This window comes from Rhodamnia argentea, chromosome 3 (genome assembly GCF_020921035.1).
Source record: "Rhodamnia argentea isolate NSW1041297 chromosome 3, ASM2092103v1, whole genome shotgun sequence".
NCBI lineage: Eukaryota > Viridiplantae > Streptophyta > Magnoliopsida > Myrtales > Myrtaceae > Rhodamnia > Rhodamnia argentea.
Genome location: NC_063152.1, coordinates 6,779,125 through 6,915,364, shown reverse-complemented (window position 1 = coordinate 6,915,364; position 136,240 = coordinate 6,779,125). Strand labels below are relative to the sequence as shown.

General features: G+C 41.0%; 7 protein-coding genes and 2 pseudogenes across 8 annotated transcripts; 7 read left to right on the top strand and 2 right to left on the bottom strand.

Moving 5' to 3' along the window:
• Positions 1-30,995: 30,995 nt before the first annotated feature.
• On the bottom strand, positions 30,996-33,154 carry LOC125314356 (annotated as a pseudogene).
• Positions 33,155-38,015: 4,861 nt separating this feature from the next.
• On the top strand, positions 38,016-41,026 carry LOC125313996 (F-box protein At5g03100-like). Its single transcript, XM_048275452.1, has 3 exons — positions 38,016-38,996; positions 39,966-40,136; positions 40,627-41,026. Exons 1-3 carry the CDS (start codon positions 38,016-38,018, stop codon positions 40,978-40,980), a joined length of 1,506 nt encoding a protein of 501 aa, XP_048131409.1. The 3' UTR covers positions 40,981-41,026.
• A 2,175-nt stretch (positions 41,027-43,201) lies between these two features.
• Positions 43,202-45,683, top strand: LOC125314366 (F-box protein At5g03100-like). Its single transcript, XM_048276488.1, has 3 exons — positions 43,202-44,158; positions 44,576-44,749; positions 45,310-45,683. Exons 1-3 carry the CDS (start codon positions 43,202-43,204, stop codon positions 45,658-45,660), a joined length of 1,482 nt encoding a protein of 493 aa, XP_048132445.1. The 3' UTR covers positions 45,661-45,683.
• Positions 45,684-67,677: 21,994 nt separating this feature from the next.
• On the top strand, positions 67,678-69,869 carry LOC125313995 (F-box protein At5g03100-like). Its single transcript, XM_048275451.1, has 3 exons — positions 67,678-68,637; positions 68,829-69,002; positions 69,504-69,869. The coding sequence occupies exons 1-3, from the start codon at positions 67,678-67,680 to the stop codon at positions 69,867-69,869; spliced, it is 1,500 nt and encodes a 499-aa protein (XP_048131408.1).
• A 1,810-nt stretch (positions 69,870-71,679) lies between these two features.
• Positions 71,680-101,075, top strand: LOC125313994 (annotated as a pseudogene).
• A 1,426-nt stretch (positions 101,076-102,501) lies between these two features.
• LOC125314383 (telomerase Cajal body protein 1-like) lies at positions 102,502-107,208 on the top strand. Its single transcript, XM_048276534.1, has 14 exons — positions 102,502-102,782; positions 102,891-102,953; positions 103,072-103,127; positions 103,311-103,391; positions 103,512-103,585; positions 103,838-103,920; positions 104,207-104,313; positions 104,626-104,768; positions 104,848-104,895; positions 105,695-105,747; positions 105,973-106,057; positions 106,131-106,197; positions 106,307-106,417; positions 106,946-107,208. Exons 1-14 carry the CDS (start codon positions 102,604-102,606, stop codon positions 107,068-107,070), a joined length of 1,275 nt encoding a protein of 424 aa, XP_048132491.1. The 5' UTR covers positions 102,502-102,603; the 3' UTR covers positions 107,071-107,208.
• Positions 107,209-108,085: 877 nt separating this feature from the next.
• LOC115731551 (heterogeneous nuclear ribonucleoprotein U-like protein 1) lies at positions 108,086-112,443 on the top strand. 2 transcript variants are annotated; one of them, XM_030662213.2, is made up of 9 exons: positions 108,086-108,291; positions 109,059-109,819; positions 109,906-110,094; positions 110,184-110,292; positions 110,397-110,455; positions 110,532-110,700; positions 110,806-110,873; positions 111,178-111,850; positions 112,056-112,443. In XM_030662213.2, exons 1-9 carry the CDS (start codon positions 108,159-108,161, stop codon positions 112,157-112,159), a joined length of 2,265 nt encoding a protein of 754 aa, XP_030518073.1. In that variant the 5' UTR covers positions 108,086-108,158; the 3' UTR covers positions 112,160-112,443. The 2 variants fall into 2 exon arrangements, with proteins under 2 accessions (XP_030518073.1, XP_048132251.1); XM_048276294.1 differs by having other exon boundaries at positions 111,166-111,850.
• Positions 112,444-115,202: 2,759 nt separating this feature from the next.
• Positions 115,203-116,078, top strand: LOC115731550. Its single transcript, XM_030662212.2, has one exon. The coding sequence runs from the start codon at positions 115,304-115,306 to the stop codon at positions 116,054-116,056; it is 753 nt and encodes a 250-aa protein (XP_030518072.1). The 5' UTR covers positions 115,203-115,303; the 3' UTR covers positions 116,057-116,078.
• Positions 116,079-123,307: 7,229 nt separating this feature from the next.
• Positions 123,308-125,893, bottom strand: LOC115731652 (putative disease resistance protein RGA3). The gene has a single exon (XM_030662326.2). It carries the CDS (start codon positions 125,891-125,893, stop codon positions 123,308-123,310), a length of 2,586 nt encoding a protein of 861 aa, XP_030518186.2.
• Positions 125,894-136,240: the final 10,347 nt, after the last annotated feature.

Below are 136,240 nucleotides of genomic sequence, written 5' to 3'. Positions count from 1 at the left end.
AAAATACTTACACCTCATAATATCCTCATTGCTCGTCACACAAAACTCGTTTCGTATTAATCCTTATCTCCAGTTAGCACAAGAACGCCACAATGCGACCATTAAAACACAAGTCAGATTCAAGCTTACGATCCTCAAATGCTAACCTATCACAATTCCATATCAACCATCCCTCTAGACAAGTTAATCGTCTAACTCCAAAAAAAAAATTCAACCCTAAATTGTCACCATTTGAACTTGCCATCCAAAACAACTGTCGATTGCCATACTATAACCACAATTAACCACCAGCCAACCACACTTATCGATTGGTAATATCTTAATTAACAAACTAACAAAAGTTGTTACTATTCCCCCACCCGGCACAAACACATTCTACAACATATCATCTAGCATCTAATTTATCCTTTCAAACTGTCCATCCGTCTGTGGATGGTAGGCCATCGTTCTCAAAGCGATCCGTAGACTCTTTCTAAAACGTGACGGTGAACTTGGGATCGTGATTCGATGTGATTGTCACCGACATTCCCTAAAGACGTATTATCTATAGCTTTACAACTCAACATACCTATCCAAAGCAAAATCCTTTCGTATTGCTATAAAATGAGCAGACCGTCACTTCGCCTACTACAATCCAAATAAAATCATTTCTCTTTTGACTTCTTGGCAATCCCATCACAATTCCATTGTGATATGCTCCCACCTTCACTTTAGAATCTCCAATAGTTGTAGCAGTCCACTAGACTTACAATGTTGCACCTTGACTTGCCGGTACATCTAACACTTCACTACGTGCTTAGCTACATCCGCCTTCAAACTAATCCACCAAAAGTGCTGCATTAGATTCCGATACCTCTTCGTGCAAACCGGACTAGTATTATAACTATTGTGATGGGTTTCCGACAAGATTTTTGGTTTATCAAAAGCAAGACCCTTATGGTTATTCTCTCAAGAAACTAGGTAGCCTTTCTATGCTTCCAAGCGGGAAAAGTACACTAGAAGTGCCATAACTTTTGTACGGCGTTCACTTGAGTGCCATAACTTTCAAAACGTTCACTTAAGTGCCATAACTTTTAAAAATCTTTCACTTGAGTGCCATGTTGACGTGGCAGCCGGAAAAACCGATGTGGCGATCGGAAAAGTTATCGTAGACGCCGGAAAGCCGACATGGCACGCCGGAAGGCGACGTGTCACGCCGGAAAAATTACTGTAGCACTCAAGTGAACGATTTTGCTCGGACGTAGCACTCAAGTGAACGATTTTTGAAAGTTATGGCACTTAAGTGAACATTTAAAAGTTATGGCACTCAAGTGAACGCCGTACACAAGTTATGGCACTTCTAGTGTACTTTTCCCGCTTCCAAGCACACCGTGATCACTAGTTTTTCCTTAATTGTCACATTTCGCAATCTTAACCTTATTTTGGGTCATTACCAATCTTAGTGACTTAAAAACTCAATTGGCAAACCCCACCATATTATCCACTTACAACTTGCCATTACGAATCTTTCAAATTCGTTTCCATAATTCTTCGTCCCACTTGTTTGCCTAAGATTTTATTGATTACAATCCTCAAATAGTAAAAACTCCACCATCACATCGTTGGGTCGCTGGTCAATTGACTCGTATGGGTCTCAAATAATTCTAAGACTATCCTAGTTATATAGTAGAGGACTCTCTCTACAACTACATTGGGGCGCAAACTGACCTTCATTAATACCACAGGGCGCAGAAGTATCATGTAACCGTGGCATCTCAATCCACTCACAATCCTTCGCCCGACGCTCAAGATGCAAGGCTATGCATTTCGAAATATATTTCTCACCTATGGGAATCTACTTTAATGTAGGAAACACTTGCATGGCATGATCGCCCTCACCACTTTTCACACACCACTAGCTTTCACCTCCATTTTTATCAGTTCGAACTTTTCTAACTCCACAAGCAACCATCACATCTCAGAGATTCATTCCTAAGATCGATCTATAACATCATGTTTGATTGTGGTCCAGACACAACTCTTATGTATTCAAGCCCACTAGCCTTTCATTCTAACGTTCATCGTTCACTTTCCCACAAACCACCCCCCTTTTTTTTTCATCAATCATTTCTCCCCAGGCTATGAAATTGTACTCGACCGATCTTTCCGTCGGTCTACCGCCCCGATAATTATAATCGTTATTTACTTCAACGAGAGAGAGAGAGAGAGAGAGAGGGGGGTGTGGGGGGACCATAAACTAAGCTTCTTACCATCAAGATCAAGCACCAATGTCACGGACTTCCTTTTCTGAATTTGCTTGTGGGATGCTGTAGGTTGAAAACTCGATATTTCATCGGAAAAGTCAGGTAATGTTCCGATGAACAAATGCGGATCGAAGCACTCTGCTTCGTCCAAATCAGAATGGCATACTGATTTAGAGTTGTAGCATCTCATCCGATCAATTGACATATAAAAGCTGGATCCATCTAGATCAACAGTTCCTTCTTCATGTGACTTGGTATCTTCAATTGCACTAGTAATAAGTGTACTCCCTAGACGTTGTACCATCATGTATTTGTCAGAAACATCAAATAGCGTACTTGACTCATCACCATAGAACCCGAGCGTTAAGGGCGCGCATGGTAACACTTCAGAAATTTCATTTCTCCGCCAGAAGCCCATCCGGCAAAGAAATGTGTTTGATAGAAATCCGATCGAAGTAGAAAACTATTTGGTAAAAAAATTGACTTCTAGTATGATTTTTCACTTATGTCAAGATTTTTCACTTCTGATAGAATTTTTTGCCAATTTTGAGAAGTAAAAAATTTTAACTTCTCAACTCTAGAATGACTTCTTGCACTACACTTGCCTCCGTCGATCACCGTTCTTTGTGACCGCCGCCGCCGACCGCCGCCATCGACCGCAGCTGCCGACCGCCGCCGTCGATCGCAGCCGTCGATGGCTGCCACCGACTGCCACCGCCGACCATGGCCGATTGCCGCCTCTGTCGACCACCGCCGTTGCCTTCGCCAACCACCATTGCTTTAGTCGTTGTCGTCGCCGATAGCCGCTAACCCCCACCGGCAGCCGCCGCCGACCGCCGCGGCCTCCGCCGCCAACCGCCCCGACCACTACCGACAGTCACCGACCTCCGCCGCCGCCGCCGACCGCCGCCGCCCGCCGCCGCCGACCACCGCCACCATCAACCATTGCTGCCGAAGATTTTGTTAATAATGTTTCAAAAGTAGAAATTTTCAACCGTTATCAAACGAATTTTTCTGTTCGAAAGTCAATCTGGAGCAGAAATAGAAAAATCAACTTCTACTTTTAAGAAGAAGTAGAGAAATCAACTTCTGATCAGAAGTTGATTTTTCATGGAGAAGTGTTTTCATGCGCACCCTAAATCATTGGCATCCTCATTATCCATTGTAACACCATCGGGATGTAAACAAGCAATAAACATGTCGGACATAGAAATCTGATATATCGCAACTTTGGTAGTCACATGACTCCTTGTTTTCAAAGTTTTCATCCGCCTCCGACAATGCCTCAACAAAATCACAACCGCTCCCTACCAAATCTACCAAGGCATTAAAATTAAACCCTCAAAAACAAACTAATAACTCTATGAAGGCATGCGCACCAGGAAAAAAAAAAGTAGGCTCAACTCAACAAGCGGAATAAGCGGTTCCTCGTTAAACAAGTAATGGTGATACACGAAAAGTATTGAATTGACGTATGGTCCGACAAGTAAAGGATAACAAAGCCTGCTTCCATTTAAGGAGTAAAAATTCTAAGGATTGAGACATGGGGTAAACTTCGTGGAGTACGGATGCATTAATGAAAAGAAACACCCTATGGGGATCAAATACACTATCGGGTAAATCATGGCATCCTTGGCAGCAAAGGATGCTTACCCCAATGCCCGATCCAACAAGAAAAATTAGTGCTTAAAAGAAAGGTAAGGGAAAAACAGGATATTAGTCGCATAATTTAGATAAACAACAGTTACATGATCTCTCCAACAAGAATTCGTTCCCTCCCTTATTGCAATTGCAGCAAAGTAACAAAAGGATGTAAACAGATGACAAGACGAGAGAGCGCAAAAGGGACTATCTAGCAGCATGAACATCTTTAATGGATAAGAGTCAAAACAGTACCAATGGAGACACTTTCTATGCTTGGTAGTTCTTTTTTTTTTTTTTTTGGTCCAAACTATGCTGGGTAGTTCACCGGGCTCCAAAATGGGAGAAAAAATAGTCTCCAAATTTGTTGGACTCGAATGGGCATGCTCCCGCACTTAGCAAACTCCAACAGTTAAAGTAGCACATGATACATGTCATTAATGACTATTTCGGAGCATAGTGAAGAAGCAAACCGGATTATGCAGATTGGATATACATTTAGAAAGTACTGACAAGATTGCCCCCACTAAAACAAAATTTATGGAATTCAATATAAAAAAAAACAAAAGACTGCTTTTAAAAAATTAACTTCCTTTATTGTTAAGCCAATTTCTTTGGTTAAATATCTGAATGTTTCAACTTTTGATGATACCGTCCAATTCTGATCCTTTTCAATTTCACTTAACACTCGATAATATGTCATGTTGTTTGTGCCCTCCTAGCTACTGATTCTACTTATTTTCCTATTAAAGGTTTTCTTTATATCTCCATTTCCATTTCCATTACTTTTTCCTTTTTCCTTTTTCTTTGTTAAGGGCCAATAGAGGGCCGTCGGGCCTAACCACTGGGCGATCACGATCCCTCGCCCTCCCCGGTGGGAGGGCTCGAGATCCTCGCTCAATGCTGGGCGAGGGCCGCAATCGGCGAAAGCACGCAGGTTGCATGTGAGTGCAACGACCCCTCGCCGGCCCATTTGCGAGAGGGCTCACAGCCCTCGCCAGCTGCCGACGAGGCCTCGCAAGTTTTAATCTAGTGGCCGCCCGCAAGCTCTTACCAATAAATAAGAGAAAGAAAAAGAATTCATAAAAATTATACATAAAAAAAAATCCCATAAGCATCGTGCCACGTAGTCTAAAAAATTAAGGGAGCCGAGAGAAGGCTAACATGAAGAACATGACAAGTTTTAAAATTTAACCGTGCAAATCGAAAATTTCCAGCTCGCCGATCGTGTCTACCCAAATTCTAAGACTTCCTCCATGATGCAGAATTAAAGCAAAAATGGAAAGAACTCGCCAAAGAAAGCAAAAATTGAAGAAAGATTTTTGTTTTGGGGGTATGGGTCCGAGTCATGAATGGAAGGCTCAAGAATTGTACGTCTTTATTGGGGAAATTACATCTTTGCCATCGGAGACGTATCATTCACATTTTCTACACGTGGATAGATAGAAAGGCAAGGCATAAAAGAGCCAATTAGACAGACAATGTATTACTGAGACGTGTCAATTTTAGTATACAAGTTTGACTCGAGTGTACATCTTTGGACTTCCAACATTTATTGGACTAGACCCCATCTTTATACTGGAGCACAAAACCCCATTTTTATTTCCACTGCAAAGGAAATTAAAACATTGGCTTTAAAAAACTGAGAGCTCTACAGATGAATCTTTTGACCGTCGTCAGTTCAACCAGCATCTCCGGGTACTAGTCCAGGCATGCGAGGAACTCTTGGAGCTTGAGGAAAGAGGCGAGTAGTGCAATCTTCAATTGCCAAAGAGTTACCAGAAGCGTTCTATAAAACAAATGAATAATTACTTTCCAGTTGGAAAATAAAAAGACGAAAAACTACGGGATTAAAGCTGAGCAGCCAAACGAACCAACAGGTTAAAAAGATCTTCCATAAACCCATACTGAAGCTGTTGGACTTTGAAATAACTACTTAACTGCAAACGAAGCATTATGAAAGGTGTGAGCCATAGAATATCCGCTGTTTTGGTCGTAAATATCACGAAGTCGTATCATCTTTTAAGTTGAAAGATGTATGCTGTATCCTCCTCCCAGTTGAGACGCATCGCAGCTGCCATATGGGACTCCAAGCTTCTTAACATTTTTTGTAACGCCCCGCCTTCCTTACGAGCACATACATCCATAACACGCCGTAAGTGCTATCCCAGGATGCTCATCAATGTTCCTAGTCATTTCTTGGGGTTCACCCAATCGAACAGGCAACATCTTCAACTTCTAGAATCTGAAAAAAAATGGTTCCACGACGGGGTGAGATTTACATCTCGTTAAGGCAAGTCCTATCCCTAGGTTAGACCGACAGTTCATTCTGGTAAAAACAACATAAGCTCAATATGCATCGTAACGTGATGCTCACAACAACCATACAAAGCACATGTATAACAATAAGTACCACTTACTCACTCGTAGCAATTTATCTCGTTATTTACTTAAGACGATGCACATAACCAAACCAAGCCACGCCTTCCTTTCTTTCCACCTTTATTCGATTCAAGCCCGCGTGTGAAACGCCTCAGGCTAGGTCCGCGTACTTACGCATCAGACCGTCTCATCGATAAAACCCACGTACAACGCCTCATGATTTCAAATCATCTCAGGCCTGTATCGATACATCATAATTCCCGTCCCGCGTCACTTACGCATCAGGACGTTGGCCATTTCCACCCCGCGTCTTTACGCATCGTGGTAACACCCACCCCGCGTCTTTACGCATCAGGGTACCACCCACCCCGCGTCTTTACGCATCAGGGTATCACAATTTCTCAAGCATGCCAGCAATTCATCATAATCATGACTTCGAGTTCAAATACAGCTCACACATAGAGCTGACGATAAAAGGCATGCGAGAACATAAATATTCAACAAGCAAGAGGCAATCACTACATATCAAGGCTATTCAATGAGTCTTTAAGCAATTGGCACAACACAAAATCATATATCGAACAACATTGCCATAACTCACCAAAATTTGCACAATCCTCATCGTATTCACCCAATTGAACCCAATCGTTCTAGCAAAGGTATAAGAACTTTCTTACCTTAAGCTTAATCAGCAAAACACTTCTTTCCTAGCCCTTAAACACCTCGGCTCCCACAATTTTAGAACAGGGCAGCAAGCAACCTAGAGGAAATCAATCAATTCATCAATATTCCTTCGCCTAAACGCCAAGTCATCGATCATACACTTCCTCAACATATCACTCCACATCCCAACATGCCTCAAGGATCAAATTACACCTCAATTCCATCACCAACAGCCCCCCTCTAATTCAGTAAGAACAGAACCGAAACAGGGTACCCCCCTGTTCTGTTTCAATCCAGCCCAAACAATCCACAACTCAACCTAATCCTTCAATTTATCCATCAATATCCTTGCTAACACTAAGTTCTATGTATTAAGGGGCCTCACCGAAAATTTTGGCTCAAGGCGACACCAGTTGGTCCTCGTTTGGCGCTAATTCCTTCTGATCCGCCATTGGACAGTTTCTGCTCCTTTGAACACAACAGTGGTTCAAGGTCAAGATATCATTATTTTTCGCCCAAAAATGTACAGCAATATCATATACATGTCTACTAAACGTCACCAAAATTTGAGCTCAAAATTCGTCCGTTTGGTGGTCCAATAAAATACCAACAGCAGCCTACCTCCAGTTAAATCAGTTTCCGTCGACTCGCGGGAGATTGGCCGTCCTGAATTCCACAGTGGTTCAAACGGTGTAATTCCACTTGGAAAAGTTCGATAACAGGCTAATCTTCGCAGTGGTAGGTGGCTCACTGGCTGGTTGTCGATGGTTGAAAGATTGGACAGCCGGGAAGTTGGCGATCAGAACTGGTCGGGTAAACTGTTCCTGTGGGTGAGGGAGTGAAGGAAGGAGAACATGGAGGTGATGGTGGTGCTGATCTGCTCTTGCACGTGAATAACCAGAAAGTGGAAGAAGAAGATGACTCATTCTCATCCAAATCCCCTTAGGTGTCAAGCTCATTGATTGAGCTCCATGGATTAATGACACTTGTCATTATACACATAATATCACAATCTTCTTCCAATTTTGCCCCTCTAATTTTCAGCTGATATAAAAGGAATAAATAAATGACAAGAATTCCATTTTTCCGATTAATAAAAATAGGGTCGAAGCTCCAGGGGCAAAATCGTCTTTTCACACCCGTCGTCCGTAATTTCAATTTATCTCAAACTAACGGGCGGCTTTTGCGAACATTACGCGTATTGACTCTGTGATTCTCATCACACTTAGGAAAATTCAAATCACGGCTATCTTGGTTGTCATAAAATCGTAAGGGTCTATTACTAGCCCCGATGGCGGCAAATTCGCAAATCATACGTTGGTTATGCGGCATCACCCTCGTCCCAATCGCATAACACCAGCAATGAATCCCTTAATCGTTCTCAGATCAGCCTCAGCTCTAAATATTCCCTCAACGACCCTTATGGTCAAAATACCGTTTTCGAAAAGAATTTCTTAGGTCCACGTATCTCGTCACACGTTAGCCTTTCCCCTTCGGTTAGTTAACTCGCGATTGATCAGATCCGAGCGAGATATAACTTAAATACTTCAACGGATATCTTACAGTCAAAGATCTCGAAATGACAGGAAAATCAGACTGTCACATTTTTCCATCCTGCTTAATATTTATAACATGTTAGTACGATGACATTCATCATGTACAGACAAAATCTCTTCTCAGCAAAACGTAATCCGTGAAGTGGACCATCAGTAATAAACTGGCAGAAATTTCAAAGATAAAAGAATCGCAGCAGCCTCAACCAAGTTCTCAGCCTTCTTCTCATGACCATGCAGCTATAGCTTAGTGAAAACATAACCAGTTATTTACAAACTTTTCCACCCACAAGCATAATTTAAAAGTCACCTGAATAATTACCTTCCTAATTCGACTGAACTGAACTTATTTTACTAATAATTGAAAGAAGTTATTCATTTTGATGAAAATGAGCATGTCGCAGATGAATGCTTCTATATGACACCATCCGCTACAATGAGTTGGACCCCAGTAAACGCTATGCTGTAATTTGTCGTTGACAATTGAAATAGTCACAATCATTGATAACAACATTGGCAGCGAGGTGAGATTTTTTTTTTTTTGTCCTACACGAGAACGCAATTGAGCACATCAATTGAAATAGTCTCAATCATTAATAATACTCAAATCCTAGTTGACAATTTTAGTGATTAAACTTCATGTAGAGTCCTGATCCTTGTTCGAGTTTCAAAGTCAATCGCCACCAAAAACTCGGTAGTCATCTTGCATGATTTTGTTGGCTGCACCAGGCTTAGTGGATGGTTTAATTGTCTTATACTAAATTCTATGAATGGGAATCCAATTACATCACTATGTACCCGGTCCTTGTGTCCTTGCAGTCAAATGGGTACGTATTTGACAAAAGAAAAGATAACTTGTAGGAATATCTCGTATCTGGAAATAATAACATTAGTCGAAGCAGAAGTATCTTTATCATTAGCTATTGCCTAACAATAAATAACACCATATTGTACAATTAATTTACATCTGTTATGCAATACCAATCTATTATACCACATAGTATGATTCCAATGGACGAAATTCACAATCACAGTCCACAGACTTAATTTTTTGATTCATGACTCATTTTCCAAGCGACAACTAAGGGTGACCCTAAGTGGTAATCATGTCATATCAAAATTTTGGCTACCTACTTAACAGTTGCCACAATTAATAGACAAATATTGTTCTGGGTTCAAAGTTCAAACAGCAAAACACAAAATCATGCATGTAGTCTATGTAACTACACAATAGTGCCAACTTGATTAAAAGCCTGAACTATCATGACCTGCTTATATTTAGTTCAGTAAGTTCTCCAATAACAAATCATACATGAATTTTGTTTCCATGGTGTTTACAAATTACAATATGATCACACCATATAAATATAACATCTCATGTAAACCTGGGATTTTGTAAGCTTATGGCTGGTTTCTCTTCAAACTTATTTGACACTGATGAAGTGATGCATATTGTCCATAAGCCGTGTCGGTCATAAGCTATGATGTTTCACTGAACTCACACGGCACGATAAGGCAACTGAGAGTTTTGCCTCGTTTGTCTCAACAGATTATCCACTTCCGCGAATTCCGAATTCAAACAAGACAAAGGAAAGCCCACGTAATTTTTAACTCTAGAATATACAGGTAGCTTTGGATTTTTTATGTTCCAATGGATTTTCAGGTTAACAAAAAGTACTAGAATGAATGAATCATGGGATGAGTTTTGGCAGATGCATACCATGGCCCAAGTGTAGTCAAAGGAACCAAAATTTATTGACAGCTCCTCCAAATTAGGAGAACTTGCTAGCAGCTTTGCTATACCAGGAAAATCCCATTTCTCCACTCGTGCATGCAGAATCAGACACTTGCATATTGGGCAAAGAAAATGGCACCACCTTCAACCTCTGCCGCAAGTGAGAGAACTAAGCACATTGAAGAGGCAACATATAATAAGATTATTTGTCCTTCTTTTCAAGTACAGTTACAAAAACCCAGCAAGTTTATGCTTGAGAATTATTTTGTTTCCTACCTGAATGGTAAATTGAGTGATGCCAAAGCTTTCGAGTGTTGAAGTAACAGAGTTTACATATTCATTCTATTTTAATAAGAATTTACAATTACCTTTTGGAATCACGATTATGCGCTACTGAGCGGGGTACGGACTGACCCAACACCAGCTACTTTTCCTTTGGTCTTTTGGTAGTTATTCTGAAGGCACGATGTACATTTGCACCACTAGACATTTGGCAGAGTAGCAAACGATGGGAACCAGAATCCAGTGTGATAAAATTTCGTATGAGCTTCCTCAACTCCAGGAAGAGGGACCATGAACTATCCGTAAGTATGCACCCAAGTTGGTTGAATGAAACAATTTGCTAACCTGAAGGCACCAATTACCAATCAAAAGCTGAGTCGCGCTCTCCAGCTTCTGAAGCAGTCCCTCAACCAGGCTGCAGTACCCTCTGTAAGACTCAAACGAATATGGAACAGAACAATCAATTCGGCTTCGGAAATCCTCACGTCTCGTAAAACAGTTCAACTCAGCCTCAATCAAGGAAGAGGCTTTAATTACCAGCTGCCTCATCATACCAAAAGACCCTCTCAAACGCAGCGACAGCAAAAGAGGACTCAAAATCTCCCATGGGAAACCCTCATCAAGTCCATATCAAAAGCAGCGATCGACCACAATTTCCCCCAAACTCGGACAAGGCTTAACGTTTTGCTTCAAACCGCGGCATTCCTCCAACCTAAGCTACTCAAGAGGCTGTCCACGGACGGGGCGCCCTTCCAGGGAAAGGAGACGACGAAGGTCCGGGGTGGCGATCCACCACCGCTTCGACAAGACGCAGGATCGGACGACGAGGGAGGAGAAGATGCGGTGGACCATCGCGTCGGGCAAGGTGTTGATGCGATCGGCACCGTCGCCCAGGTTTCGCACCGGATGGAGGAGGAGGACGATGATGAGTCTGTGATCGTTTCTGTGACAGTCTGATTTTCCTGTCATTTCGAGATCTTTGACTGTAAGATATCCGTTGAAGTATTTAAGTTATATCTCGCTCGGATCTGATCAATCGCGAGTTAACTAACCGAAGGGGAAAGGCTAACATGTGACGAGATACGTGGACCTAGGAAATTCATTTCGAAAACGGCATTTTGACCATAAGGGTCGTCGAGGGAATATTTAGAGCTGAGGCTGATCCGAGAATGATTAAGGGATTCATTGCTAGTGTTATGCGATTGGAACGCGGGTGATGCCGCATAACCAACGTATGATTTGCGAATTTCCCTAAATCGATTTATGACGATCGCGGCCATCGGGACTACTAATAGATCCTTACGATTTCATGACAACCAAGATAGCCGTGATTTGAATTCTCCTAAGTGTGACGAGAATCACAGAGTCAATACGCTTAATGTCCACAAAAGCCGCCCGTTGGTTCGAGATAAATTGAAATTACGGACGACGAGAAATCGAGCACGAAATGGGATCTTAGAAATGGAAAAAAAAAAAGGGATATTTTGGATTGGATGACGCCTAGTCGGGAATGAAAATCAGCGAAAAATGGATTTTCGGACGAAGGGTGTGAAAAGACGATTTTGCCCCTGGAGCTTCGACCCTATTTTTATTAATCGGATAATGGAATTCTTGTCATTTATTTATTTCTTTTATATCAGCTGAAATTAGAGGGGCAAAATTGGAAGAAAATTGTGTTATTATGAGTATAATGCCAAATGGCATTAATCCATGGAGCTCAATCAATGAGCTTGACACTTAAGGGGATTTGGAGGAGAATGAGTCATCTTCTTCTTCTACTTTCTGGTTATTCACGTGCAAGAGCAGATCAGCACCATCAGCACCTCCATTTTCTCCTTCCTTCACTCCCTCACGCACAGGAACAGTTACCCGACCAGTTCTGATCGCCAACTTCTCGGCTGTCCAATCTTTCAACCGTTGACAACCAGCCAGTGAGCCACCTACCACTGCGAAGATCAGCCTGTTGTCGAACTTTTCCAAGTGGAATTGCACCATTTGAGCCACTGTGGAATTCAGGACGGCCAATCTCCCGCGAGTCGACGGAAACTGATTTAACTGGAGGTAGGCTGCTGTTGGTATTTTATTGAACCACTAAACGGACGAATTTTGAGCTCAAATTTTGGTGACGTTTAGTAGACATGTATATGATGTTGCTGTAAATTTTTGGGCGAAAAATAATGATATCTTGATCTTGAACCACTGTTGTGTTCAAAGGAGCAGAAACTGTCCAATGGCGAATCAGAAGGAATTAGCACCAAACGAGGACCAAATGGTGTCACCTTGAGCCAAAATTTTGGGTGAGGCCCCTTAATACATAGAACTTGGTTTTACCAAGGATATTGACGGATAAATTGAAGGATAAGGTTGAGTTATGGATTATTTGAGCTGGATTGAAACAGAACAGGGGGTACCCTGTTTCGGTTCTGTTCTTGCTGAGTTAGAGGGGGCTGTTTGTGATGGAATTGAGATGTAATTTGATCCTTGAGCCATGTTAGGGTGTGGAGTGATATGTTGAGGAAGTGTATCATCGATGATTTGACGTTTAGGCGAAGGAATATTGATGAATTGATTGATTTCCTCTAGGTTGCCTGCTGCCCTGTTCTGAAATTGTGGGAGCCGAGGTGTTTAAGGGCTAGGAAAGAAGTGTTTTGCTGATTAAGCTTAAGGTAAGAAAGTTCTTATACCTTTGCTAGAACGATTGGGTTCAATTGGGTGAATACGATGAGGATTGTGCAAATTTTGGTGAGTTATGGTAATGTTGTTCGATATATGATTTTGTGTTGTGCTAATTGCTTAAAGACTCATTGAATAACCTTGATATGTAGTGATTGCCTCTTGTTTGTTGAACATTTATGTTCTCGCATGCCTTTTATCGTCAGCTCTATGTGTGAGCTGTATTTGAACTCGAAGTCATGATTATGATGAATTGCTGGCATGTTTGAGAAATTGTGGTACCCCGATGCGTAAAGACGCGGGGTGGAAATGGCCAACGTCCCGATGCGTAAGTGACGCGGGACGAGAATTATGATGTATCGATACAGGCCTGAGATGATTTGAAATCATGAGGCGTCCCGATGCGTAAGTGACGCGGGACGGGAATTATGATGTATCGATACGAGCCCGAGATGATTTGAAATCATGAGGCGTTTTACGTGGGTTTTATCGATGAGACGGTCTGATGCGTAAGTACGCGGACCTAGCCCGAGGCGTTTCACACGCGGGCTTGAATCGAATGAAGGTGGAAAGAAAGGAAGGCGTGGCTTGGTTTGGTTATGTGCATCGTCTCAAGTAAATGACGAGATAAATTGCTACGATTGAGTAATTGATACTTATTGTTATACATGTGCTTTGTATGGTTGTTGTGAGCATCACGTTACCATGCATATTGAGCTTATGTTGTTTTTACCTGAATGAACTGTCGGTCTAACCTAGGGATAGGACTTGCCTTACCGAGATGTAAATCTCACCCCGTCGTGGGACCATTTTTTTCAGATTCTAGAAGTTGAAGATGTTGCCTGTCCGATTGGGTGAACCCCAAGAAATAACTAGGAAAATTGATGAGTTTCCTGAAGGAGGGGATGTAGTATATATTTTTATTTTTATGGTATCATTTGTACGAACTTGCATGTATTTATTTATTTGCATTTTCCTTTATGGATAAAGTCTTTTAGTTTCCCTCGTATCTCATTAAGTGGATGTAGTGAGACAATGGACTGGAGTGGGGTTTATTTTCTTTCGCTTCTCGCTTGCGAGTGTCACTTCTTTCGCCGCACATGAAGAGCATCCTGGGATAATACTTACGGCGTGTTATGGATGTACGTGCTCGTAAGGGAAGCGGGGCGTTACAGTTTCTTCGCCCTGCGGAGGTTGACAATCGTGCCTCCGATTTAGGGTTTCTTATTGCTCGACCGAGCTCGGGCTTCCGGTCGCCGGAGAATTTCCGTTCCTTTCAAATGCGAGCGGCTACTATCCGATTCGAGCCAGATGTCAAGCTTGAAAATTCTTTATCCCAGCTCCTCCGAAACTTTAGAAATCTTCGTTGTAGATCATCATTTTTAGCGAAAGCCACGTTCATGATGAAATATGGCAGAGAAAATTACCAAAACAATCTTAAATTTATTGTAATTGTGCCAATTCAGTCCTAACTCATTTTTTTATATCAATTCAGTTTTAAAGTTTTTGTATTTATGTCAATTCAATATATTTGGCCGGTCGGAGCCGACGTGGCACCGCCGGTGCTAACGTAGCAAAATTTTATTTCTTATTTTAATATATTTCAAATTTTTAGTTATTTTTTAATAATTTTTTTATCTCTTGCCGGCCGATGCAAACCTAAAAAAAGAAATACGAAAAAAAAAGATAGGAAAATATTATTCAAAAATAAGTCAAAATTCATTTTATTTCTCTATCGATTTTTGTAACTTCCGATTTAATTCCAAAGCTATGATTTGCTTCCACTTTATCGCCGATACCACAATACGTGCGACGTTCGGATCGATTCAAAATGTCTAAGAGAGTATGTGATTGAAGCCTTTTATAGTATGTCGCTCGATTTTTTGGCTCCGAATATGCTTTTATTGCATTTGACCAGCGGATTTGCCCTCACAGGCTTTAGACTAAATGGAACATCCTCGGCGAGATGGCGTGATATCATAGTGTATGCTACGGTTTGTAAAAGCGATCTTCAAAGTATGGCATACTTGGCTAAGTAGCATCGACACCAACATGACACGACACGCTAACAGTCATTTCTCAAAAAATAGAAAATTTCGATACTTTGGGATACGTTGTATATTAAATATATATATATATATATATATAAGTTTCTTTTTTTTCTGTTAGGGATTTACAATTTTTTTTTTTTGTGCTGGCTTTGTATATTAAATTTTATGGTGAATGGGTATATGACTTACTTATATATATTTTTGATAAATTTACATTTTGACCCATAATTTATTGAAAATGCTTAAAATTGACATCTTACGTGTCAAAATGGTACGTCGAAATATTGGACTCGCCTCTTCTTGGCGTGTGTGGAGCACCGACCACTTATCGGTCGCATATCCGAGAGTGCCCAGAGTATCTGAAAAGTGTCGGGAGAGTGTCAAAGCGTGTTGGACATAGCATGGAGGCTATGGAGAGTGTCGGTATCTCGTAGGTACTTGGTACAGAATTCTCCACTCCTGAAAAGGCTAGCCATATGCAATGTAAAATCCAAGAATACTGTGATATTTGATCTGTTTCCGGATCTGCGTACTGTTCCATATATGCTTTGGCAGTCAGCCTCCCGTCATCTACATTTCTACCATGAAGCTGCCGAAGTATAATCAGGTCTCCCGATCCCATTTATGTTTCACACGCGTTTGCGTTTAACAACATGAATGGGTTGGCATGTAAAAGAGTTAGAGATGCTCAGAAGCTGCATGAAAATAAGGATCTGATCCTCGATTCATTCGACAAGCTTGTTTGTTTTATGTTTTTTTTTTTTTCCTACTGAATGTCGCAACTAATGTTACTGCAACTGTTAATCAGCTCGGACAAAGCTCCTGTCAACGTGTGATTTTGGTGCAAATCTTACCAGGATTTTCAAGACCTATGCTACCTTAATGAAAAGCATTTTTGATGCAGAGGAAAAGAGCTTTATTGTGGGGGCAAATCATCACAGAAGGGTTGAAATTGTTGGTTTCCAATTTGACTTGGTGAAATCAAAACCGTTGCTTGCATTGGCTAAATTTCTTTTTCGAGAAGGTAGTTGGAACTTGGATAGGAGAAGATGATAATTGATGCCGAATTAAGGACGTTGCGTCTAGGAGTACCTATTGACCCTCATGATCATTGGGATTATATCGAGGTGATTCACTCGCGAAACGCTGAAGCTATAGATTACAGTTTCAATGGACTCCCTTATAACACACCCCTAAATTGCATGGCACAGGTAATCTCGAGTCGGGAATAAAATTGCTTCTCTTTCTGTGCCACTTTTGATGGTGTTGGATAACCAGGTATATTGACACCATAAGTTGGGAGTCAAGAAATACTTCGACGTGGCTTCATTTCGAGTTTTCGCACTTGGGATTTCGTTTGGATCAAGCTTATCTGAGTTTCATGGGCAATTGTTCCTTTTGAACAGGTTTACAAGCACTTGGTAAAATCCTTAGTTTCCATTCCCTTTTGAGTTTTGTCTAGTTTAATGATGCAGACTGCTGAACGGAACTGCACAACGAGACCAATGTGTTTGTTCAATGGTTTGATTGTCCTAAGAAAGTCCTGGGATGGCTATGACTTGCGACAGATCACATGCTTCTTATTGCTCCAACGTCCATGGCTTCTGAAAAAGCTGAGGCTATCTATAGCTATTGTTGAAAGAGAGGTATTGTGAGAAGCGGCAAAAAGAGAAACAACGTAAGGTCACCAATGAACTTCACTGCGTTTTATTTCCAAGCTGTTTTGATAATGAGGATGACATGGTTTGGCCTAATGCAGCGTATTCCAACACATTTTTAGACACACAAGACATCAATCAAGTATCTAGCAGTCTGTTTCCATCATTTGGATCTTCAGCAATTGAAAATCCTTCACTGCAGCCAAGTAAGACATTTTGCAGCAGCATAACGAATCGCACTTCTAAAGCACTTTTTTCTTTGTCGAACATGTAAATCACCATGTCACCAGAACAGCGCAAGCAACTTGTAGACTCATAGTCAAATAGTACGTTTCAAAAAGAATCCTATCAGTATCATTTACGTGCGGCTTCTATGGTCTTATTCACTGAGCATCTTTGAAAGACAAAGAATACCTTTCAAAACGAGGACTGCAGAACCATCATCAAACGCTTCAGATTCTGCCTCGCTGCTGCTTCCAATAACTTCTCCTTTTTTCTGCTTGCCTTTCTGCTCGCCATGCTGAACGCCTTGTAAAATCAGTTCAGCATTCGTTGAAGCTCTTGGGAGGCATAGGAGTTGCTGGTAGAACTCAAGCAATTTGCCAGGATTAACAAGCTTTTCTCTCAATTCATGCCGTCGTTTAGCTTTCAGGACCCACTTCTCCAATGCGAGTGCATCACCCAGCAAATACTTCACCAAGTAAAGCACCCATTTCAGCTCTAGACAGTCAGTGTCTAACCCAACAATCTCAACCCTCTTTAGCTGTTGAGCCAAACCGACACACAACTTCTGACAGCAATATTCCTCTTCATCACACTTGACCTGCAAATGGATAGCAAAACTAAGTTCTTAGTATGAAACTTGATGAGCTTAGACATTTTAAACATGCAACAACAGGACATCAACCACTCTGTGGTGATAAATTGCATGTACCTAATTCACCAGCTAAGATATCAGCTGAAAATAAATACAACAGAGATCAACTTTCCCTCTTAACTCTCCCCTCAATTAAAGTCTTTAAATTGTTGCCAAAGCTAGCCGTAAAAGCCCATTTATGTATAGAGGTAACATTTGTTAATCAACCATTCATTATGGACATGGAAAGCATAATGTGTGATGTTTCACTGGATGCGTATGGCATAATAAAGCTACTCATAGTTAAAAAGCGCCTTATTTGTCTCAAGAAATTATCCACTTTCGCAATATTTTAAGATAAAGAAGACAAGGAAAGGGCCGCGTATGTTTTTTTAATCTAGAACAGACAAGTTTCTAATTGATAGTAGTCCCACATCGGAAAACAAATAGAGAAAGAGAGGGGCACATCCTTATAAAATGGGCCTCAAATCAAAGTAGTGCGCCGGACGGGCTGGTGTGCTTTATGGCCTGTGGTGTTGGGCCAAATTTTGATTTTAAAGTACGGGTCCCTCGAGTGTTCGCGGGTTGGGGTGTATTCTACCGTGTGTCCGAGTAATTTTGGTAGACATCTGATTTTCTTCTTTATCAGTGACCTCTCACAAAGGCATGACGTGCTTGCAATTCCAACGACCTCTCACACGACGTGCTAGCAATTCCAACGACCTCTCACACAAACAAAATGAGCAAACAACCAGCAAATGCTTCCTGTGATTTTTTTTTTTATGGGAGATCAGATTTTACAAAATGAGCAAACAACCAGCAAATGCTTCCTGTGATTTTGTTTTTTATGGGAGATCAGATTTTAGTCTTACCAAAATTTCAATGTGATTTTTTTTTTCATGGGAGATCAGTCTTACCAAAATTTCAATGGATTGCTGAACCTCTAACGGCCAAAAATTCTACTAAAGCTCTATAAGATGACAACGTATCTTTGAAACCAACAAATGTATCTTTGAAACTAACAACCAACAAACAACAGGACGTATATGTCGCATGCAAATCGCACCTGGAGACACCAGCTCCCGATCACCAATTTCATGACGTGACACAGGCTATGTAGAAGCACCTTCACTAAATTGCCATAAGTCTCATCGATTGTAGTACTAGTCATGTAGAAAATCTAGCTTGTCCTGAACTAAAAGACTTTTTCATCCACGGCAAACTTATCCGTAGAGGAATTGCCTAATAGGCGCAAGTTTAGAATGTGGGGAGCCGAAATACTCAGGATTGGACGTTTATCGCATTCAAACATGTGAGAATCTATAAGCATCTCTCTGAAACCTCTGGTTGGAACCACGACGCACAATAAGTCTCGACAGCTTTTTAATTCCAGAAATTGAAGAATAGAGCGGCCCCTTAGAAGAGTCGCCAACGCATCGTTCTTGAGCTCCCCAAATTGAATAGACAATCTTTTCAAAGAAGGCAAATCAACAGAATCCAATGTAGAAAAATCTGCTTGCGCGATAGACACTCGCAAATCCACCATCGTGCTGGAGCATAACAAAGAACCGGGTAAACGATACATGCTACAACGCCTGAACAAAAGGGATACATACACCTCTTCCACGCCGTGGCTCACTAAATATTCGAGCCATCTATTGAGAACTGAGTCAATCAATGGGGACCCAAGGTGCGTGGAGGATGAATTTCCTCACCTAAGGTGCGGTGCAGAGCACCCTATCGACGAAATCCACGAAATTGGAGTACCACTGGCTGCTGCCCTGACATAGAAAGAAATCCATGCACGGGTTGAAGGTCCAAGCGGAATGCCACTGCTTGGACAAAACGCTGTTCTTGACAGCATCAACTGTGCTCATGAAAAACAGGATATGACCGATTAAGTGGTCGGGTAATCCACTGATGTAGTCAAGGTTCAAGATTTCATTTTGATGGAGATGAAGTTCCCTGGCCATGTTCTTGTTGGGAGACGAAGGGAGAGGAGAGAATTTGCAGAGCAAGACAGAGTGGGGAGACGATGGAATGGCAGAGTGAGAATCAGAGACAACAGAATCGTCTCGTTGAAGTAAAGATTAATTGCTGATTTGAATTTTCAAATTCTAATTTCTTCAAACAATTTCAATTTTTTACATATAATCAATGAAGTATAAGCGTTAGCTGCATAGAGCTTCAACGGTCAAACTCTTCAAGACCCACGTGCACGGGCACGGGTCCGCGAGTGTATCCGAACAACGAGTTTTGTAAGTAATGCTATTTTTAGGATAACTAAATGAGTTTATTGGGAAATTAATTTAAATAAAATCTGCTGCATGCATAGTTTTGATGAGATAAAAGGATTACTTATTAGGGGTTTTCTAGTTGGGGCATGTTTTTCCTTGGTTGTCAAAGCAAAATAGCTTTTCCACGAACAATTGTAATTGAAGTTCCGTTTTTGGAGACAAATAAATTAGCATAAAAATGAGCGCTTATAGAATGTGACATTTTGTGGGATCAAGACGTGGTTTATTATGTTAATAGTAGGGGATTTATTATGTTAATAGTAGGGGATTGAAAAGATTTAAATTCAGGACTTCCTAATCGGATACCATGTAAGATTTTATGGGATCATTGCTAATTTTTTTCATTTGGTAATTTTCTTGTTTTAGTTCGAGCTATTGATAGCACCACGTAGCGGGAAGTTAATGCATTTTCGAAATTTATTATTCTTAAATTCGAATTACTCTAAAAGGAATTATCATAACAATTTCTCAACTATAAAGGGTTCGCTCTTTCCCTTCGTCGAAATCAAACAAGGGCAGATTTAAAGGCGTCAAATGGTGCGTAATCTTTTGTTTTCCCGTGAGAATATTAGGTTATTTTCTTTTTCTTCCTTAGCAGTGATTTGGCTTTTGGAGCGATGATAGCATTGTTCTTGGACTTTCGTTAGGTCGCTTGATGGAACTTGGTTTCTCAATAGTCACGGGACAATGCACCAATGTTCTATTTAGTAACGTTTCTATTTCTCCGATTCTGCTTTTCGGAACAAAAAAGAATCAAAAACATGTTTGGTAATACAAATAATTTTGAATTTGAATCTTTTGGACAAAAAATAAAAACAAAAAGAAAGTTGATTTTGAAAAAAAAAATAACACTTTTCAAAATCACGAAAAAGAACAAAATCTCAGTTCTTTTTTTTTTAAATTAAGTCCACGTGGACTTTTGAACTTTTAAAAAATTAAAATTATATTTGAAAATTTACTAACAGCTAATTTTTTATATTTAAAAATGAAAATTAAAATTTAACATAAAATTAAAAACTTAAAAGGGGAAATTAAAAATTTTAAAAAATCAAAAGAATGAAAAAAAAATCAAAAGATAAAAAATGGGGGAATTTTTTTTAAAAAAATTAAAAAAAGTTTAAAAAAGTTTGAAAAAACATTTTAATTTTTTTTAAAAAAGAAGAAATGTATTTCTATTCGGAAACAGAAATTTTATGTAGTTATCAAATGCGTACTAATTCTCTAAAAGTCATATGTAGAATGGAATAAAAAAATATGATTCTAATTAGAATCACTTATTTGGAATGCCAAATAGGCCCTTAAGTGCATTCATATTGTAAGTTTGTTTTGGGACAATGGCGGTGCATGCAGATTTTTACTGCCATAAAAATGACAAGTCAAACATAATGCCTGTTTCTGGATTGGAGGGTTAACAGGGGTGGATTTGACACTAGCTAGTGTTTTTTTTAGATAAAAAAAAATGCTTGTAGCAGATTTGAGATTGACTATAAATGTTGGAATTAACTCAAGTTGCGGATACTGAACATCATGGCAAAAGATGAGCGATAGAATTGGAATTGGATGAGACAAATATCAAGGTTTGACATAGATAAAATGGCAGTTGCACATTAAGAGAAATGTAAATAGATAGAGAATCCGAAATTAGTTAAAATGTCAGAGTGCAAAGACGATTTTCAATCACGAGACCAAAAGAAATGACAAGTTTATATCTAGCCTAAGGCTGAAATTCACAAACTATGTATATTCATGCAATCTGCTGTTAAAAGTGAATTGGGAGAGTTCTAGTAGTTGTTTACCGCAAATTCAGAACCGGGTGTGCAAGTTGTACGAATAACTTCTCCAAGCGCGGGGAACTTTAGAGTATCTTCACTATACTACAAACTCCCTCATGGCGCGCCGCAACGTGGAACATCGGATGCCGACATTCTAAGGATGGAAGAACCACTTCTCTCGCCTCCCTTAACGACAGCACCTAAGCATGTCAATTGTGGAAACTAATCACGTTTAACTCCTTCAAGCACTAAAGAAGTTCATTCATAAGACATGCGTATAGTTCCAACCATCTCTCACTATAGGCGACAGACCAAAGAAATGAGCAAACAACCAGCAGATGCTTCTCAAGAAAATCTTTTTATGGCACAACAGATTTTAGTCTTATCGGAGTTTGAATGTATTGTTAGATCCATAATGGCGATAAGATGTGTATGAGTCCAATTACAAAAAGGAAAAAACAATCTCAATCCGCAAAAGTTCCACTGAATCTCTATAAGATGACTATGTTTCATTGAATAAACGATTATGAACATGGCACATCAAGCCAACACAAAATAATACAATCAGTCCTCAGCAGGGCTCAAAATTAATTAAATTGGCTTGCATGCACCAGCTCTCTATCACCAATGTCGTTACATGCTGCAATCTCTCGAGAAGCCCCCGACAACATCCACACAAACCTTAACCTTATCATCTCCGTAAGCATTTCGAAATTTACCTCGGCCTCAACCAAAAAGATACTTCATCTAGTCTGAATTCTACTCTCTCTCTCTCTCAAAAGCAGAATACTTGCCCCGATAAACGTAATTTGAGAAGATCAGGAGCCGAAATTTTCAAGATCGGAACTTCACCAATTCACGGCATCAATCATCGAAAAACTGCAACGTGACACGTGAAGACTCACCAGCGTAGTGCATCGGAAGAAGAACTGTGGCAACCCATAAATGTTGTCCCCGCGCAGGGTCAAATCTTCGAGGCCATGCCCGAAAGCAAAGAGTAGACACCTATCAATGGTTGGCCCAACAGCAGAGTCGCTTCACGAGTGGAAGGTGAGACAAAAGGAACTTCAAAGAGGAAGCTTTTCACCTTGATTGCGGTGCACCGCAACAGCATGGCGTCCATGAAAGCAATGAAACTCTCCAACGTCATGCCATCAACATAGTCATCATCGGAGGGGCATAGAGAAAGACATATGGGGATTAGCGGTCCAAGTGGATCTCCATCGCTCGGGCAAGACACTAGTTCTGATGGCGTCTTTTGTCGTCAAAAAGGAGAAGATATGGAGGATGATGGCGTTGGGCAATTGGCTGATGTAATCCACTGAGTTTCGGGTTTCATCTCGACCCAAAGAAGGAGATGATCGTGGACGTTTCGGTAGGCAAGATGGATTGGCGGAGAATTCAATTATGGCCATGTATGGAGGATTCTTCAAGCTTTTGCCTTAAGCTGCCAACTACGATGAAGCGCTCAGGTTGGCAAACCAATAGGAGAGAAGAGAACCATATATATAGGGCAACACCCCGTATCATTTAATTTTCCCTTTTCTGTACTATATTGATTTTTTTTTAAATGTCCAGCCATTGTCGAGCAATATGAGCTCCACGTGGTGGCCACATTAAACTTTTTCCCATATGAATATTTCAAAAGGGATTAGTAGAATGATTTTTCGCGCAACATGAGCTCCATAGCCATCGCTAGAGGTGTCAAAAATATCCAAACTAGATCGAACCGAGCCTATTAACACCAAAAGTCGACCTGGGCTTCGGGCAGTCGGAGAGCCCATAAGAGCGATGCGTTGTCTAAAGGCCCGCAGGGAAACACGTATTGGTAGCCAAAAGCATGGCAAATCGATGCTCGGTTAAGCAGAAAGTTAGGATCGGTACGTCACACCGACACACAAGTGGAGCGGATGATTCAGTACTTCAAAGTATCTAAAAGATAACAAGATCGATTATCGACACTAATCCGAGAATTTAGGGATAGGACGTAGAGATCGTTTCGCTATGCAATTTATCTTACTTGCAATTTATTTTATATGCATTTACCTTTATGGCACAATTTATCTTTTAGACATTTACTTTACTTTTTGTCCGGAATCACCACAAGACCTTATTTACTCATCAAATTCGAAGGCTCTATGCATTCGGTGAAAGATATCCAATTTAAGCATTTTCAATAAATTAGGGGTCAAAATATAAATTTATCGAAAATATAAATATGTAAGTCATATATTCAGCTACCTTAAAATTAATACACCCAGCCAGCTAAAAAAAAACCTAATTGTGAATCTCTAATAGAATAAAAAGAAGAAACTTATCGCTGATATTTTTATTTATACATTATAATTTATTACGTATATGTAAAAAATATACATTTAATATACAACATATTTCAATGTGTCGAAATTATCTTTTTTTTTTTTTAGAAATGATGTGTCGGCATGTCATGTGTCGGTGCTACTTACTTTATAAGATCACGATTATTTATTAAAGAAAGATTCTTTAACACCGCTCTAGTTTATGAAAAATCACTACAGTAATTAGTTTGGTAGGTTTTCAATTTGGAAAAATATTGACACGACGAAAAAGTGAATGCCGCCTCCACGGGTGTTCAAGTTGCGGCGTAATGGCTTGAAAATAAAATGAATTTATTGACAAGTACTGAAATGGGAAAACTGAAAAAAAAATAATAATAATAGGCTAATTGCGTTTGATAGGAAACAGTTGCAAAAGTTGAAGCCTACTGCGAAGAGGGTTGAATGAAATTCTCTCGGTAAAATTTTGCAAAAGTCAAAATTTCAAGTGATTTAATTTTTTTTCATTATTGTTTAAATTGTATTATACTCTACTTTATACCTATATATGTTTGTAAAATGGTCATACTAAAATACTCTACATTTCATCCAAAATGTAATACGAATTGTTCGACTCTAGGGACTACATAAACCGATTCTATAGACTATATAAACTTGTCAATAATGTTAAAATCCTTTAACTTCTTTTATATATATATAGAGGACGACCAATTCTCTATAAAATTACGTCAATCATGCAATCAGACATTAAAAAAATTGGTGTGGCCGCCACATGACACTCATGCCGCACGATAATGTCAACATTGAAAAAAAAAAAAAAAGGGTTAGTACCATGGAAAATTTTAAATTGATACATCTGTGACAAAATAAGTTTGAGGTAAATTTATTACATATGTGACAGTTTAGGGTTTTCTGTGGTATTAAGAAAAAAAATCAGTGGATAGTATTAAACAGGGAAGATTAAATGTGTAATGGACTCTTGCCATGTACAAGCAATAACTGCAGGCAGGGAAATCTTCTATAATCACAGAGAGTTCAGAACAATAATATTTCATAATATGCCCGAAGTTATTTTTTACAATGAAAAGTAGAATGAGATATTTTTTTCCTTAATTCTAAGGAAAAGACAGAAGTGGGTTTAGCTTCTTTCCTTTTGTGCTGATCATAAAATTCTAAATGCATGCAATCAGAACGCCTGTAAATGCAGGCTTTCAGAAGGACATCCTCGGGAGGGATAGCTAAGAATGACCTTCAAATTGGGTGAGCGATTTGGGTCCGACGGAATCATCCGAGCCACTTCGAGCAGCCCCCAGGGTTCAAGTCTCTCGGACAGTCTGGAATTGTTACTGTTGATCTTTATTTTGTCCAGCCAGCGTGCATTCTGGAGAAGAAACTTGAGCAGGGAAAGAACAGGTTCCCAAGCCAGCCAGTTGGCACCGGGATCAACAATCTCGACATCCTTGAGATGCATTAGACACCGATAGATCCTTCTCTGTTTGGCAGAATTCTGCAATTCTTTTGCATCAAAGTTGCGACGGCGGACATTCTCCGCAAAGAACTTAATTTGCAGAAATGGAACATCATGACAAACGATCAGTAACAATTGGAACTGGATGAGACAAATATCAAGGTTTGACAATATAAAACAGCAGTTGCTACATTCGGGAGAAATATAAATTGATGGAGAATCTGAAATGTCAGTTAAAATGATAGAGGTACTAAGACGATTGTCAATCATGAAAAGAAAAGAAAATGACAGGTTTATATCTGGCCTAAGGCTGAAATTCACAAACTACGTATGTTCATGCAATCTGCTGTTAAAAGTGAATTGGGAGAGTTCTAATAGTTGTTTACCGGATATTCAGAGCCGGGTGTACAAGTCATTTGTAAGAATAACTTCTCCAAGCATGGGGAACTTTCGAGTATCGTCACTATACTATGAACTCCAAAATGGTCAGCTGCGACGTGGAACATCGGATGCCGACATTCTAAGGATGGAAGAAACACTTCTCTCGCCTCCATTATCGACAGCACCTAAGCATGTCAATTATGGTGGAAGAAGCAGAAACTAATCACTTTTACTTCTTCAAGCACTAAAGAAGTTCATTCATAAGACATGCGCATCGGTGATCTCTCACAATAGCTGACAGACCAAAGAAATGAGCAAACAACCAGCAGATCTTCTCAAGAAAAATCTTTTTATGGCACATCAAATTTATTTTATATGCATTTATCTTTATTGCACAATTTATCTTTCATTTATTTACTTTACTTTTTGTTCGAAATCACCACAAGAACCACAAGAACCCATTTAATCTTCAAATTTGAAGGCTCTACACATTCGGTGAAAGATCTTTCGTCACGGATATTTCTGGCGAAACAGGACTCTTCTTCAGTGTCGCAATGCTTTATATAACAAATTATCGTGGGCTATTTAGCGACTGGCTATGGATGATTTTTAAATCAATGGCTAATATTGCCTATGTATTGAACAATTGATATTTAATCATATTGTCCATTGATGCATGATTCGCACGATAACTTTTTCTCGAAAGTGGACACGCATTGTATGTTGGGAGCACGCAGCAGAAGCTTGACACCTTTGCTTTGGGAGATCACCAAAAGGAAGCCCAAGTCAATGCCGGTCAACATATCCAGTTGAATCTTAAGGTCTTCTCGATCGAATATACAGAGTTGAGTGATGATTTCCTTGGGCGAATCTTCAGGGGAAGTCTTGTTTTAGAGCCCCTTGAGTTGCGCAGGTGTTGGGGCCTGAAGAACATTATAATAGATTCATTAAGTACGAAGAAGTGACTACTCATCGGCCTCAGCATAAATTTCTCTTAAGTGCAGAAAATTGTCCGAAACTCCGTCAGTCTACTGAACATTTGTGCAAGGACAACACTAAGCTGCTTGAGTTCGTGTCTTAAAGTGAGTGCAATATTGTACTGGAGATTCTTTTGCTGCCATGTAGCGTTCGGATCTTGAACTAAGAGTTTGGCAATGAGCACCAAGAAAGAGAACATGTTTTATATGTGTAGAAGAGTTTGAGAGCTTAAATTAAAACAAAACTAGGGTTTGCTCCTGCCAGTGAAAGTGTTTTCCGAGAATTTATTTACCGAACTTCGCTCCTTTGGTTCTCTAAAAGTGACTTAGTCAATGAAAAACGCTTTTCGAAATTATTCATCTCGAATTTTTTTAATATTATATATTCTATTTTATTTATATATTTTCCTACTTTTTATTTTTTAAATATTTTTATTTTTTTTTGTCTTTGTCTTTTTCTTTTTCTTCTTCCTCTGCCGGTTGACTTGCCTCGGCAACAACCGACGACCGATTCTAGACATGGGCTGGCAAGCTTGAGGCTCGCCGGATCCCACAAGTTTGTGCTCGCCTGTGGTTGCTATTGGCCGGTCGTGATGGAGGGAGAAAGAAAAGGAAAGGAAAATATAAAAGTACTTTCAAATTTTGATTTTTTTTAACATGAAATTGAAATAATTTTTCAAATGAGATTCAAATACGAGAAACCATTTTTGGTCACGTATCACCAAATATATGAAAAATAACCAATTTCTAGGAAAATGATTTCACTAAAACTTATTTTGTTTTTCATGGAGTTTTTCCCCAATCAAACACATCCTAACTAGCATCCGCAATGGACAAATGGAAGTTGCTCATTTGAAATTTTAGTGAGCCGATACTGTATTTTTTCTATGGATCCGCATCTAATGTGAAGTAAGGTTCTTAAGTAAGCTATCTATGTGCAGATTGAGCTTGATGAAATCTAAAGAACGTTTTAACTTTGACGAAGAAGATTTTTTATGATCATGAAACGGGAACTTTGAATGTTTGGCAAAACATCTCAAGAGAGATGACATCATCGGATTTGTAGCTAATAGCTGTAGGCAAAACATCTGTTCGCCCTGATTAAGAGGATGCACTTGTGCTGGAGAAGTTGATTATGCAGGCCGAATTGCCCACACGACATGAATTGCAAATAAATCGAGTTTTGCTAGTTCTTTTCAAGCCTATTATAACTCTGTTGTTAGACTTAAATGATCAAGATGTTAATTATCCCAATTCATTAATGCGATTCTTATTATACTTGGCAAACGACAATTTACTGCAAAAACTGTTAATAGTTCCTCATTTGTGTGGTTGTGCTCGTTAAAAAGAAGTGTTGGCATATTTGGAGTACGATGATTTCATTTTCTTTTTTTTTTTAGTTACCTCTACTGGTTACTACATTCGAGATATTTCGGTTACTTGAATTTAGTCGAAATCCTTATAGAAGTGTTGTTGGATTTGATTTTGCCGACCCAACTTTGTAAGTTGTCAATGTTACGTTCGCATTTAGTTGAAATAAATCATAGAAATGACATCGTGTATAAAATAAATTGTTAATTCCAAGCATGGCATTCTTCAATCTTGACCTTGCCTATGGGAGATGAAACATTTGACTTTCCTATCTATCAGCTTGTTTGATCTGTTATACACTACTATGATATTAGGATTTAATCATCATGAAATCAAAACTGATTAAAAAGAGTTTCGAGCTTGCCGATGTTATTCTTAGATCATCTTGTGAAACGACTAGAAGTAATCTTTCCCGTATTTGTTCCGAGCTTAGTTTATCTTCATAAGATTATTATTTACGCCCCTGCTCATTCATTTCGCGAATCAAAGGCTCAGGGGCTCTCGCTCTCTCCCTAACTCAAAGAGAGGGTTGAGCTGACTGAGCTAAAATTATAATTTTTCTACTCTAAATTTTTTATAAACATGCATTTTAGGAAAAAAATAAGAAAAAATATCAAACAGGTTAGTGCACAGCGTAAGTCGATCGCTTAATACTTGTTTCTCTAAGCAGAAATTTTAGTTGTGGTGCTCCAACTCTTTTTCGATGTCGAGATCCTCGAATTTATTTTCGCAATGAGATTCTTTATTTAGTTACGCTTGCATGAATTACTAGAAAGAGAAAAATTCTGATAAAAAAATTTTCAGCCACAAAATTAGGAAAAGTATAAACGAAAAAAATTGAAGGACAAGGCAGGGTGTCTAAAAAAGGATAGTAAATAGGATCGAATAGAAAAAAAAAAAAAAGATAGATACCAAATTGAGAATCGATAACTAATTGATGAAATCAACTTGAATTTTGAAGAAACTAGAATAAATGGTGATTAGGTAGAAAGAAAGAGAAAAAGAAAGGTCTATATTTGGGGGAAAAAAGTGTAGATGACGTCATTTATGGGCATGTATGTTGACTAGGCATTGCCGGCAAGCCACGTGTTAATAAAATATGGCCATGTCACATTTTCATCAACCCAAATTGGAGTTGGCATTTAACTAATCATTTTTTCAAGTGGCACTCAAGTGATCCGAAAAATACTTTTGATATCAACATGAGCGTCTTACGAAACTTTTGACACTTCTATGTTCTTATGCCGAAAATAACCCAAAAAATGTTCTTTCACGAAGAAAATTCGGTTAGCAGAGTAACACAAAAATAGCATAACATAAAAGGCGAATGGACTTTGGATTGTGAAACTTGAGAATCTTGCGTGTTGGCTCGCGAATTGTTGCATGAAGATAAAAACTTGTTGGGCTTTTTTGTTTTTGAAGTAAAAACTCATCTCCGCAGCGACCGTGCTTTGTTCTTGTGAGATTATTTAACATCACAATTTTCCTGTAAAAGATAACTCGAATTCTTCAACATCACTAGTGTTTATCAATTTTTGCATGTCATTAGAGGGTAACGTGTCTTAGGATTAACATGCAATAAGCATTCCGTATAGATAGCGTTTTCAAATTGCGTCTCATGTGTCATGAAAGAACGGACGAAAAAAATTAATTGGTGTTGCATCATTAAATTATTACTCACTTAATGGCAAGTTCATTAGGTGACATGTGGATTCCAATGGAATAATTTGCTGTTTTCATAGAGAAGAAAAATACAAAAAAACAAATCTCATATTACTTGAATTATAAGATTAATCCCTTATTAATTCTATCTCATGTCATAGCATTCATGATATATAATTTCATTAGCTTTAGGGGTTAATTTCATGCCATTGCACATACTTAATTCATTATAGCATAGCACACATGGCATTTAGGGCTTTATGGCAGTTCATTAGTGAATGTTAAGATTAGGTGCATCTAATACAAAGATAGCATATATTTGATTTACATGTTCATCAATCGTTTGGTTACTGTCTTGAGATAATTTTATCACGACTTCTCAATGGTGATTAGTGCACAAATGGAATACCAAAACTATGCGAGCTTCCCTTCGCTTTCTATCTTTTCCCATATTTCCTGTTCTTCACGTAAATGTTAACTTGTTTAATTAAAGGTATCTAAGAATATGATAACAACATAGAGAGGCTCAGTCCTTGAACAACATGTTCATTATTAGTAACTAAACCGGTTGTCCCATTCATGACATGAAATTTATTAAACTTCAACAGAACATGCTTACTTTTTTGTCGTGTAGACATATCAAGTCGAAAATTGCCAGCCTTAATTTGAAGGTGACGCGACTCGGGGTATGGTCGGATGCGGAGGTGGGCGAGTGGCAAGTGTAGCAACGGCTATGGTGGAGGGGATGGACGAAAGAGAGTGAAGAACATAGAACCTCTAGTTAGTCATCTACGTACGCATCATGAAGTAGACCGATTGCATGCTTGCATAAAGAACTCGAAGCATAAAATCTTTGGGCTGTTGGTGCAAGACAAGAGAGTGTGCTTGTAAACCTGTGTTATTCACTGAGATAAACAGCCAAACTAGCCGTTTTTTGAGACGGACACACACTCGATGAAACGATAGTAAGCTGAGCCACAAGTCCAGTTGGACAAGCACAAAGGGATGATACTTCAAATGCATGTAACCGGAACTCCAGTAAATGTTAGGCTAAAATTCCGGAGTAACTAAACGGGGAAAAGCCGTCATAGGTGGTGATGAACAAATCAGGATTTACGCGCGCGTTTAGAAGGACATCCTTGGGAAAGATACTTAAGAGTGACCTTTGCGCTCGGAGAACACCTTGCGTGCGACAGAATTATCCGGGCAACTTCGAGCAGCACCCATGGATCAATCGCCTTGAACGGGTTGGAATTGGCATTGTTGATCGCTATTTCGTCCAAACTGGGTGTATTCTGGAGGAGAAACTTGAGCATGGAAAGAGCAGGTTCCCACGCCAACAAATTAGCACCGGGATCAACAATCTTGACATGCGTCAGACGCCGGTAGATCCTTCACTTTGGAGAATTCCAGAACTCTTCTGCATCAAAGTTGGGACGGCCAAGATTCTGCAAGGACTTAGTATGCAAATATAAGACATTAGGACAAACGATGGGTGCTACAATTGGAACTGAGACAAAAAAGTATCGAGGTTTAACATGATGTCAATGGAGAACCTGGAATGTCAATTAAAATGAAAGAGGTACAAAAGACGATTTTCACTCAAAAGAAGAAAAGAAATAACTGGTTTATATGTGGCCTAAGGCTGAAATTCACAACCTATTTATGTGCATGCAAATCTAGGGTTAGAACTGAATTGAGAAGGTTCTAGCAGTTTGGTACCCAAGAACTACTATGTTTGCAAGTCAGTTGTAAGAATAACTTCTCCAAGCATGGCGAACTTTCGAGTATTTTTGCTAGACCGGGAACTCCCTTATGGTCCGCTGCAATGAGGAACGTCAGATGCCGACATTCAAAGGATGGAAGAAGCAATTCTCTCGCGTCCATTAGTGACAACACCTAAGCATGTCAGTCGTAGTTCAAGCATTAAACAAGATCATACATAAGACATGCTCTCCCACAACAGCAGACAGACCCAAAAAATGAGCATGCGACCAGCAGATGCTTCTTAAGAAATTTTTCTTATGGGACATCAGATTTTGGTCGTATCGAAGTTTTAATGTTTTGCTGAACCGAATAAGATGACAATATTTCATTGAACAGTTTAAGAGCATGGCATCATCGAGCCAACAAACAATACCCCGGTCAATTCGAATCTAGGCATAAAATTAAACAAATTGGCACCTGAAGGCACCAGCTCCCCATCACCAACTTCGTGACATGATGCAGCCTCTGGAGAAGCCCTTTGACAAGATCACCATGAGCGTGAACCCGACCGAATGCATCAAGTGCATAAGTCAAGTCGAAATTTAAATTGGCCTCAACCAAGGAAGACACCTCATGTACTTTGAACCCTGCCCCCACAGAATTGCCCACTAGGCGTAATTTGAGAAGATAAGGAGCCCAAATTTCCAGGATTAAGCTTCGCGTCCCGTGAGAATCGATCACCAACTCTTTCAAAGCTCTTGATTCAACTCTAATGAGCTTGAACCCCTGGCAGAATTTCAACTCAAGTGACTCTAGAACAGGACTGCCACTCAACAGTCTCATCATCGCATCATCATCGATGTCCGCAAATTCAATGCGCAATATCTTCAGCGAAGACCAGTTCACAGCGCCAGTCATGGGAAAACAGCAACAGATCACGTGAAAACTTACTAGCGTGGTGCAGCGGAACAAGAAATGCGGCAACACATAGATGGTGAGTGGCCAACTAGATGACCGCCCACTAGACAGGGTCATCGACAACTCTTCGAAGTTGTGCCGGACAGCAAATTGGAGCAACCTATCAATGCTCGACTGCATCGAGGCATGGAAAGGAACGTCAAAGAGCAACCTTTTTACCTTAGTTGTGGTCCAGAATGACAGTACCGTGTCTATGAAAGCTTCTGTGAAATGTATGAAGTTCCTGGAGTTCCGTTTCGGCTTTTCGTCGACCGGTAGAGAGAAAGTAATATATGGATTAGAGGTCCAAGTGGAACGCCATCGCTTGGACAAGACACTGGTTTTGATGGATTCTGTTGTGGTCAAGAAGGAGAAGATATGAAGGATGATGGCGTCAGGCAATTGGCTGATGTAATCCATTGGCTCTCGGGTTTCATCTTGATCAGAAGAAGGACGTGGTAGTTCGATCCTGTCCATGTATGGAGGATTCGTCAAGCTTTTGCTGCTGGCTGCGCCACGACAATGAAGCGTTTAGGGTTTGGCAAAACGACAAGAGACGACTACATAAGTTCTACTTCTGATCAGTACAGAGACTAAAATCCCCATAAAATCTTCGGGATTTTCTTCAAAATTTAAAAAGGGAAAACGCGCGTTCTGAACTTTGGATGAAGATGGAGACATGTCTAAATAGTATGAACTAATAATTCCCAAAAAGCTATGAAATATTACTGTTACGGCCAATCTACAACAGTGGATAAAAATTTTGCGTCTATATGGTTGTTGCTGGCTAGAAAGCACCGACAATCACCCGAGACCTCCGTGCGTGTCCGACACTCTCGGACATGCGACCAATACTTGATCGGCGCTCCGGACACGCCAGCTACACGTTTGCATCAACACACACAGGTTCAATTTTATGCAATTTCAGGTATCAAAATATAAATTTATCAAAAATATATATACTTAAGTTATATATCGAGGCACAAAAAAAAAAATCAAGAAGAAGAAACTCATTGTTGATATTTTTATAATACATGATAATGGACCTTGTATATATACAAACCCATATTTAACATACAACGTATCTCAACGTGTCGGAATTCTCTACTTTTTTGAGAAATTAAGTATCGCATTTCGTATCATGTCACGTCAAAATAAAAATGCCAAATGAAACCATGGAAGCATATGTTCCAATAATTAACAGACGCCACTTACAAATTTAATAAAAACAAAAATTAACTGGAAGAAATGAAATCCTCTTGATATTTTTAATAAAAGTGAAGTCGTGCCCATCTTGTGAGTCCACCAAGACTTTTCTAAACTTGGAACAGTCCCAAGCACTCATTATTTTCTAATAGACGGTGAAGAGAGATTCCCCAACGTGAGTTGAGTTTGGGATAAAACTGCGAACCCATTTAACACCTATATATTTTTGGGCTTTGCCATTCTAAACATATTTATAACCTCACTAAACATAACTAATCCATATGATGACTCGGCCTCTCAATTATGATTAAGAAATGGGTCCGCGGCCTATTTTGATAATTCTAGTCTCCGCCATCATCTTATTACTCTCGTCTCTCTCTTGGACAGGTACAGTACAGGCCCTCACCATTAGATAAAATAGAGATAAACAGAGAGCACGTCGTCCAGGAAAAGCGTCAACGTCAAGATCTCTCCTCACGGCCACTGCACGCACGGGTTCATCTTCACGATGCTGCTGTACCTTGCTGCCATCCTCGCAGACATGGTTCGTCCCCCGGGATTTGACGACTAGCTCTCTTCTCACACCATGCCTTGCCTTCCTTACTGTACCACGCCAACTCTCACCCAAAGATTATAAAAATGATGAAGATGGATTTTGGGGTTTGCGTCACGAGAGCATCATGGGTGTAGCAAAGCCCATCAAGATTACACTCTTTTAACCACGAACTTACATGAGCTGTGACAGTATTAGGTTTTGAGATAAATGACCAAAATGCATTTAGGTCGGCCCTTCTTTGAAACAATGAAATCACATCAAGTTCTTATTTAAAACAAGACCAAATTCATACCCTTATTCAAAAAAATGATGATACTTCGGGTACTTATTTGAAATTTTCCCTTAGTTCTTTTTTTTTTAAATTAGTTTTCCCTTAGATCTTTAACATGTACCTAATTTGCACTTCTTGAGGAAGAACAGAAAATTTATGGCCTAATATTAAAAAAAACCCTCTAATTTTAGCATTTGTGACAATTATATCCAAAACTTTTTTGTCTTATAAAAAATCTCAACTTTTACTTTTGTCCCAATTCTACCTATTTAATACCCAAAAAAATTCCTAACTTTAACATTTGTTCCAGTTATATCCAAAACTTTTTTTTTGTCTCATAAAAAAACTTTTACTTTTACTTTTATCCCAATTCTACTACCGTCAGCCTTCCGTCCATAATTACCGTTAATTAATCATACGCGCTTCGAGTTTTCTCACCGAACTTACCAATGAATCTTTGAAATTTAGAAATAGTAGATTTCAAGGATGACAAGATTTTAGATCGTTAGTCCAAATATCTCTATGTCTAGCCATTTTTTGGGCTGTTAAGTGCCGAAGAAAATACGCGACGTGCCGTGATGAATGACTCTATATCTCCTGGTAATATGTAGAGGAAGCAAACAATATAAGATAAGTATAGAGGTTTTTTCATATCAGCTTTTTTGAGGTGTAATTCATTAACAACGTGAAAATACCACGTAAGATTAACTAATGGTGATTATGAACGGAAGGCTAACGGTGGTATAATTGGGATAAAAGTAATAGTTGGAGATTTTTTATGAGACAAAAAAAAAGAGTTTTGCATATAATTGGGACATATGCTAAAGGTAAGCTTTTTTTTTTTTTTAGTACTAGACTGGAAGAATTGAGACAAAAGTAAAAGTTTGGGATAGAATTGAGACAAATGTAAAAGTTGAAGTTTTTTACGAGAGAATTTTTTTTTTTTTTGGATATAATTATCACAAATGATAAAATTGGAGTTTTTTTTTGGGTATTAGGCCCAAAAAAACTTAGTGATATCTGCATTGTTGGAAGAGGTTCGCGTTTGCTTTCAATAACACAAACTAGAAGTACTATCTTTTTTTTTTGTGGCTTAATTGGGTTTGAGCCTCGAGGGGATTTTTTTTTTTCCCGACAAAAGGGTTTGCCAACAGAACTAGACCATAAGTTCGACCTTTTGAAAATCAAAACATCTGTCGCTAAGATTTGAGATTGCTTAAGACTTTTTATTCTAATCAGTGTCTGTGTCCATGAGGTTCATTTTCCTCTGCGAAAGTAGTCTTATTGCAAAGGTCTCTTCATCAAATGAAACAAGCTTATCGTCTAAATAGATCCGGTCTTTTAGTTGCTTGCTCGCCATCCGAGTACAAAACCTCCAACTTCAAAGCTCTTTTGGGGGCAAAATTCACAAAAAAAACCCTTGGAAGTGGATGATATCCATGGCCTAGAGCTTTCCCCACGCACGGAGTGATCCAAAGCAAATTCTGCGGCCGACGACCAAAATGCACAGAATGAAATCAATCTCCTCCTCCGACTTCGAAACGAAGCGAAGAAACCCCCGACGACTTCATTTGTGCCTTTACCTAATGCCCTAGTTTGCGGACATCTCCCCGCCTCCTTGCTCATCGAAGACGCTCTCAAGACCTGCGTGTTCAACGGCCACCGACCTCCTTTTCTCCGCTGACTTGGTCCGCCAAGCAAAACCATGGCGGACGTTATCGCAAGAGTTAGTTCCATTATAAATTTCAAATTGATATGTTAATGGAACATTTACTTCAAATTATTTTTCTATTTCACAAAAAATTCCAAATGGGCATCCCAATTCCCATTTACCTCAATTTAGGAGAACCGAAGGTCTGTTTTCTTCCCTTTGCTTTTTCCCTTTTCCCGCCTTTTCTTGTCTTCTTCTTCTTCCTTACGACAATTTTGTACCACCAGTTCTTCTTCCCTTTGATGACTTAAACGCCAGAGAGAGAGAGAGAGAGAGAGTGAAGAGAGGCTGATGCGATTGCGTGGACTACGTAAGGAAGTGTGGGATGATGTCTCCTAAAAGTAAGTTTTAGTGCCACCGTTACGTAACCGTGACACTAAGTGACTACGCCGTGTCAAATTTCGCTTGATTGAACATAATAAATTTATCGGACGTAACATATCTTAAAAACCCAAATACGACAAGTTTATTGCACTACGTACACATCTGTAACAAGATCAAGATACACTCTGTCATATAAATGTGCAAAAGTGTGCTCAAAGGACTATTAAAGTGTATAAATGTTTCTAAAGATGTGGTGCTGAACTAGGCAAACGTTTAACTTTATTTTTTTTAAAAAAATCGAGTGAGTGGGTGCATATGGTAATACTTATGAAAGTGAATCTTTGCTTTGGAAGTGCTTATGGAGTATAAATTCGTTTGGTAATTTAACTTCTGAAGAAGAAATTCGTTTGGTAAAATTTTTTACTTTTGAAGTGAATTTTCACTTCGGAAGTTGTTTTTTTTCCCAATTTGAGAAGTTAAAAAAAAATTGCTTCTCAATTCAAGAAGTGTTTCTCGCCTTACCCTTTTTTCATTACATGGTCAACCTCTTTTCGGCCACGCCCATCTTCGCCCGCCGTCACCCGTGGCCACCGTCAACTATCAATCATCGCCCGCCGCCGCCCACCACGGACCTTTGCCAGACGCCGCACACCCCCGATCGCCCCCCATCTCTAACCGCCCCCCATCGCCGGCCTACGCCAACCGTTGTTCACCGCTAGCCGCCACAAACCACGGACCACTGCCAACCACAGCCGAGTCGCTATCTCCGGCAATCGAAGTAAAAGATAAATAATAATTTTTTATTTTTAAAAAATACATAATATTCTTAATAATAAAAATTATTTCCTAAAGAAATTTTAAAAATTTAAAAATAAAGTAGAAAATTTTCGACCATCGACAATAATTTTTCATAAAAGATTTTGTGTTAATAATGTTTTAAAAGTAAAATTTTTAACCCATACTAAACAAATTTCCCTTATCAGAAATTAACTTCTAAAGTAAATGTAAAAAAATAAACTTTTACTTTTGAGTAAAAGTAGAAAAATCAACTTCTGATTAGAAGTTGATTTCGAAAGTAAAAGTATTACCATGTGTGCCCTTATTGTACCACTAAATTGTGTGGATTTCTTTTTTTTTTTCTCTGAGTTTAAGTTTAATTTTGGCTCTTCAACTCTTTTTCCACAGCCGGGAAAAAAAAAATTCTTTTTTCACATTGCCACAAAAATAGGGTAAGTATAAAGGGAACATTAAAGGATAGAAACTCGGGAAACGTCCGCAGAAGAAGCCCTAGAATTTCTAATCCATGGCGGAGAACTCCGTGCACGGCTCCATCCACCGCGAATACGCCGGCGACCGGCCGAATCGCACCAAAGAAAACCCACATCCTCCTCCTTCTCCTTTGAAACGGAGTAGTAGCCCTAGGGATTTCATCAGCCCCTTGCCAGACGCCGCGATCCACCGCATCTTCTCGTTTCTGCCCCTCCGAGACGCCGTCAAGACCAGCGTCCTCTTCAAGCGCTGGCGGTCAACTTGGACCACCACCACCGACCTTGTCTTCGATGGACAGATCGGTACCTTGGGCTTCCCGTCCCTCGTCGACAAAGTCCTGAGCCAGTGCACCTCGCCCACGGTGAAGAAATTCCACCTCACCGACTTCAGGTACGATGAGCCCGACCGCCCCAAGGTCGACCTATGGCTTCGCTTCGCGGCGGGACACCCTGTGGAGGAGCTCCACCTGAGGCCGTCTTTCTTCTCGCCGGTAAAGTATGAACTGCCGCAGTTCTTGTATAGCTTGAGTTGGTTGGCGCGTCTGGAAGTCAGTTTGTGCTGTTTCTCATTGGGTGGGATTATTAGGTGGCCATGTCTTAAGACTTTGGTGATCGAATATTCAGAGTTGAGTGATGATATACTTGAAGGAATTTTCAGTGGAAGTCCTGTTTTAGAGTCCGTTCAGTTCCGCGGGTGCAAAGGAGTGAAGAACATTATAATAGATTCAACAAGCGTGAAAGAGTTGGTACTCAACGATCACTGGTTCTCTAATCCGGACAGAATTTGGGCCCCGCATGTGCAGTCACTGCGTGTATTAGGCAGATGGTATCATGATTCCATGTTCAGACTTGACGATGTATCTTCTTTGGTTGAAGCTGAGTTAGTTTTTTCCATTCGAATTCGAACTGGAACTCTTGTATCTGATAAAAAGAGGATGTGCTGCGACTTGGTGAAGGGATTTTTTGAGAAGCTGCACGGAGTACCTACAATCACCATTGGCGGTTGGTGCTTGCAGGTACGAGCTCATTATTTTTACGTTTTATAAGTGTCTGTGATTAGCACCGTCTAGTCATGTTTGCTGCCCAGGTCGAGTGACCTCAGGTCTCTGTGGCATTCTCAGCATTATTGTGAATGCCTGCATAAATAGTTGCTGGTAGTGTTTCAAATTATAATTTAAGAACATATAGCGAACCATGCGAACCACAGAGCTTCTTCCCTCTGTTTAATTTCCAATAAATGGATCTGGGATCACTCTGTTGGGGACAATGAATGCCATTAGATATTGTTAATTATTATGGATGCTACTCAACACAACATTATTAGACGCTTGATTTTTGCAAAAAAAAAAAAAAAGATGCATAAATAGATCATTTGAAGGTGTGCCTTTTCAATTCATTAGATATTGTTAATTATTATGGATGCTACTCAACACAACATTATTAGACGCTTGATTTTCGCAAAAAAAAAAAAGAAAGATGTATAAATAGATCATTTGAAGGTGTGCCTTTTCAATTCATTCTTTCAGTTTATATAGAAAAGTCATTTATCTGGAAATATGACAGAATAATGGATCTAGTCATCTTAGGCTGGCAGAACCAAATCATGGTCTCTTGTCACATTTTGTTGTTGTTCGATAATATATCTTACAGAGATTTCTCATATTATTTTAAAATGGCAATGGACAGATTCACTTGGAAACTTCCGTCAGTAACGAGGTTTGATGTCTCATGGAACTAACTAATAGAATTTTCAGATCATTCAAAGATCACAAGTTTTACATGAGAAGCATATGTAAAGACTGTCGATTCGTAAAGAGATTCACTTTTTATTTCCGCTTGTGGTTTCCTATCGCTCTTTTCCCGGCTGGGAGACAGGATCAAAGGATAGATTGTCTGGATGGACCGTAATTTTGTTATTCTTTATTCATGTAATACAGGAAAAGAAATATTAATTATATTTTCTTTGTTGCTTGCTCGCTGCTTAGATTCTGTCCCTTTTGGAGTTGGAAGGACTGCCTTCTCCATTCTTCAAATGTCAGAACCTGATACTACATGGGCCAGTTAGTCAATGGGACCTTCCCGGGATAGCATACTTGCTAAAAAGTTCACAGTGCCTGGAAAAATTAGACATAGTCCTGACTGACCTCCCCCTTCAGGTTTGCTCCTTTGCTATGATATTTCAGTTCACTTCTTCTGCTGTCTTCTTTCTTGCACGAATGTTTAAACAGTGATTTACAACTTTGGAAGCACAAAAAGATGATCAGTCTCAAACTCTGTATTTATTTTAGCAATTGAAAATTGCCCATAACTCTGTCAGTCAGCTCAACATTTGTACAGGGCAATATTAAGCTGTTGTTTTTCATGTCTTAAAGTAACCTGCATTGATGTACAGAAGGTTCTTTTGCTGCCATGTACATTAGGATCTTGAACTAATATGAGCACCTCGAGAGAGATGATGTTATATGGTATGGACGAGTTTAAGAGATCCAATTGATCTGTACTGCTTATAAAGTAAAACTAACTAGCATGTGCGGTGGACAAATGATGGTTGTTTGTTTGAAATTTTAGTTAGCAGATGAATTTTTTTCCCTTGTGGATCATCTTCTAATGTGAAGTAAGTTTCTTAAATGGGGTATCTTTGTGCAGCTTGACCTCTTTGAAGAATCTGCAGAACGTTTTAACTTTGACGAAGGAGATTTTTTACCATCACGGAAGGGGAACTTCGACTTTTTGGTAAAACATCTCAAGAGAGTTGAGATCATCGGTTTTGGAGCTAATAGTTTTGGGTCAAAACATCTGCTCGCCCTGATTAAGTTTCTTCTTGGGGAAGCACTTGTGCTGGAGAAGTTGATTATCAAGACTGAATTGCCCACATGCCACGGACAAAAATGCCTTGACGCTGCTGTTCTGTCGAAACTACTTGGCACGAGCCGAAACGTACTCAGATATCAAAGAGCTTCCAAAAATGCCGAGGTTATCTTTGATTATCCTTTCGAATAGGTGTCTCATAAAAGCATGCGAAAATCCCGGTTTTGGGTTGATCTCATGGCAAGGGTATGTTGCCCTGCACCCTACGCTGCTCATTCTTATTCACTCGCTTTTGACAGTAAAGTTACATGAACTGTGATATCAGGTTTTTAACATGTTCCTGATTTAAACTGGATCATTTGCAAATATGAACCTCCTTAAGGAAGGAGGTTAACAGCAGCGAATTTTCGACATATGAAAGGGATGTTTTGGTTGAGAAATTGCTCTGCTTTCTGTGTCTGAAAATTTGTTTGTAATTTGGTTGCGTTTGATTTCAAAGACTCGAACTTGGAGTACTTCTGTGCTACCCAAAAGAAGATAAAGTGGAATTTTAACATAACCCTTTTTGTGGTTTAGTTTGGTTTTTTCCCGGCAAGAAAGTTGTAATCGGAACTAATCAGTATTTCGGGATTCGATTTTTAATCATTAGTCTTTCCATTAGCTCCGGCAAGTTTTGTCGGATGTTCGGGTGAGATTGTTTTAATTAATAGTTGGGGGATATTAAAAGAATAGAAAAGGTTAAAAAATTGTGCATCCAAGTTGAATGTTTGAGGACTTAAATGCACGAAATGTGAGTTTTCACACTCAAGCGCATTATTGGAACAGTTGTAGGACTTATTCAGTAATTTTAAGGAAAAAAATCTCATAAAAAATTATGAGGTTTACTAAATTTTTTTAGGCCTATTATTAATGAACTCAACATGTGATTTGTCAAAACAAGGGAGTCTTTAGAGACCTAAAAGCGAGCATGCATGATCTAATGGGTGCCGGGTAGATTCGAGAATAAGAATCTAACATACACGATTGGTTATAGGGTAACCATTATAATATTTTAATTTAGACTCTATTCGTTTCGCAAAAAATAAATAATTTAAAGAAGGTTTTTCTAAAAATAATCATTTTTATTGCTTGCAAAATGATAAATGGAAAATATTTCCATACAAAACTATTTTTTATTGATTAATTATTTCGAGAGATAAAAGTTATTATTTTTCAAGAAAATATTTTACAAATCATTCTTTTTTTAACGAAACATAGAGAGCCTTCATTTTAATTTAATGTTACGATTAGCTGGTGCATGATGCTCAGTAGATGAGCAACCATTCTAGGATTTTAGAATACTCAATTAAGTGAAAATTAAATTATCAGATAACTTGATTATTAAACACAAATAATGAAGATGTTAAGTGCCATAATTAAATAATGTGAATTTTATTATACTGGGTAAATAATAATTTATTGCAAAAATTACTAATAGTTCATGATTTGTATTATTACACCCATTAAAAGTAATTTGATAGAATTTATATTAAAAGGTCGTAATAATTCTTGACTGACTTATAATCATCGGATATTGCATTATAGTTCTAATCTTACTTTTATGATTATAATTAGATGCGAGTAACTTGTAAGTTACATATCAAATTTATAATTCGAAGAAACAACATTATAATATTAGGATTTACTCTTCACGTAGTTAAACTAATTAAAAGAGTTTCAAGCTTGTTGATTTTATTCTTAGATTATCCTGCAAACCAAATAAAAAATATCTCTCCCGTATTCATTCTGAGTTTAATTTTATTTTCACAAAATCGTTATTGTTAATTCGATGTTATTTCATATCGCAAATCAAAGGACGAGAGGTGTGCCCTTAACCTTTGTCTAACTGAAAAATAGTGAGGAGCATACCGAGCCAAAATTAAGAATCTTTTTATCCTAGGTGTCTAAGAAACACACATTTATAAGGGGATGAAAAAATAAAGAAAATATTGAATGAGTTAGTATATCACGTAAGTCGATTTCTTAATACATTTTTTTTCTCTCTACGCATAAGTTTAATTTTAGTCCTCCTCCCATCGAAATCTTCTAATTTGTTTTTGCAATCAGATTCATTATTCAGTCATGCTTGCATAAATAACTCAAAAGAGAAAAATTCCGATAAAGAAAATTTTCAGCCTAAAAATGGAATAAGTATAAAAAAAATTGAAGGATAAGACTGTTTAAAAAAGGATAGTAAATCGGATCAAAGAGGAAAAAATATATATTCCAAATCGAATCAATAACTAATTGATCTAATCAAATTGAGTTTTGCAGAAATTAGAATAAAGAGGGAAAGGGTAGAAAGAAAAAAGAAAAAGCAAAAACCTTGGAAAAGTCGGGGGAACATCCGCGGAAACCTCAGAATTTCAAATCCATGGCGGGGACCAACGTCCACGGCGTCATCCACCGCAAATCCTCCGGCGACCGGCCGAGTCGCACAGAAGGAAACCGAGCTCCTCCTTTGAGGCCTAGGGATCTCATCAGCGCCTTGCCAGACGACGTGATCTGCCGCATCTTCTCGTTCCTGCTGCTCGAAGACGTCGTCAAGACCAGCGTCCTCTCCAAGTGGTGGCGGTCCACTTGGACCACCACCAACCACCTCGTTTTCCATGGTTTCCATGGACTCCAGCGCCGCAATCACGGCACCTACACCTTTGACTTCCCGTCCCTTGTTGACAGCGTCCTGATTCGGTGCACCTCGCCCTCGGTGAAGAGTTTCCACATCACCCACTTCAAGTACGACGAGGCCTGCCGCCCCAAGCTCGACCTCTGGCTCCGCTTCGCGGAGGCGTGCTGCGTGGAGGATTTTCGCCTGCTTCTGATTACCGGGCTGCAGTTCTTGTATAAACTGCCGCCGTTCTTGTATTGCTTGAGCTGGTTGGTGCGCCTGGAAGTTGGTTTGTGCTGTTTTTCGTTGAGTACTACCATTAGGTGGCCTTGTCTTAAGGTCCTGTTGATTGAATATTCGGAGTTGAGTGATGATATCCTAGAGAGAATTGTCAGGGGAAGTCCTATTTTAGAGTCTCTCGAGTTACATTGGTGCAGGGGTGTGAAGAACATTATCATAGATTCGATGAGTGTGAAAGAGTTGGTGCTCATCGGCGACAGCTTCTCTAACACAGAGAAACTTTGGGCTCCACGTTTGCTGTCGTTGCGTGTATCAGGTCGTCATTCTTCCATGTTCAGACTCGACGATATATCTTCTTTGGTTGAAGCCAAGATAGATTTTGATGTGCCTGGTGACATGATGATGTGCTGTGATTTGCTAACGAAACTTCTTGAGAAGCTATGCGAAGTTCCTAAGATCACCATTGGCGGTTGGTGTTTGCAGGTACCAGCTCGGTATTTTTAACCTTTATAAGATGTGCTCGTGTTGAATGATGTCCGTGATTAGTCTTACTCTCTCATCACACTAGGCTGCTGTTCCATAATACTCTTACAGAATAGTATTCTCAGAATATTTTACAGAGGCAATGGATGGATTTTCTTGGAAACTTCAGTCAATAACGTGGTTTGCTGTCTCATGTGAGAACTACTAGAATTGTCAGATCCTTCAAGTGTCACAAGTTTTATGTAAATAGTCTCGATTCCTAAAGAGATTCATATGTTCATTTCTCCTTTAGTATCCTTATAGGTCTTTTTCCGATTGAGAGACAGGGTCAAAGGATGTTTTGTTATTCTTTGTTCAAGTTAAACAGGAAAATAAATACTAATTGATTTTTCTATTTTGCTTGCTTGATGTGCCTAGATTCTGTACGTGTTGGAGATGAAAGGAGTGCTATCTCCATTGTCAAATTGTCAGAATCTGATACTACGCGCACGAGTTTGTCAATGGGACCTTCCTGGCATAGCGTACATGCTACAAAGTTTCCAATGCCTGGAAAAATTAGTCATATATCTGACTGGCCTCTCCCTATTGAAAGTATGTTCCCTCAGTATGATATTTTCAGTTTGCTTCTTGTTCTAACTTCCTCTACGCATGAATGTTTAAACAGTGAGTTAAAACTTTAGAAGCACATAAAGATGACCGATCTCGAACCCTTAGTTATTCCAACATCCGAAATTTGAAAGTAACTTAGTCAGCATACTCTACATTTGTGCGGGGCCACCGTAGGCTGTTTTAGGTCATGTCCAAAAGTAACTGCAGTGTCTTGACCAAAAAAAAAAAGAGAAGTAACTGCAGTATCATACTGGAGGTTCTTTTGCTGCCATGCAGCGTTAGGATCTTGAACTAATAGATTAGCGATGAGTACCTAGAAAGAGAAGATGTTTCATTAGCGATGAGTACCTAGAAAGAGAAGATGTTTCATTGTGTAGACATATTTAAGAGTTCAAATTCATTAATACTCGATATGAACTAGAACTATCATCTTGATGGACTAATGAAAGTTGCTTTTTTTTTTCACATTTTAGTGAGGCTTTTTTTTTCGTGGATCCGCATCAAATTTGAAGTAAGTTTCTTAAATGGTTAACTATGTGCAGTTTGGGGTTGACAAAGAATTTGAAGCACGTTTTAACTTTGACGAAGAAGATCTTTTGCGTTCACGGAAGGGAAACTTTCAATGTTTGGCAAAACATCTCAAGAGAGTGGAGATCATCAGTTTTGCTAATAGTTTTGGGTCGAAACATCTGCTGGCCCTGATTAAGTTTCTTCTTGGTGATACACTTGGGCTGGAGAAGATGATTATCAAGGCTGATTTGCATGCGCAACATGGACAAAAACGTCTAGAGACAGCTGATCTTTTCAAAGTACTTAGTGTGAGCCGAAATGTGCTCAGCTATCGAAGAGCTTCCCAAAATGCTGAAGTTATCTTTAAATTTCCTTGTAAATAGGGGTCCTTTTAAAAGCATATGAAGATTCGAATTTCTAAACTTTTTTTTTTGTTTTTTGGTCGGGGGGTTTCTAAACTTGAAGGAGCCTTACACTGCTCATTCTTATTCACTCTCTTTTGACAGTAAACATGCACCTAAGTTACACTTCTTTCAAGTTTAGCTTAGTTTAGTTGTAAATATGAACCTCTTGAGGAAAGATTTTAATAGTAGTGTTTTAGATAATGGACATATGAAAGGGTGTTTTGGATAAGATATTTCTCATATTTCTCTTCTTTTTCAAGCGAAATAGAAAATTTAGGGGTGTATCATTTATGTGCACTCTTGGAAGATTAAGGTTATGCATTTTGGAAATATTAATGTGGCAAAGACATTTTGACAATTTGATTTCGAAGATCACTTTGAAGTACTTTGTTGACCAAAAGAAGATAAACTCGAAATTTGAACATAAACATTTTTGTGCTTAGTTTCAGCTGAGCTTTTTGAAAAAAAAAAAAAACTGCGAGATCAAACCATGGTACATGTTTTATAATTTGATTTCGAAGACAACTTTGAAGTACTTTGCTGCCCAAAAGAAGATAAACTTGAATTTTTTTTTTTTGGGTAAAAAAACTCAAATATTTAACATAACCATTTTTGTTGCTAATTTCGGTTCAGCTTTTTGAAAATCAAAACAAGGTGCGAGATTATTCCCTGGAACATTTTTTAATTTTTATTATCCATCATCAAATTTTGAAATAGCTTAGAGTTTATAATCTAGTTCAGCTGGAATTTTTACTATATATAAGTATGTATCTATGAGGTACATTTTCTCTATGAGAATACTAATTTACTGTTTGAGCTGTGCCATGTTTGTGTGAATTTGTAAGTTCAAAGAATCAACAACAAAGAGCACATTAAAAGAATCGAAGGTTTTACCAATCAGTTTCGATTCGATACGAAACATAAATTGCTTCGACTTGCATACAATTGGGGTCAAATAATGGTAATACAGATTTGTTCCATTCGACATTCATTAAGCCAAATCAAGCTGCATAATGTTTGCCCCTACTCTCTTGCTCAAATAGAGGGACCCTTGAACCATTATACGTTTCTACAAGATTTGTTCCATTCGACATTCATTAAGCCAAATCAAGCTGCATAATGTTTGCCCCTACTCTCTTGCTCAAATAGAGGGACCCTTGAACCATTATACGTTTCTACAAGGTATAAAAACTTCTTCTTCTTCTTCTTCTTCTTCTTCTTCTTCTTCTTCTTCTTCCTCTTCTTCTTCCTCTTCTTCTTCCTCTTCTTCTTCTTCTTCTTCTTCTTCTTCTTCTTCTTCTTTTGCTGTTTATTGCAAAGGTCTTCATCAAATGAAACAAACATATCGTACAATGGTCCTTTAGTTGCTTGCTCACCATCTGAAAACAAAGCCTTCAACTTTAAAAGCCCTTCGGGTGGCAGAATTCAAAGAAGCCCTAGAATGATATCCGTGGCCGAGAGCTTTGCCCACAATCGGATCCAAGTCAAATTCTTTGGCGTACGATCGAATCGCACGTAACGAAGCCGGTTTCATTAGTGTCTTTACCAGACAACTTGATCCACGACATCTTCTCCCTCTTGTGAATACATTGGCAAGAGTTAATACCATGGTAAATTTCAAATTGATATGCCATGATACATTTACCTCATTAATTTTTTATTTCGCAAAAAAATCCAAACCGGCACCCCATTTCACATTTACCTCAAATTAATTTTCTTTATTTTTTAGTAGGCTTTATTTATTTACAAATTGATAAGAGATAATCATGCGAGGATGACTGTTTATGTTATTTGGATGTACACATATAAATTCACATGCAGTGTATATTTGATTGGTATCTTGCAGGCAATGAATGTATGACATCGGTAGTCTTTTTGTACGGTATAGGAAAGAGAAAAATTATAAAGAATACCCAAAGGCACCGTGAAATCCCAAAAGAACATTTGTCTAAAGGTGGGAATCCCAAAATAACATTTACTTAAAGTTGCGAGCATCAATTGAAATTAGGACTCATTGTTTGACACATTTACCTCAAAATTTATGGTAAATGAGTCACATGCCTATAAGTTTGGGAGTTTTTTTGTGTGACAAAAAGATAATTTTGGGATAAATATGTCACATTAGTATAAGTTTGGGATTTTTTGTGTCATAAAAAAAAAATATTTGGGATAAATATATCATATGGGTATAAGTTTAGGATTTTTGGTATCACAAAAAAATGTTTAAGATAAATGTGTCACAATGGTATAGTTTAGGGTTTTTTATGGTGTTTTCCCTAGTCTTTTTTATACCATATGGGAAAGAGCAAAATAACAAAGAAAGCCCGAAGGCCCCGTGCAATCCCAATATACCATTTACATGAAATTAGAATTCAAGATGTTTTTAGGATCATTAACAAGGAGCAATTACGGGGATAAGAATAGCAGGAATGCTATAACTTTTGTATGACACTCGCTTGAATATCATAACTTTTTTTCTCCGTTCACTTAAGTACCATATCGAGGTAAAATAGATCATTTAGATGTCCTTTCCAACAAAATCGTCATACATGGATTTTTTATTTAATTTTCCATTCAAATTTTTGTATTTTTGTATTTTTTATTTTCAATTTTTTTTTCGACCACCCTAGACCGTCGAGAAGGGCTCACTCGGACCGGGGGAGAGGGCCATTTCACCCTCAGCCAACGGGGCCACGAAGGCTCGGGGCGAGGCCATCTCCTTGGCTTGGGGGGCCGTGATAGACCTAGGGTGAGGCCTCCACGACCCTTCCTTCTTGCCTTCGCTCTTACGGCTCTAGCCGCTGCCGGCGCTAGAATCGAAAACCGTCAAGCCATTGGTCTTCAGCACGTCGCTCGATGGCGAACCGATGCACCGAAGCAATGGGACCACCGTCGCTCTACTTGCCAGAACGCCTTGAAATCGGGTTCCGTCGAAATGAAATCCGAGACCAAAACGTGAAATGTTCAATAATCACAAACCGAAATCGCAAAGGATCGCTGCAGAGAGAGAGAGAGAGAGAGAGAGAGAGAGAGAGAGAGAGAGAGAGAGAGAGAGAGAGAGGCATTGCTCTTCGCTGCTTTTTTTTCTCCCTCCTCATTTTTCCTATTTTTTATGATCTACTCTCGAGAGTAATGGTGCAAATGTAAAGCGTTGATCTCGTGAGCAGCCAGCGCCAACCGTGGAAGTAGGAAACAAAAGAAAAGGAAAAAATAATTCAAAATTCAAAATTTGTGGCTATTTTCTCTTAGGAAATCAACCGTACCAAACGTGGAAAACATTTTAACGGGCGGAATTATAAAAGAAGTCTTAAATCTATAACGATTGTGTCTATTCAGTCCTAAAAAATTTTTCCGTCAATTGAATACTAATCCTCCCGCATTTGTTTCAATTTATTGGGCCGGCCTACACTTATGTGGATAATTTTTAATAATATTTTAATAATTTTATTTGTTATTTTTTCTCTTCTTTCTCTTTCTATTTTTTCTTTCTCCTCACCGACCATTGGGTGAGGCCATCGCGGGTGTGGGCACGGTTGCCTTGCTCGCGAGCATGCCTCTCTAACCCAAGCTATCGGGACGCACGGTTGCAGACAAGGGCGCCTAGCCCAGATATGGGCGAGGCCAACCTTGCTAGGGCCTCATCAACCGAGGTCGAAGGCGGCCATGGCCTCGCTAGTGGCTGTGATGGGCTTGCCCAATGGCCGGCGTGCTACGACAACCCTCGCCGACCAGTGGCAAGAAAAAAACAAACCGAAAGAGAAAAAAAAGAAAAGATAAAGATAAAATAAAAAAATTGAAAAGAAAAATTATTATTAAAAAGTGTCTATGTCAGCATTGACCGGCTAAATGGTTGAATTGGCACGATTACAATAGGTTTCTGACTTTTTTGATTATTTTTCTATAGTAACATTTATTTTCAGGTTTTAGCCAAACATCGAAAAATATTGTTATTTTCCTAAAAAATGATTTGCTGAAAAATATTTTTCAAAAATGTCTCATTCTCCATGAAAAGACGGCAACTAAAAGATTGAAGATATTCACCCCTTTTTTATACAGCTATTTTTCATTTCATCGAAGATATAACTATTAAAAAGTGCTAAAAAATCATTAGAGGAAAATTCCAAGAATAATATAATTTAAAAATTGACAAGAAATAGAAATTTTTAATAAATTATGAAGTGATCTTCCTATGATAATTGTATGGAGAGGGCGACTACCTCTCTTTTGAGTTAATCAATCGTACAAAAAATCCTAAACCGGCACATATGTAACAAGTTTACCCTAAATAATTTTTATGATCATAAAAAATCCCATACAGGTACATTTGTGACAAATTTATTCAAATTATTTTTTTGATTACAATAAACTTGAAATTGGTACACCCATGATAAATATATCTCAAATTAATTTTTTCAACCACAAAAAACTCCAAACTAGTACAATTGTATCGAATTTACCCTCTGTTAGTTTCCATTAATTGAGTTAATATCATGAAATGCCCCAAATTGATATATATCCGATAAACATAGGATAAAAATCCCAAATGTGTACATTCGGCAATTATCACGTGTCATCCAACCAGGCAATTTGATGATAAAATTTAATAAAAATTAATGGATGATAAACTTGTCATAGGTGTACCAATTTGGGGTAAATTTATCAAATGTGTACCAATTTAGGGTTTTTAATGGTCCAAAAAAAAATTTAAGATAAATTTCTTATATGTGTACCAGTTTGAGATTTTTTGTGGTAAAAAAATATTTTGGGGTAAATTTATCACCGATGTACCGGTTTGGTGTTTTTCGTGATATTCACCCCTCTCTTTTTAGTATCTTTAATATTTTTTTTAGAAAAAATACCGTCAAAAACCTTAAACTATGCATATTGTGACACATTTACTCTGATTTTTTTTTTTTTTGGACGTCAAAAATCCTAAACTATATCCATTGTGAGACATTGACCCTAGATTTTTCGTTGTGACGCTAGAAACCCCGGACTTATACCATTGTGACACATTTACCTTCCAGTTAAAAGTATAATGTGAATCCAAGGAGGGCCAGAATTGGAGGAGGCCGGGCTGGCCCTTGTTGAAGCCAAATTGCAGGAGAAACTCAAACCTCCACAAAGCCAAGCCAATGCTTCATACTGTAAATCACAATTTAATACTGAGCTAAGCCACACAATCCTTTCCTTTTTCTCGACCTTGTTCAAGCTAAGATCTATTCCAAATTTAATCTTAAAGCAGGATTTTGACAATTAGGCATCCATCATGAAAAACGTCCATCCCATAGAACAAACAAATCCCAAACTTTCCAATAGTATCGGTGATGCAATCAATGCGGGGCTCAAGGAATGCGGTCCCGTTGTCCCCGTTGCGCGTTAAAATCCCTTGACAAGGCTTTGCTGGTAATGGGTTCTAATCCCAGATTGACTATAGCCCAATGAGGTTGCTTACGCGAGAATCTTTTATCGAACTTAATCCGTTCGTTTTCCGAAAAGGGGTTCCGGGTCGGTTTTGGACAGAGAATGTCAAATGCAATAGATTTACACAAAAGGACGCGTTACAAACGGGCTTTCGACAACTTCGACGGCCCAATGTGCAATAGTAACAGTATGTGACGGACTTCGACGTGACCCTGGAATTGAATCGACAGGATCGGGAGATAATGTAGGACACAATGCTGGAATTCAATCGACAAGACTGGACGGGGAACTATAGGACACAATACCGGAATTGAATCGACGGTATCGGACAAGATGGGTGAAAGGTGCAACACCGGAATTTAATCGACGGTACTGAACCTAATGAGTAGACGCCGGAATCTAATCGACGACACCTAACTCTGGATATGATACTCGCCGAAATTGAATCGACGACGGGGATCCGAAAACTACAGCTAGGCTAGGCTAAGGGCTAAAGGTTAAGAGCTAAGAGCTAATTTGAAAATGCAAGTGTTTTGGATTTGTTGTGTGTGTGTGTGTATCTTGCTATTGCGAGGTATTTATAGACAAGCTCTTTGGTAACCGCCGAGCGGTTTCTTCCTTTGGCCCCACGCTTTGCTCTTTTCCATAAGCCACGTGGATGACGGTTTCCTAGTCTTCGCGCCTTTTCTTTTTACCTCGTGGGGATTACCGCCAACCGCTTCGATCGTGGCCTCCCTCCGCGCGCTTTTCTTGTTCTAGAAGGAAGTGGCGCCAGAATTTATCTCGACACGTGGCACCTTTCTGATTGAAACGTTCCTTGCTTTAGTGTTCCTTCCTGTAGCTGATTATTGCTTCCTTACGTGCTTGTCACGAGTCTCTCTTGGATTATTTTAAGTGTCAACATATGCCCCCTTAAAAGATGTAAATCGAAGATTTACCTCTTTTAAAATATCTTCCTCCGGTTTGGTGATCTCCAGCTGTATAAATGATGATTACGCTTTCCCTTTGATCTCTTCTCCCAAAACGCAACTTTTCGACTTCGTACCGCGCACCGGCCCTTTCTTCGTCTTACTTTTAAGGATCTTGAAAAAGCTCCCAATTGTCGTCTTTCCTCATTAGCAATTTTCCTTGAACCCTAAACCCTTTTCTCTGAGCATTCCAAGCTTTCATGGCGACCGAAACTCCCGAGTTCCTTTCTTACCGACTCATCGCCCGCTTCGATGGGATCATCAATAGTGATGACGCCGATCATTGTTTCCTCAAGTTATTGAACTCTCGACGAGAGCACGCCGGTCTCATTCTCGGGCCTAGTCTCCATGATCATCTCCACATTCCATTATCTCTTCGGTCTTGCTTTCCAATGCGGGCCGACGAGCAGCTTCCCATTCAAGCTTCTTCGCTAAAAGACATTTGGTCCATGCCGGCTCAGCGATTTAGGAGTTTTCCGTCATTTGATGATAGGGCTTATGCTTGGTTCCAAAGGCTTCAAGAGGATACTCCAACAGGTTGGCCTCCCGGGAAAGCAGCGCAAATCGGGACAAGACTTGAGGTCAGCATGTTGTCCCATGATTTGAATAGAGGTCTGCTGGGGTCCGTTACAAGCTTTTGGTCTTCCTCCACTAATTGCTTTTTCTTCCCGTGGGGTCCCATGTCTGTAACCCTTCTAGATACTTTCGCCATAGCTGGTCTTTCTCCTTATGGGGCCTCGGTCAAGAATCTAGGAAAAACTAAGGATTGCCCCATTTCTGACGATTCTCTTGCTTATGGGAAGTTCATCGATGCCTATAGTAAAACGTCCGGGGATGTTTACGTCGAAGAACGAACAGCCTTCCTTCTTTTCTGGCTGTCGAAATATCTATTCCTTAGCCCAACACTCAAAGTGTCCAAGGACTATTATGATCTCGCCCTACTTCTAGCAAAAGGGAATCTTGTTGCCCTTGGCCCTCTTGCTCTTGCGTTTCAGTATAGGAGTGTTTCTTATGCCGCTCGACTAATGTCGAATTTCGAAGAGGATGGTGTACTATCAAGGCCGCTCTGGATTCTTCAATCTTGGATTGCATTCTATTTCCCTTTCATGTTTGAGAGCGTCCCTTCCTTCAATCCCAACATGGTCCCTTTGAAGCTTGGTATACGACTACTCCAAGCTGTCCCTTCAAAGGTTCCTAGTGATGTTCAGCCTTTTCGGTTCTTTCTTCGACAACTTCTGTCTTACGAGGCTGATCAAATAGATTTCTTTCCTTACCGCTCAGGCGAGTTCAATTTTTGCTTCAACTCTCGAACCTTGAAACGGTTCAATCACCGTGATTTTTGGACCTTTATCCTATTCCCTAGAGACCTTCCAATCTGGCTATGTCTTAAGGGTAGGTTCTATCCAGGCTTCGAACCATATTCCCCTCATTATTGCGCCAGGCAATTTGGTCTTCGACAGGCAGTGCCTATGCCTATCCCTTATCTCATGGATTTCCCATCGATGGACAAGAAAATGTATAATATCAAGATTGACGAACCGTTCACCTGCTGTGCCGAGATTACCACCATGATGTACCAGCGGTTTTCGGGGGATATCCCAACAATGCTTCGCTCTAGCCCCGGCGTGACTTCTGAGTTTACGACCTGGTGGACGTCCTTTGCCTTCGAAAGCCCTTTTGAAGATGCCATCTCATCCATCCTCCAGAGCAGCCGGATACAGCCCTTCGGTCCCGCTTTGAAGAAAACCGGGAAAAAGGGCGCCACCAGAGCCCTTTCGATTGGTGGTCGCAAACGTCCGACGACCGTTTCGGGTGGGTCTTTTTCTTCCCGGTCTTCGTAGTATTACTGGCCCGAGGTAATTTTTGCTTTATTTTCGCCGTTAGGTGACGATTCCGACGACGGAGCTGATGAGGAGACGCTCACTTCTCTTAAACGGCGAAAGATGATAGCGAAGAAGAGCAAATCTCCGGTGGAATCTCCGATAGTCCCTCGGCCTGTCGAAGCGTCTCCAACTGTTTGTCCCGTAGATCCTTTGGTAGATCTTGATCCACCACCCGGGGTGTCTAGCGATATTGCCATTGCTAAGGATCTGCCTGAATCCGCAGCTCCTTCGCCTACTGAGCCTCAAGGGGAACCTTCTTCGATGACCCTTGCCATTGTCCCGACCTCGATGGTCGAAGCTCCTTTAATAGCTGAAGGTCTCTCAACACCTGAAGACCCTTCATCTGCGGATATTATCCGGGATCTTCCTGCTGCTTCTCTCCTTCTATCGCCCATCGAAGACGTTCAAGTTCATCTTGCTGGATCTTCTCGCTCTTCAGATCACCCGAGTATGCCCGAATCAAGCAGCTTACCCGACTCGTAGATTTTTAGCAACCTGGGAATCATGCTATCTTGCTCCCTCGACCTTGTTCATTCAGGGGTAGCCTCTTTTGTTGACAACCCATCAAATATTCGAAACATCCAATCCGTGATGGAGTGGTCGGTCAAAGAGGAAATCAGCGCGAAGCTTCCCGAAGGCTTAGTCCGCCGGCTGAAAACATTCTTGGAGCACTTTCCTACTCCCTTTATTCATTTTCGACGGTGTCGGGACAAGGTGCTTGCTCTGTCGAACTTTCCCGATCAGCTCTTTTCTCCCAGCTCCGAGACCCAAAGGGCGAGGCAACTTGTAACTCAAGGAGAACAGTCCCTTCAATCCGCCGTCGACGAGCTTGCTGCTTTAGATAAGAAGGAGGCTACCCCGGAGCAACAAAGGCTGGCGATAGAGAGAGAACTAGAGGAGACTCGGAGTCAGCGATCGACAAGATTTTCCCGTCGATCCTCTATAGAAGATCAACTAAAAACGCTCGCAGCTTCCTTAGAAGAGAAGAAACGAGCTGATTGCGCTCGGGTCATGCAGGCAGAGGTAGACAGACGTCATACTAGGAATGTGTATATAGATAAAAATAAGAAGTTTGAACGTTTACTCTGCGAGCTGCTTGAGGGGGTTAAGACGGCTTTGTATCCCGATTCTCGTCAATAAAATCTCCCCTTCTTTCTCCTTATTTTCCGTATTGCATATTGCCACGATCCATGTAATTGCCCACGTCCGAGTAACTGCCATCATAATCTCGAGTCGGTTACTTCAAAATCCCTTATAAATAATGATTGTCTCCAAACGCCAATTCATACGAACTTTGCTATCAAGTTCACATGAGTACTCGCGCAGCTCCTTGCTTGTCGCGCTTCGACGCTTTCTCTCACAATGAAGCCAAAAGGGAACTTTCCTTATCCTTCATGGATCACCAACCCAGCAATGGTCACATAATTTTGGGTCCGCATCTCACAAATTTGCCACCTCCCTCTTCACCGATTAGTAGCTTTCCCCATTGCTCTGAAGAAGTCTTACCCTTCGAGCAATCTATTATCTCGTACTTCGCTTGGTCGTCGAGTAACTATAGATTTTCTTCATACCCAAGCTTCGACCATCGGTTTTACAACCGGTACAAACGATTAGAAGGAGAAGCAGCTACCACACCGGGCACGAGCCAGGGATAGATGTCCTTTTGTCCTTTTGCGGTACATTCATTGATCCTTCGGAGTATGGCCTCGTCGGTAGTTTGTGTTGCTTTTGGTCACCGTCATCGAACTGTTTCTTTTTGCCTATTGGTCCAGTGACCCCTACCCTTCTTGATATTTGGTTTCTGACCGGTCTTTCTCCATTTATCGATGGTAATTCTCGACCTCTAGATAACCAATTTTTCCTTGACGTGTCTTACTGCCTTGACCTTCCGTACGGTGAATTCATGGATCACCATGCTAAACCTTCAGGACCCATCCTTCCCGGGGAACATACAGCCTTCCTTTTATGTTGGCTTTGCAAATATGTCTTTTGTCTCCCCACATGTCGAATTTCCTCAGAATTCCTCGATATGGCATATGAACCGGCATGTGGTGTTGATATTGGCCTAGGCCGGATGTTCCTGGCTTCATTATATCGGGGATTATCGGATGCTCAATCTTCGCTGATGGACAATCATCCCGCCCCCTTTTCGGGTCCTTTATGGATTCCGCACTATTGGGTCCGAGTGTACTTTCCTCATATGTTTTTTGATCAAGCGCTCACTTCGACAACCGAATCATCGAAAATTAAAAGGGATGATGTACCCATGGTGTTCAATCGGACCCTTCGCTGTGCCCCCGACAATCTTACCGCTTTCGACGACTTCCTTATTGAACCGTTGTCTCTCACCAGCTTTGACTTTTCCAGGCTGCCCGTCGATAATGACATCTATAGCTCCTCCAGTGCAGATCCCGATTCTCGCCTTTTCTGGATGAGCGTGTTAGCCCCAACTGACTTAGCCATGAATTTGTCCGGTGGCGGCAAATTCTCGTCAGGATTTGAGATTTACAATCCTCATTATTGTGCTCGCCAATTCGGGCTTACTCGGGGGATTCCAATGCCGGTGGTGTATTCCATGAATTTCCCTTTCTCTGGTCGCAAGAAAGAGGTACCCGACATGATGGGCCATATCGAAGTTGTTCATGCCGTTCTCGGGCGCTTTGTATTTGTCGCCTTCTCTGACCATCCTTGTAGCACCTCATTTTTCGACAAGTGGTGGCTTTCCTACCGCTCCTCTTTGTTCCCAACCAGTGCAATGGACGTTCTCTCGAAAGTCCGTCGACACTCATTGGGCTTATCGCATCCTTTAAGAAGACCTGCTTCTTTCGTTTTTCCGAGCATTATACTTGAGCAACCAATCGATGAAGGTAAATCCTTTGTTGATATAAACAAACCGATAATGAAAGTGGGTACTTCCCTACATTCTTGCTTGATGTAATTATTGATTTGACTTTCTTCCCGGATGATTCACCGGCTTCTGATGGCCGCACGGACGACTTATCCAACGAATCGTGGGTTGTTCATATGAACATGGCGAGTGCCTCGGCTGGCCCATCGAACACTCTCCGCTGCGACTATTCATACCTTCGCAGCAAGTGGTTACGCCTGCATGACTTACTAGAAGGAGGATATGCCTACATATGTAACCAAGCGTGCGTCGAGGACGAGATCAAAGCTCTCCTTGCTTTTCTGGCTCATTTGCCCTATCCGATCCAATGTCGTGCCCTTGGATTCGCCATTAATGAGCTTTTCCTCACATTTAGCTCGACTTTGAGGTCCTTCAGGATAAGGCAGCGTGAACTAGTGATTATCGACAAGTTGGAAACAGATTCCCTTCTTGCCGACAATGAGCTGGCTTATCGACGTAGTATTCTTGATACCCTGGAAAGTGATGGTTGTACCACCCGCAAGTACTATCTGCACAATTGAAGGCAATCAAACAAGAAGAAGCAACTTGCGAATCACCGCACCTTGACATGATGCAAGCCAGCCATCGAAAGGAGGCGATTGTTGACGCCAACCGCAACAGTGAAATGCAACTTCATAGTTTCGTCTTGAGTCTTGAACAGCACGTATTGTAGTCCGTTGTTGCTAGTTCCATATTAATGCCACCTGTCCTTATCATCTTATTCTATCATTGAACTGGCGGTCTTAGTGTCAATTCTCCAAAGTTCATCATGACGCGATCTTCTCAGGATCACCCTTTTTCCATGCGGCATTTAATGAAAGGCGTCGTTTCCGATTTCTTCTTCTGAATTCAGATCGCCATGACGGTTCGTCGTGGTTAATAGCCAGCGGAAAACCCGCCACTCACGCCATTATGGTTGCTTATGTGTTTCACCAATCGCGATATACCTTCTCGCCTCGATAACCGTCCACTATCCTTTATCGCCTCGATCGTCGGAAGGTCGTGGGCGGATACTCGACATCATGGGCCGAACCGTTCCTTGGCCTTTATCTATAAATAGGGTCACTTGCCCGGAGTGCGTCTTCATCCAAACCTTTCGCCCTTTGATTCTTAGAGAAAACTTCCTCACAGCCTTAATGGAGCGTGCTTCTTCTTCTACGGCTTCGTCTCCCCCTACATACTTCAGCCGTGAGTTCTCGGCTATCCGGAGGGAGATTATCTCCCTTCCGAGTTACACCTACACCATGCTAGTGGTGAAACCGCGAGCCCTTGATAAACTTCACAACCTGCTCACCCGTTCTGCGCCTCAAAATCTTCCCTCCGACCACCCGTTCCGGTCGGACTACGAAGAGTTTGTCACGCTCTTTGACTATGGGCTGGATAAGTTTCGCCGGAATCTGGCGACCATGTCTCAGCATGATCTCACCGAACATGAAGTTTAGTGTAAGATCGAAGAGATTGAGAACGGAGAAGTGGTGCACAAGGAACTCTGCAACGTCCAAGAAGCCCTCCATGCCTCTCATGCTAGCGTCCTTCAACTTCGGAACATTGTTTCCGACCGCCCGACTACCAGCCAGCGACACCTGCGAAGGCCTCCGAAGGAAACCGAGCAGCAGGAACACGAACCGGCCGAAGCCTGCGAGACCCGTTCCTTGGCTTCCATTGGGGCCCCTTTGGAGGGTCTCAAGGCCATGTTGGACTCTACCAATGGTCTTCTGCAGGGTCGAAAAGAGCACCTTCAGCGGCTGGAGGGCGAAAAGGACAGCCTGGAGGCGACACTGGAAGAGTTGGGTGAGGCTCATCACCGCGCGCGGGAGGAGAACGCCAAGTTGGAGTGCCGTCTGCGAGGCTTCGTGGTTCGTTTCGTGGAACACTTCCAAGAAGGGCCTGCTCGGGCGAGCGAGCAAGAGGAAGGGAAAGAGAAAGGGAAAGAAGGAAAGAGAAAGAAAGAAAGAGAGGGAAAGAGAGGAAGATTGTAAAAAGTTTTTACTGAATGAATGGAATTGATCTTTCTTACTCTTCGCTTTCTAATTCTCCTTGCATTTCCCACATCGATGGATAGAATTTTTTCAAATACTTCCCGTTGATCGAACGTTGTAGTTCTCTTCCATCGATCTCCATTACTCGATATGCATTCCCCGGGAGGGCGTCTATTACCAAGTATGGTCCTTCCCACTTCGATGACCATTTACCAAACTTTTCGCTGTCGAGATTCATAGGCAAAATAGTCTTCCATACCAAGTCTCCCACGTCGAAACGCTTGGCTTTCACGTGTTTGTTGTAAGCCTTGGCAACCCTTCGCTTCTGAGCCATCAATTTTTCCAGTGCTGTGGCTCGGTTTTCTCCCAATTCATCAATATTGGTGTACATCATTTCATCGTACTGCTCTTTAGCCATACCATCCTGGAGCTTTACTCTTAATGATTGTACCGTAATCTCCAGGGGTAACACGGCCTCTTGTCCATACGTTAGCATGTAAGGAGTGACTCCAAGGCTTGATCTTTTGGAAGTTCGATAAGCCCATAACACCGTCGACAATAATGAGTCCCATTCCCTTGGGTTGTCCTCCAAATGCTTTTTAATCAATCCGATGATTATTTTGTTGGAGGCTTCTGCTTGGCCATTAGCCTGAGCGTAATAGGGCGTCGAATGAATCATCTTGATACCCCTCGACTTAGCAAAGTCTTGTATTTCTTGGCCTGTGAAGACTGTCCCTTGGTCGCGAGTGATAGTCTCTGGAATTCCAAATCGATGAATAATTCGCTCTTCGATGAACTCCCTAACCGTTTTTTGTGTCACGCTTTTATATGACGCCGCTTCAACCCATTTTGTGAAGTAATCTGTGGCTACTAAAATGAAACCGTGCTTTTTCGACGAGGGAGGATAAATTTTCCCTATTATGTCCATTGCCCAACCTCGAAAAGGCCACGGCTTGATAATTGGGTTCATCGGTGCGGCAGGTACTTGCTGGATTGGTCCATGTCTTTGGCACGATTGACACCCCTTCGCGTAATCGATGCAGTCTTGGGTGATTGTTGGCCAAAAATACCCATGTCGCCTTAACAACCACTTTGTTTTCAATTCAGCCCGATGTGCACCACAGATCCCTTCATGGACTTCCGTCATGACTAACATTGCTTCCTCCTGCCCTAAGCATTTGAGAAGCAATCCGTCGATCGTCTTTCGATACAACTCGTTGTCGATCAACAAATATTTTAAGGCTTTCCTTTTGAAGTCCCTACTGCGAGAACCCGGGTTCTTCAAGTAGTTTACCAAAGGGGTTCTCCAATCTTGTTGGCTGCTGGTTTTTTCTGAGCTTTCAGATTGCTCAATCATCATTACCCGAGCATCTATCGATGGTAAGGTCCTTACCCGAGTAATGATGTGGTCCGCTAGTTCCTTCGATATACGATATCCCGACGCCATCCGAGCCAATTCATTAGCTTCTGAATTTTCACTCCTCTTGACATGGATTAGCTCATATTCGACGAACTTCGACAACAATTCTTTTGCCAGGTGGTGATGTCTAATAATGTTTTCATTCAAACATTGATACTCACCATTTAGCCGTTTGATCACCAACTGAGAATCGCCTTTCACTTTAATTGATCTGATCCACATGTCAATTAAAACATTCAGTCCCACGATCGGGGCTTCATATTCGGCTTGGTTGTTTGAGCATTCAAAGTCAAGCCTGAATATGAGTTTTGTTTTTTGTCGAAAAGGTGATATAACCATGATTCTCGCGCCCGCCGAACCGGACGCCACCGACCCATCGAAATATAATATCCAAGGCGCAATACCAAGATAATTTTCATCATCCTCGACTTTTAAACCCGAAGGGTATTCAAGAATGAAATCGGATATTGCCTGCCCTTTTCTTGCTTTGAGCGGCACATAAATCAGATTGATTTCTATTAGAGTAAACGCCCATTTTGCAATCCGGCCCCTAATGATTGGCCTGGACAACATGTACTTAATCACGTATGTTTTACAAATTACATGTACCGTAGTCGGCAACATATAATGTCGTAATTTTGTACAGGCGTAGTACGGTGATAAACATAGTTTTTCGATGGACGTGTATCTCGTCTCGGCATCGTTGAGCATCCTACTTAGGTAGTATACGGCCTGCTCTTTCCCTTCGTCGTTTTCTTGAGCCAGCATACTCCCGATCGTTGTATCGCCGGCCGATAAATACAACTTTAATGGTCGTCCCGCCTTTGGTGGCGTCAACACTGGTGGCTTGATGAGATACTCTTTTAACTCGTCGAAAGCCACCCGATGTTTCTCTTCCCACATAAACTCTCGCTCATTCTTCAATTTGAGCAACGGGGAGAAAACTTCGATTTTTCCCGAGAGGTTAGCTATAAAACGCCGCAAGAAATTTAATTTCCCGATTAACATTTGCAGCTGTTTTTTATTATCAGGAGATGGCAATTCTGAAATAGCCTTAGCTTTGTTCATGTCTACTTCTATACCTCTCCGATGAACCAAAAAGCCAAGAAAGTTGCCAGCTTTTATCCCGAAAGCGCATTTCAAAGGATTCATCTTTAACTTAAATTTGCGCATTCTCTCAAAAGCTTGCTCTAAGTGGTCCAGATGACTTACCCGGGTCCGTCTTGACGATGACGTCATCGATGTAGACCTCCATAAACTCCCCAATCATATCGTGGAAGATATAATTCATTGCCCTTTGATACGTAGCACCAGCATTCTTTAAACCGAAAGGCATGACGACCCATTCGAACGTACCAATGGCCCCGTGGCATCTAAATGCTGTCTTGTGAACATCCTCCGCCGCTATGAATATCCGATTGTACCCAGAATGCCCGTCCATGAGGGACATCATTTCATTATTGGATGCCGAATCGATCAACATATCGGCGATGGGCATCTGGTACTCGTCTTTCGGGGTGGCCGCATTAATGTCTCGGAAATCAACGCACACTCGGAGTTTACCGTTCTTCTTCTTGACAGGCACGATATTTGACAACCATTCGACATACCTTGCTGATCTTATGAATCCGGCTGAAAGGAGACGCTCGATTTCCTCTTTAACTTTAAGGATCACTTCGGGAGCGAATCTTCTAGCGGCCTATTGGTGTGGTCGAAATCCTCTTTTAATTGGTAATCGATGCTCAACTATGCTCCTCGAGAGACCAGGCATCTCATGGTAATTCCAGGCAAAGCAATCCTTATATTTTTTCAATAGGTTTACCATTTGAACCTTGTATCTCCGATCGAGTAGTTGGCTTACATAAGTAGGTTGAGGGCGGGCCCCATCTCCGAGGTTGACCTCTTCCAATGGGTCTTGAGCTTGAATTACCTTGTCGTCCTCCTTAATTGGTGAGTCTTCAAAATCTAAAATGCCGTCTGCAAGCTGTCGGGCTTGATCACTTTGCTCGGCCTCGTAGGCCGCATACCTCTCGCCGAGGTTTTGCGCAAATGACCGACTTTCCATCGGAAAACTGGTCGATCGGTTCCACCGGTTCCTTTCTTGGGATCCACTCGGTACTCCCTTTGTCGAAACGGCAGAATGCAATATCTCTTGGGTCCACTTCAGGCGGCTTAGATATACGAAGGCAATCATCCGGCATCACTTTGTCCCTACCGGATATACGGGTCCAGGTAACACAAGTCCGGGGATTTGCTTTTACATATTCCACTTTGTCCCCATTCCAAAATGCTAGCATCCGGTGAAGTGTCGATGGGACACATTGGTTTCCATGTATCCAATCCCGTCCCAACAGCAAGTTATAAGATCCGTCGGCGTCGACAACGCAGAAAGACGTCCTCGATGTTTTAGATCCGACGGTCGGGTCAGCGACATATACTCCCTTTACTTCAGTAATTTCGCCAATGAAATCGGATAACCGTATATTCGATGGGATTATTTCGTCATCATTCCTCCCGATTTTCTTGAAGAAGCGGTATGGAATGAGATTTAACGTTGAACCGCCATCCACCAGTACTTTCATTACCGGCCGCCCGTTGATCTTGGCATTTATATTGAGCGACCTCAAGTGATTTGAGAGATCTTCCATGGGTTTCCCGAATTCCATGGTCTCTTCATCGTTGAAGCAAAACCGAGCCCCTTCGTTTTCTTGCGTCGTTTCTTTATAGCCGCCGTCAGCTGAGGTCGACTCGAGTTGAAACTCGTGTGGTAACTTAACTCGTACCATACAAGAGCTTAGGGGGGAAACCGACCTGCTAGCGGGGGTTTTAAATCGAGATTTGGACGCGGATGTTTTCTGTGTCTTTGTACCCTTGTCCTCTTTTTCTTGAGTTGGGTGTGTCTCTTCCGGTCTTCGTCGCCAAACCAGATTTCTCGGCCTCCGCAGTTTGGTGTGGTTAGGAGCTGCCGCCATCGAGTCATGACTGGCCGGAATCTCCTGTTGCCGTAGTATGCGGACCATGTTCTTTCTTTGCACCCTTCTCTTCCGAGTTCGGGTCAATATTTTCTCCTTTTCTTGATCTTCCGTCACCTCATACCATGACCCTTCTACGGGGTTACTTGGTATCTTAAGAGTGCGTCGACGATGTGGCTCATGAAGGCCTTGTCGAAAATCTCTGTCGAACTCCTTTCCCCATCCATAGTGGACTCTTTCTTGGGGATGTGGGGTTGATGGACCATAGCTTACGTAATAATCAAACTTGTCACTTGGCTCACCTAAAGTACCAATTGTAGGGTCCCCTTCATCGTATCTCCGCTTAAACGACTTATAAACTCTCCGATGATTGGAACTTCTTCGAGGTCCGGCACTTTCAATGCGAAAAGGCGTCTTATCGCTATGACCGGTTCGACCGCTCTTTTGGTACCCTTCCTCGGGTGTACTCATGTTTCCCAATTTTCGCCCGCAATAAGCGCATAAATTTGTTGACGTATGGCCTTTACTCGATCGCTTTAAAGATACCATTCCAGTCATCACCGGAAAAGGATCCGCGTCCACATCCATCGGGGGTTTCCCTTTGTCTTCAGCGAATTTGATCTTTCCTTATCGAATCGCTTCTTGAATGTTCTTTTTAAGGACTAGACAATCTGATGTGTTATGGCTCCATGAGTGGTGCCATTTGCAATACTTCTTCCCCGCTAATTCTTCTTTGGACGGTATCTTACGCCCTTCCGTCGCCCTGATTTGTCCGTCACCCAACAAGATGTCGAAAATTTCTTCCGCCCGATTCGCATCGAATGAATAGTACACTGCTTCTTTTGCTTTAGCCATTATAGTTGACTTTTCTTTCATCCTTGCTGGCTTCAGTGCTTGGCAAGTGTATGGCTTGTCGATGGTTAATTGGGCGACGGCTACTTCGACGGGCTCCGTTGATTCTTCGTCAAAATCAGGTGGCTCGACAAAACTTACATCTCCTCTTCGGGTGTGCCTTTTGTCTTTTTCCTTGAGCGGACTCTCGTGCTTTGTTGCCATCGTGGATAATTCGAATAGATCCGCATATGGATGTCCCACTATCCTATCTCGTATTTCGAATTTTAACCCGTTGAAAGCGAACTCGCCGAATGTCTTTTCCGGTAAAGGAACTAAACATTTGTTCCTAGCCCGTTTAAACCTTGCAACAAACTGGTCGACCATCTCGTTTGTCATTTGCTTCATTGTCGATAAATCGCACTGCGACAAGTTCGACATTGCTCTTTGAAACCGGCCATGAAATAAACGCTCCATCTGTTCCCATGTCAACACCGAATTGGGTGGTAGTGCAAGATACCATGTAAAGGTTGTCTTCGACAAGGATAATGGAAAGAGTCTTAATTTCAAGTGATCCGCATGTGTAGCATCCCCACATAGTGCTAGAAAACGGTTGATATGTTCATACGTGGACTGATCATCCTCCCCAAGAAAAAGTGTGAACTCGGGTATTTTAAACCCTCTTGGATACGGGATCGTATCCATCCAATCCGGGTACGGTTTTCGGTAAACATTAGCCCGGTATCCTACCATTGGGTCAATGTATACGGGTGCCTGGTTAAACACCGGCTGATGGTACTGCGGTTGATATGGCATTTGATATCCAGGTTGTGGCGGATGATATATGGGTTGCACAACGGGCTGAAACATTGGCTCGGGACCTGGTGGTTGAAGGGGCCGATTCATCTGCCGATATCCAGGTCGTATGGGCTGGTGTCCATACTGTCCTTGCCCCCCGGCTTGGGGTAATTGGTCTTGCCCCCTGGCCTGCCATTGCCCCCTAAAGGGTATTGCCCCCTGATTTTCGACAATCATGGGTACCGGTTGTTCATTGATAGGGACAGGGTTATGTTGGGCAGCTACTTCCCGACGAGCAATATTCTCGTCTTGTCGAACAGGGTGTCCCGGAAGCATAACAAGATCCGCAGGTATATCTTGTCGAATAGGATGTCTAGGGAACATACTTGTGTCTGCATTTACCGGGGGTCTAGGTTCGTTGGCCGGTAACGCCTCTCCTCGTTGCAGAATCCGCGGAGGTGCTAAAGGTTGAGTATTCTGTCCCGCAAGGCCTATATTTGGCGGTGTTGTTACTGGTAAACCGCCACTTGCTGCTGGTACGAAACCATTCCCTTCCCGAGCATGAGGTGGGTTAATTGTAATCCCATGTTGTCCTGCAGCACATTCGTGATACGTGTTGATGATTAATGGCCCGACAACCTCGGTCATCCGCTGTACCATGTGATCAGCAAACTCGTTCTGGACTTCTTCGATGGTCCGCCTTATCGATGTTAGCATGACAGACGTCATTTCGGGATTTCTCCTTGGCTCCTCAACGTTACGTCGAGAAACCTCGACGTCCTCTTGATGGGCCGTGGATGACTCCATTCGTTGTATTTCTTCCTGGGGCTCGTCTCCACCACCGTCTATGTTGTTACGTCCTCGTGTGCGTGGCATAGCACTTCTCTCGAACCGACACCAAAGGTCCCACCGGGCGTGCCAAAAAAGATTGTTGCGCGTTAAAATCTCTTGACAAGGCTTTGCTGGTAATGGGTTCTAATCCCAGATTGACTATAGCCCAATGAGGTTGCTTACGCGAGAATCTTTTATCGAACTTAATCCGTTCGTTTTCCGAAAAGGGGTTCTGGGTCAGTTTTGGACGGAGAATGTCAAATGCAATAGATTTACACAAAAGGACGCGTTACAAACGGGCTTTCGACAACTTCGACGGCCCAATGTGCAATAGTAACAGTATGTGACGGACTTCGACGTGACCCTAGAATTGAATCGACAGGATCGGGAGATAATGTAGGACACAATGCTGGAATTCAATCGACAGCACCGGACGGGGAACTATAGGACACAATACCGGAATTGAATCGACTGATGCTCGGACAAGATGGGTGAAAGGTGCAACACCGGAATTTAATCGACGGTATCGAACCTAATGAGTAGACGCCGGAATCTAATCGACGACACCTAACTCTGGATATGATATTCGCCGGAATTGAATCGACGACGGGGATCCGAAAACTACAGCTAGGCTAGGCTAAGGGCTAAAGGTTAAGAGCTAAGAGCTAGTTTGAAAATGCAAGTGTTTTGGATTTGTTGTGTGTGTGTGTATCTTGCTATTGCGAGGTATTTATAGACAAGCTCTTTGGTAACCGCCGAGCGGTTTCTTCCTTTGGCCCCACGCTTTGCTCTTTTCCATAAGCCACGTGGATGACGGTTTCCTAGTATTCGCGCCTTTTCTTTTTACCTCGTGGGGATTACCGCCAACCGCTTCGATCGTGGCCTCCCTCCGCGCGCTTTTCTTGTTCTAGAAGGAAGTGGCGCCAGAATTTATCTCGACACGTGGCACCTTTCTGATTGAAACGTTCCTTGCTTTAGTATTCCTTCCCGTAGCTGATTATTACTTCCTTACGTGCTTGTCACGAGTCTCTCTTGGATTATTTTAAGTGTCAACAGTCCCAAACGAGCTCATCGTTCACGGGCACCTAAAACACCAAATCAACAATCAAAAATGATTTTGGAAAGTGCCAGGAATCATCGCATCAACTGTATCTCACTCCGGCAGTGTCTCCAAATAGAAGTGGGTAGTGGATGGACAAGTGCCCGAGGAACTCGAATGTTGAAGACGATGAATAATAACTTCAGATTTTCCTTCTTCTTTTTTACGTTTTTCTAATGTGACACTTGCATGGCGCCATATCAACGCCACCTTGAATTTTCGTTATATTTTTAATTGCTGCTTTTAACTGGAAAATTAATGTCACAATGGTACAAGTTCAGGATATTTAGTGTCACAAAAAAAAAAGGTTTAGGGTAAATGTGTCACCATGGGTATAGTTTGGAGTTTTTGATGTCACAAAAAAAGTTTAGGGTAAACGTGTCACAAGGGGCATAATTTAGGATTTTTGATTGTATTTATCTTTTTTTTTATTGAGGCAAATATGGCCGTCACATAAATACCACCACGTGATGGATATGTTACCTATAATAGATTGAAATAGTACCTTTTTTTTTGCCATAATAACTATTTCGTGGATAATAATATAGATTCTTATTACAAAAGGATTACTAGGTTTATCACTTTTTTCCTTTTAATTGAACGCCACGTTAGCATGACGAAAGAATTATGCTTCTTCCTGTTTACCTTTGGATCAATATTCGTAACAATTTGCTGGAGTATTCTGATTCCACGTGGGAAAATTACTTGACCATTGAGCACTCGCTTGGTCACAAAACAAAAATTCTTATAAATATTGAAAAAGAGAGAAATACGCACACAAAAATAAAATAAAATTATGCCATATAAATATAAAACGCAAAAGTCAAGAGCCTCGAAAGCATATATTCCATGGCGGGCTCGACCGAGAACGCATACATATTCCATGGCGGAGACCTCCGTGCACGGCGACATCCACCGCGAATCCTCTGGCGATAGCCCGAATCGCAGTAGCCGACCTCCTCCTCCTTTGAGCCCCAGCGATCTCATCGGCGCCTTGCCAAACGACGTGATCCATCACATCTTCTCGTTCCTGCCCCTCCAAGACGTCGTCAAGACCAGCGTCCTCTCCAAGCGGTGGCAGTCCACTTGGACCACCACCACCCACTTCGTCTTCAACGGAGACCGGCCTCGCAATCACGAAACCTATTCCTTCGACTTCCTGTCCCTCGTCAACAGCGTCCTGATCCAGAGCACCTCCCCCACGGTGAAGAGGCTCCACGTCACTGGCTTCGTGTACGACGAAGCCAACTCGCCCAAGCTCGACTTCTGTCTCCGCTTCGCGATGGCGCGCCGTGTGGAGGATCTCTGCCTGGGGCTGACTGCTTCGCCGTTCTTGTACACGCTGCCGAGGTTCGCGAGTCGCCTGAGTTGCCTGGTACGCCTGGAGGTCTCTTACTGCTGTTTTTCGTCGGGTACTAGTATTCGGTGGCCTTGTCTTAAGGTCTTGTCAGTAAGACATGGGGAGTTGTGCGATCAATCCCTCCAGAAAATTCTCAGGGGAAGTCCTGTTTTAGAGTCCCTCGAGTTAGACTCCTGCAAGGGCGTGAAGAACATCAGAATAGATTCAACGAGTGTGAAGGACTTGCTACTCGTTCCCTCCTTGTTCTCTAACGTGGAGAATCTTTGGGCCCCTCATTTGCTGTCACTGCGGGTGTCGGGGTTCTCGCCACACGACTCCGTGTTCAGACTTGACGACGTATCCTCTTTGGTCGAAGCCAACTTATATCTTCGTATCTTATATTTTAGTATGTCTCATGTGGAGAGGATACGGGACCTTTTAAAGGGACTCCTTGAGAAGTTGCGCGGAGTTCCGACACTCGCCACAGGTGGTTCGTGTTTGCAGGTACGAGCTCCGTATTTTTTACCCTTTATAAGACGTGCTCTGAAGAGGAATCATTGTGAATTCTTCGCGGGAGACAGGATCAAGGGATACAGTATTTGGATGGACCGTAGATTTTGTTAGTCTTTATTCACCTTAAGCAGGAAAACAAACAATGATCAGAATTTTCTCTTTTGCTTGCTCATTGTGCTTAGATTTTGTCCCATTGGGAGATGGAAGGAGCGCATTCTCCATTGTCAAAATGTCGGAATTTGACACTAAATGCACCAGTCTCTCGTTGGGACCTTCCTGGGATAGTGCACCTGCTACGAAGTTCACCATGCCTGGAAAAATTAGTCATCCGCCTGGCTGGTTTCACCAATTTGCAGGTTTGTTCTTTTGCCATGATATTTTCAGTTTGCTTCTTGTGCCGACTTTTTTTTTTTCGCACAAATATTTAAACAGTGAGTTAAAACTTCAGAAGCACATAAAGACGATCGAATTCAGACTCTTACTTGTTTTAGAAATTGAAAATTGCCCCTAACTTCGGTCGGTCTACTCTACATCTGTACTGGACAACTTTAAGCTGTTTTAGTTCACTTCTAAAGTAACTGCAATGTTGTACTGGAGGTTCTTTGGCTGCCATGTAGGTTTGGATGTTGAACCAATAGGGTGGCGATGAGCACCTAGAAAGAGAAGATATTTTGTTGTGTGGACGAGTTTAAGAGCTCAAATTGATTAAGACTCCATACAAAGTAAAACTAACTAGCATTTGCTGTGGATAAATGAAGGTTGTTTGTTTGAAATTTTAGTGAGCTAATGGATTTTCTTTTCCTCGTGGACCCACATCTAATGGGAAGCAAGTTTCTTAAATGGGGGTTCATGTGCAGTTTGAGCTTGATGAAGAATCTAAAGATTGTTTTAACTATGATGAAGAAGATTTTTTGTGTTCAAGGAAGGGGAACTTTGAATGTTTGGCGAAACATCTCGGACGAGTTGAGATCATCGGCTTTCAAGCTAATAGTTTTCGGTCGAAATATCTGCTCGCCTTGATGAAGTTTCTTCTTGGGGATGCACTTGTGCTGGAGAAGTTAATTATCAAGGCTGAATTGCCTTCACAATATGGACAAGAGCGCCATCAAGACCCTGTTCTTTTGGAACTACTTGGCGTGATGCAAGATGTGCTCAGCTATCGAAGAGCTTCCCAAAATACTGAAGTTATATTCAATCATCCTCTCAAAGAGACGTCCTTTTAAAAGCATATGAAAATCCAGGTTTCTAAACTTGAATGAGCACTGCAATGCTCATCCCGACTTACACTCTTTTGACACTGTCATGGTTGGAAAATCACTCTTTTGGCCTATTGGCAGCTTATCACTCGTTGGATAATCAGACTTCAAATGTTTCAACTTTTATATGTTTTTCTGCTTCCAATTCTTCAATCTTTCTCCGATCATGTACTAATTCCCGTAGTTAATATCAAAACATGAACACAGAATAGGCATGACTCTTTCTTATGAGAAAGGCTCCTCCAATAAGCGACAAACTTAGCCAAATCAACTGATCCTTGGGAGAAAGAATGATTCCGGGCCATGAATGTATGATCCGAATCGATTTGTAAACCGAAAGAGCAAATCAAGACCCCAATACTCCAAAATACCATTTACCTAAAATTGGAAGTCCAAGATGTTATCTACATACAAAATCATTAAGGACCGTCCGACGCCTGAAAGGAATATTTTTTACTTTGATAGTCGCGAATGCCTGTCGATTTAACGATTGTTGTTTCACCTTATCGTCCAACAGTCCACAGTTTGCATGTAGAGTGATCGGTCATCACTTGCTTGCCAACAATTCCACTACAAAACCCCAAACTTCAAAGCTCTTTTGGCGACAGAATTCATAGAAACTCGGGAACTGAAATTCATGGCTCTTGCCCACGGCGTAATCCGAGGCAAATTTTCTGGTGAACGATCGAATCTTGCCTAAACGAAACCAACCTTCTCCTTCTAAACGAGACAAAGCAGGAGCCCTGGACTACTGCCACTAACCTCCTTTTTCTGCGGTAACTTCGTGCGCCAAGATGCTTAGACTTGCAAGACGATCCATCCGAACCATCTCTGCCTTGGCAGACATGGTTCTGGCCCGAGCGCCTCTGCCGCAGTGAAGAGTTCCCATATCAGAGACATCCTCTGTCGGAAGCCAATCGCCCCATATATTCCCTTGAGATTATAACTTCGATGAAGATGAATTATGATGTCCGTCATCATTCATCGAACCATGTGCCCTTCTGCTGTAGGAGACGATCATCATAGCCAGTATGCACATCCAGAAAAAAAATCTTTCGAGATAGGTGATCTTTGAAAGCTGCTTGATATGATCCAACGGGTACAAGGCCACCGAAGAGCCCAAATACGACGAGTTTATTAAACGCCTTGCGCACCACAGCTTGCTTAACACATTTAATATTTGATTCCAACATACATGTCCAACCCATGGCGGAGAACTTCGTCCCCGGCACCATCTACCGCAAACGACTATGGGTTCAAAAGACTGTGTCGCCAAGACGGTTCTGACTATGTGTTCAAAGCTACTTTTATTGTACAGAAAATCACAAATTATCTCAGAATAGTAGGTTCGTAAAACAGGTTTTTCGCACTAATTCGATCACAAAAATTTATGCGACCAGAAAGCAAGAACAACACGCTTAGATACCAATGACGGCAACCAATCCCTAACTCCATAAGTACGGATTGCGGAATTAACATGCTCAAGAAGTCTTGAATCATTGATCAAAAACGTATATTACGATTACGAACATACTTTCTTGTTCCACAGATTAAGTGTTCCCGATGTAGAGGGAGAGCTCACCGATTTGACATTCAGAGAGAGAGAGAGAGGGGTCGTTTTTTTCCTTTTTTTATTCTTTGTCTTCACAGTGAGAACGCCATACGTAATATCTTCTTTGAGAAAGATGATGTTCTTAAGATCGCCAGAATTATTTTACGTGATAAAAGAACGTGATTAGATATCACGTTTGAAAACGAAAGTTATCCATAATGGATAATGCACTGGGTTAGTCCACACGGATGGCCCACCCATAAACCCAACATCTTCGATGGAGACAAGCCTCGTAAACCCTTGGACTTCCCGGTCCCTCATGGACAGCGTCCTGAGCCAGTGCACCTCGTCCCACGGTGAATAAATTACACACCATCGGCTTCGAGTGCGAAGAGGCCAACTGCCCAAGCTCGACCTCTGGCTAAACTTCTCGGCGGGGTGCCATGTGGAGGAGCTCCGCCTGTACACTACCGCAGTTCTTCTATTGCCTAAGTTGGTTGGTACGCCTGGAAGTCATAAAGTGTTGTTTTCTGTTGGGTACTGCTATTAGGTGGCCTTGTCTTAAGGTCTTGTTGATAGAATTTGCGGAGATGAATGATGATATCTAGGAGGAAATTGTCCGGGAAAGTCCTGTTTTAGAGTCCCTCGAGTTGTACGTGTGCAAGGGCATGAAGAACAATAGAATAGAGTCAACGATTGTCAACATTTGTTGTCACTGCGAATAGAAGGGTGCTGGTTTCATGATTATGTGTTCAGACTCTACGACATATCTTCTTTGGCGGAAGCCAAGTTAGATTTTGTCGTGTGCAGTGACAATAGCATGCTCTTCCGACTTTTTCTAAGGGATTTGACGAGAAGATGCGCGGAGTTACTACAATCACCGTTAGCTCTATTGGCAGCTGGTGTTTGTAGGTAGGAGCTCAGTATTTTTACGCTTTATGAGGCGCACTGGTGTTGAATTTCTTCCGCGATTAGCACCTGGTGCTAATCTACTCGGAAAGGATGATGTCAGTTCGCTGCTTTGCAACAAGACCTGAATGTCTACCAACACCTCGGGCCGAGTCGCCGCCACGTAAAGCATAAGTGGAATTTAGATGAGCGATGAGCTCTTTGCAACGGATACGGAACTCATTGATGAAGGAGGTAGCATCAGAAACCTAAGAAGAGGTTGAAGACATTCTGGGGTAACGGAAAGAGATTCAAACTTTAAGAAAAGAAGAACTGTAGTAGAATGTAAATACGATGGAGGCCACAACTTATAGAGCCAATCATATGGAAGAGGACGTCTCTTTTAATGCAATGCCGTCGTCACCCATTAATTTGAAAAGCTTGAAACGTTTAGGAACATTTAGGACGTCTCTTTTCCTCCGCTGATGATTCTCCACCAATTTCTATTCTGCGCCCTAGTGTTTTGGCTATTTTACTTTGCTTGCTTGGTTAATCACCACTTCACCCCTCTTTGCTATCAAAAGGAAAAATTACCATGCTACCTTTCTCTGAACTCCTAAGCAAGAAATTCTACTCCCTAAGAAGATTTATTAAGAGAGAGAATCTTTTTTTCTTATAATTCTTGGAATGATTTATGATTTCATTGGCAAAGAAATCGAGTCAAGAGTTGCTCGCTCTATTCCTAGAACACAAGAAGCAGGAGGCCAAAAAACTTAGAACCTACATGGGACTATTAGAAACGTTATTACGGTAAACTAACACTAGATACAATTTACATTAACATTCCATCTCAAACTTAACATGGTAATTTTGAGACTAAATCTAAACGGCCGGGTGGATTTGCTTTAGTGAAAGTATCTGCTAGTTGTTCCGCTGCGGAGATGGAAAGAAGAATGATTACACCACTGTGGATATGTTGACAAATAAAATGTCGCTCAATCTCAATATATTTAGTACCCTCATGAAAAATAAAATCTTGAGTTATCTGTATAACATTAAGATTCTCTCCAAAAGAGCGGAGTAGCACCATAATGGGCACTTCCTATATCCATCAGTAAGCACCTTAGCCAAAGTTGTGAAGAAGTAGTCTAAACAATTGCTCTGTTTTAAATAATGTAATATTGAATCATATATTATTTTTTCATATTTTTTTTTTAGTTTTAGATTACAAAGAAAAATTAGAGACAAAAAATATTGAGTGATTTTTTTATGCTTCGTAAACAAGTGAGTTATATAAAATGAAGCCCATTGCTATGTATACGGTCAACCATACTAGAATTAAATTCTCAAATATAAAATTACGGAATTAGATGAAACTTAAACTGTAATATAAATCCATTCTCAAACTTAAATAATCAAGATATTAATTATCATAATTAATTAAAGAAATTTTATAATTTTTGATAATTACAATTCATTTCAAAAACAGCTAATAGTCCATGAACAGTAACCGTGAATTATTGTTCGACAAATGTCAAGTTACCTATGATTTATAATATTTAACATAACATGGATAGCAATCGATGCGATATTATATGATATTAGAATTTAATCATTATATGATTAAAACGAATTGAACTTCATTTATTTAGGGTAAAAATTCAAAAAAGAGCCCCAAGTGTCCTTATTTTCTCATATAAGTACTTGAAGTGGACTTTATTTCAAACAATAGCTTGAAGTGCTATCATTATCCCAAAAAATGACATGAAGTGGTTATGGTTGTTTTAAAGGAGGTCAGTCCTCCGCATGTGTTTTGTTTTTTACTTTTCTTTTTTTTTCAAAATCTCTAAGAAAATAGAAAAAGGGAAAAACAAGTTTAAAATAGTAAATGACCAAAATGCCCCTAACTAAAGTGACTCAAGCTCTTTTTTTAGACTAATATAGCCACTTTATGTTTTTATTTGAAACAATATGTACTTCAAGCTTTTTTTTTTTTTTTTTTTATATATACAATGAGGGCACTTGAGATCTTTAAATAACATCGACTTCAACCCTAATAAAAGCACTTGGGCTCTTTTTTAAAATTTTTTCTTTATTTCGAGTTTGGTTTATATTCATGAAATTATTATTTCATTTCGCAAAATCGAAAGGTGAGAGCTTTGCTTTTTCCCTTTGCCGAACTCAAAAGTGGGCAGGGTCGACGGAGCCAAAACTCCCCGGCGACATCTGAAGAAAAGCCTCCCAGCTGGTGCTGGACGCTGTTCAACACACGCTCTCTCTCCCACAAGGATGGTTGAAGAAGAAGAGCAGCGTCAACAGAGCCCGCTCAACGAACCCACAGAGGCCACTCATCATGGCCCGCCATACGGTTCGATGTCCCTCCTCAGAGAGCCCATCATTTCCACAAACAGTTCAGAATTGACCAGAAGCCGAACAACTTTCTTAAAGGCGTCAAATGGTGCGTAACCTTTCGTTTTCCCTTGATGGGTGTTTGGCTGTTCGTTTTCTTAGCAGTGGGTGTGGCTTTCGGAGCGATGATTGCTTTTTTTTTTTCCTCACTCTTGTTGGGCTTTCGTTAGGTCACCTGATGGGACTTGCTTTCTCAGTAGTGCAGAGGACAATACACTTCGCGTGTTCACATTGTAGGTTTGTTTGAGGACAATGGTGGTGCTTGCTGATTTTTCTGTTCCTTTTATGTTTTATTCGTTCACGAGATGTGGCGATGTTGGTTGTACTTTAATTGCTCTGTTTAATGATCAGATCAGACTGGGGGTGACGAAAGCGCAAATGCAAATTCGTCTGATGTTGATCAAGGTACAGGTTCTTAAGGCGTTTTGTGCCCTCGTAGAATGTGTATTTTTTTTGTTCTGTGTATTTAAGTAGCTTGAAAAGATGTTAGCTTTAGGACTGCTGAGACTATCTGCGAGTAATATCTACAACCAAATATTCGCAAAATGCAAAAATGGGTGGTTTATCTCTATGTGGTTGCAGATTCTTTTCCAGCCAATCTTGTTGTCACGGGAGGGGAATCGGTTTACGAGTTCTGTTGGCATCCATATGTCTACTACAGGTCGTCCCGTTAAATTTCACTCTTTTCTTTTTACTGTATGATGGTTTTTTTTTCAGCTATGATATTTCTCTTCTGGTAATTAGCGACAGCCAGAATTGATTGTGGAAGATTTTCATGTTTCAGACCCAGTTAGCTGTGTATTTGCTTCACCTACTCGTGATCATCCGATTCATGCCTGGGACGCTACTACTGGACAGGTCAGAATTGTTTAGTTTAGAGGTTTCAAGAACTCTAGGAAGACTTTGTGGAAGCCATATAATTGCTTCAGGTACACTGAAGTTATAGACCCTGAGCTTATCACACATCTTAGACATGCTTTATAGCAACTTTGTTGTCTGCATACCCCGTAGCTTCTCCTTTACAATCTTCTGAATGCAGCTTCATTTTTAATTGTCTTGAAAAGAAACAAGGAAATTTTATTGACTTGTGGACTTGACATTGCAGCTACGTTGCACATACAGTGCTTTTGATGCTGTGGATGAAATTACAGTTGCATTTTCAAATACATTTAATCCTGCAGGGAAAAAGTAAGGTTAACATTAAATTTTGAAGACTCTTAAATTCCCTCATGTCAACGGTCCACTCTACTTCGCCTCGAAATTTTCGTTGGAAATCGTACGATACTTTACCTACTATTGTTGAAAGAAATCAGCATTTGGTGATGTATGTTATGCTTTGCTTCCCAAATTTCGGAATGTCGGTGTATGGTTGCTTAGTGGTTTTTGTGGTTATGATAAATGATTTAGTTTGTTGGAGCTATTCTCTTTACGTAGGTTTATTGCATTTTAAGTCTATAAAAGTTTCAACCTACATCCTTTGTTCATGTGTAGGAACTTTGCTGGATATGACAAATCCATAAGAGTGTTTGATGTACATTGCCCTAGTAGAGATTTTGAGAAGCACTCAACACTTCAAGGAGACAAAGAAGATCAAACAGGTTGATTGTTGTGCTTGTCTTGGTTTAGCTATTTTTGAATGTTTGTCAAACAAGTTAAATAAAATAGGATTTAGAGGAACTGCAGTGGAGAAAAATTGAGTGTTTCAACTTCAAAGGGTTATTTTGGATTGTAAGGGTGACTTTTTCTGTTTTATTTCGCAATGGAGCTGATATACGTTGCATGCGAAGGAAAATAGCAGATCTCCTAAGTGCCTTGGATTTCCTTGTTAATTTTATAATGATTCGAGATAATATTGCGATCACAAGATAAAAGGGAAGAATTGGGTATCTTACTCTCTATTGCTTTTGTGCAGGTATAATATCTGCCATTGTTTCCTCTCCAGCTCATACCGGAATGCTGGCAACTGGTTTGTAGAGCCAGACTACTGCAATCTACAGAGAAGATAGCATGGAACTCTTATACATCTTACATGGTCAACTAGTTTGGTTACCCGGGTAAGTGCCGGATGATTGGATTTCCGTGATGTGATAATTATTTCTTATGAAATTACAGGTGATAAGCTTGCAATTTCAGGTGTTATTCTGGAAAGATGGAAACTACTTGTATACTGGAGGACGAAATGTATAATGCTCTAAATCTTCTCTTTTTCTTTTCTTGGAAATATATACATAATGACTCTCTACCATTCTCTCTCTCTTCTTTCCACACCCCCCCCTCCATGCGCGGGGCGATGGGAACATTTTATTTGGACATTTTCAGAGTTTTTGTTATCGATTAATCAGATAAAAGTTGGGACAATTACCTTGTGATGATGAGTGCTTGAATTCATTTGTTGCCTCTAAGATATCCAAATTTGTTTAAGATGCTGAAAATAGTGATAATCATGGAAAGATATCCTATTTTCATGTCTTGAACTTGCTTGAATGTTTAAGGTGTCGTCTTTGGCATATGCAAAGTCTATCAGATTGGATATACCCAAATATCGAGCCTGAAGAACAACAAAGGACAAGATAAATGTGGAAAACTTTTCTTTTAGGCGGAAGGGAATGGCTTTGGTTTGAGTTGGGGGTGGGGATTATGGCGAAAGAGGAAAAGGGAGGAGAGGGTTTCATTGAAAGGGAGGGATTGAGGGAGGGTGAGTTAGTGCATGATCCTGCCCTGTTCTTTCCAGACACAGTGACCTAACAAGTACCCAGGCACTCGCTAATGTGGGATGTGTGTTAATTGGTGAAGCCGGACTAGATAGGAGAACATATCTAATTCTTATATCTAATCACTCTCCAAATGAATGCACAAACATTTTCATCTGTTAATTGGTGAAGCCGGACTTCTGGCTCTGCTTCGCGGAGGTGCGCCGCGTGGAGGATCTCTGCCTGTGGCTGAGCGATTCGCTATTCTCGTACACACTGCCGCGGTTCGTGTGTTGCTTGAGTTGGTTGGTACATCTGGAAGTCCGTTTCTGCTGTTTTTCGTCGGGTACTAATATCAGGTGGCCTTGTCTTAAGGTCTTGTCTATAAAATACGCTGAGTTGAGTGATGATAATTTGGAAGGAATTCTCAGGGGAAGCCCTGTTTTAGAGTCCCTTGAGTTGGAGTATGGCGGGGGGTTGAAGAACATTAGAATAGATTCGACGAGTGTGAAAGAGTTGGTACTCTTCTGCTGCGATATTGTCGAGTACTCGAACATGGAGAAACTCTGGGCTCCGCATTTGCTGTCGCTGTGGGTATCAGGGTATTGGCCTAATCGTTCCGTGCTTATACTTGAGGATGTATCATCTTTGGTCGAAGCCAAGTTATATTTTCTCGAGTCTCCTGTGAGGAGGATGCCCTGTGACGTTTTCAAGGGACTCTGTGAGAAGCTGCGCGGAGTTCCCACAATCGCCATCGGCTGTCCATGTTTGCAGGTACGAGCTCGGTATTTTTACCTTTATAAGACTTGCTCGTGTTGAATGCGGTCGGTGATTAGCACCGTTGTAGTGCTGTTTGTTGCCCCGGTTGAGCAACTACAGCTCTCCGTGGCATTCTAGTCTTCCATCAAGATGTATCATTGCGAACTCGTGGGAGACAGAGTCAGGGTATAAGGTATTTGGATGGACTTTAATTTTTGTTAGTCTTCATTCATCTTATAACAGGAAAAGAAAGTATAGTCAAAATTCTCTATGTTGCTTGCTCAATGTTCTTAGATTCTGTCCCTTTGGGAGATGGGAGGAGTGCCATCTCCATTGTCAAAATGTCAGAATTTGACACTACTTGCACCAGTTTCTCGTTGGGAACTTCCTGGGATAGCACACCTGCTACGAAGTTCACCGTGCCTTGAAAAATTAGTCATACGCCTGGCTGGCTGCAGCAACGTGCTGGTTTGTTCCTTTGCTGTGAAACTTTCATCTCGCTTCTTGTGCTGAATTTTCTTTTGCACAAATGTTTAAACAGTGAATTAAAGCTTTAGAAGCACATGAAGATGATCAACTTCAAACCCTTACTAGTTTTAGCAGTTGAAAATTGCCTGTAACTTCGGTCAGTCTACATAACATCTGTGCAGCTAAAGTAACTGCAGTGTTTTACTGGAGGTTCTTTGGCTGCCATGTAGGTTTGGATCTTGAACTAATAGGGTAGCAATGAGCACCTAGAAAGAGAAGATATTTTATTGTGTGGACGACTTTAAGAGCTCAAATTGATCAAGACTCGATACAAAGTAAAACTAACTAGCATTTACGGTGGGCAAATGAAGGTTGTTTGTTTGATATTTTAGTGAGCCGTTTAATTTTTTTTTTTATCCTTGTGGACCCACATCTAGTGCAAAATTTCTTACATGGGGTATTCATGTGCAGTTTGAGCTACATGAATCCAAAGACGATTTTAACTTTGAGGAAGAAGATTTTTTGTGCTCAAGGAAGGGGAACTTTGAGTGTTTGGCGAAACATCTCAAGAGAGTTGAGATAATCGGCTTTGGAGCTGATTGCTTTCGGTCAAAACATCTGCTCGCACTGATTAAGTTTCTTCTTGAGGAAGCACTTGTTCTGGAGAAGTTGATTATCAAGGCTGAATTGCCCGCGCATTATGGACTAAGACACCATGAAGCCGCTGTTCTTTGGGAACTACTTGGCGAACGCCAAAATGTGCTCAGCTATCCAAGAGGTTCCCAAAATGCTGAAGTCATCTTCAATCATTCTTTCAAAGAGGCGGCCTTTTTGTCAAAGCTGTTTTGGTGGCAGGACTCATAGAAACCTGGGAAGTGAAATTCATGCCCAGGAGCTCTGCCCACGACATAATCCAAGGCAAATTTTCGTGGCGAAACCACCGAATCTTGCAAAACAAAGCGAGCCTTCTCCTTTGAAACGAAACGAAGCAGGAACCTTGACAAATTTTATCTCCATGATTTCAACGACGCCTTGCGCGAAGCCATAAGCCGCCACATCTATCCTTCCTGCCGCATTGAAGACATTTTTAAGACACTGCGTCCTATGAAAGCGGTGGCGATCCCCCTGACTATTGCCGCCGATCTCCTTTATTGTTTGTAACTTTGTGCGCTAAGATGCTTAAACAGGCAAGACGATCCATCCGAGCCTTCTTTGCCTTGGTAGAAATGGTTCTGGCCCGTGGGCCTCGGCCACAATGAAGAGGTTTAGGATCAGAGATATCCTCTATGGGTAGCCAATTGCCCCATAGATTTCCTCCATATTATAACTTTGATGAAGATGAATTATGATGTCCGCCATCATTCACTGAACTATGTGCCCTTTTTGTAGGATATGATCATCATAGCCTCTGCAGGAGAGTTGGCCGAGTGGTGCAAGGCGTAGTTTGAATCCCTCTCTTTCCTTATCTTAAATTAATTTACCAATGTTACTAACCACAATGTGTAAAATAACAATGCATACCCTGACTTCAAAACTTCAAACTTTCTTTGATATAGATTCGATATTCCTAATTTCATTTTTGTGGTACGTCAAATACTGGAAATAGCGGACAATGGATGAAATCTCCCTACTGATTATGATAAATTAATGGGATAAAAAAATCTCCTAAAAATCTCCTTATCTAGGTTAATCTTGGCAAGAAGCACACCCACATCAAAATAACCCTTCTTTGAAATGCTTTGGTAGTGCTTCTGAGTTGAAACCAAAATCATGATTCAAAGCAAGGAGCCATCTCCTTATCGGCAAGAAAAAAGATAGTCGACTAATTGATATTATCCCAATGCAAACAAAAAAAAAAAAAAGAAAAAAGAGAGGCATGTTGAGTCTTTGAAGCAGTTCGAATCATTTTGATAATAATAAGTTTGATCTGTTTTATCGAGAAGGTCTACGGTTCGAGTTCATATAGCCCTAATATAACTAATATTATAGTTTGTTATAACTAATAGAATGGTATAGTTAAGTAGTATATTAAAATTAGAATAAAACAATAATTTCATATAAAATATAACCATTTCGATTTTTTTTTGTGTATTCATATTTTTAATCCGAAGAAATAAAAAAAAATATGAATTTTATTTTTTTAATTCCTTTTGTTCATTAGAAAAAATTCATCCAAAAGCAGGTGAAAGGGAGAAAAGTTTATTTGTTTTATATAAAAGCACTGTCTATTCATAACTACTCTATCTATATAAAATAATAATAATAATAAAAGTAAGGTTAATGTAAATATGATTCCAATTGATAAATATTTAAATAAGACATGTACAATAACGACCCGATTTTTCCACCGGCTTAAGTTATGAGTGGATTAGTACTTATTGGTCTCAAGTCCGTAGTAAAAACGATATTTTTGAGGATACACTACGGTATAATTTGGACCCCATAGAGTTAAAAAATATGTGAAATTGGAACCCGACCGAGCGAAAATTGCACCTCACCCCTCTCTCTTCTTTCATGGACGACACCTCCCTCCCCATGTGGCATAGGAACCTTCAAGCCACCATCTCCTCTTCCTCTTCTTCTTTTCTTCTTCCTCTTCTTCGTTCTCATTTCGTGACAACCCCACCGAACTCTCTTCATCTCTCAATTTCACTCATCCGACATTCTAGGATATCAAGCAAACCAACAAAAGTAACATGCAAAGAACATTGGCAATATGCAAGCCGAAACCCACGATCCGAGGGTTACACGAATTAGAAATCTACTCGCTTGTACTCCTACGCGAGAGGCCCACCACGGGACCGAGCTGCCGTGCCGCCGCTAGCTCATCCTTCCATCCACATGAACACAAGCAAATCGCGGAACCACTGCAAGACTCAGACTTACCTCGATCCTACGCCCAAAACTACCGCAGGAATATCATCATACCGCTGCTTTGTGCTCCTCCTTCCTTTCGCGGGGCTGGGGTGAGAGAGCAAGGGATCGTCGCCGGACGGAGCCGCCGAGTGAGAGAGAGTATGACCAGGTGAGAGATTGAAGGAGACGAGAGCGAGCGAGAGCTTGTCGGCCCGTGACCATATAAGGTCGGCCAGACTTAAAAGAATTAAACGGAGCCTAAAAGAATCAAAATTTCACCGTTTTTCGTAGGAAAATTGCTTGACCATTGAGCACTTGCTTGGTCACCCCAAAAGAAATCTTATATATATTGAAAAACAAAAAATACGCCCAACAGAAAAAAAAAAAATTATGCCATTTAAATATAAAACGCGAAAGTCAAAAGCCTCGAAAGCTCGGGATAGAAACCCTAGGATTTATAGACCATGGCGGAGACCTCCGTCCACGGCGCCATCCACTGCAAATCCCCCGGCGACCGGCCGAATCGTACAAGACGAATCCCACCTCCTCCTCCTTTGAGCCCTAGGGATGACATCAGCGCCCTGCCAGACGACGTGATCCACCACATCTTCTCGTTCCTGACCCTCCGAGATGTAGTCAAGACCAGCATCCTCTCCAAGCGGTGGCAGTCCACTTGGACCTCTACCACCGACCTCGTCTTCAATGATGGGATTGGTGATGACCTGCCTCACAGTTCCAGGGACTTCTCGTCCTTTGTCGACAGCGTCCTGCTTCAGAGCACCTCCCCGACCGTGAAGAGATTCCACATCATGTGCGACGGGGTCAACTCACCCAAGTTCGACTCCTGGTTCTGCTTCGCGGCAGCACGCCGCGTGGAGGATCTCCGCCTGTTGCCGGCTGCTATGCCATTGTTCTCGTACGCATTGCCGCAGTTCGTGTGTCACTTGAGTTGGTTGGTACGCCTGGAATTCAGAAAGTGCCGCTTTTCGCTGGGCACTACTGTTAGGTGGCCTCGTCTTAAGGTCTTGTCGATGTCATTTGCGGAGTTGAGTGATCATATTCTCGAGGAAATTGTTAGGGGAAGTCCGGTTTTAGAGTCCCTTGAGCTGCACATGTGCAAGGGCGTGAAGAACATCAGAATAGATTCAATGAGTGTGAAAAAATTGATACTCGTCTACCCCATGACCTGTAAAGTGGAGACAATTTGGGCCCCTTATCTGCTGTCACTGTGGATATCAGGGTTTTTGCCTAATGATCCCATGTTCAGACTTGACAATGTTTCTTCTTTGGTGGAAGCCAACTTATATTTTCTTATGTCTCGTGGAGAGAGGATGCTGGATCTTTTAAAGGGACTCCTGGAGAAGCTGCGGGGAGTTCCTACGATTGCCACTTGCGGCCGGTGTTTCCAGGTACGAGCTCGTTTTTTTTTTACCTTGAATGGGATCCGTGATTAGCACTGTTTTAGTAATGTATGTTGCCCCACTAGAGCGACCTACCGGGTCAAGGGATAAAGTATTTGGATGGACTGTAAATTTTGTTAGTCTTTATTCATTCTGAACAAGAAAAGAAATAATAATCAAAAATTTTCTATTTTGCTCGCTCAATGTGCTTAGATTTTGTCTCCTTGGGAGATGGAAGGAGTGCCATTTCCATTGTCAAAATGTCAGAATTTGACACTGCATACACCAGTTACTCATTGGGACTTCCCTTGGATAGCACACTTGCTACGCAGTTCACCATGCCTGGAAAATTTACTCATATGCCTAGATGGCTACACCCTGTTTAAGGTTCGTTCGTTCGCTATGATATTTTCATTTCACTTCTTGAGCTGACTTTTATTTCGCACAAATGTGAGTTAAAACTTCAGAAGCACATGAAGATTATCAAATCCAAAATCTTATTTGTTTTGGCAATTGAAAATTGCCCGTAACTTTGGTCGGTGCACTCAACATATGTGCACCTGTTTTAGTTCATGTCTTCAAAGTAACTGCAGTGCTGTACTGGAGGTTCTATTGCTGCCATGTAGGTTTGGATCTTGAACTAATAGGTCAGTAATGAGCAGCTAGAAAGAGAATATATTGTATTGTGTGGGCGAGTTTAAGAGCTCAAATTGATTAAGACCTCATATAAAGTAAAACAAACTACCATTTGCAGTGGACAAATAAAGGTTGTTTGTTTGAAATTTTAGCGAGACAGTGAATTTTCTTTTCCTCATGGACCCACATCTAATGCGAAGTGAGTTTCTTAAATGGGGTATTCATGTGCAGTTTGGGCTTGATGACGAATCTAGAGGACGTTTTAACTTCAATGGAGAAGATTATTTGTGCTCAAGGAAGGGAAACTTTGAATGTTTGGCGAAACATCTCAAGAGAGTTGAGATCATCGGTTATGAAGCCAATCGTTTAGGGTCGAATCATCTGCTCGCCTTGATTAAGTTTCTTCTTGGAAATGCACTCGTGCTGGAGGAGTTGGTTATCAAGGCTCGGTTGACCCGACATGTACAAAAGCATCTTCAAGCCGCTGATCTATCGAAACTATATGGCATGAACCAGAATGTGCTCGGCTGTCGAAGAGCTTCCCAAAATGCAGAGGTTATCTTTGTTTATCGTTTCAACCGGGTTTCTCGTTGAACTAATGGGCACTACACCGCTCATTTGTATGCACACTTTGACAGTAAAGTTACATGTAAGTGGGACAATATTAGGTTTTTTAACGTGTGCCTAATTTGCTCTTCAGGTGCATCGAAGGTGCATGTTTGAGGACTTGCATGCATGAAATGTAAGCTTTGTGATTCAAGCTAATTGTGATAGCAAATTTTTAGGACTTGTCCGGTAATTATCTGAAAAAAGAAGTATCTTATATGATTATGAAGCTAATTTTTTAAGGTAAAACATAGTTAATGCCTATTTAAGCAGCTTAAACTTGTGAATATGTAATTTAATATAAATTAAGGACATTAAAGCAGCTTATTATTTGCCCATTAGCAGCTTATCACTTTTTTTTTGGGTCGATTGCTTATCACTTGTTGAAAAAGCAGATTTCGATTGCTTCAATTTTTAATAATTTTTTACTCACAAAATTTTAAGTTTCTTTAGTCTTGCGTGTTCTATGATTATTTATTTAATATGAAACATTTTAAGTACTTAAATATGTAATGTCCAATGATGAATTAGGTTTTTTCATATCTTTTTAGTTTAAGATTCTAATCATAAGCAGAAATATTAAGTGATTTTTCTACTCTTCACGGAGATGTCATTTATATTGAATGAAGCGTGATGCTCAAGATATAAGCAAACCGTACTAGAATTAATTTCTCAAATATTAGATTATTGAGTTAAATGGAATTTCAATCGTAAGTATTGAAGCAGGAATCGTTGTGTTTTTCATTAAGCTTTAAAGGGGTATTTATATACCCAAGAGTACAATCCAAAGGATTTACTAGCAAGGAATAAAATACAAAACTTTCCTACTTCTAAAGATACGATTCCAAATCTTCCGAAATCGAGAGCACAATATTTGGTTGATAATATTCAAAGATACGATTTCAAATCTTCAAAAATCGAGAGCGCAATATTTGTTTGATACACCCCCTCAAGTGGAAGAGTCGAGACGGCGAATCTTCAACTTGTCTCGTAAAAATTCAAAACGCGCTGTAGGAAGAGCTTTTGTGAGAGCATCGGCCAATTGGTCAGCTGTGGAGATAAACTACACATTGAGCTGTCGTTTGGTGACACGATCACGGACAAAATGGAAGTCGATTTCAACATGTTTGGTACGAGCATGAAAAACCGGATTTGCAGACAAATAAGTGGCACTAATATTATTGCACCAAAGGATAGGGGGTCCTTGAAGAGGGAACCCAAGCTCTCGAAAGAGTGACTCAAGTCAAATGAGTTCAGCTGCGGCATCGGCAAGGGCTTTATACTCGGACTACGTGGAAGAGCGCGCTACGATTCGTTGTTTCCTGGAGCTCCAGGAGATTAAGTTAGAACCCGGAAAAATAGCATACCCTCCAGTTGACTTCTTGTCGCCAGAGCTACCAGCCTAATCCGCATCAGAAAAGGCTTGCAAGCGAGTATCATTGCATGGAGAAAGAAGTAAACCATACGACCTTGTGTGTTTGAGATAGTGCAAAATGTGTTTTACCATCTCGCCGTGGTCTTCGATTAGTGCATGCATGAATTGACATGCTTTATTAACGGAATAGGAGATATCTGGTCTTGTCAATGTCACGTATTGAAGAGCGCCAACCGTTGACCGATATAGAGTAGCATCGGACATCAGAGCACCCCCTAGCGTAGATGGATTTGTAGTTGTGGCCATAGGAGTTCGGACAGGCTTGCACTCGGACATCCCAGCCCGATGAAGAAGATCATCAATATAACGTTGTCACGACCTCGCCTTCGGCCTCCCACGAGGGTCCCGCGGGGTTTAGAGGTATTGCCATAGATCAATGGCGTGGACTCTCCCAAGTCCTACCTCGCGTGACATTGGATTTCTTTTTACCGATTAGCAAATTAAAATGCTATTAAGAGTCGCCACTAGCCTATTGGGGTCGGCTAGAAACCAATCGAGACACGGGAGGGTTATCTCGATTCCTACGCAACCGGAGTTTCTAAGTTCGGAGACTTGTTTACGCTAACTAGATAATTAGCGCCCTTTTGGTACCTAACCGGTTGACATTCTTTAAGGTGACCACACATTCCGCATATCATTCTAAATTTATCGGTATCTAACCAAGTACTAAATGATCATGCATAATGTTTTTCTGTCATTTCGTGCAATTACCTATTCATCCTTAACCTAACAATATAGGGAAAGCGATTAACAGATAATTTTTCAAAAGACAGTGTTTTTAAACACTCAATCAGATAAATATGCCAAATAAAGATCGGGATAAGCACATGCAGATCAAATCTATAATGGCGATATTTAAACAAACAACTTTGACTCGAAGACCGAATTACAACAATATCGGACCGGATTAGACATCGGTCTCCAATCAACGCCAATTTCAGGCTTAAAATTCATATTAGGGGTAAAAAGGTCACAAAAATCATTTTTCTAATTTTCTGAAATTTTTCTGATTTTTTATTGAATTTTTATTTATTTTTTGAATTTTTTATTTTTTATTTTTTATTAATATTTTATTATTTTATTATTAAAGGGAACCGGAACTGGGTCCGGGTTCTCGGGTCCGGGCTTGGACCAGGTCTACGGCCCGATCCCGCCCGGGAGAGGGAACCGGAGTCGGCCCAAGGCAAAAAAAAAAAAAAAAAAAAGCTCGGGCCCACTTTTCTTTTTGACCGAACTAGGCCTAAATTCCTTCCGGCCCAACTTGCAACACCCATGCCAGCACAGCCCCAGCAGCCCTTCTTCATTTCGCCCACGCCAGCCCACTCGAGAAACAACACAAATCAGGCCCAAAATATTATCTTTTCTTTATTCTTCACCAACCCATCCGACCAGCCCAGTTTCCTCTTCTTTCTCTCTTCACCAGCCCATGCAAGTAGCCCAACGCTCAGCCCAGTCTCCTCTTCTTCATTCTCAAAACAGCCCATCCAACTAGAAAGATACTCAAACGCTATCTCGTCGAACTCTTCGATTATATCTTCCAGAAACTCGTGAAATGGGATCAATTTTGGGTCACGAGTCTTCCACTTGCCTTCAGTCCGAAGGATAATGAGGGCAGAGTCGCCATAAACTTGCGCTCTCCGAATTTCCATCCCCACGGCAACCTGTAGCCCGAGAATGCAGGCCTCGTATTCGGCGATATTATTGGTGCACGAAAACAATAACTTGGCGGCAACTAGATAGTGCCTGCCATCCGGGGAGATAAGGACTGCCCCCGTGCCAGATCCGGATAAGTTAACGGCTCCGTCGAAGTACATGACCCATTTTTCTGTAGTAACTAGTAAAACACGGTCATCAAGAGGGTCTATCTCATCTTCCGCTCGCGGTCCCGCAGCATTCTCTGCTAACATGTCTGCTATTGCTCGACCTTTCACCGATTTTCGTGTCATGGTCTGCACATCGAACTCGGAAATAAGAATCTGCCACTTGGCCAATTTTCCAACCAACGTTGGTTTTTCCAGCAGATACTTGATGGGATCACATTCGGTGGTTAACATGATCCGATGGTGAAGGGTATACTGCCGCAGCCTGTGTAATACCCAAACTAAAGCTACGCAAGTCTTCTCGACCTCCGAGTAATTAGCTTCAGAATCGGAGAATTTTTTGTTGAGATAGTATATCGCGCATTCCTTTCCATCCGATGGTCTTTTACGTACTAATACAGCTCCTAAAGACTCCTTGTAGATAGTCAGATAAAGGATCAAAGGTACCCCGGGAACAGGTGGAACTAGAACAGGGGAATGAGTCAGATAATGCTAGATCTTCAAGAAAGCGGTCTGACATTCGATATCCCACACAATCTTTGCATTTTTCTTGAGAAGCTTGAAAAATGGTCCGCGAGTCTCTGACAACCGGGATATGAATCTTGCCACATAGTTCAATCTCCCTAGCAAACTACGAACTTTTCCCACGTAAGACGGGGGTCGCGGCTCGCATATGGCCTTCACCTTGGACGGATCAATCTCAATGCCCCTACTACCGACATGAAGCCCAATAATTTCCCGGACCTTACCCCAAATACGCACTTTGCGGGATTGAGACGTAATCGGTATTTACGTAGGCGCTCGAATAGCTTGCGAAGAATTGCAACATGGTCTTCGCCTGATCTTGACTTCGCAATCATGTCATCGACGTATACTTCGATTTCATTGTGCATCATATCATGGAATAAGGCCACCATGGCTCTTTGATACGTGGCACCTGCATTTTTCAAGTAGAAAAGCATGACTCTATAGCAAAAAGTTTCCCATGGGGTTATAAAAGAAGTTTTGCTTCTGTCTTCTTCTTTCATCCGAATCTGGTTATAACCCGAAAAACCATCCATGAAGGAGAAAAGCTCGAACCCAGCCGCATCGTCAACTAGCACGTCAATATGCGGGAGCGGGAAGTCATCTTTGGGGCTGGCCTTATTTAGATCACGGTAGTCAACGCACACCCCGACTCTCCCGTTTTTCTTCATCACCGGGACGATATTCGCTATCCAATCCAGGTAATGAGCGACTTCAATGAAATCGACTTTCGGGAGCTTCATTACTTCCTCCTCAATCTTTTTAGACAACTCAGGTTTTGTCCTTCTTAACTGTTGTTTCTTCGGCGGTATATCTAGGTTAGTCGGTAGTGCATGTTGCACGATATTTGGGTCCAATCCTGGTATGTCGGTGTACGACCAGGTGAATACATCCCGAAATTCTTGAAGAAGGCTGACCATTCTCGCGGCTTCTGCATCCTGTAACCCCGTCCCGATTTTGGTCTCTCGGATATTGTCTTCAGCACCCAAATTCACCGTCACATTCGGTTCATCTGTCAATGGCTTTGACTCCTCGTGGCGACTCCATTCGATTTCAATCCCTTTTAGATCGTCACTATCGCTGCCCGAGTCCGAAGAATCGTCGCCTGGTGAATCCGAGTCACATGTGCTCTTATCATGAATATGAAGAATGCTATGCCCGAGACATGATGCAGAAACGTTAATTCATTTCAATGACATATAAACAAAAAGCAGAAAAGTGTGTTTTTGAAAACATATTTACAACAACATTTTTCAAATGGGTAAGCCCCGGGAAATACCCTCATATCATCGGGTCATCCGGATTTTTTGAAAAAGTGAAAACTAGGAAACGTGTGAAAGTCCAGTCCTCAGGCTTATACTTAGGCTCATAATCGCATCGTCATGGGACTGGCAGTATACTTTCACACGTCTTTAATAAACATGTGCTCGTTTTATTTAACTGGGAGCCGCATTACAACATGTACTTCCCCCAAGCCAACGGCTCGAGACCTGGGGGTATCCAAAAAACGGTTAGCACATCGAAAACACAGTCCTTGGCGGGAGCAGGAAAAACATATGTACATGACAAAAAATAGACAAACCCACGACCCTACTCTAGAGAGTTAGGGGAACGGGCTGATGACTCCACCTCCTTAGATACGGTGGCACATGTGAAAGGCTCCTCGGGAATGATCTTCCGAGAGTTGATTGGCTTATCTTCAAGAGTCCGTGGTTCAAAGAAGTCGTCAACGTCAATAGGTGTGATGTTGGTGTCGGCAATAAGCTCTTCGAACAGCTGCGCTATCCCTTCTAAGTTGGAGAGGCTTGTGTCCTCTAGCATTCCGGGCGGAAGAGGACAAAGCAGCTTGGGGGGATTTCCGATGGACCGACTACCAAAACCCTCGTCTACCACCAAACGGACAGCATCATCCATACGACCTTCTTGGTTGCCCCGACTTCCTCGACCGTATCAACTACTTCGGAGGGGAAATGAGTAGGGACTAATTGCGGCACGACGCCTGCGTTGAAGCAAACAGACGGTGGGACCGTTGGGTTGGTTGCGAACTCCTGAATATCTAAGTCCGGAAGGACCGTTATCCGGTTCTGCAAGAATGGACTCTGTGGAAGTAAGGTCTTTGTGGCCTTCGTCCTCAAGCTGGTAACTACCTAGATTCTCTTCAATAGTCGGGTCCGCCACAACAGGCTCTGCTATACCGATGAATGTCTCATTCAAATCTAGCATTATTTCGGGGACGATCGCATCATCGGGAGTGACCTCTTCGTTGTCAACAGGCTGTTCTGCTTCAATTAGAGCGATCGCTTCATCGGTGGGCTCCGGAGCGTCGAATTCATCCCCCCACTCGTTCCAATAAGCTCGTGTCTCGGGGATGGGCTCTTCGAAAATCCAAGGCGGGGGTGAACACTTAACTAGAAAATCATATCCATCGCTAGGCCGACCCAAGGTATCCACTATTTCTCCCGTAGCATACGTGTTTCGCAGGAACTCTTGATCCCAGTAATGCCGGTTGCATAGAGAATCGGCTTCTGGGTCATGACCTTCATCTGGATGAGTTGGCGCCATTTCGGGTACAATCGCGTCCTCGGGCTCGGCTAACAAGTTGTCGGGCTCAATCACGACCGTCTCCATGTTTGCCATTATAGACTTGTATGGGCTCGAGTGAACATATATGAGTATTTCAGTCAGTCAATGAACGTAACAAAAACATAACTGAAAGAGATGGAAAAAATTTGGACAAAGTAGAGATTATACTCACAGTTGTTGGTGAATGCTATTTGTTAATGACATAAACACACGCATGCTAATAGTGAGGTTTGACACATAAAGGGTAGGGTAGACTAATGGTTAAAGGCTCCCATCACAACGGAATGATGTACCGCCCCCAAAAACACCGACAAGATAATCGGGTCGGGGCACATATTTCGAGATGATGAGCGGGATCAGAAATGATCGTGCCATTTGCGGACTTGCGTATGGCCCAATCTATTTCTGACACCTCCTAAGGGTTTCCTGGGGTCGCAGTCCGGGTTTGACCACTGGATGTGTGTACAAAAAGTGTAGTGTATGAAAAACATGCATAGTAGGGTATATCAAACACCGCTTCTATATACATATAGAAAACATACATTCCTACGACTCCCTGCAAAACGGATATGTCGACAATCACTCCACCCCTTATAACTCCCAACCCGCAAGAACAACTAATCAAAAAATTAGCAGATTAAGCTGATTTTTCTACCAACACAACAAAATGGTGATCAAGTTAGGAAACAATCAACCGATTATTAAGGCCTAAGTCTTCAGAGGTTTTTATCCTATTTTCCCCAGTGGAGTCGCCAAGCTGACGCGACCTCCCACGAGGGTCCTGCGGGGTTTATAGGTATTGCCATAGATCAATGGCGTGGACTCTCCCAAGTCCTACATCTCGTGACATTGGATTTCTTTTTCCTGATTAGCAAATTAAAATGCTATTAAGAGTCACCACTAGCTTATTGGGGTCGGCTAGAAACCAATCGAGACACGGGAGGGTTATCTCGATTCCTACGCAACCGGAGTTTCTAAGTTCGGAGACTTGTTTACGCTAACTAGATAATTAGCGCCCTTTCGGTACCTAACCAGTTGACATTCCCTAAGGTGACCACACATTCTGCATATCATTCTAAACTTATCATGTATCTAACCAGTACTAAATGATCATGCATAATGTTTTTCTCTCATTTCGTGCAATTACCTATTCATCCTTAACCTAACAATATAGGGAAAGCGATTAACAGATAATTTTTCAAAAGACAGTGTTTTTAAACACTCAATCAGATAAATATTCCAAATAAAGATCGGGATAAGCACATGCAGATCAAATCTATAGTGGCGATATTTAAACAAACAACTTTGACTCGAAGACCGAATTACAACAATATCAGATCGGATTGGACATCAGTCTTCAATCAACGCCAATTTCGGGCTTAAAATTCACATTAGGGGTAAAAAGGACACAAAAATCATTTTTCTAGTTTTCTGAAATTTTTTTGATTTTTTATTGAATTTTTATTTATTTTTTGAATTTATTTTATTTTTTTTATTTTATTAATATTTTATTATTTTATTATTAAAGGGAACCGGAACTGGGTCCGGGTTCTCGGGTTCGGGCTTGGACCAGGTCTACGGCCTGATCCGGCCCGGGAGAGGGACCGGAGTCGGCCCCGGGCGATAAAAAAAAAAAAAAAAAAAACTCGAGCCCACTTTTCTTTTTGACCGAACTAGGCCTAAATTCCTTCTGGCCCAACCTGCAACACCCAAGCCAAGACAGGTCCAGCAGCCCTTCTTCATTTCGCCCACGCCAGCCCACTCGAGAAACAACACAAATCAGGCCCAAAATATTATCTTTTCTTTATTCTTCACCAGCCCATCGGACCAGCCCAGTTTCCTCTTCTTTCTCTCTTCACCAGCCCATGCGAGTAGCCTAACGCTTAGCCCAGTCTCCTCTTCTTCATTCTCAAAACAGCCCATCCAACTAGCCCAAAAGACTCTCTTCGATCTTAATTCGGGCCCAATCTAGCTAGGAAATAGAATAGGCCCAGCTTCCCTTTTTTTCTCTTCCACGCCAGCCCACTCTTGAAATAAGACAGCCCATAAAATAGCCTAAAAAACGTGGGATGGCCTGATATCACTATTCATCATCTTCTCTGTGCATTTGCGGCATGCACCGCAACCCCGATCGCAACTCTGCACCTCCGGCACCCAACGGCTCTGCCGCTTGCCTCGACGCCGCATTTCCGGGACTCGTTCTTCGCGCCGCCACCCCGCCAGACTTCCCTAGGCGCGAACCGGTTCTGCTCGAGCCGGTGTTACCGTTCTTTGACATTCGCGTCGCCTCCGCCCAAGCTCGAATCTTTTACGTTCACCCTCGCATCGCCTCGGCCCGAACTCGCGGTCGCCTCTGTTCGGACTCGTATCGCCTAAGTTCGGACTCGCGTCGCCTAAGTCCAAACTCGCGTCGCCTAAGTTCGGACTCGAGTCGCTTCTGCACTTGTCGGGGCTCGCTCATCGTACTTTTGGCGGGTCACGCTCCAACGGGCCTTCTCACCAAAGACGCTTAGGTCCGCTCAAGATGCCACTACCTATAGACGGCCCCCAAACTCTGCTCTTCCTTGCCCGCTCGGTTGGTCTCGCATCTACCCGCACGAGTCCCTTTTTTTTTTTTTTTTTTACGGAGTAAAACAACCCAATAGGACCTTACCCAAAAAAAAAAAACAACCCAATAGCCTCCGCGAGGTGACGTTTGAACCAGTCCAACTTCGGTAGGGTCTTCCGCGGATCAGAGACTTTCACTAGCGATCTCCCGAGGAATAGCTCGACGCTAAACCGGCGGCCTTCATACTCGACACGAACCGCCGAATCGACATCGCTCTCAACCAGCAAATGGCGTGTCAAAGGTAGAGCTAAACTCACCCACATAAGCAACTCATGCAAAACTAAAGCGGAGGCCGAGGATGGGGGGAAGGTTGGCAAGCTTTCAACAAAGGCTTGAGACTAAACTCCATAGCAATAATCAACAACAAATAAACTTGAAGGAAAGCAAAAGCACCAACAATAGCAGGTAAAAAAAAAGCAAAGAAGAACAAGGGTTGCCGATCTTTGGGTTCGAACGGCGCAAAGGGTGGAGGGAAGTAGGGCTTACCTGTTCGTGGGAGAAGAGCTTTGGCCGGACTCTCACTGGAACAAGAAATACGTTGGCTGTGGATGCACCTCCCCTCACTCTCTTCTCAAAGCCCAACCTGCAATTTTAACTCTCTCTCCCTATTCTTTTGTTTCCTCCTCGTCATTTTTTGTTGCTCAACCGAACCTTCTTGCTGGAGCCGAACCTCTAGCCTGCCCACTACTCCTTGCTTTATACTCTTCTTGCCTCCTTCCCCAAGCTTGCTTGTGCGGATGGGCGTGAATTCCGCCCGATGTAGACGTGGATTGGTTAGTAATCACGTGAAGTGTGCGGTGAAAATCTGAATAACGTGCGTGTATGCAAGTGACTTAAATGGTAAGAATGAGGGAGAGGTTCGGATGGGCTGTTGAACACAAGAAAAATTGGGCCAAAGCAACAAAAGTCATAATTGGGCTTGAAAAGAGGACAAAGGGGGAGACCAGCTCATCGAGGGAAAAGAAAAGGGCCCAACCGGGCACGTGGACGGGCCGCCAGCGAAGGCCTATCCGCGAGGCTCCGGGCCTAGCAAGCCGGATCCATTTTTTAAATAAAAGTAAAAATAAAATGTAAAATATAAAAATAGAATAAAATAAAAAATAAAATTTAATTAATTTTTTTTTACTTTATAATAAAACAAGAAAATATGCATATTCAACAACTTGACATTTTTTATATTTTACAAAAATATAAAATAAAATAAAATTAGTGATTGTCAAAATTAGGTGTCAACAAACGTCCTTGAGAGAGAAGCAACCCTTCGTAGTAAGGGATAGCTTCTATTCCAAGGAAGAAGTGTAGTCGGCCGAGATCCTTAATAGAGAATTACGTAGACAATTGCTTTAATATTGAACCGATGGTAAAAGGTGCATTACTCGTAACTAGAATGTCATCAACATAGATCAAAAAATAAATGACATCAGTGCCTCTTCGATAGATAAATAATGATGGATCTGTTTGTGATGCCGAGAATCCCAAATGAAGCAAAAATTGAGAAAGTCATTGGAACCAAGCTCTCGGAGCTTGCTTGAGACCATATAGCGAACGTTGCAACTTGCAAACATAATCACGACGAGTTGTGTCCATAAACCCAGGGGGCTGCTCCATGTACACCTCTTCAGAAAGAACTCCATGTAAGAAGGCATTATGCACATCCAGTTGTCGCACTTGCCACCCTTGAGAGACAAGAAGAGACAAAATAGAACAAACAGTGGTAATTTTCACAATTGGACGGAAGGTTTATGTATAATCCAAGCCTTGTTGCTGATGAAAACCCTTAGCAACTAGGCGAGCTTTATAACGCTCAAGACTACCATCCGCTTTGCGCTTAACTCTGTAAACCCACTTACACCCAACGAGATTCATGGAAGAAGTGCGAGGGACCAAAGACCATGTTCCATTTTTCAACAATGCATTAAATTCATTGTTCATAGCTGCACGCCACTCAAGGATTTTGTTGGCTTAGGTGAATGAGGTTGGTTCCGTGATGGGGACGGTGACGGTATTAATTTGAGGTGGACGAGACCGAAGTTGCATGGTGTGGGTGCGTGTTGGTTTAGGTGGTGGCAGTGGTGGTGGTGGTGGAGAGGTTGATGTAGAGGTGGAATGATAAAGATCATGGAGGGGTCTAGTTCTTAAGGTAGGGGAGGTGGATGAATCAACATTAGATGATACCGCGGGAGCCGGTGTAGGAGCCTGTGTTCCTACTATTGTGTTGGAAGGAACGCCAATCGGAGCCGAAGCCCATGGTACTAGAGTAGGTGCATGAAGGAAAGAGGTAGGTGCTGGACCGAGAATAGAAGGAGTTACAAAGGGAAAGCATGTTTCATCAAAACGAACATGTCAGACAATATATAAATGATTGATGATGGGGTCAAGGCAGCGATACCACGTATGAGAGGGACTGTATCCCAAGAAAATACAAGGAAGAGAACATAAATCCATCTTATGGGAGTTATAAGGACGTAGATATGGAAAACAGCGACACCCAAAGATTTTTAAAAAGGAATAATCCGTAGGGTGATTATAACCCATTTGAAAAGGGGAGATGCGATTAGTGACCTTGGACGGCATCCGATTGATGAGGTAAACCGTCGTTTTGAATGCGTAGTGCCAGTATCGGTGAGGGACAGAGCCATGAGCTAATAATGTTAAACCGGTTTCAACTATATGCCTATGACGACGCTCAACCGCCCCTTATTGTTCATGGGTATGAGGGGTAGAGAGGCGATGAGAAATACCAACTTTTAAGAAAAAGGATGGAAGGGTACGAAATTCCCCCCCGAATCTGTTTGAACAGCTTTTATTTTTCGTGAAAAATGACGTTCGACAAGAGCTTGAAAAGTGAGAAAAACAGAGTAAACTTCCGACTTTGCTTTAAGAGGATAAAACCAAATAAATTTTGTGCAATCATCAACAAAAATAACGAAATAGCGATAACCATCAATTGAAACAAAATGAGAAGGACCCCAAACATCACTATAAATTAAATCCAATGGAAACAAACTACGAGTTGAAGACAATCCTAAAGATCGACGACTAGCCTTGCCTAATTGGCAGGCTGTACATAATTGACTTAACCGTGTGGACTGACATGACAAATTATTCTCTTTGACCATAAACCATAAGAGATGCTCATGGGGATGGCCAAGACGTTGATGCCAGCCATCCATGGAAGTCCGTTCAGCAATACCGGCAGTAGGCATTGAAGGTCGTTGCGGTATGGTATAAAGACCACCATTACTCGCGCTCGAAAGATGAACCGCCTTGGTCACTAGATCCTTAACAACAAAGTGGGTGGGATAGAATTCAAAGAAGACATTATTGCCGCTTGCAAATTTTTGAACCGAAAGTAAACGCTTAGAAATATCTAGGACATGAAGAACATTAGCTAAACGTAAAGAAAGATTTGAAGTAGAGGAGGGAATAAAAGAAGTACCAATATTCGTGATTTTCAGACCCTTACCATTTCCCACATGTAGTTGATCCGATCCATTATAAGCTTCGTAGGAAGAGAGAGATTGTAGATCGGGCGTGACATGGTGGGAGGTACCCGTGTCGGGATACCAAGGTAGGTTGTTGGCAGGTGAGGGTAAAAGAGGGGGAGAGACATGACTTAGGTTTGCATTGTGAGAGTAAGAGGGTTGAAAAGATGATGTATACGAAGGGGTACGTGTAGGGGGCGGGTAATAAGGCATACTTGGAGGACGATAGTAGCATGTGGCAGCGGTGTGATTTGTGCGTTGACAGATTAAACACCATAGTCGACCTTGTTGAGCACCACGAGCACCATGACCACGGCCAAAGCAACCACCGTGACCCCCACGACCTCTGGATTGACCACGGCCGGAGAAAGAGGAACCAGAATGGGAGGAGGCAGAAGTAAAGGAATCTCGTTGAGCAGAGTTGGCTGTAGCAAAGTTAGCATGAGAGGAAGGCTCAGAGATCCGCAACTTTTGAAAAACCTTAATACTCTCGTGACTAAGGAGAAGGCCTTGAAGATCCGTAAACGAGATTGGTTCAGAACGATCAAGTAATGTAGGAACAATATCTTGGAGATCATATTGGAGACCACGAAAGATGTGGACGTTGAAATCCTCCGGTTCAAGAGGCTTGCCTGCAGCACCCATCTCATCGGCAATGGTTTTAGCACGTTGAAGGAAATCAATAACTAATTCGTCATGTTTTTGCTACGGACGTTGAAGACCGAGATGAAGAGACAACATTTGTGTAGCGGAAGCTAAGCCAAAGGAAGCATTGAGAGCATCCCAGATGGCTTTGCTAGTTGTTTACCCAGAATGAGAGGTAAAGTCGATTCCGATAGGGATGCAATTAGAAGACTCATGATGGAAGCATCCTGTTGTTGCCAAAGAGCTGCTTGGGCTTCATCGGAGGGACACAATTTAGTCCCATCGACATAACCATAGAGATTTTGCCCCTTGAGAAATGGGACAACTTGTGCTTTCCATAACAAGTAATTGGATGAATTGAGGCGTAGAGAAAGGAAGTGGTGAGCAGATCCAAATGGAGGAAGTATAGAAGAAGGGTTTGTGGCGGGGGTGGCGTCGTTGGAGTCAGCCATGCTAATCACCGTTGTAAAAAAAAAGGAGGTAGAAGAAGAAGAAGAAAGCTAGGGTTGAAAAGAGGCATGAGCCTTAGATGGCTCCGATACCATATTGAAGCGGGAATCGTTGTGTTTTTCATTAAGCTTTAAAGGGGTATTTATATACCCAAGAGTACAATCCAAAGGATTTACTAGCAAGGAATAAAATACAAAACTTTCCTACTTCTAAAGATACAATTCCAAATCTTCCGAAATCGAGAGCGCAATATTTGGTTGATAATATTCAAAGATACGATTTCAAATCTTCCAAAATCGAGAGCGCAATATTTGGTTGATAGTAAGATAACTCAATTTCAAACTTAAATAATCATGGTATTAATTATCATAATAAATTAAAGCGATGTTATCATAACTAATAATTACAATTCATTTCAAAAGCTGTTAATAATCCATAACCTGTAACTATGTATTCTTGTTCTAAAATAGTCAATTTTTCTATGATTTATGATCTTTAGCATAATATGAATAGAAAACAATGCAATATTATATGATATTAGGATTTAACATATAATTAAGAATGATTAAAAAAATTTAAGCTTGGTGATGTTATTAAGAAATTATCTACTCAATATTAGACTCCATTTGTTTCGCAAAAAATGAGTGATTTGGAAAAAAAAAATTCAAAAAATAATTGCATGTATCATTTGAAATAAACGGTCAATGAAAAATATTTTCATTACCGATAGAAATTTATATCTAAGTATTTGTGTAAACGATGAAAATAATTTATGCTCATTAGTTTTTGTAAGCGATAAAAAAGATCATTTTGGGAAAAATAAATTTAAAATTATTTATTTTCATGAAATAAATAGAGCCTTAATTTCGAGTTTAGTTTATTATCATTTATTCCCATTTTATTTCAGTGCTCTTTAACGAACTCGAAAGGGGGAAGGTTCGACGAAGCCAAAACTCAAGAAAACTGTCACGGCTCGTGCTCGATGCCCTTCTACACCTATGTAGCATCGGTGTGCGAGAAAGCCTTATCTTCTGAGCTATATAGTTGTGGAGTCCGAGCTAATCACACATCTTAGAAATGCTTCGTAGTGACTCTGTCATCTGCATATCCCTTTGCATTTTCAATTGCAATTCTGGGGGGAACAAGTAAGGTTAACATTCAATTTTGAAGACTCTTAATTTCCTCGTGTTAAAGGTCCATTCTAATTCTTCTTGAAACTTTCTTTTGAATTCGTACATTACTTTTTACCTTCTATTGTTGAAAGAAATCAGCATTTGGAGATTTTGGTTATACTCCACCAGAATTTCAGAATGTACGTGGTTGGTTGCTTAGTTATTTTTGCTGTTATCATAAACGATTTAGTATGTTGGAGCTAGTCTCTTTACCTAGGATTTATAGCATTTCAAGTCTAATAAAGTTTCGACCCGCATCCCCTGTTCATGTGTAGAATATTTGCTGCTTATAACAAATCCGTTAGAGTGTTTGACTTACATCGTCCTGGTTGGGATTTTGAGAAGCACTCAAAACTTCAAGGAAACAAAGAAGGTTGGACGGCCGAGTTTTTCTGTTTTATTTTGCATGCAAAGTAAGATAACAGATCTCCTCAATGTTTTGGATTTCCATGCGTATTGTCATCCAAGATAACATCACGATCACAAGATACCAAGGAAGAATTGAGTATCTTACCCTCTATTGCTTTTATGCGGGTATGATATCTGCCATTGCTTTCTCTCCAGCTCACGATCACAAGATACCTCGTTCCCTTCCTAAAGCCGGACTACTGCAATCGACAGAGAAGATAACATGGAACTCTTATACATCTTACATGGTCAACAAGATGGGGTTACCCATGTGATGGTTATTTCTCAAGAAATTATAGGTGATAAGCTTGCAATTCCGGGTGTTATTTTCGAAAGATGGACGAAAGGTTGAATGCTCTAAACCTTCTCTTTTCCTGTCCTTGGGAACAAATACAATTAGGGGTGAGTGGTTCCCGGTTGGGTTCGGTTCCCATCAAAAATCGAGAACCGGACCGGTGGTCCCGATTCCCACTTTTCAGAATCGCGGACCGGACCGGCCACCCTCGGAACCGGGAACCGGACCGGACCGACGGCGGTTCTAAGGATTTTCGGTCCGCGGTTCCGAAAAGTGGATACACACTTTGATAGAAGACGCGATCGAGGTCGAGGAAACAAGGGTCGGTGTACCACGAGCTCGATGAAGTCAAGGTCTCTTCAATTGGCAGCTCTGGATCGAACCCTAAATGACATAAACCTAAACAACAAGTAAACGTTAGGTTTGTTTAAAAAAAAAAATTTAAAAAGGACCGGTCCGGTCCGGGCGGTCCGGTTCGGTCCTAGGCCCCGGAACCAGGAACTGGACCGCCCGATCACCGATTCCAATTTTAGGAATTGGGAACCAGACCGGATCCCCCTAAAATCGAGAACCGGACCATCGATCCCGGTCCGGTCCGGGCAATCCCGGTCCGGGCAATCCTGGTCCGGTCCGGGCGGTCTTTTTTGCTCATCCCTAAATAGAATGACTCTCTACTAGTCTCTCTCCCTCTCTCCCATGCAATGGCGTGTGATGGTAACATTTTAATTGGACATTTCCAGAGTTTTTGTTGTCAATTAATCGGATAAAAGTTGGAGAAAATTACTTTGTGATGTTGAGTGATTGAATTCGTCGTTGCCTCTAAGGTATGCGAATTTATTCCGTCTGCTTCTAATAGTGATTATCATGGGAAGATATCATTTTTTTTTTCTTTTCACGTCTTCGACTTTGCTTGAATGTTCTTTGGCGTAATGCAAAGTCCCATCAGATTGGATATACCCAAATATCGAGCCGGATATAAAGTCCCAACAACAAAGGACAAGATAAACGTGGAAAGCTTTTCTCTAAGGTGGAAGGGAATTTGCTTTGGGGTTTGAGTTGAGGGTGGGGATTGTGGCGGAAGCGGAAAAGAGTGTGCATGATCCTCTGCCCTGTTCTTTCCAGACACGGTGACCTAACAAGTGAGAAGACACTAACTAACATGGGATATGAACCCGGATAAGATAGGAGAACACTTCTAATTCTTACATGTACTAACTCTCCAAGTTGAATGGAACAGTATTGTCGTATCAATTCTGTCTTCATCTCGTGATCAAACACAGTCTTAAGTTCCCAATTTGTGAGAAAAACCACTGGAGCATTTTGGATGGACTTAACATTCACGAATCATGAGCAAACATTCATTAAGCGTTATTTCTACATTAGGCATGTTTGTCTCCGACAATGTCTCTTCTTAAATTTCTTGTAGGACCCTTTCATCATGTGCTGGGGTGTTCGCAAGGCTGTGTATGTTGTCTACAATTGAGTGTTGTTTTCTAGGGATAGCAAAGCTTCTATTTCCATCCAACTGGATGACATATTCTTACTAAAATGTTGAGTCTTTCGATGAGAAAGTAGAATAGTTCCCGAGCATGCCTTTCCTAAGAAGGGACAGGATCCATCGGCGATGAGCCGGTTGCCGAAAACTCCGAGTATGCTCCTCGCTGGATTTGTCGTGGTTCACCCTCGCTCGCCCGGGCGAGGGTAGCCCTCACCTGAGTCCGGCAACTTCCACCGGCCTGACAGTGGGCTGGAGGAGGAAAAAGAAAACGAAAAGTAGAAAAGTAGAAAAAAAAAAAGAATTAAAAAGACGAAATTGCCCTTTGGCCAGCCAAGTCAAGCTCTTCTTTGAGACTAATATGGGCACTTTAGGCTTTTATTTGAGATAATAGCCGATTCAGGCTCTTATTTAAAGCAAAATTCATTTCAACCCATTATTTAAGAAATAAGGGCACTGTAGGCTCCTAATTGGAATTTTTCCTTATTTATGTGCATTGTCGGAAGGTCGGGGTGAAATCCCGAGTATCATAATATGCATTTTGTTTCACACATTTGTGCTTAACTATATAGATATCATTACAATTTGATTTTAGTTTCAACACAACTCCTTGTTTTCAAGTGAAGCAACAACTCCTTGCGGTGCTCGCAAATTTATGAATAAGCAAGCAAGTAGCTCCTTCGATTGCGTTTGATTTCAAATGGCAAAACTTGAAGTGCTCCTTTGCTACCCAAAAGAAGTAAGACGTGACTTTTAACATTACCATTTTAGGTTCCAAAGAAAATACCTTAATTCCAACTACGGTTTCATTCGAAATTTCAGACCCTATTTTTTCGTTTGGTCGAAATTTTACACCCTATTTTTTTATTTATTTTAGACCCTACTTTACTTGCATATACTTTTACCTAAACTATGCCAACTATAACACATTTACCTTAATTTTTTTTGTGACATAAAAAATTTCAAACTTTTACTCATGTGACACATTTATCCCAAATTTTTCCTTACGACATCGCAAACCCTAAATTTATACCAATGTGACATATTTACACTAAATTATTTTTTTATGACATCAATAATCCTAAATTTATATCCGTATGACTCATTTACCTCAAAATTTGAGATAAATGTGTTATATGCCTACAAGTTTAGAATTTTTGGTGTCATAACAAAAAGTTTGAGATAAATGTGTCGCATGGGTAAAAATTTGGGGTAAATATGTCATATGAATACAAGTTTAGGGTTTTTTTTGTGTCATAAAGAAAAGTTTGGGACAAATATATTACAATGGACATGGTTTAGGATTTTTGATGGCTTTCTCTCTCATTAACTTTAGAGAAAACTGGCCACATAAAAGCTGCCTTATTACTTGCCCAGTTGCCCTTTCTTTTGGCCCATTGGCGGCCTATACACTTGATGGAAAAATCAGATTTCAACTCGCCGGCGACCCCTCAAGAAATTTCTCGCTGCTCGTGCTCGAAGCTCTCCAGCACGCACTCTTTTCTCTCTCACGAGGATGGTTGAAGAAGAAGAGCAGCGTCAACTGAGCCCGCTCGACGAACCCACAGTGGCCGCCCACCAAGACTACTCATGGCCCGCGATTCGGTTCGATGTCCCTCCTCAAAGAGCCTATCATTTCCACAACCAGTTCAGAACTGACCAGAAGCCGAACAACTTTCTTAAAGGCGTCAAATGGTGCGTAATTTTTCGTTTTCCCTTGATGGATGTTTGGTTGTCCGCATTCTGAGTAGTGGTGTGGCTTTTGGAGCGATGATTGCCTCTTCTTTTTTGGGCTTTCGTTAGGTCACCTGATGGTACTTGCTTTCTCAGTAGTTCAGAGGACAATACACTTCGTGTGTTCACCTTGTAAGTTTGTTTTGGGGCAATGGTGGTTCTTGCTGATTTTTCTGTTCCTGTTTATGTTTATTCGTTCACGAGAAGTGGCGATGTTGGTCGTACTTTAATTGCTGTGTTTCATGATCAGACCAGACTATGGGGTTGACGACAGCGCAAAGGCAAGTTCGTCTGATGTTGATCAAGGTACACGTTCGCAAGGAGTTTGGGGTCATTTAGCATGTGTGTTGTTTCTGTGTATTTACGTAGCTGGAAAAGATGTTAGCTTTAGGACTGCTGAGACTATTTTGCTAGTAATATCTACAACCAAATATTAGCAAATCCAGACATTGGGTGGTCTATGTCTCATGTAGTTCTTTTTGGTTGCAGATTCCTTTACAGCAAATCATGTTGTGACGGAAGGCGAATCGGTTTATGATTTCTGTTGGTACCCATACATGTCCGCTACAGGTTGTCTCTTTAAATTTTACTCTTCTTTTACGTAACATGGTTATATTTTCAGCTATAGTTAATTTTCTTCTGGTAATTAGCTACAGCTAGAATTGAGTATGGAAGTTTTTCATATTTCAGACCCAGTTAGCTGTGTATTCGCGTCAACTTCTCGTGATCTTCCAATTCATGTCTGGGATGCTACTACTGGACAGGTCAGAATTGTTAAGCTTAATTTAGAGGTTTCAAGAACTCTAGGGAGACTTTATGGAAGCCATATAGTTATTTAGGGGTACACTGAAGTTGTGGACCCTGAGCTTACAACACATCTTAGACATGCTTTGTAGCAACTCTGTTGTCTACATACCCCTCATGTTCTCCTTTACAATCTTCTTTGTACAACTTCTGTTTCAATTGTCTCAACAAAAAAGAGAAAATTTTATTGACTCGTACAATTGGCATTGCAGCTACGTTGCACATACAGGGCTTATGATGCTGTGGATGAAATTACAGCTGCATTTTCAATTGCATTTAATCCTGCGGGGAACAAGTAAGGTTAACATTTTGAAGACTCTTAAATTCCCACATGTCAACGGTTCACTCTAATTCCCCTTGAAATCGTACATTACTTTACCTTCTATTGTTGAAAGAAATCAGCATTTGGTGATGTAGGTTATGCTCTTCTATTCGAATTTCCAAATGTCGGTGTTTGGTTACTTAGCGGTTTTTGCGGTTATCAAGAATGATTTAGTTTGTTGGAGCTGTTCTCTATATGCAGGGTTTACAGCATTTTAATTCTATTAAAGTTTCAACCTACATCCTTTGTTCATGTGAAGGATCTTTGCTGGATATAACAAATCCATAAGAGTGTTTGACGTACATCGCCCTGGTAGAGATTTTGAGAAGCACTCAACACTTCAAGGAAACAAAGAAGGTCAAACAGGTGCATTGTTGTGCCTGTCCTGGTTTAGCTGTTTCTTTATATTTGTCTGACAAGTTAAATAAAAGAGGAATTCAAAAATTCCAGTCGAGAAGAATTGAGTATTTCAACTTCAATGGAGTACTTTGGATTGTAAGGCTGACTTTTTCTGTTTATTTTGCCATGGGGCTGATATACGATGCATGTAAAGGGAAATAGCAGATCTCGTGAATGCCCTGGATTTCCAAGTTAATTATATAATGATTCAAGATAATATTGGGATCGCAAGATAAAAGGGAAGAATTTAGCACCTTACTGGCTATTGCTTTTGTGCAGGTATTATATCTGCCATTGCTTTCTCTCCAGCTCATACTGGAATGCTGGCAACTGGTTCCTACAGCCAGACTACTGCAATCTACAGAGAAGATAACATGGAACTCTTGTACATCCTACATGGTCAACAAGGCGGGGTTACCCATGTAAGTGCCAGATGGTTGGATTTCCCTTATGTGATGGTTATTTCTCAAGAAATTATAGGTGATAAGCTTGCAATTCCAGGTGTTATTTTCGAAAGATGGAAACTACTTGTATACTGGAGGACGAAAGGTAGAATACTCTAAACCTTTTCTTTTCCTTTTCTTGAAAATATATAGAATGACTCTCTACCATTCTCCCTCTCTTTCTCTCTCTCTCTCATGCAATGGCATGTGATGGAAGCATTTTATTTGGACATTTCCAGAGTTTTTTTTATCGATTAATTAGATAAAAGTTGGAACAATTACTTCGTGATGATGAGTGATTGAATTCGTTGTTGCCTCTAAGATATGCAAATTTGTTTAATCTGCTACTAATGGTGATAATCATGGAAACATATCCTTTTTTCATGTCTTGGACTTGCTTGAATGACAAGCTAAATGTGGAAAGCTTTCCTCTTAGGTGGCAGGGAATGGCTTTGGTTTGAATTGGGGGTGGCGATTGTGGCGGAAGAGGAAAAGATGAGCGGCTTTTTTTTTTTTTTTTTTTGTTGGGGGGCGGGGGTTGTTTCGGTTGCTAGAGAGAGAGAGTGTTTGTGTGTGTGTGCATGATCCTGCCCTGTTCTTTCCAGACACAGTGACCTACCAAGTAACCAGGCACTCGCTGATTTGGGATGTGTGTTAATTGGTGAAGCCGGATAAGATAGAACATATCTAGTTCTAGTCACTCTCCAAATGAATGCACAAACATTTTATCTCAATTCTGTCTTTTTCCTGTGATCAAACAGAGTCTAAATTCTGAATTTGTGCGAGAACCACTGTAGTGTTTTGGGATGGACTTAACCTTCAGGAATCATGGTAAACATTCTTTATGCGTTGTTTACTTTAGGCATGTCTATCTTTGACAATGTCTCTTCTTAAATTTCTTGTAGGACCCTTTCATTATGTGCTGGGATGTTCGCAAGGCTGTTGATGTCGTCTACAAGTGAGTATTGTTTTCTAATGATAGCAAAGCTCCTCTTTCCATGCAACTGAATAACATATTTTTAATGAAATGTTGGGTCTTAGATAAGAAAGTAGAATATTTCCTGCTAATATGCCTCTCCCAAGGCAGATTTTTTTTTTTTCCCTCAAGTAATCACTTTTGCTGTCATTATTGTTTTTCCGTATCATTGAAGTGACTTTTTTTGTCCCTCAATTGTTTGTATAGGTTGTACCGGTCATCTGAAGATACCAACCAGCGCATATACTTTGATGTTGAACCTCTAGGTCGATATCTTGGTACAGGCGGTCAGGTACCATGCTGCTTTTGCATTTGTAGCGAACTATATCGTCAATAGTCTACTCTTTCTGACTCTTTGCCATCAGGATGGTCTAGTTCATATATATGATCTTCAAACTGGCCAGTGGATTTCAGGCTTTCAGGCTGCATCAGGTCTGATACTTTGTAATTGAAGGGTTTCTTGTCCATTTATGCATATTGTGTTTAGTTGTACTTGATTTGCCTGATGATGAACATTTCCTTGTCTTCCGTGATAATCCAGATACAGTAAATGGCTTCTCTTTTCATCCGTTTCTGCCAATGGCTGCTTCTTCTTCCGGGCACCGAAGATTTGAGGTTCCTGAGGAGGATGATGCAGTATTTCATTTGAGGGGTATCATAGATGTCCACCTTTCCTGTTAAAGCTTTTCACTTTGGCTTATTGATTGATTGCCTTGGTGATTGTGCTAATTCAATCAAAATATTGGGCCCTAGAAGGTCATCCTCCATTTGGTTTTTTCTTGATCTTGTTCTTCCCATTTTTCCCCAAAGTCCCCTGGAAGATCATCCTCCATTGGGTTTTTTCTTCTTCTTGTTCTTCCCTTTTTTCCCCAAAGTCCCACTTGAGGGTCTTCAAAGGCCCAATCTTTGGAATTTTCCTGGGGAAAAGATATCCTTTTGTTTTTCAAGTTCTTCGGCCAGCTAAGATTATGCCATCTTGAAGTTTTTTTTTTGCTAGCTTCAACAGCCAGACTGTTCTGCTTTTCTTCGATGATGTACTTGGATAAAATTTGTTGCATGTTTAATTACACAGATTAGAGTCGATATCTCTTGCCAGCTGTGCATGCGTGCACTCTCCTTTGATCAGCTCAACAATTTACTGTTGCCCTTGGTTTACATTGTATTGTCTTGTCTTTTGCAGGTGATGAGAACTGTCTCTCAATCTGGAGCTTTGCTTTCGATTCCGCACGTAACAGTGTGGATGATGGAGATGGAGGTGCTGATCTTGAGGCCGCGTCCCATGAAAAGGGGCAACCGGATTCTTGAGAATTCTTAAAAAACTTTGTATCAATCTATATCATGTCTTTCACGGATTGGAGATATTGAATGATTGATGCCAGGGGCAAATCCATGATCTGCAGCGATCCGGCAATGTCGAGCTTGTGCGTTTTTGTAACAATTTATGGAGATTTGCGCGTAGGTTTGGGCAGTCGCTCAAAGTGGAGTTTTGAGTTTGTCTCGGCTGGGGTTTGTTTAAGATGTAACTAATGTATGATGAATGATGATGTCCAAATGATAATCTTTTCATGCAAAGGGTACTTTGATAGGATTTAGGCGAAGTATTGTTAAACTTGTCGAAAAGCAGGGACCGGTCCACGGGAAAATGTTGTGGGCATACCGATTCTCTCTTCATTAGGGCAATGTACATGTGTTTGGTCGTTTGATTAACGTGGTTTATCCGACTAATTTTCGTAGATATGCATATTGATGATTATTATTCTCTAATGCGTCACATGACTACAATCGTCAGCATCATGTCTTATCATGTGATGAGTCAAAATGTACAATAGTATCTTCAAGGAGCTCATTGGTGGGTTTTGATGCCTTTAGCGAGTCGGGTTGGGTTGGGTTTAGATAGGTCGAAAATGTATCCGATCTAAATCGACCCGTTTTTTTCATGCAAAATTATTCTCTCGAACCATCATCGACTCGTTTTGGACCTAACCAAAATCGACTCGTTCGGAACAAAAATCTAACTTCAAATGTCAAGGTGAACTAAAGTGCCCTCGAAGCCCATTTACCTGTTCGACCCCAAAAAAACAAAAAAAAAGAGCCCATTTACCCGAAACGCGGATCGTGGAAACTATAGACCCTGCCAAAGCCCAATTAGTTCTTCCATTTACCTTTTCCCCTTAATTAATTAATTAATTAATCAACTATCTTGTAAACTTTTTTGGGCAAAAAAGTAAAAAAAAATTAAAAAAAGCAATATTTTATTGGCTTGTGGGTCCCACTCCGTTTCCGATCCCTTTATATACACGACGACACGTTTCGTTTACGTCCCTCTTCTCTCTCTCTCTCTCTCTCTCTCTCTCTCTCTGCCGGTGCTGGTTCAGCTTCAGAGCCCGGTGGCAATGGCTTCTCTGAAAGGCGAACCTTCCGGAGAAGACGAATTCGAGCAGAACCTCAAGAGGACGAGACGCGGCGACGCCTCGGAGTCGAAGCCCGACCACCGTGTGGCTCTCAACCCCGCCGATTGCAACTTAGGTACCGCCTTTTCCCCTTCGTTTTCCCCTCCTTTTTTTTTCCTTTTCTGTCTCTTCGTACTTTTCGTTGATCGTGCCTGCTTCGTAAGTGTTTCTCTCTTTGATCGTTCGTTCTCTGACTGTTTTGGTGATATACGGAGGAATGATCGTGACACGTTTCTTTCGTTTGGTCCGAGAATTGTGCGTGCGAGGGGTCAGATGGAGTTCTCGATCGATCGTGTGTTGGCTTGGTGTCGTCGATTCTGTCGGTCATGACCGTGATTGCTTATGTTGTGCGTGGTCAGGAAGCAAAGTGCGTGTGTTTGGGTCGGCTGCGCGAAGTTCAATGGAACAGTACTGTCTAGTGACAGTTTGGTTTTTAATTTCGTGTAACAGAGAGATTAAATCCGAAGAAATGTCCATTCTTGTTAAGACTAGTCAAGTGTCTTATGGCATCCATAGTTATGTGAGTCACTGGTGTAATTTTTTTTGAGAGAAAAGATGGATGGTCAATGTGGGAAATATACGTCAATTGCCTCATTTTGTGGCATACGTTCTGAATGTTCTCCTCTAGTATTTTTCTCAGTCGAGGATGGTGTTTGGCACGGTTGTAGAAAAGCATACAATGGAAATATATGAGCCTATGCATGGTGGTACTTTGTGCTCTTACTTCACGTATGTCTTTACCAAAGTATCAACTGTATTGTCATTTGCATATGTCAAAAGGTCTAAACTCTTTCTTGTTTTGCTCACTGAACTGATGGTGCAAACATGTATTCCCTCGTGCAGATTTTAATGTGGAAGGCAATGGGCTTCGAGGATCCGCACTTCATGAGAAAGGGTTTGCTTATTGCTGGTCTGGTGCGCGTGCTAATGCTGGAATAATTGGGGGGAAATACTGTTTTGGCTGCAACGTTGTCTCAACTCAGCCAGTTGAAATGGATGACACTCCCCATGACAAGCAGCATCTTTGTCGTGTTGGTGTCTCGACTGGGGACAAACCAGTGGGAAGCCTTGGAGAAAGCTCCTGCAGCTTTGGATATGGAGGGACTGGAAAGTTTTCAACTGAAAACGACTTTTTGGATTATGGTGAAAAGTTTGGAGTTGGTGACACGATTATCTGTGCTGTTGATCTTGAGAGTAAGCCCCTGGCGTCCATAGGTTTCTCAAAGAATGGTAAGTGGCTGGGAGTTGCAAAGCAGTTTGATGCCAGTGGGATGGGTCTTGGAGTGGATACTGCAGTAAGTAATGTACCGTGGAAATCAGCGCTCTTTCCGCACATACTATTGAAGAATGTTGAAGTAGAGATGCACTTTAGTCTTGAAGATGGATTGGTTCCCGAAGATGGTTTTAAGCCTTGGGCTTGTGCATTTGAGGATCAGAAGGCCATTCTAGGTCCTGCTTTCTCTGATATTAGCTGCTGTGAAATAATGATGATGGTGGGATTGCCAGCTTCTGGAAAAACGACTTGGGCTGAGAAATGGATCAAAGAACACCCTGAGAAGCGATATGTGTTGCTTGGAACCAACCTTGTTTTGGATCAAATGAAGGTTTGATTTTGTTCTCTTGCATTTCTAGCCTCTTCGTGTTGCATTTATGCTCATTTCTATCGCCTCTCTGTTGAATCTTGACACAGGTTCCTGGGCTCAGGCGTAAGGAAAACTACGGTGAAAGGTTCGATCGTCTGATGGACCGAGCAACCGACGTATTTAATATCCTATTGACAAGGGCTGCAAGGACAGCTAGGAATTACATACTTGATCAGACAAATGTCTACAAAAGTGCACGTAAACGCAAACTGAAGCCCTTTGCATCTTTTCGAAAGGTGCGTACCTCGCTGCTTTAATTTTTATGTAAGATTATGCTGTCTAAGTTACTGAATGTGTATCCATGTGATGTGTTTTTCCCCCTCAGATTGCTGTAGTGGTATTTCCAAAACCAGAAGAGCTGAAGTCAAGCTCTCAAAAGAGATTCAGAGAAATGGGAAAGGAGGTACCTGCTGATGCAGTGAATCAAATGTTGGGTATTATACTAGCTTGTTTTATTTCATCCCTTGATCGTTTTCATTTCCTTTTCAATGTATCTTCCCAAGGTCTCCTGGTATTTAAATTTGATTACTTGTGGCAGCCAATTATGCTTTGCCCACCAGTGTCAATATGCGTGGATCAGATGAGTACTTTGATCAGGTGATTCTCCTGGTGTTGATTAGTTATCTTTAACTCTGTTAATTGTTGAGCAACTAATTTTTGGTCTTTTTGCTAGGTCATGTTTGCAGAACTGGACCGATTGGAGTCACAAAGGCATTTGGATGAGATGAAGCAATCTCTTGCCTCTCATTCCAATTTGAATGTGAAGAGTAATTTTTCACCTTATTCTCTTGGAACTGCTGTGGGATCATATCCTTTGCCACGAAAGGAGCACGTCTCATCAGGTTTACGCTTCTCTTTTCCTTTAATTAAGAATATATTGGTTCATATGGAGTACTTTGACATAGTGAACCTTTCTTTGATGATATAATATCTTATTGGTTTTTCAGTGACCGGAGGACACTTGATGGACTCTCATGTAGCTACCCCTCATCCCAGCTACCAAGTCCTCAATCGAGTAAGTATAAGTTTCGTATCTTTTTGGCCTTTCTTTGATGGTAGTGTACTGGCATTAAAAGTTGAGACGTCAAAACCATGCTTTGAATCCGGTTAGTCGACCTAAGCTAAGCACTGTTCAAAATGGGGGGAAATTTTTTGGTATCTCGCTCTGGTCAAATAAGTTCATATGTATTTGCTCAGAAATGCTCCCTCTTTGTTGTTCGTTGCTCGTGTTATGCAAACTATTTGATGAATCTCATATTGAAATTGTTATCTTAATTGTAATAATTGGACACTTGATAATGTGGAAGCTGTGGCCTCAGTTTGATTCGTATCAAGACCATCAGGAGGATAATGTGGCTGGAGCAGCTGCCGCTCCTGGAAGTTTTCAAAGAAGTTTCTACCTTGCCAGTGATTATGGTTATCCTAGTATGTCAAGTGCCATTGCCAATGTTGGTTCAGACTGTTACCCTATCTGTGGAATGGATAACTCCTACAACAGATCAGACATGGTGTCCAACAGCGTGCGCGGTGTTTCCACTGATGGATCGTATCAGGGAAATGGGGTCAACCCTTTCTTACATGGAAGTGAAAGGGCCTCTTCAGGACCATATTTTACTTCTGGTGCTCCTTCTAATGTGCCTGGAGCAGCTGCCGCTCCTGGAAGTTTTCAAAGAAGTTTCTACCCTGCCAGTGATTCTGGTTATCCTAGTATGTTAAGTGCCATTACCAATGTTGGTTCTGATTGTTACCCGATCCGTGGAATGGATAAGTCCTACAGCAGATCAGACATGACGTACAACAGCATGCAAGGTGTTTCCACTGATGCATCGAATCAGGGCAATGGGGTCGAGCCTTTCTTACATGGTGGTGAAAGGGTCTCTTCAGGACCATGTTTTACTTCTCGTGCTCCTTTCAACGTCAGTGGGAATCCCAGAGTTTTAACAGACTCTCTAATAGGATCCGCATTGATGGAGGATTCGCCATGGCCACATGGTAATTAGAACCGATCAACTCGACTCATCATCAATTCGTGCAGTTGGAAGCATAGTTTCCTTTGTTGCATTTTATCCCACGTTTGTGAATGTGAGATGTCACACCCCGATCGTGCACATTTCATGAAATTATTTGCAGGGCTTTCTTAATCTAAGATTGATGCCTCATACAGTTGTACCTAACAGTTTTGTGCATGACACCTCAGGTACACACTATGCTGTTCCAAATCCAGGAACTGTGTACAGGAATTCGTCTGCTGACATGCCGCCTCCGACAGGGCATGCCTCACCCTTCCAGAGGCATTACTGACTGCTTACCGCTTGTATCATCGTTACTGACGCGAGGATCTATGTTGTTGTGGAAGGTTTTAGATCTTGTAAATACAGTATATACGCACTGGGTACTGAAGGCCTTGTGTGGAGCATTATACGTTGAGGAGGTCCATGTAGTTTGTGTCATACTCTCCTCCATGACCTTGTAATTACTTCACTCTTCTTTTGGTGACTTACGTGTTTGACTTCAGGTTGCATTAGGGGAGGCTGCTCTCTCCATTCGACAAGTTAGTAACGAAAATTTCTGTCCCAGTTGGATGATATGGTGCTCTTCAACATGCCTCGAGTTATGTTGTTACCAATTTCTAGACTATTTCTTATGCGGACATGCATGATTGGTAGTCAATGCTTCATCCAGCAATGGATGAGATCGGATAGATCCTTAGGATTATCGTATTAGCGACATCAATTATTTATAGACACCTAAAAAGGAAATTTGTTCTGTGCTTGCGCTGCTCTGCTATAAAAGTTTTATACAATCTAAATAACTCAGAACCAGATTTACTAACGCTGCATAAACCAGTCGGTTTCAGGGCAAATAACCTACTCTTGTCATAGTCGGTTCCTAGTTTTTGAAATAAGGAATCAAATCGGTTCCTTTAGGAATCGATCTGAAATTGCAATGCCTTTGTGCAGTTATGAGTTTTCCATTCTATTATGGATGCAACAAGTACTCCATTGAAAATACCTATATAACGATCAATCGGACTACTTACATACTAATGTTTTGTGGAGTGAAAATGATAGATGTAAAATTCTTTGCTTTAGTCCATATTGAGAAAAATGAGAAGTGCGCATTGGACCATACTCGAAGCACCTTTACATGTCCAAACCCATCCTAAACTGCTCTATATCTTCTTAGAAGTCAAGCTAAAGATTCAGTGGTTGACCCACCATTCAAGAAGAAAATAGAAAAAAAATCCTCCAAAAGAATGATAATTCTAGCAAAACATGCACATGAAAGTTGGAGAGCCAAAAAGCAGGGTATCTTGTGTGGTCTTTACTTTTTCTCTAAGCTTTTTGCTGTTTCATTCACCTTTTTCCAAAAAGGGCCTGGTCCCCTGCATGAATGGTCCATGTTGGTCCATTTAACTAGCTAACTTTCATAGGTAAGTAAAAGCCTATTTACCCCTAAATTGCAAAGTTCACTGTATTTGTAAGTTGCAACAAAAGTTAAGTCTTTGCATTTGCACCCACAATTCGATACATGTTCATCGGAGCTAGGTGAGTGAACGCAGTATATGATCACCGAGTCATGGATAAAGATTTTTGGAAAATAAACTAAAGACTTCTAAACTAAATGACATATAAGCACACGGATCTCATGATATACAAGGTATTCGGATGCATCGAAAGTACCTAAATCGGGTTACTTACCGTGTCAGTTAGCTTATTGTGTCTTCTCTTGACTCATTATCATTTTCTTATTTGCAACCTAGATTTTGCTAAGCGCTTAAGGCCCCCTCCAAAAAAAAAAACCTAGATTTACCGAAACAACTCCTATAAAAATATCCGAAATGCTAGGAACAGGCTTCATTTTTTTTTTTTCCCACATCAACAAGAGGATATAAGGAAGTTCAAATCTAAACATGAAACTGAACATTCCAATATAGATGATGTGCTTGGCCTAACGAAGAGATGCTTTCTTCAATGCACAGCATTAAAACTGTCTTCAATCATAGACGCAAGAGGACGAGAGGAGATATTGCAATGGGGGCACGAGCTGCGAAATTTCAAAGTGGACACGACAACTTCCACAGCGGAGGAAAGCGAAACCTTAAAGACTGAAAATCCCACTCACCCTTTGAATATATCACATGACAAGACCCCCCCCCATGTCACAGAGAAAAAGCAGAGAAAAGTTGTTTTGTTTTTTTGATGCCTTTAAGATTAAACAGAAGTAAAAAGCTAAAAGAACATCAACGGATGGATGGCCTCAAAAAAGTTTGATGGGCATGGTTCTAATAAAGGATGATGGTGGCCAAGAAACCAATCCACCCCTCCACTAGATTTTGTCCATCGTATTCCCTAAAATTTTCCAAGGAAAAAACCCTTTTTTTTACAAAGCATGGAACATGGGCTTGGTTAAAATACATTATTGTTCATATTTTGGTAAAATGAAGTATTGCATAAATGATTCGTACTACAGTAGTGATTCCTCTAAGAGAGTGTTTATATCGACAATACGACTTACAATGTTCCACACACAAGAACAATCCCAGATCAAATCGAGCACAAACGCTTATGATAGGTCCGGACATGATGTCGGAAGTACATTGGGTCTACACGTAAAAAATGCACCCTGTGATCCACGTACTTTTAGGGACGTCCAATTTTAGTCCTTATACTTGTTGGGCATATTATATTTCAACAAAAACTCCGATCTCTTTTGCTTTATAATCCAAATCTTACATATATGTCGAACCGAAATCGCGTATTGATCGGTAATTCCTGCATTTGTAAGTTTGTCCAATGTGATTGAAAGTCATGTTACGGCATTCAAGTCTTTAAAATTAATATACTGTGGAGTTTCTAATCGTACTATAATTAAAAGGTTTCTTCCGATTGTAATTTTCATAAGGTTTATTATAAAGACGTGATTAAAGAAATTAAACTTATATTGAAAAAAATATTACAACTAACCACTTTTATAACTAAACAAAGTACAAGAGCTAAAAGTGGAGCATTCTTAAAAGTACGGAGATCCAAATTTTGCAGCTCTTTTTAGAAACTTGTACACAAAGACCGCCTTATGTTGATTTGCCCGTGCCGGCTCAACATGTTCCGTCGAGGGACTAAAATTGAATTCCCGTGACAATACGAGGACGAGTTTAGTAATTTCGACGAGTATTTCATACAAATAATCAAACGAGCCAAAAATACAAGTCAAAATTCGACCAAAAAAATAATTGAAAGAAATAAACTCAAGGTCAATCTTGGTAATTTCACATCTCTCTATCTTTATCTCGGTCTCTGAATTCATGCCTTTGCGTCCTCGAAGAACCCCGAACGGCTTCCCCAAAAATCCCTGCAAAAACCACCTACGACTCCTCTCTCTCTCTCTCTCTCTTCCGCGACTTCACCTTTCTCGAATGCCCCTTCTCTCTTCTTCGCCGAATTCATGGACGGCAACGAAAACCCGCCGCCGCCGCCGCCGTCTCTGCTGCACGCCATCGCGAGCTTCTCCGTCGCCGCCCTCGCCCACCTCTCGTCTCTCTCCGCCCACCCTCTCTTCTCGACCGCCTTCGCCTTCTACGCCCTCGTCCTCCTCTACTTCCCGCGCATTTTCATCCGGGTCCTCCTTTCCCCCGTCCTCGCCATCACCGCCGTCTCCCTGCTCGCCCTCCTCCGCCTCGGCGCCGCCCAACGAGCCCGGGAGCGGGACGACTCTTCCTCCGCCGCCGCGGCCCCCGCCGAAGGAAGCAGGGTCGCAGCCGGCGGGGAGAGCGGGCGGGATTCTTCTCGCGCCGATGGCGGCCAATCATCTGAAGTGGGTTTCCCTCCGAGCACGCGCTACGAGTGCCGCTTCGTGGAATGGGACGTGAAGGCGCCTCTGGAAGTGATCTACGAAGAGTACGAGGGCGAAGGAGACGAGGAAGAAGACGACGACAGTGGCTTCAGCCTTGGGGGACTCGAGAGGTACCCGTCGCTGTCGATGTGCTATCCGGATTCAGACTCGGAATCGTCCTCGCCGGGCGGCGATTTCGGGTTCAACTTCGGCTCGGACTCGCCGGAGGAAGGCGCCTTCCGGTGGGACACGGAGGACGGAGGGGAGGGGTTGATCGAGATCGCGCTGAATTTGCTCGGCGGCGAGGAAGACAATCTGATCGAGATCGACATTTCGCCGGCGAGAAAGTACGGAAGCGAAGGTTAGATTAGACTCGGCGAATGCGAAATCTGTGAAGAAGAGAAATCGGGTCTGTACACATCGATTGTTCATTCCCACCTTCTCCTCCGAGATCCGGAGGCCTGAAATTCATCTTACGTGGAATTAATTGCTATCATATTCATTTTTTTTTGGAGTGGATAACTTTTTTTATTAGGGAAAGTACTAAAAAAAAATCGTAAATCATGTCCACCGTTATCTTAATAATACATTCTTTTTGTGCTAATCCAAATCTCTAAACTTGTACCGGCATGACCTATTGACCCAAATCTTAAATTTTGCTCGCTCGACCAGTGCCTAAAATTGGAAATTGTACCGATGTGATAAAAAAAACTTTGGTATCATGGTCGCGGTGGATGTTACGGATTTTCGGTGACACAAAAAGTGTTGGTGTCGGAGTTTACATGGTTTAGGAGTTTCTATGATAAAAAAAAGAAAGAAAGTTAAGCATTTGTATTCTAATGGGTGTAGTTTAAAGGTTTTGAAGTTATTAAGTATTTTTAGGGATAATGACATAAATTATCCCTAAACTTTGATTTAATGTGTAATGCGTAGTCCATAAATATTTAATTTGATCAATATGATCCGTAAACTTCAGCTCAATATGTAATGTGATTCATGATCTTTTAATCTGACCAATATAGTCTTTTTTTTTGTTGAATTGACCAATATGATCCTTGAACTTTCGAAATATGTTTAGCTTAATCCCTAAACTATATAAAGATGTTCAATGCAGTCCTTTTATTAACTCAAATTCAGGAACGGCTTTGAACATTTTCTTATTGTTTTGGAGTTAAGCTGAACAAATTGAAAATTCAGGGCTCATGTTACACATTGGACTAGAGTTCAGCGACTATTTTAGTTATATTAAAGTTCAAGAATCACATTACACATCGAACCAAAGTTTAGAGACTACTGATGTCAATTTTTCCCCGTCTTTTTTTATTTATGCGCTGAGCTACTTCACGGGGAGCATGGCGAAAATATGAAGGGGCAGAAAGGACTTTTGACATACCAGTGGATAAAGACGACGATATCGAGCCGCCGCCCCATGAAGACTCGGTTCGATTTGCCCCCGGACCAAGCCCGTCACGAATGGCCGGCATGGGGAGACAATGGGGGACTTGCGGTGTGGGGGGGGGGGGGGGGGGGCACTTCGTGTAAAGTTAGCCGGTTCTTTTGTATTTTAACTGTGTTATTCGATTATTGCTTCTTGTGTTATTTTCCACTAATTTTACTAACTAGCTTCTTTTCTTTTTATAACTATTTAAACCATAGGTTATTGATTTTTAAAGCTTAAAAGGATTCGACGGTAAATAATACCCCCTTTTTTCTAGTTTCTATACTTTAGATAAATAATTTCCGAGGGGACAAATTATGTAGCTTTTTATTTATTTATTTATTTTGTACGGGGCGAGTTCGATTTCTATTTATAATTGCAGATGCCTTAATTTTAAAGCACGAAGTTTGCGCATCATCCACAGCAATGCAAGGAAAACATGTCATGTTGTGAAGAGAAGATTGGTATGAAAGGAGACGGGACATGCCGAAGGAAAAAAGGGGACAAGAACCAGAAAAAATGCTCCATTTCTTTTTTGTCGGAAAAAAATTGTGTAGATTTTTATTTTTTTATTTCTTTTTTCCATAATATTTTTTTTTTCCAGAAGCATAACAACGTATATTTAACTCCGGGGATTTAAAATCATTTTGGCCTACAACATTCGGTTCGAGATTGAGATCGAGATCGAGAGAGAGAGGGGGGGAGAGATTTTTGAATACAGATGAACTAAAACGATAAGTACGAGAACTCATAGACAACTTATGAATTTAGTATGCTTGAAAAATGATAAATTTGACCCTTATTTATGGGGAATTCTCACCTCAAAAGGAAAATGAAATGATTCTTACTTTCTTGGCATACGGGAAATGAGGTGAAGGGCACCCAAATGGATGGAGCACATCAATGCCTATCGAAAGGAGCCAGGGCCATGCATTTAGCATGGTCCAGAGTAGTTTGAAATTCTAGGCTTGATGAGGTCAATGAGCTTGCAGCTCTTTTGCTGCCTGTGGTCGAAGTACTTATGCTGAAGTTGTTTGAAATTCTAGGCGTTCTGCTTCCAATTTTTTTTTTTTTTCAGAGTGGGAATACGTTCTTTGAAGTTCGATAAACTCTCAAAACTATCAGTTCAATCCATTTGACCGGCCATCGCTAACATGGCAAATGTTAAACAATATTTTAATATTTTTTTAAAAAAATTTAATTGTCATTTTCTTTTACTAATTTTTTCTGCCTGTGTTTTTTCTCTTGTTTTTAAGGGTTTGCGCCGGTGACCTTCACCGACCCCGGGGTGAGGGCTTGCGACCCTTGCCCGGATCCGGGCCACGGCCGTGAGCCCTCACCGTAGCTAGATGAGGCCCACGAAACCTCGCCTAGGGGCCGGCGGAGGTCGTCGGCCCCGTGGCGACCCAAACCCTAAATATTACAAAAAAATTATTAGAAATAATTAAAATTTTTGAAAATATTTAGATATTACTAAAAATTTGCCTCGTCTGCGCTTGCCGGCCAAATGAACTGAATTGGCACATTTGTAAAAATTTTAGAACTCAATTGACAAAAGAAAAAGTTTAGGATTAAATTGACACAATTGCAATAGGTTTAGAAATTTTTTTGTAATTTTCCTCATTGTCGCCCTTGCCAGATTTGAGCAAGGGCTGCAAGCCCTTGCCGCCTCTTACTAAAAAAAAAAAAAATGTAAGGGCCGGCAAGTTGTAACTAGAGAACTCGTGTTTTTAATTTGTAAGGGCCGTCCTACGTAGGACGGCCAATTTCGATATTAGCGGTTTCTTGCCAAAATTGACTAAATGGATTTATTTGGCAAGATTTGAAAAGGCGTAGGACTCAATTCGCAAAATTGAAAGATTTTAGGACTAAACTGACGCAATTCGAATAGATTTTAGACTTTTTTTGGGTGAATAAAAATGAGTAGGCATTTTTAATGAATCGTGTTTTGAAAAAGCGTGCGTTATACGCTAAATGCATGCCACTAGCTCCTTTCGATAGGCATTGATGTGGAACGTCAAAAGCAACTAGAGGACTCGTTGACTGTTAAATACGCATACTTTATTAGTCTTGACATGTTTCTTACTGCAACATAGCGCAGACCCCGCCTTTGAAATTCACATCTCTGTTTAGAATCCATCTAAGTCTATCACCATATTATATAACAAAAAAAACTCGTACAGATAAATAAAATGTTCCGTAAAGCCTGTTTTAGCCATATAGAATAATGGAAACAGTCAAAAGGGGAATAAATTTTTCTTTCTTTCCCGATTTTTTTTTTATTCCGAGGATCCACAGAGACCTGCCGACCTGCTGGCTTCGCCGGCGTCCAGCTACGTCAATACCTCGAGGAGAGCTAGCACGGCTGCCCATCAGCCATGGCCCTCTACTTAAGTCACGAAACTGAGCAAGGAGAGTTCTTTCCCGATGTTTATTTACTTGAAATATAAAGAAACCCTGGAATGAAACCCCTCTTGTTACCCCATTTTCATCAAAACCAAGGAGTAGTAGGTGCAATATGGAGACTTCAATTGAGTAGCCATCTGATAATTTCCCTCGATTCTTGCTCTTCTAATTTCGAAGTAAATGATGGCAATTAGCAGTTGGGAATTAATTGGATCTGGCAAACAAAGTCATCTGTCATTTACCATTTCAGGCGTGGTAATCAGGTTTGATTTTCTTCATTCTCCCTTCCCATTCCTCACTGTCCTCGTGGTCGAATCAATTGGTTACCCAAGATGGATAAGGCTTTGCCCTTTTCATCCAATGAACAAATCACCCCCATAAGCTAATCATGAACATTATCCTGGTGTTCTCTATAAGGTGCAGAATCACATCACTCTTCTATCAAGATACAGTAAATGGACTACAAATCATTACCCATTTGAAAACAAATTGAACATGGATGCCAGGAGCTGTGCTAAATTTAGTGGTGTTGATGATGCTGGTGGCCACCAAGGTGAAATCAGCAAAGTCGATCTTTTGTAAGATCCATAGCCGGACGGCTTTGTGTTGTGTTCCCTCACCCAAGTGCCTGCTGTCTCGCGTGCTACAAAAATTGTGTGGGTGCATTGGAGGACGAGACACCCGCAAGCCAATGCAACCTCGATTGCATGGTGTCCAAACGTACTGACCCGTATCCTGGTACGAAAATAAAACCTTCTCCTTTTAAATAGAGGAGATAATCTGTTTTTTCTGCATTCATCACTTGTGGTAGGCTAAAACCTTCAAATCTTGTTTGATCATATCTTTAGAGAACATATGTTAGTGACTTATCCTATTTAAAGTCTTTTTGTTTGGCCGGCTTTTCAAACTTTTTGGCCCTAGGAATAATTAGGGGTGAGCATGGTTCTAGGTAAAATTGGGAATCGGAGCGGTTCGGTTCCTGATTTTGATGATCTAGGGGACGGTTCCTGGTTCCACTTTTTAAGGAATCATGGGTTTCCGGTGGAACTGAACCGGAACCGAGAATCGAAACCGAAACCGGAAAGCAGAAACGAACTTCTATAATAGAAACGGACAACAAGAAGCAAGCAGAAGCAGGCAAGAGACGTAAAGGGCGAGGACGAAGCACAATGTTCGCGTTAGTCCCTCGGAGTGTTGTCTCTTCGCGAGTGTAGAGGTACACGAGATACAGAGCTCCAATGAGCCTTAGAGTTTCGTCCTAGATGACTTATTGACGGCCCAAGATGAAATGTTGTTGTTGGGCTTCAAATGTTAGACCAAACTGCCCACAGGTCAAGCTTCATGTTCATCTCATTCATCATGGCAGCAAAGTAAATTTGTATTTGCATAAGACTTACACCATACAGGACTTGTCATATTGATCTTGCATTATGGTCTTTTGTTGGGGTCACTACTTATTGGGGGTGATGTTTTTCTAAGTTGTTCAGTGGTTGTTAAAATCTTATGATTTCACAATCCTTGTAGCTCATAATTCGATCATCGTCAAGATACAATAACTTCTTGTTACCCATTGAATTTTACAATTTCGATAGAAAAAAGATCGGTGTTACTCAGTCTGAAAGGTGTTCCAAGGAGGACAATTATTCAAGGGGGTGGGCAGCGGCTGCCCCAGATTTCGTGTCTTATGAGATCCGTCGACATTGGCTTAAATTTTCAAAATTCATTCATGTTGTGCATACTACTGCTGTCTTTTCACTTTTGAGTGTCGATTTAGTTTATGTTGGAGTCATCTACGGATTAATCATAAGCTCGCTTCGCCATCTTGAATAGCAAATCCTCAGTTTCTTTTTGACATGGTTTCTGCCAACTTCTTCCGATCCTTGGTTTTTCGCTCGTTAGACGTATCTTGTCTGTGACTAGTATGGTTTTTCTACCAAGTTCCCACACGCTGCTCGTCTCTCATCTATGCCTAGCATTGTTGATTCGTCCTCTTTAGCAAGACGTAAGCCCCCAAGAGATTTGAGAGCAAGAGGAACTCCACAGTGTCATCAGAGAAGCGACTCCGTGACTGCCGGGTGCCGCAACCAGGCGACTTCCCTTCCCGCCTTCCATGAACAAATCTCCCGCCTCATTCCACGTGTCGTGAGTTCGACCGTTGTTCTATACGTCGTCTAGCATGAGAGAAAATTTCTCACCCACCACCAAGTACTGCAATTGTTCAATGTCCAATTTGGGCAGTTCTGGGAACTCCAGTGTAGTCAAGAAATCGACTGAGGAGGCGCTGAATTATGACGAAGCATAGCTTACACAACCAAGAGTTCAAACAAACGTAATTGGGAGACTAAAACTAATAAAGAGCAGATAAAAAAAAAACTTTATTGTTCATGCAATTAGCCTTCGTGCATTCATACTCAAAAGAAAAACCTAATCTTCCTATGTATCAGAAACTATTTAAATGGAAAAATACCGAGTAACTCCCATCTTACCGAAAGTAATATACGACAATGAAGAGTGATTTCATTAATTGTCCATGAATGAAAGAAAAACACCGCTCCGAGGATATTCAGACACAGATAATACTACGGTTGTTCTCATACAATACGAATAATGTCTTTTCTCCATAGTAAAATTTGCAATACAAACACAGATAAATAATAAAGAAGCACACTTGTTCAAGGAGCGAAAGAAACAGGTACAATATCAACGGCCATTCTTTTCGTCTCTCCAAGTGAAAGAGATTGAGAAAGTGGAAGCTGAGTGCACGTCCAAATGTTTGCGGAGACCCAAATGGCGTGGCGAATAGATTTTGCGAGTTCATCTACGCTCGAAAGGGGAAAAAGAAGAAAAAATGAGCTTAGAGTATCAATATTCAATAACACAATATTCTAGTATTGATAGCAGTGTCATGCGAACTAGTCATTCTTCGATTTCCAATTACAAAAATATTTTCCAGCCGTAAGCATAATTAGAGACAGTCATAAGAAGTCGAACCACATCACCACTCGTATGCATTAGACAGGTGCTACTAAATTCATTAATACGTTAATTGAAGACAAGTTGATATCACTTTAATAAGATCGAAAAAACTAATTTTTTCTCAAGTGGGAAAGTTAATTTAAAAGTGAAAAGATTTCTCTATGTGTTAACTTTTCGTGCATGTCAATCAAGTTATAATAGACATTGATTCACCTACAATTGGTATTAAGCCAAGTGCCTTGCTAACAAAGACCATACAAGAGCCTTCGGAATACATTATTTGGAGTAGCAATCACTCTCGTGCTATGCACGTTTTATTGTCCGAGTTAAATGTCTTAGATAATAACACGAACTGAGTGTGTAGGTTTAAGTATAATTACAATGTTAAATGCAACTTTTAAGTTTGTTTGGTCGAGTCAACTTCTAATTTACTGATCAAATTTGAAATGGATTATTTACTGTACTGAGTAAATTTTTTTTATGCAATTTTCTCTTCACATTTCAATGTTTTGATTAAATAGTAACTCCCCTGAAGATTTACTGCTAATTTTCTTTGAGTATATGACATTACTTTTTATAAATTTGATTTGGATTAATTATATGTAAGAGAATGATTTGATATTGAATTCCTTTTGCAATGTAATGACCTATTGTTGATTGTATTTTAGTCTTCATATCAGTTTTTATTTTTCTAAGCAATGCTTTAATTAAATTTTAATTCGATTGACGAATTAGGTCAATCTTAATGTAGGGGGATGTTACATGTAAGAACAAAGAAGAGATAGATAGAATCGTACCTAATCCTCCGTCGATTGTACTTTCATACCATCAATTTCGATTTGAGGAATGTGAGCGATTTTGGGCCAATCCGCGCCAATTGTTGGTCGACATCTCTTGCTCAGTTCACCACAATCTTCGACGTCTAATTTTTTTAAGGTAGTGAGGGACTGAATTTCTTGCGGCATAGACGATAAATTGGGACATCGAATCAATCTAATAAATTTCATACATGTATGATTGGGCAGCCATTCCGGTAAAGCCGTGAAGCTCAAGCAGTCAGCGACACAAAAGGACCCCAAAGTTTGAGCAGATTCATTAAGACATTGGAGCAGCTCCATCACCTGATCGGATTTTGATATTTTCAATGCACGAAGTTTCGCAGGAAAGTTGGACTTGTTCTCCTTGGTCAACAAGAGCTTGGAATTATGAATTGCTAAGTTCTCTAGGGCTGTTAATCCCACAAAAGGTAAAAACATTGGTCTCCCACAATCTGAAATTTTCAAGTGTCGGAGGCCAGTTAATCGGCAAGCACCTTCAAACAAAACTTTCAGATTTTGGCATTCGTCGAGTCCCAAAACTTGCAGATTTTCCAGATATTGTATTCCACTTTCTTGCAGACTCTTCTGCTTTGTTGTTATGGATAGAAATCTGAGGCTGATGAGCCTCTTCATATTTTTGGGTAAATTGTTTAGCTCTGAGCAACCATCGAGGCGTAAGTGTTGCAAACTCTGCAGCTCACAAATGGTGTCTGGAAGCTTCTTCAATCGCTTGTTATCATTGAGAAATAACGTCCTTAAGTGCTTCAAGTTGCATATGGAACTTGGCAGCTCCTCAAAACTGCCAGTCCCCAAATCTAGATACCGTAAGTAGTTGCACTTGGAGATGCACGCTCTAACAAACTCTCCAGTAATAACTCCATCATCAACGTCATAGGGAAATATAATTGCACGCAGCTTCTTTGAAGTGGGCTTTCTTACAAAAGGTGGGACTCCATCGAAATTAGAGATTCCCTCTAGCCCACTGCTAAAGAATGAAACGCACCGAACTCCCTCTGAAATCTCTGATGTATCTAAGCCAACACTAGAGCAATCATTTTGTGCCACAATTGTTGCAAGAGAATAGATCAGATCGTGCACTTTAAAAGATATCATCAAGCCGAACTCGTCAACTTGTTGGATCAAAGATCTCTTCCACAACTCGTTGACATAATCAACACCAACGTCTTCATATGCTAGTTCTTCCCCTGTCCAGCTAATGAATCCTAAAGCTATCCATAACCAAGCTATCACAGGGCCATGGATTTCATGTCCTTTGTCAAAAAGAGATAATGTGGCAAAACAGCGTTTTAGGTGGGACGGCAAATGATCATAGCTAAGTTTAAGAACCGACAGAATGTCCTTTTTTTCTTCCACTAACTTCCATGTCTCGCTATCTCTTATATGGGCCCAGTACCGTACTTCATGCTTTGTGTAAAGTAGGCTCCCCAAAGTTTTTACGAGGAGAGGGACTCCTTGACATTTTTTCACAATGTCATTTCCAATCTCAAGGAGATCAGGACGTGGCTGCTTTTCCCTTTGATCGAAAGCCCATTTTTTGAACAAGGCCATGGAGTCTTCATCAGAAAGACCTTTAAGATTATGACCTGGATGGGTACCCATCATAGAAGCAACTCCTGAACTGCGCGTGGTCACAACAATCTTGCTTCCACTAGCTCCTTCGGCTAGCAAAGTTTTCAATTCTTCCCATCTACAGCGGTCGTTGCTCCATACGTCATCCAGGACCAGTAGAAATTTCTTCTCTTTGACGGTGTCTCGCAGACAGGTTTGCAATTGCTGAATATCCAAATTACTCAAGGTTTGACCAGTTGCATCTTTGATGATTCCTTCTATGGTTTTCTTTAAATCAAAGTCCTCGGGAACACACACCCATAGTCGAGACTTGAATTGCTCTTTCACGATCTCGTCATTGTAAACTAATTTAGCTAGGGTCGTCTTGCCCAAACCTCCAATTCCATAAATGGGAATCACCGAGAGGGTTTTTTCATTTGGCCGCATCAATATCTCAATTAGCTTTTGTTTATCTACGTGTCTTCCGACCACATCTAAGTTGTTTATGAAATCGTAAGTCATCTCTCGCGACTGCGTATTCACCACACCATTGTCAACACTCCGCACAGTAAGATCAAATTGATTCTTCTCGACGGAAATTTTAGATAATGTCTCCCTAATCTCCTTGATCTTATGATTGATGCTTGCACGGAGTACTAGTGGATTAGAGGTGGAAAAGAAGCGGTGTACCTTCTCTTTGATGCCCCCGTACGGTCTAATTACCCGCTTCCGTAAGGCTTCACACTCGAGTTCATCGAGCACATCCTCCGCATCGTACAGCACGTCTTGAAGCCGACGTAGCCACAGTTCCAGGCGGTGGTTCTTCACTTGTCGCTCCTCAGCATCTAACAGCACGGCCGTAATGGCAGCCAACGTATTTCTAAGCTCGTGGATCTGATCTTCGACGCGGTAGATTGCGACGGCTTCTTGGAACGCCAGGGATGCTATCTTCCCTAGCACACCCTGTGCGATGCCGGAAAGGAGTGATTCCGCCATGCTAAGTGATGGGGAAATTGATTCAGGCCATTTGGTTTGAGACGAAGAGGAACACACAACGTCGTCCTTTCGTGGGTTGGGTGATATGATGATGACTTCCCTACGAGTCGCCGGCAGGAATGAAGAGCCAACGCGCTTTCCTTACGAGTGGCCTCCGGTCAGCAGCAAGACGCTTTCCACCTTATCTTCATCCTACTTTCCTATGACCAATAAGAAATCGAGATTACTTCAAGAATCGAAGTGTCTTTTCTTTCCTTGTGCATATAATTTGCCAAAAAAATTATTATGTCTCGCTTGGAATAAATAGTGATGAAAAATAGCGTTGATAATACTTGATTTTTTTTTCGACCAAAAAAAAAATGAACTATAGCCTTTATTCCCCCCGCACCCCCCACAAAAGAAGAAGAAGAAGAACTACAGTCTATGCCAATGTACCCTCGTGGATGATGAAATATCTTTATTAATTCAATTTTGTAAGCAATCTAAAGGCCTTTTTCAATTAGAAAGATGTTTGCTAAATCGCTGAATTTTCGTTCAATAAATGCATTCCCAGTTTATAAATGGTTCTAACCTGTTAATTCATATTAAAATACATTGATGCCACACCAATAATTTTTGGCCTAAATTGTCTAGATGCACTCAATTGATATTAATGTTAAAATGTTAAGGATTAAATTGATCTAATTGGAAGGTTTAGAATTGAATCGGTAAAAATGCAATAGATTTATCACTTTTTTGGTACTTTTCCTGATTGGGATGTCACCCATGAATGAAGATGCTGAAAATTGGAAACAGAGCGAGGGATAGAGGTTAACCGAAGGATTCAAAAGTTCATCTTTTCACGCTCATGACCATGGATGTTAGTTTTGGATCAAATTGTAAAATTTCCTTGAATCGAGGTGATTTTGCATACTAGGACAGTATTTCACATGATACTTGCACCAAAAAGATTGTCATGCAGAAAAGTAAGGTTTTTCATGAGCAAATAAATGATTTGCGGCGCATCTAGTTCACTTAGGCTTCATTATTTATTGCTATATTTGCTTTGTGACTTAAAGTAAAGTATAAAAACTTTCATTTTTGCATATTTGCGCAGATATTGCACTGTCTATAGACTAAACATATGTCTAGAAGTGCGTTAGAGAAACTTAGGTTTACTTCCATAAAAACGCCGTACAGAAATAGCGGGAGAATGACCCACTTGTTATTAAATTTATTGTGAGTGCCAATTTAATCCTAAACTTTTCAATTTTATCAATTTAGTCCTAAACCTTTATGTAAAATTTTCATATAATCATTCTGCCCAATTTTCACCACAAAATCGCTAACATAATAGTACAGTTACCGCCGGTCATATTACGTAGCCCACTGTTCGATGCAAATTGGCTAGAAGGACTACATCGGAGTTTTGCACAAAATTTTGTAACTCAATTGGTAAAACTGAAAAGTTTAGGACTGAATTAATATCAGTACAATATGTTTAGGATTTATTGAACAATTTCCCCTACAAATAGATTTTCCTTTCTCTTATGTTTAGCTCATTTTATATAGGCATTGTAACCTTACTCTTTCTACTTCCAACTACATTATTAACCAAGCCTAATGATCCATCAGATTACTTTTCTTGGAACAGTCCAAATAACTAATCAATTGGATCCGTATGATGCGGAGCGATCGGAAATGGCACAATCATCGGATGGAGCCCGCCGACGCACATGGCAACACTTCTGAAGTATAATTTGTGCTCAAGAAGTGCTTCTGGAGCAGAAACCTTTTTGATTATGCAACTTCATTTTTCTACTTGTAGAGTTTTTTTTTCCCTTAGAAATAGTTTTGGAAGCACTTGAAGAAGTAAAAAAAAAATTACTTCTGTTCAAAAATAGAAAAATCAACTTCTGCTCAAAAGCAAAAGTAGAAAAATCAATTTGTGGTCAGAAGTTGATTTCTAAAGCAGAAGTGTAGCCATGCACGCCTTAAGTTAATTTCTATGTCATTATGATATACATAACATCCCCAAAAATGACACCCACATGAAATATCACTATCCATTTCGTGAAGTTGGAGCAAAAGAAATATTACGTAATTTGCATTTATCTATCCAGAAAATGGGAACACAAGAGGCTTAGGGCGCTCATGGTAACACTTCTACTTCAGAAATCAACTTCGGGCCGGAAGTTGATTTTTCCACTTCTCTTCAGAAGCGGAAGTTGATTTTTTACTTCTATTTTAGAAGGTATTTCGATTAGAGAAATTGGATCCGGTAAAAATTGAAAATTTCAACTTTTGAAACATTATTAACACAAAATATTCTATGAAAAATTATTATCAACGATTGAAAAATTTCTACTTCATTTTTCAATTTTTATAAATTTCTTTAAAAATAATGTCATTATTAAAATATTATTTAATTTTAAAAAACAAAAATTTATTATTTATTTTTTACTCCACCCGAGACGGTGACTCGACGGCGGCGGCCAGCGTGGTGGTCGATGGTTGGCCGCAGGGGGTGGCGATTAGCGGCGGTCGCGGCCGACGAAGATCTGCGGTTGGTAGTAATCGCGGCCGGCGAAGGTTAGCAATGGAGGTGGTCGGTAGTTAGCAGCGGCAGCGGTGGTCGAGCGCGGCGTTCAACGAAGGTCAACGGTGGTTGGCTACCGGGGGTGGTCGACGGGTAGCGGCCGACGAAGGTCCGTGGTGGGTGGCAGCCGAAGGAGGTCGATGATGGGCAGCGGTCGATGATGGTCCGCGGCGGTAGAGCTTGGCGGTGGTGGGTATGATCGAAAAAAGGGTGATGGCGTACTAAAAAGAGGGCAAGGTGAGAAGTACTTCTTGTGTTCAAGAAGCTATATTTTTTTTTTAACTTCTCAAATTAGGGGAAAAATAGCTTCAGAAGTGAAAATTCCCTTCAAACGTGAAAATTTCTTTAAGAAGTAAAAAATTTTACCAAACGGATTTTTGCTTCAAAAGTTATACTACCAAACGGATTTTTGCTCCAGAACTAGAGCAAAAATCTGCTTCCATAAGTGTTATCATGCGCATCCTTAGCTTCGTAGTAAAAACGAAAAAAAAAAAAAGAAATACCAGCAAAGTGTGATCTTAGATGGACCTTCATTCTCAATGAAGAAAGGTAAACACAAAATTAGATTCCACCAGTCTCAACAAGTCTCCTACTTTAACAGAGCACATACCCCATCTTTGAAATTTACAACTCTATTTCTAATCCATTTAAGTATATCACTATTTGTTATAATAAGAAAACTCATATAGATAATAAACCCAACGAGTTGTCAATATATTTTTATAACCATTAAACACACATAGGAAGAAAATTTACGAGCTCTTAGATTAGAGCGACTCATGGTGGAAGGATGTGCCACAACCTAAGTGGATTGATCATATTAGCAGTGATCGGTTTCAGGGGAGGCGATTCCCCCTCTGGAATTGAGAACTACCCACTAAGGACCGGTTCCACAAATGGGAATCGGGAACCGCCTGCTAGTTCCAAGGACTCACCCGAGAACAAGATCACCAGTCTGGCCCGGCTCTTGAATGACTCCATGAAACTGGTCTACAATCACTTCAATAAACCCTTCAATACCGCGCTCGAGCTGCTTGATGCGAAGAAACAACGGCTCAGTGCCACCTGAATTGTCAGCCATAAAAAGACGGCCTCCTGGAGACTGCATTGGGCAAAAGAAGCTACCAAGACTGAGTAGAGAAAGGAGAACACGACAAAGTTCAGTCGAATTTGCATAATACAGGAAGCTTGGCCAGGAATCTTTAAACCTCAGAAGAATCGGAAATCATTAAAATCAAAGAGAAGGCACGAGTTCATAGCTATAATAATATACGCTCTTAATAATCTTTTAGTGCAAAGTCAGAGATAAAAGGATTACTTTGGTGCCTCCGGCGAGAATTTCCGGCCAAAATTGCCACGTGTCTTTAATAATTTTTTTTTAATGAAAAATGACATTTAAAAAAAAATAATAAGACCACATACGCTTGAGCGAAGGTGTCTTCCTGTCAATCGACAAGGGGAAGATCGGTGTTACTCAGTCCGAAAGGTGCTCCAAGGAGGATAATGATTCGAGGGGATGGGTGCCGGTAGCTGGGGTCTTGGCTCGGCTATATCCAATGTACTATGAGATCCATCGACGTTTTGTGAGTAGATTTTGTGTGTCTTCGAGATCATCTTTAGATCGAACATAAGCTGGATAAAAAGACACCTGTAGTGTCAATATTTATGTACGGTGCTCACTTTGGTGCTAATATATTTTTCTATCACTTAAGTGCCAAATCGGAGAAAAAACGATCACTTTAGTGCTAACGATGAGAAATTCCAGCCAAAATATATACGTGGCATTTTTAGTTAAAACGCTTTAGACCCACGTCATTTATAAGTCCACATGGACTCCATGAGGCAATTTAAAATTGAAAAAATGGTCCACATGGACTCCATGTGTAGATTTTATTTTCAAAAATGGTCCATGAGGCAATTTTTTTTTTTAAATTCATTCTCAAAGATTAACAATAAGTTAAAAAACTTAATTAAAAAAAAACTTGGTAGCGACGAGGGCTGCAGCCCTTATTGCCGCCGCCCGGAGGCTCGACTGGTGGCCGACGACCCCCGCTGTCCACTGGCCAGAGGATCGCTACTAGTGGGGGTCGATCGCTAGTGGTAGCCCGCAGCCAAGCCTGGCGATGAGGGTTGAGGCGATGGAGACGGGCTTGGCTGTGTAGAGGGAGGCGACGGTGAAGACGACGGCGACGACGACGGCGGTAGCGGCGGCGGCGGAGAGGAGGAGAAGGCAAAGAGGAAGAGGAGGTAGTAGATTTGGAATGTGAGGAGGATTGTCCACTCATGGCGGGTTTGGGCTGGGTACTAGAGGCGGTTGAGGAGGGTTGGGTGAAGAGAGAGTGGGCCAGAATGGCGAAGGAGAAAGGGAAGATGAGGGTCAAGGTCATGAGGCCGAAGGTCTTCATGGACCGCCTGGGGATGGCAATGGAGGACATCGGAGATGGTGAGGAATTGGAGCTCACCCGGAGCAAGATCCATTTTCCCCAGGTCATTGGGGTCGGAGAGATTGGAATCTAGATCGAGTTTTTTAGATGGCGGCGAGTCGTTTGGAGTTACGATTCAGAGGGAGTGCAATGATGGCTAAGACTATAACATCCCAAAAGAGGGGGTGTGCATGGCTTTTTGTCCCACATTGCTTAGGGAAAAGGTCTTGGAATGGTTTATATGTGTTGGGTCCTCCTAAAACTTGCAAGACACGTCTTTTGGGGGCTGTATGGGCGACCATCGGAGGAACAAATCCATGAGGAGTTGGCAAGCCTTGTGCTGCACTCCAAAACGGACAATATCTTGCAAGTGGCGCGGTGGAGGCCTGGTAGGCCCAGGTCGTTACAAAGATAGTGAAGAAGAGGAGATGATCGGAGATATTTGCAGAGCAACTTGCTCTTTCCCACTACCGACGCCGATCAGCTCAAGCTCAAGCTGAGATTCTCTCTTCCAGAATCAAGGGAGAGAGAGAAAAGTTGGGATTAGACGGGATTTTTTATTTTTTTAATTTTTTTTTAGTTTTTAGCTTATTTTAATTTGATAATATTAGGTGGATTTTTTTATTTATTTTTATTTTTTTATTGCTGATTGAGATCCTCCGGCAACCCACTAAGATTTTCAGCGACTCTCACCGGAGTTGGCGCTCAAATAACCATTTTTTTAAAAAAAATTGACATTTAAATGATCCAAAAAAATATATATTGGCATCAAAGTGAGTGCCGCACATAAATATTGACAATCCAGATGTCCTTTTGCCACATAAGCTGACTTCGCCATTCTGAATAGCAAAGCCTCATCGGAACACCTTAGCTTCTTTTTGACATGATATCTGCCAACTTCTTCCTATGCTTGGGTTTCGTTCGACGTGCGTATCAGTCCACGTGCTCTTCAAAGAATACTCGAAAGATATCCGACGTGACGGTAATCTTTAGGAAACATGGAACAAAAATGTAAAACAACGCTTCATTTGGTACGGTAAATCATTGTAGCCAAGTTTGATTGCAGGAAGGACGTTGTTTCCTCTTTGAACCAATTCCCACACGCTGCTATTGTCCCTTACGGTCGAATGGCCATCCGAGAAAAAGGAAGAGAGTGTCCATAGAGGAAAGGCCTTTTAACTTGAAAAAATTGTTACCATTTACTAAGTATCGCAAATAGTCTGTCATTGCTCAATGTTCAAGGTATGTAATAGTGACTGAAACTCTAATCAAGCCTTGACTGATAGTGTCTCCATTAGACATATTCAAGAGTTTTCCGAACATTAAGGTTTTCATATGGTGCGACTCGACCGTTGGTACTTCTAGAAAACACAGAACATTTGTATGTTCATGCTATTAGCCTTTGTGAATTCATATTCGGAGATTCAGTCTTAGGAGCAAAAGGAAAAGAAAAATCCAATCTTCCCATGTTGAAGTGAATTAAAAAAAAAAAAAACTGAAAACGAACAAGGTATGGTTATTTAAATGCATTATTGCTTGGAAACTCTTTAAGTAGTCCAGTGGAGAAATTACAAAAAGATCGTAATTGACGCTCATTTACCAAAAATGAGATTCGATGGTGCGGCGTGGTGTCATTCACTGTCCTTGAGCGAAAGATATATATCGATACAAGAAAATCCAAACAGACATAATGCACATTTGATCTAATACAATATGAGTTAGGCATTTTCTCTGTGGAGAAATTTGCCATACAAACCCAGACGAATAATAATGAAGTGCAGTCATTCAAGGAAAGGGAGAAACACATATACTATCAACATCCACTGTCTTTATCCATGAAAATGAAAGAGATTGACGAAGGATTAGTTGAGTACACGTTCAGCTCTTTGCGGGGATTCACATGCGTGGCAAATAGATAATGAGATTTCGTCTGCGCTCCAAAAGAGAAAAACAAGGAAATCAGCTTGGAATATCTACAACATGGTATTACGACATTTATTGTAATGTCATTCACATGCATTGTTTGTGCCCCCATGCTAGTGCAATTTGAAAGAATGTCGTTGGAGTTTCTTTCACTTTTACGTGTCGTAGTGTGAGAGTTATCGAATTAAATCTGATTGCGTAAATTAAAAAAAAAACCTTAGTGAAATAAAAAAAGAATGTATTGCAAACAAAATGAGAAAATAGTCATAAGAAGTTGAACCACATCACCATAAAAATCGTGAACCGGGACATGTGCAACTATTTTGATTGGACAAATTAACCGAATATTTCAATATATATTTTTTATAATAAGAATGAGAAAATTATGTTTTTGAAGTGTGAAAGTCAGATTGAAAGTGATAAGACTTATCCGCGCGTCGACTTTTCATGCGTACGAAGTTAACTTTCTATTAGAAGGTTTATCTATATTAACGACTTTTTTTGGCAGATGTCTCTATAGATGTTGATCGTGGGAAATTTTGCATTGGCTCCATCCGACCACCCTCCTACGAAATGCATTATTTGATTCATGGTTTAAAAACATCTTTATATTTATTTTATTATCCTAGTAAAACGTTTTAGATAGCATTGCTCATGCAGCACCTTCGGCATGGCTCTCCGCGAGCTCGAGAATTGGCGCAAGAGGATGAATTGAAACTCTGGAGAGAATCCCTCAAGACCGTAGAGGTGATTAAGGGGTTAGATCCATAGACGACCGAGGGCCATGAAGCTGGGATGGTCACATCATTGCTTGAGAAAGTGCAGTGTGATTTGAACAGAAGGTGGACCGAAGGACTCCCTCATGTTCTAAGACCTTGTGTCTCGTTTGGCCTTCCAGTTAGAACTTTCAAATAATTCCTGTTGACTTGCACATCTTACTGTTGTCCTGTAATTGCTGTCTATATGCGCTTTTTTGGGAAGAAACGCCCCGGATTGGACGTATTCTTGGCCTTTTGAGGCCCTGAAGTTCGGCGTCAACTGGCCTCTCACCTCCAGATCGGCCTTCGAGGTACGACGATATTCGGGAGCGATGACCTATCACTAGCCCATAAGAATCTTTGGTGCAACTTCCATCGTGCCATCCGCGATTCCGGATGTTTCTCTCAATTATATCAAAAACCTGGTTGCTCTTATGACATGCTCTAAGAGGGGTCACCATTAACGATAATGAAAAAGGATGTAAAGGCGTTGCAAGCTCTTCTCAATAATTTGTGGCGAGACAAAGATATAAGTTCTTAAATAGAAGAGAATACACAATCATTTTCATCGGTTAGCCTAAAATCAGAGATAGATATAATCGGAGTCACTTTTTCATCGGGTTCCATGCAGGTTCCTCATTTTTTATAACGTGAAACATACCATGCATGCATTGAAACCTAAAACCTATCCTATCACATATTCCAGGATCGATTTCAGAGTCTAAACAGATTCTAACTCTATTCTTAATTGAATAATCTCAATGAATCATCGCATTTTATGACCAAAAATAAAAGGTAAGACTAGTTGTTTTAGATTATACACTCATCATTGGATGTTATGGAAAGCCACAACAACTTGTTACAAGTTATAGGTTACTTAGAATCTATAACTTATTCGTCGGAACATGTTCCTAAATTTTTATAATCTGAATCTCCCACCTCATTCCACGTGTGCCGGGTGCCGCAACCGGGCGACTTCCCTTGCCGCCTTCCATGAACAAATCTCCCACCTCATTCCACGTGTCGAGAGTTCGACCGTTGTTCTATACGTTGTCTAGCACGACAGAAAATTTCTTAGCCACCACCAAGTGTTGCAAATGGGTCTGCAATTGTTCAATGTCCAATTTGGGCAGTTCTGGGAACTCCAGTGTAGTCAAGAAATCGACTGAGGAGGCGCTGAATTATGACGAAGCATAGCTTACGCAACCATGAGTTCAAACAAACGTAATTGGGAGACTAAAACTAATAAAGAGCAGATAAAAAAAAACTTTATTGTTCATGCAATTAGCCTTCGTGCATTCGTACTCAAAAGAAAAACCTAATCTTCCTATGTATAGGAAACGCTTTAAATAGAAAAATATCGAGTAACTCGCACCTTACCGAAAGTAATATACGACAATGAAGAGTGATTTCATTAACTGTCCATGAATGAAAGAAAAACACCGTTCCGAGGATATTCAGACACAGATAATACTACGGTTGTTCTCATACAATACGGATAATGTCTTTTCTCCATAGTAAAATTTGCAATACAAACACCGATAAATAATAAAGAAGTACACTTATTCAAGGAGCGGAAGAAACAGGTACAATATCAACGGCCATTCTTTTCGTCTCTCCAAATGAAAGAGATTGAGAAAGTAGTAGCTGAGTGCACCTCCAAATGTTTGCGGAGACCCAAATGGCGTGGCAAATAGATTTTGCGAGTTCATCTACGCTCGAAAGGGGAAAAAGAAGAAAAAAATGAGCTTAGAGTATCAATAACACAATATTCTAACATTGATAGCAATGTCATGCGAACTAGTCATTCTTCGATTTCCAATTACAAAAATATTTTCCAGCCATAAGCATAATTAGAGACAGTCATAAGAAGTTGAACCACATCACCACTCGTATGCATTAGACAGGTGCTACTAAACTCATTAATATATTAATTGAAGACAATTTGATATCACTTTAATAAGATCGAGAAAACTATGTTTTTTCTCGAGTGGGAAAGTTAATTTAAAAGTGAAAAGATTTCTCTATGTGTCAACTTTTCGTGCATATCAATCAAGTTATAATAAACATTGATTCACCTACAGTTGGTATTAAGCCAAGTGCCTTGCCAACAAAAACCATACAAGAGCCTTCAAAATACATTATTTGGAGTAGCAATCATTCTCGTGCTACGCACGTTTTATTATCCGAGTTAAATGTCTTAGATAATAACACGAACTGAGTGTGTAGGTTTAAGTATAATTACAATGTTAAATGCAACTTTTAAGTTTGTTTGGTCGAGTCAACTTCTAATTTACTGATCAAATTTGAAATGGATTATTTACTGTACTGAGTAAATTTTTTTTATGCAATTTTCTCTTCACACTTCAATGTTTTGATTAAATAGTAACTCCCCTGAAGATTACTGCTAATTTTCTTTGAGTATATGACATTACTTTTTATAAATTTGATTTGGATTAATTATATGTAAGAGAATGATTTGATATTGAATTCCTTTTGCAATGTAATGACCTATTGTTGATTGTATTTTAGTCTTCATATCAGTTTTTATTTTTCTAAGCAATGCTTTAATTAAATTTTAATTCGATTGACGAATTAGGTCAATCTTAATGTAGGGGGATGTTACATGTAAGAACAAAGAAGAGATAGATAGAATCGTACCTAA

What these genes read in the sequence shown, in the direction of transcription:
- LOC125313996 (XM_048275452.1), top strand. Translation starts at nt 38,016, where the DNA reads ATGGCGGAGAACTCCGTGCACGGCTCCATCCACCGCGAATACGCCGGC. An exon ending in TTGGCGGTTGGTGCTTGCAG is followed by an intron (nt 38,997 to 39,965) that starts GTACGAGCTCAT and finishes CTCGCTGCTTAG; the next exon opens with ATTCTGTCCCTTTTGGAGTT. An exon ending in TGACTGACCTCCCCCTTCAG is followed by an intron (nt 40,137 to 40,626) that starts GTTTGCTCCTTT and finishes ATCTTTGTGCAG; the next exon opens with CTTGACCTCTTTGAAGAATC.
- LOC125314366 (XM_048276488.1), top strand. Translation starts at nt 43,202, where the DNA reads ATGGCGGGGACCAACGTCCACGGCGTCATCCACCGCAAATCCTCCGGC. An exon ending in TTGGCGGTTGGTGTTTGCAG is followed by an intron (nt 44,159 to 44,575) that starts GTACCAGCTCGG and finishes TGATGTGCCTAG; the next exon opens with ATTCTGTACGTGTTGGAGAT. An exon ending in CTGGCCTCTCCCTATTGAAA is followed by an intron (nt 44,750 to 45,309) that starts GTATGTTCCCTC and finishes AACTATGTGCAG; the next exon opens with TTTGGGGTTGACAAAGAATT.
- LOC125313995 (XM_048275451.1), top strand. Translation starts at nt 67,678, where the DNA reads ATGGCGGAGACCTCCGTGCACGGCGACATCCACCGCGAATCCTCTGGC. An exon ending in CAGGTGGTTCGTGTTTGCAG is followed by an intron (nt 68,638 to 68,828) that starts GTACGAGCTCCG and finishes CATTGTGCTTAG; the next exon opens with ATTTTGTCCCATTGGGAGAT. An exon ending in CTGGTTTCACCAATTTGCAG is followed by an intron (nt 69,003 to 69,503) that starts GTTTGTTCTTTT and finishes GTTCATGTGCAG; the next exon opens with TTTGAGCTTGATGAAGAATC.
- LOC125314383 (XM_048276534.1), top strand. Translation starts at nt 102,604, where the DNA reads ATGGTTGAAGAAGAAGAGCAGCGTCAACTGAGCCCGCTCGACGAACCC. An exon ending in AAACAAAGAAGGTCAAACAG is followed by an intron (nt 104,314 to 104,625) that starts GTGCATTGTTGT and finishes GCTTTTGTGCAG; the next exon opens with GTATTATATCTGCCATTGCT. An exon ending in AACAAGGCGGGGTTACCCAT is followed by an intron (nt 104,769 to 104,847) that starts GTAAGTGCCAGA and finishes TTGCAATTCCAG; the next exon opens with GTGTTATTTTCGAAAGATGG.
- LOC115731551 (XM_048276294.1), top strand. Translation starts at nt 108,159, where the DNA reads ATGGCTTCTCTGAAAGGCGAACCTTCCGGAGAAGACGAATTCGAGCAG. An exon ending in CCCCGCCGATTGCAACTTAG is followed by an intron (nt 108,292 to 109,058) that starts GTACCGCCTTTT and finishes TCCCTCGTGCAG; the next exon opens with ATTTTAATGTGGAAGGCAAT. An exon ending in AAAGGAGCACGTCTCATCAG is followed by an intron (nt 110,701 to 110,805) that starts GTTTACGCTTCT and finishes TTGGTTTTTCAG; the next exon opens with TGACCGGAGGACACTTGATG.
- LOC115731550 (XM_030662212.2), top strand. Translation starts at nt 115,304, where the DNA reads ATGGACGGCAACGAAAACCCGCCGCCGCCGCCGCCGTCTCTGCTGCAC.
- LOC115731652 (XM_030662326.2), bottom strand. Translation starts at nt 125,893, where the DNA reads ATGGCGGAATCACTCCTTTCCGGCATCGCACAGGGTGTGCTAGGGAAG.